Source organism: Epinephelus moara, chromosome 13 (assembly GCF_006386435.1).
Source record: "Epinephelus moara isolate mb chromosome 13, YSFRI_EMoa_1.0, whole genome shotgun sequence".
Taxonomy (NCBI): domain Eukaryota; kingdom Metazoa; phylum Chordata; class Actinopteri; order Perciformes; family Serranidae; genus Epinephelus; species Epinephelus moara.
Genome location: NC_065518.1, coordinates 21,464,945 through 21,608,103, shown reverse-complemented (window position 1 = coordinate 21,608,103; position 143,159 = coordinate 21,464,945). Strand labels below are relative to the sequence as shown.

General features: G+C 41.3%; 9 protein-coding genes across 15 annotated transcripts in view; 3 read left to right on the top strand and 6 right to left on the bottom strand.

Moving 5' to 3' along the window:
- si:ch73-103b11.2 (centromere-associated protein E) overlaps positions 1-10,150 on the bottom strand; it is a 59,533-nt gene extending 49,383 nt beyond the window's left edge. For all 4 annotated transcript variants that reach the window (XM_050059225.1, XM_050059223.1, XM_050059227.1 and 1 more), the window contains exons 1-3: positions 9,317-10,150; positions 6,789-6,866; positions 4,375-4,440 (exon numbers count right to left, since the gene is read on the bottom strand). In XM_050059225.1, coding sequence (XP_049915182.1) covers positions 4,375-4,440; positions 6,789-6,866; positions 9,317-9,436 — 264 coding nt within the window. In that variant the 5' untranslated portion in view covers positions 9,437-10,150. The remainder of the gene's footprint in view (positions 1-4,374; positions 4,441-6,788; positions 6,867-9,316) is intronic.
- A 7,465-nt stretch (positions 10,151-17,615) lies between these two features.
- LOC126400150 (actin-binding LIM protein 1-like) lies at positions 17,616-44,337 on the bottom strand. Its single transcript, XM_050060673.1, has 17 exons — positions 44,022-44,337; positions 33,932-34,075; positions 31,388-31,571; positions 31,167-31,276; positions 28,766-28,892; positions 28,535-28,628; positions 28,285-28,372; positions 28,127-28,185; positions 25,145-25,222; positions 24,183-24,353; positions 21,566-21,595; positions 21,324-21,447; positions 21,074-21,163; positions 18,855-18,902; positions 18,219-18,283; positions 17,977-18,022; positions 17,616-17,850 (listed from the first exon to the last, which is right to left on the bottom strand). The coding sequence occupies exons 1-17, from the start codon at positions 44,335-44,337 to the stop codon at positions 17,819-17,821; spliced, it is 1,806 nt and encodes a 601-aa protein (XP_049916630.1). The 3' UTR covers positions 17,616-17,818.
- A 3,528-nt stretch (positions 44,338-47,865) lies between these two features.
- mfsd1l (major facilitator superfamily domain containing 1-like) lies at positions 47,866-56,955 on the bottom strand. The gene is made up of 13 exons (XM_050060469.1): positions 56,795-56,955; positions 55,021-55,121; positions 54,437-54,546; positions 54,285-54,340; positions 54,048-54,191; positions 53,794-53,952; positions 53,601-53,716; positions 52,490-52,590; positions 52,286-52,397; positions 52,034-52,171; positions 50,041-50,180; positions 49,825-49,936; positions 47,866-49,738 (listed from the first exon to the last, which is right to left on the bottom strand). Exons 1-13 carry the CDS (start codon positions 56,814-56,816, stop codon positions 49,598-49,600), a joined length of 1,452 nt encoding a protein of 483 aa, XP_049916426.1. The 5' UTR covers positions 56,817-56,955; the 3' UTR covers positions 47,866-49,597.
- Positions 56,956-57,990: 1,035 nt separating this feature from the next.
- On the top strand, positions 57,991-63,234 carry LOC126399345 (probable crossover junction endonuclease EME2). 3 transcript variants are annotated; one of them, XM_050059198.1, is made up of 8 exons: positions 57,993-58,566; positions 59,961-60,082; positions 60,203-60,295; positions 60,383-60,507; positions 60,632-60,710; positions 61,162-61,277; positions 62,472-62,661; positions 62,778-63,234. In XM_050059198.1, exons 1-8 carry the CDS (start codon positions 58,110-58,112, stop codon positions 62,931-62,933), a joined length of 1,338 nt encoding a protein of 445 aa, XP_049915155.1. In that variant the 5' UTR covers positions 57,993-58,109; the 3' UTR covers positions 62,934-63,234. The 3 variants fall into 3 exon arrangements, with proteins under 3 accessions (XP_049915156.1, XP_049915155.1, XP_049915153.1); XM_050059196.1 differs by having other exon boundaries at positions 60,200-60,295; XM_050059199.1 differs by lacking the exon at positions 61,162-61,277 and having other exon boundaries at positions 57,991-58,566; positions 60,200-60,295.
- A 3-nt stretch (positions 63,235-63,237) lies between these two features.
- On the bottom strand, positions 63,238-71,148 carry spsb3b (splA/ryanodine receptor domain and SOCS box containing 3b). The gene is made up of 7 exons (XM_050059200.1): positions 71,039-71,148; positions 68,455-68,590; positions 65,529-65,709; positions 65,103-65,290; positions 64,837-64,939; positions 64,474-64,599; positions 63,238-64,380 (listed from the first exon to the last, which is right to left on the bottom strand). The coding sequence occupies exons 1-7, from the start codon at positions 71,077-71,079 to the stop codon at positions 63,842-63,844; spliced, it is 1,314 nt and encodes a 437-aa protein (XP_049915157.1). The 5' UTR covers positions 71,080-71,148; the 3' UTR covers positions 63,238-63,841.
- A 614-nt stretch (positions 71,149-71,762) lies between these two features.
- On the top strand, positions 71,763-74,610 carry nubp2 (nucleotide binding protein 2 (MinD homolog, E. coli)). Its single transcript, XM_050059201.1, has 7 exons — positions 71,763-71,849; positions 72,371-72,486; positions 72,742-72,940; positions 73,245-73,399; positions 73,529-73,639; positions 73,783-73,852; positions 74,362-74,610. The coding sequence occupies exons 1-7, from the start codon at positions 71,834-71,836 to the stop codon at positions 74,499-74,501; spliced, it is 807 nt and encodes a 268-aa protein (XP_049915158.1). The 5' UTR covers positions 71,763-71,833; the 3' UTR covers positions 74,502-74,610.
- Positions 74,611-75,365: 755 nt separating this feature from the next.
- Positions 75,366-83,997, bottom strand: atp6v0cb (ATPase H+ transporting V0 subunit cb). Its single transcript, XM_050059202.1, has 3 exons — positions 83,715-83,997; positions 77,990-78,173; positions 75,366-76,404 (listed from the first exon to the last, which is right to left on the bottom strand). Exons 1-3 carry the CDS (start codon positions 83,785-83,787, stop codon positions 76,200-76,202), a joined length of 462 nt encoding a protein of 153 aa, XP_049915159.1. The 5' UTR covers positions 83,788-83,997; the 3' UTR covers positions 75,366-76,199.
- Positions 83,998-88,368: 4,371 nt separating this feature from the next.
- On the bottom strand, positions 88,369-100,183 carry tbc1d24 (TBC1 domain family, member 24). Of its 2 annotated transcripts, none has more exons than XM_050060626.1 (7): positions 100,090-100,183; positions 96,382-97,492; positions 94,575-94,733; positions 93,975-94,038; positions 91,795-91,890; positions 89,657-89,903; positions 88,369-89,536 (listed from the first exon to the last, which is right to left on the bottom strand). In XM_050060626.1, the coding sequence occupies exons 2-7, from the start codon at positions 97,365-97,367 to the stop codon at positions 89,382-89,384; spliced, it is 1,707 nt and encodes a 568-aa protein (XP_049916583.1). In that variant the 5' UTR covers positions 97,368-97,492; positions 100,090-100,183; the 3' UTR covers positions 88,369-89,381. The 2 variants fall into 2 exon arrangements, with proteins under 2 accessions (XP_049916583.1, XP_049916584.1); XM_050060627.1 differs by lacking the exon at positions 100,090-100,183 and adding an exon at positions 99,899-100,015.
- Positions 100,184-104,026: 3,843 nt separating this feature from the next.
- LOC126400282 (alpha-1,6-mannosylglycoprotein 6-beta-N-acetylglucosaminyltransferase B-like) lies at positions 104,027-127,537 on the top strand. Its single transcript, XM_050060842.1, has 18 exons — positions 104,027-104,199; positions 104,632-104,687; positions 107,811-107,926; positions 112,521-112,650; positions 112,745-112,893; positions 114,839-114,903; positions 116,846-117,019; positions 117,125-117,292; positions 117,432-117,601; positions 117,777-117,908; positions 118,659-118,792; positions 120,594-120,736; positions 121,744-121,899; positions 122,117-122,263; positions 122,359-122,475; positions 122,584-122,658; positions 122,817-122,977; positions 123,068-127,537. The coding sequence occupies exons 2-18, from the start codon at positions 104,662-104,664 to the stop codon at positions 123,264-123,266; spliced, it is 2,262 nt and encodes a 753-aa protein (XP_049916799.1). The 5' UTR covers positions 104,027-104,199; positions 104,632-104,661; the 3' UTR covers positions 123,267-127,537.
- The last annotated feature ends 15,622 nt before the right edge of the window (positions 127,538-143,159 follow it).

Sequence of the window (143,159 nt, the reverse complement as noted above, 5' to 3'; positions counted from 1 at the left end):
CAGAGGCCCTGCCCACTCATCCATTCCCTAGAAAGCTCTCCTCATTCCCGAACCAACGCAAGACAAAGGCTCTTCAAAATTGGTTAAAAATAGCCCTGATTTTCATGTTTCACAGGGCTAGAGACGGGAGAGAGTTTGTGCACGTTTCAGCATGTCAAAAGGTCTCGCAGGTCTAAGGGCGAACACAGGCTGAGGTTGTATATCCTCATGTCCAGAAGATTCAGGAGAGAGGCAACAGAATGGTCTGCCTCAAGTTTAAAGACTGCACAAATTTGTGGGAAATGGAGGGAAGTTTGTCAAAACTTCCTCAGCTCTTGGACCGTGCTATGGGGCAGGGGTCCACTATTTCAATTCCAGTAAACACAGGAAATTAATTGAGCTGAGATGAAATGAGAATGACTTCAACAGCTGAAACGTCATGAGAACATCGTGTTCTCCTTGGAATAACAAGGGATATGGCTGCAGTGCAGACAGTCAACTGCAGTCAATACAGTCTAAAGGCAATTGCAATTCAAGCGTCTCTGAATGGGCCTTTTGTGCCTTGCAACTCAATAGGTAGCCTCATTTTATTTGCAGGTATACTGTGCTTGTTCAGTCTGGACTAAAACACAATAACAGACAAGCACGAGAACACAAACTGCACTGTCTTTTCCAACAGCCTCCAAATAAAGCGAGGAAATATTGTAAACAATGCACCGTCAACAGTAATAAAAGAGTTTCAGTACAAAAGCTGAGGCTATGATTCAGTGTGAGCTCAGAGACCACAGCAGATATTGAGACACTGCAAAGAAAAATATTTCAACCTAGATCACATGATGAGGGGTGGGTGTGTGTGTGTGTGTGTGTGTGTGTGTGTGTGTGTGTGTGTGTGTGTGTGAGTAAGAAAAGGTTACAATTAGGTCAATGCAACGTCATGGGAGCTAGATGTTGTGTGGGGTATTTAGGACCGTGCTGCAAAGCAGTTATTAGAGTGTGGGTGTTGATCATTTTAACTTGCACTGATGTCATTAAAGTGGCTTTGTGGAACTGGAGAGTTCTCTACACCCACCTACCTGCCCTCACCACAAGGTGATAATGGATTTGGTGTGTGTATGTGTGTTTCTCACATCACTTAAACAACTTAAACAGCTTATTCACACTGTCATGTCTGACTGGCCTCTGACCATGTTGTTCGTTTTTCTTTACCTTACCTCATAATGATTATAAGACCCTCAACAGTTTTAACTCAAGACGGCTAAAGCTGAGGGTTTCTCAAAACCTTGCAACACCTGTTCTTGACACGGCCTCTGCAGTCAAGCACCCTCGGTCCCAGGTGCATTCGGTCACACACACAGAAACATGTGCAGCTCAGCACAAACTAAAACTCTATCCAATTCAGCCTTGCACATTTGTTTCGATGCTGTCTTTTTTTCTACGGCTACTGTAGAAAGGCTTGCTCACCATATGACTGAGCCTAGAGACAGCCTCAGCCCACACACTCGTGCTTCGCTTCCAGAGCATTCTGTCCTGTATCCCTACAGTCAGGACAGAGACAGCCAGAGCTCTCCACAAAACAGAGAATAACTCCGTCCCATGTTACACATGCCATGGTCAACGGTTGCTGGACAAAGGGACAAAACATGTTGCCTTGGCAACGCTCCCCTGAAATAACTGCGTTGGGTTGCTCTAGGGAAATCTAGCTTGTGCATTCAGCAAATACTGGAGACTGAATTGACAGTGAATTTTGTGAGTGCAGTTATCTCACTTCCATGTTTACAGCTATTAAAATTTACGATGCTACATTTCAGAGAACTAGCTTGGTCACAACAAATTTCAACTCTCTTCTTCGGAGGCAAAATGATCTATGAAAGCTGCACTAACACATTAGCCTTGCATGGCAGCACATGTTCTATGCAGGCCAACATGTTCAGCTATTCACTCTCTCCATCCTTCCAATCAGAGCACATCTCGTCTTCACCTCGCTCTTACTGAAGCTACATTTTCTTCTGTTTACCACTTGTCTCTCGAACATAACTGCTCTTCGAAGCCACAGCTGCTCTTAGCATAAAATGACGGCAGTGGTGCGTCGTGTTGGGTGTTCACCATAGGTGGGCAACCCCAAAATCGATGGCTCAGAGAACTGCGATCTCTCCCAGGCCTCTGCTAACCCATTCCTTTCCCCCAGAGCCGTGCCACATCCTGCAGGTTGGGACCGCACTCCATCTGGGTTTGGTTAGAGCCAAGACACAAGAGCCATAAAACTAGGCCGAGAGGAAAACAGAGGGGCACCTCCTCATCTACAGCCCCAACCAGTGCTCTCAGATGGGGGCTCTGATGTGGTCTGGAGCAACGTTATACTGGCGAAAGCTGGCAGTCTTTAGATTTGACCTGATGTCATTCACAATATAGCATTTAAACTGATCTTAATGTGTCTTTCTTAAATATAATGTTGAGAGTAGCAATCTGAAACATTTTGACACTGAACAGTTTTACTGTATGAAATATGCTTACAGTTAAATAGGCATACATATAAAATAAATAAAAAGGGCAAAACAACACCAGTTACTAAACCAACCACCACAACTCAAACTGCTCCGGTATTATAACAGCTTCAAACAATGTTTTAGCAGCATCATTACCTATACTGTCTATACAAGTGAAAAGTTTATCCTGTACTGCTACTCACAGGTTCTAACCTTACCCTATGTTCAACGTCCTACGTACCTCTTTGTCCACAGAAAACAAGTGTCAGATATGTATGCCAATTAACCAAGTTTGTGCAGCTGTTTTATTCAACACCAAACAATTATTCTAATGTGTTTGGGTTGACAAGTGAGCTTCTATATTTAGTGTCACTTGATATTTCCAGCTCTAGACCCTTGCTAACCCCCTCTCCTTTTGATCCTGCATTCAGAGCGGAGATGAAAAGATGAAGAGTGACATCCAGAGAGAACGATGAATGGAAGGAGGACATCCGCCTCTTTCCTTTGTCTCATCCAGTAAACACATCATCCGTCCTCCTTCTGGTGTCATCATTCTCCACTAGTGCCTCACAAATACAATTTACTGGCTCCAGTATGAAGACGACATTGAGGCCAGAACAGCATTTTTGGCATGTTTAGTACAATAAAATCCTCAGTTAAAAACCCTAGGATGCACTCCGCAAAATAGAAGCCTCGCCATTCAACATGTAACAGATTTCTATAGGGGGAATAAAATGACCCTGAAGGGCACAGTAAAGAAAAAAAAACTCCACACAGCATCCTCGCTCCTGCTGCTTCTGTTACATAAACCCCCTCAGCATCCCTCTCCTCTGCCAGAGAATGCCACATACAGTATGAAAGGGTCAAAAGCAACAAAGCAAGTGCTGTCTCAACTACTTCTGCTTTCGCCTCGTTTCAAAGCACATCCACGTTTAGAAAAAAAAACTGTTGAGTACCGCTTTGGGTCAATCAATATTCAGCGTGCCCACATGCTGCAGTGCATTTAGAACCGACAAACTATGGTATCCAACCCGGTGACCTACAAAACATAAACCTCAAAGATAAAAGACAGTCAGTGTACATATTAGCATCATATTTATTAATAGATATTCAACTACTCGCACCAATAAAGATGACTGAAGACATTAGTCTTCCTGGCATTGAGTGGTTTTTCCAGTTTCAGGAAGTTACCATGGGGCTCTTGCACAATAAGTGTGTTAGCCACTTGAACAAACACCCACAGCTCGGCACATGACTTTTAGTATCAACACCATATGGTGTCACTTCATTCCTTTTGACACTGCTGTGCTAGTTAGCTTAGTGTTTAACACATTCACAGAATAATCTTGGATGAAACAAAGTACTGGTGTTAACAGTGAGGCGACTGCCTGGTCAAATGGCAGTGAACCTATCACACCTTCCAGGTAGTCATCTGACAAACTCTAAAACGCCAGTGAATGTCTAAACTACCAAACACTTCCAGTGTTTAAAAGTCTGTAAATGAATTCCTCATTTTTATTGCTGCATCCTCATGTGAGTTAAAAGGAGCAGAATCACTTCTCTTTCATAGATAGATATTGTGCTGAGTTTCCTTAATAGCTGATTAGCAAGGCACAAAAAAAACAACCATAAGTTTAATGGGGGAAACACTGTTAAAACAAACAAACTCAAGAGCAAGAGAAGGGTAAGAGGGGAGAAGGCATGACTATGTCGCTCCAATGTGCCAAATACAGCCGTGTAAACGGACATTACCTCATGCTAAATTTACCATGCCATCTTTTTTTTCCCGCTCAAATAGACCACCCCATGAGCTAGTATTTGATATCAGGCCATTTTTCAAACATCAGCCTTTATTTAAGAATCACATTTAGAATTTCTAGTCAGAGCAAACAAGATGAAAGCTTTCACTTACCATTTCGTCCAGAGCATACCGAAGTAAGCCATGCTCGTAAAGGATGAAGAACCTCCTTTGCCATTTCTGTATAAAAACAAAAGAGATGATATATCATGACAATCCTGGTGATAACATGGGAAAAGTTACCCATATTTACGTGGTTTCAAAGCTGTTTTTCATTATGCATTACACAGTTTTAGCTGTTGGACAGATATTCAGTTATAAACCCAGCTTTTTTTATTGGATCTGTAAATGTTTCAATTAAAATCTTGAATCTTATGTACACTATTCACCTCAGGGTATAAAGCCTTGGCCACTACACTAGTGTGCACACACATACAAACAGTTGATACACAAGGGCAAGCAAGCCTTTGGGAAACAGTTGCCATGCAGGAGCTCCCAGTTCTTAGAGCACTTTCTGAATATACAACATCACAAGCTTTTCAAGTTGGCTGGAAATCATTTTATCGTCATGGTTCGGTACAAAAATCAATCATCTCTTTTTTTTTCCCAGCTTGTTTTTCTTATTGAATGTATGAGGAAAAAAACACAACAGTAGAACACCTGTCCCAGCTGAATGCAGATATAATGGCAACAGCAAGTATGTAGATAAAATCTTTCACAGCTGCACATAGTATTAATCATGCCCAGATCTGCCTTACAGGTGATAAATGTACGCAACATTGAGCTTATATCTGAGAGTATCATGTCTGCACAATGTTAATAAACCCCAGCCTTCTGAGGAAGATGAAACATATCGTATTTCTGAATATACAAGCTCAACCATTTCATTGAGTATGAATGGTAATTCTGTCAATATTTGTGCAAATGATACGATTACAGCTTTTATTGATCTGCTTGCTCATTGGCTTGATGAGCTCTCTACTTCCTCCCTCTTATCTTAATGCACCATTTTGTCACAGTGTTAAATATCATGGGCTCCGATTCCCACTGAGCCCAATCCATGAAATATTGAGAGGTGCTTTGTCGCCTAAAAGGCATCGGAAGCTCTCAATAGGGGTGCTGATATGCTCCATGGGTGATGTTAAGGGGACACTGCAGTCATATCTGTTAAAAAGGTGAGAGATATGTGGCTTGCAGTGTTGCTGACCCACACGCTGTCAAACTAAAGTGGTCCTAAAACATGACCCTCCCAACCTGTCAGCTCTTTTTTATCTGTTATTTGTTTGTTGGTCAGTCCAAACCTGCTCACCTCAGCACTGCACGCCACTAATTACACACCCGTGTCGAAGAGCTGATTGTAAGAATAGGCAGAACACATCAGTGATTATGTCAGAGCTGAAGCAGCCTGTTGACAGTAGTTGAGTTGAAGGATCCAGAGGTGCTTTTCCCAAAAACCTCCATATGGAAGCCATCAGTGTGGCTGTGAGAACTGGGACTTTTCCCTTCACCTCCCCCACATTCTCCCAACTCCTTTTTGGGATGCACCACCACGGTATAATCTGCGAGCTGATAACGGAAACGGTGCAACAGAGCAAGTCTCCCATTACATGATGCTGGGGGAGCAGGATTCGTGAAATAAAGTCAATATTAGGCTCATTATTGCCGGGGAAGGAGGTTTCTTCTGATAGAGGGCCAGGCCTCCCACAGGAAGCTGCTGAGTCCATGAAACAGCTACAGGAGCCACAATAACCAGACCTCCTGTTTGTCAGATGTCAAACGAGTGTCAACGTGGATAACAAAATTACAGGAAGGACTAGAGAAGCTGAGTGCCTTTTTCAACTTACCTGGCCCTTGGAGCTGCCCTTATATATTAACCTTTACCCACACTCAAAGCCGTTTAACACAAACTCATTAATCTCAGAACCCATCGGGTATCTGTGATGACGATAACCCTTTGGGGGCATCGACCAATATTTAGGGGGATCCGGTGTAACAAGCGGATATCTGGGCCAAGACTTCTTGTCCGTGTGCCTGTCATTTTGGCTAATTTCTATAAACAGGTATCTGCACATGATTGCAGATAAATAAATTTAAAAAAACACTGATACAAAGCAAAGCTAAACTGTCGTCAGACGATAGGCAATAGGTTCAGCCAATGTGTCTCTCCACAGAACTGTTTACCTACCACTCAAACCTGTTTGGTCAATACTAATCGGGCTACGAACTGAAACCACAACACTTCAGATACCAAAATTTTCTCCCACTGCCTACAGATTCTGTTTTAATACGCAGATATCTGTTTACAGAGATACTGAAATCATAAGTATTGCGCCTATTGGCTCACTCTTAGCATTAGCAGAAGCTACAGACAAAGGGTCAAATAAAGTTGTTCCCTTTAAAGAATTCCTTTTTCTCATGAGGCTCAAACCAAATGTTCATTAAAAAGGAAGTCATAAAGAGGTGAAAAGGCGAAACTTAGCTTCCTTCTGTATATAATCAGTTTCAAATCCCCTAAATGAACCACTTACCCGTGATCTGTGTAACGGATTGTCAAAATTAGTCCCCTCTGGTGCTAGCAGCAACCATCCTCCATATATAGGTTTGGCCTGGTGAGAGGAAAACACAATTACAGTCTTGGCAACAAACACTAAAACATGCACATTATCACATTGATTAACAGTTCAATTGTGCACATTTGAATCCACTGCAGCTGTAACTAGAGGCTAGTCACTAGTTTAGGCTTCAAATTGTGTCCCAATGTGAGACAGAATTACACGGACACGCACACACATATTTGAGTTCAACTCCGGGAAGGTGTGTATTAGTCACTAGCTGCCTTGAGTTGACTGCAGGCTACATTCTCCAGCTGGCTGTATTCCAGAGCACCATGCTGCCCTGGAAAAAAAGGAAAGGCTAACACACATGATTTTCCCTCTGATCCTCTAAGTGGGTGGACTGGTGGGTGGGGGGGGCAGCAAGAGGCAGAAGTTAGCAAGAAAAACAGTGGATGAGAAACAGGAGAGAGAAGCAGAGAGAGAGACAGAGCCTGGGAGCTTTTGTGGCTGCAGATTTACAATTCAAACTTGCGCTGAGAAATGCAAGTCGTCCTGGCAGTCTTTCTTAAATCGTTCTGGTGCGTACTTGAATTCTCGCCATACTAGTAGTCAGCACTTGTTTGCCGAGCCAAAAAAGCCCTGCATAACCACTGCAGGGTTGTGTGAACGGGAGCACAAATTTCACTTAATATGTTTACACTCGATTCTTACCTACACCTAAAGAGCTTAACAAATTAACTATGTTACGTAATCCAACAGCACTCCCAAGTCTGTGGAGCAATACTCTACAAATCAAGTCGAAAAGCTCTGACATTTACAGCCGCCTGGCACCTCTGTGTCCCTCTGTCAGTGGTTTTGATTACAGTCATAACTTCATCCCATGTAAAGCCAAGTATAATCCACCATAAAATCCTCTTTTGCTTTGATTACAGGAGGTACAGCATATTTCTCAGCTCAGTGGCTTTGTAAACAAAATGACATAAGAGGAATTTTCAATCAGAAGTTCTGACTCTAACCTCGGACAGTCAAGAGTTTGTGCAGACTTGCAAGAGCATCAACATCCTTGCTTTTGAAAGACAACCTGAGCAGTGACACACAGGTATGGCACCTTTAATTGTTGATAATGGGATTCGAGAGGGAATCGCACTTATACCGGGACACTAGCTTCCTTCTTGCCTTAGTCTAAAGCCCCAAGGAGAAACACTGAGACTGAGCAGCGTTTCGCAAAATGTCCCATCTCTCCTCACATGACCCGACAGGAGCCCGGATGGCAAGTCCTCCCAAGGGAGAGAGAAATAGACGAGATGAATCTAGGTCATTTTTCACCCTTCAATGGTTCAGCGGTTAAACGGAGCCATTTGAGTGTGTTTGCGTGAGTTCATTTGGAGGTGCACCTCCTCAACGTATTACTACCCCACATCATAGATAACTATACTGCACCAATAGAGTGGGGCTTTGGGTGGGCAATTGGTGGGATGGCAAAAGAAATGACAGGATGAGGTTCAGTATCTTCTTGTAGTAGGACTCAAACAATAAAGATCATAGCCAGCCTATCGCAGGTCTTCAACCTCTGACTGCTATTGATAACCTTTAACTGGGTGCAGTCCTCAAAGGATAACGCTGATAGCCAGTGGGTTAGAAATTCCACTAAGAAAGACAAATAACTTCAAGACTATTTCCACCCCAACGGAGAAACCATTGGTCATGATGGAGGAAATTACAGGAACATTTATACACGCAATGTCAGCCCGATGTTAGTCGTCTGAGTCACAGAGGTGTCATTCATATAAAACAACCTGACACTGGTGGCTCTTAACCTGTGCCGTTAAACAGCTTACCAAAGGGAAGTATCACGGTATAGGCCAACAGAGTTCAGCGTGCCCTGATGCCACCATTTACAACCTGCCAATATCAACATAGCGGCCCAGCAGGAGGTACACCTTGTGAAGAAAGTTGAGTCTCAATCACGTCAAATACAGACTCTTTGGGTTGGCAGTCGGACCGAACCGCCAACCCAAAATGTTGTTTTTTTGACAACCTGGGAATGACACTTTACGAACAACTATGTGTCTCCAGACTTGCATACTGGACCTTTAACATGGTAATGAAACATAGCAATATCTGTCTCCAGTTCTTATAGGAGTGAACTTTCTAACAGTGTGGCAATGACAAGACCAAGGCAAGAAGCCAAAAGGACATTTTAAAATAAGATTTCACAGACATAACTGTAACCTAAATGACTCAACAAAAGTAGATGATAGGAGGCTACTCTGCTGGAAGACATGGAGCTGTGTGGAGACCTATATCTGTATGAATTGAGGTCAATATGCGCCCTTGGGCTGGAAACTAATTATGTCCAATTAACCTGACCTTTGCACTTCATGGTCTACTGGCACATGACAAACCGTTTGAAGTGTGCACATCAAACTGTAGCATTAATATAGGTTACTCAGACAATATCATGAGTGTGAAATGACCAATGTTTGAAGATAAATGTTCACCTGATTTAAGTCTTCGTCGTTGAGCAGATGTGACTCTCTGGGTTTGAAGCAGTTCTGGCATTTACTTTTGTTGAAGATGTTGGCTTGAAACTTGCGACACGGATTGTCTTTGAGTGACATGGCTGACGGAGAAGACGACACTTGATGAGGAGAAAAAAAAAGAAGTTCTTGTATGCTCGAGCGAAGCCAAGTGAGTTGGAGTCAACGTGCAGCTGGTGAAATATAACGAGGCAACTTTCTAAAACATGAGCAGAAAGAAGTCCGTTAAACAGCTCGTTGTTCACCTGTCCCGTGTTACCTGAGGCGGTGAGTAACCTCTCGTTAAGTGATATCTATGATAGTCATGTTGCGCGAGGGGGTCGCCTCCCGCAGCTAACGCTGACCTGCTAACTTTAGTTGCTGTACACAGGCTCGCTACGAAGTTGTCAAATGAAGTCTTCAGACAGGTGTGCGCGAGGGTTTCCTTAATTACGTCCTCCGACGAGGTGTCGACGTTTCACAGGTGACATTACGGGCCTGGAGCTCACTGCAAAGGTCCCGTCAGCCTCCATCGGGCGGAACAGCTCTACCGAGGGAGGGAGTCCACTTTGGCCCCTCTCTCTCTCCCCCTCTCTCTCTCTCGCTCTCTCTCTGTCTTTCTATCAAACAAGTGATACTGCATTCATTACCGTTAAATCTGTTTCACGCTTCTAACGTCTCTCTTCAAGGCCGAACACCGTTATCCAACTTTGAAACCGCCATCGACTCGGCTGTCATGCCGTTGGATCCATAGCGTCGGGTCCCGCTGGCACTGGTACGCAGTCTGCGGTTGATGTTTTCGTGAAAATCCTCGCCTGGGCCGCACAAGCTGACGGTGGAGGGAGTGGGAGGGGCTTAGGAGAGAGTGGACCCTGAGTGACAGCAGCTTCGACCAATCAAATACGTCAACACGCCCACACTGTAGGCTATGTCTTTAACTGTCCAATAGAAAGCCTGGAAATACTCCCAATACTTTCACTCAAGCTAGGTGGGCTTTAAAGAGCCCATGATAACAAAAACCAACTTCCATGTATGTTATTAATGTTAGCCTGAGCTAATATTTGTCAGTCCAAGCTGAACAGACAGGCTGCATTTATTCAGGCAGTAGAGGTTATTTCTTTAGCTGATATTTTTGCTTTTGTAAGTGGTGTGCTAATCTTTGAAATCCACAATAACAGGACAAGAAATCAAAAAAGAAAAGATTATTATGTCTGTTTTTCCAACACTGAAAAATTCAACTGTTCAGCTGTCAGAAAGTGTTGCCTCAGATGAAAGTGACACATGCTAAGGGACTGTTCTCTACTTGTGAGGGTGGTCAGGGGGGTGCAAAACAAGGGAGGCATCTCAGGAAATTTTTTTCAGCACTGGGGATGGACTTGTGTGTTTTTTATTTTATTTTGACTTAGGGTAGGGACATACAACTTTAAATGGTTGTATTTTATTTATGTTAAATAGTCTTTAAACCCCAAATCCTGCTGGCATGGATGAGGGGCACGTTTTCTATAAAAATCACCAAAATCAAACCATTTATCATAGCTGAAAAATTGCAAAAACCTCATTATTTTTAAGGAGGATTCGCATTTTGGTGTTTGTTTTAGTGATAACTCTCACTCCTGTGCTGTTTACTCGTTGCATTGGCTCCATACATACATTTGGTGTGACTATAATTTCTATTTTTTTGATATTTTTTAAGAGGAGGTCACGGATTATCGCCCAGTCGCTCAAGGAAGCTTAAGGAAAAATATTGTAGCTTCGGGGAGAGTCAAGATGAAATATTAATAATGTTAATGATAATAAAGTCACCCCCCCGCCCCAGCCACCCCCCTCCTCTGATAACTTAAGTACAATCCCTAAATTGAGGCTCTTCTTGGTTAAGATTAACATGTTACCACCATGATTATTTGACCGTTCATGAAGTGTGTGCATGCAAAAGTCTCAGGCCATAAAATGCACCAAGTAAAACACAAAGCATTCCACCATGACCTACTATTAAACAAATGAGAATAGGTTAGCCATGGACGGATTATGAGAGAATGGGCCTCTGGGCACAGATACAAAAAAGGCACCACCTCTTCTACGTAGGCGCAAGACACAGACTCTGTGGTGGTTTTGCCTGCTTTTGCTGTTGTTTTGTGTGTTTTGTAGTCATTACACATATTTTGGTGGTTTGTGAGGTAATTTTGCATCTTATTTGGTCATTTTGAGTCTCTTCTTGGTTAGTATGTGTGAATTTGAGTGAACTTTTGTAGGTATGGGCCATGGAGAGGGAGGGAGGCTGATGCTTTGTGCCCCAGGGCCTGTCCGCTTTAGACCTGGTCAGTAATACATCCATGAGGCTAACAAAGTCCGCTACATCACTCTTAAATCTCAAAGGCTATGTATGTACATAACATGACACAAAACTCTGTAACATTATGCAAATTACACCTTCATAGAATCAATAAATTCAACAGATTTGATGACATGTGATGTGAATACTAAATAACAGAAGCAGAGCATGTATGTACATTATCCTATCTGTGTTGTTATTGGGGCTTATGTAGTGAGTTAAAAAGGAAGGGACTGTGATGAAGGCTATTTTTTATACTACTACTACTACTGTTTGCCAGCTTGATAGATGCAAGTAAAGAAAAACAATGTCTCAAACATACTGCTCAAATACAAGTTTAAGCAAACCCTGGCAACTTGTCATTTCAAACATGGACAGCAATCCCGAAGAGATGCTTTGATTCCAGGCTCCAGAGCACCATCTGTTGGCCTTACATTTCCAATGGCTGCTCCCAAGACTGAGTCACATTTTAGAGATGGAAAAAGGAAAAAAAGAAAACATGTTGTACAAATACTTCAGAGCCAAATCAAATAGGAATGTATGAGTGATAGATAGCAGATGAAGTTAAGTCAGGGAATTTTGCAATATTTTTCCCACCACATGGCTGGTTTTATGACTGAAAATATGTGTTGCTCAATGCTGTGAGGTTTGGAAAATGCTGTCATGCTCTGCAGCGTACTGGTACACCACCTGACTTCTGGAAACTTAGCAAGAGACACACTAGAAAATCAAATGACTATTTATTTCACAACAATAAGCAGTTTATCTCATGACACTATTGAAATAATGGAAATTTAGCAAGATGTTATGAAGAGTCTTGGAAGACTTTTAGAACTCCTGATGCAGGAGAGCATGGAGACTGATGTACTTTGATTATCTACCGCTAACATCCTTTATAAACATGATGCAGGTTTACAGCCTGAAGCTGTTGACGAAAATCTCCCAAACCAAAATAAAATTATTGCTCTGGCCAGACAATTTTTAAATTATTTAAATGAATGCAATAGTTGGGGTCAGAGAGAGACTTCTATCATATTACTGACAAATGTCTCATATTCAGCAGACCATTTCATTGGAGTTGTGTTGCTAGGAAACAGCAGCAGACTTACTTTCTCAAAGCTGTTCATAATGGAAAAGAACTTATTTTGAAAGTCGTTTGAAACTATGAAAAGTTTATATGGGTTAAAAAAGATTTTAAAAAAGAAAAAAATAAGTATAATAAACATAATTCCTCTCTTACACTGGCCCTTATGTCTCTTGACTTTGACAGGTAGACATGAAAGTCAGGTAGTAATTGAAATTTTAGCTACGTCATAGAAAAGATTATATTTCAAACAATGTGTTAATCACAGAAAAAGATTTAACATGTCCCAATTCATGTTCAGTACAGTATGCCAAAAATACCAGGATGTTCTCCTGCATCCGGTCAGATTATACAGTATGCAAGCCAGCATGCTTTACTGGCTATTCTGACCCACAATCCTCTGCGCAGCGGATGATACGTCACATCAGCTGAGCCGTAAACAGATGAACAGCTGTTTGACAGCAGATTGACAGCTGTAAGAGGTCGCAATGACTAAGTAACCAGTCCAATAGTAATAATAGGAATATCAATTGTTTAAATACAAATTATGCAATCCGTGGGAAAAATGATTGGCTACGCTGTTCACTGTGACCCAGCATTGAGTCTTTTGAATTATACTGTTCAAGGAAACACAATACATAAACTGTAACAACTGGATGCATGACGGCTTAAAGACTTAGCAACAGCCCAGCTGAAAGAGGAGCTGTGGCTTCAGTCATTTCTAGAGATGATCTCCATGGAGGGAGCAGCTTCTAACGTTTGTGTTTCTTCTTACTATTCGTAAAATACCTACTTTTCCAAGAATCTTGAGACGGACTCCAGAGGCAACATGAATCGACCAATATTTCTTTCTGTTCTGTCCAGTTTAACCTGCAGACCCACATCTCACTAAGACACACAAAAACCCTCCATTTCCATTTCTTTTCCTACCCAGTGTAAGTACCCTTGCAGTTGTGTGAGTTATGATGTTGATGTTCTATTTGTTGAGAAAATAAATAAAAGTTCAAGTAAAAAAACGTTTAAATAAACAAAATAATCATATAGGACATAACTATAAAAATGACAACGACAGAGAACTGCAGATGTAAATTCACTGTCACAAATATAATATGTTTGAATCTACAATCTGTGCAGCTATGACATTGCAAAGCAGAGCCCTTCAGGTTGATCTCCGTCTCTACTCAGTGAGTCACGTTACCTCGCCAAGGTAATAATATAAAAGCAAGAGGGTCAAAGTTCAGGGCGAAATGTTATGAGACTGTAGTACGACCTGATTGTGTGCATACTGCATACAACCGTACATAGTCTTTAAGGGCAGCTGCAGAACATACTAAAAGTAAAAAACAAAAGTATGCCAATTGGAACGCACCCCAGATCAAGAATGTTTGCCATCATAGGAAGACTCATATTAGTCTCATAATTTCTATTTTTCCAAATTAATGATCTGCACTTTGAGCTTGTTGCTGGAGATGTACCAAACCAAACCTTAAATTATGCAGAAAATAATGGCCTCAAGACACAGGGGACACGCCTCCCTCAATAACGTTTAGAACACGTGTGTCTGTTCTCCAAATAAAAACACAAAAGTAGCAGAGAGCCTTAATTTGGACAAAAGTAAAAGTATTTACACCATTATTGATGCAGAAAAAGCACAAATTGGTGCATAAAACTCATCAGAATGCCGAAAATTAAGTGTTTGATGCTCAACATTTTCTAGCAGAGGACCCCAAACCTCCCATTTCATATGAGTGTCCCCCAATATTGAAACGAAACCTACGCCCTTGCATACACAACCTCATTCATCCCGTCAATAAAGAGACAATAATTCACTCAACTTGTAAGAAGTGCAAGGTTTTATTTTCGACTCTGGAGGTGGTGTGCTGGGACAGCAGTGTAAAGATAAAACACAGGGGAAAACATCAAATGTTTCCAATAACAAACATTTCAGGGATAATGTAGCAACATAAAAATACAGTTCTTAAACATGTACTCTTTTCAGTTTTGTGCTCAGACATTTGGAGACGACGAAGTGAGAGTCAAGAGTGACAAAAATATAATATCATATAGGAGTAACAACGACATCAGGGGTCAAATGCATTCAGTATTCAATCACTGCACTATACATCAGGTATAATGACGTACTGTTCAGTAAGGGTAATAATAATGATCTACAAAGGCTTTTAATCAGGACAAACTCACTTTTACCAGCTACACAACTGGACATGAACGCCTCAGACGTCAACGCCATAAATCCGAAATCAAGAATTCTTTCATTTTCAGAAGGCAAGCAGAAAAATACAACCTTGTCCCATAAATGTTGATCCATTCTTGTAATTTAACTTCAAGCTGCATCCATAATTTGCCTAACCTTATCCATCTTGTCGCTGCCATGTGCAGATATTTTAAGAATAAATAATTTCAAAAAACATTCAATCCCCTCAAAAATGTTGTCATTGATAACAATCCAGTGTTTTGCACAATCACTTCTCAATGAAATATGAGCATTTTGCTGCTCTGGTTCCGCCATGAGTTGAGTGAAAACATAACAGCAGCACACCGTTTAAAGTTTAACCAGAGGTTAAGCTCAGGTTATGGGTAACGGAAAGATTGTCTGGTGAATGTCACAAAGGTCAGCTTCTCTGGTCTCTGGCATCAAAGATTACCTTCTTTATACTCTTCACTTTTGGGCATGCCTTGAAAAAATACCACACTAGCGGTTGCATTTACGGCGAATGGAGATAAATTGCACACAGGTGAATTGTCCAATATGAATGTAATCTCTGGGGAGACTTGAGAAAGACAAAATAATAATGGCTATCTATTAGCAAAGAGTATAGCAAGTTGAGTTCTCGTGTTCATATCTGCTCTGAGGTATCACATTTAAACATTATTCATCACAGTAGCCTATAGAATTAACTGGGAAACAAAACAGTGTGTCCAGTTTGAGGCAAAACAAAAAAAGTCTAATTTGTGTCAAAATGCAAAGAAATAAACATGGAGGGTCATCAGGACTTGACATGTAGCCTACTGCAGATTATCAACGAGTCACAACAGGCATTAGGCAGATTTTAGAAGAGATTCGCCCTCTTCTTCATGTCGTTACGTTTCCAGAGTGGAAGTAAGTCAAATTCTTGAAAGTCCATGCCGAAGATCTCAAAGAATGATTCCGGGGATAGGTGACGCTGCAAAGGAAAACAGGAAAGGATGAAGTGAGCTGCAGAAAAGCTGCATATTTTTGTTCTTTGTTGCATTTCTTATTCTTTTAAGGAAAACCTTTCAGCATAACAGTCTGTTCCGTGTAAAGAAAAAAGGAGCATCACATTCTTTTCTCAAGTTACTCTACCTCCAGTCTCGTTCTGTCAACATCCTTGGGAAGCTTCACTCGTCCTCTACTGTTAACGGCGAGCAGTTCATATGGGTAGACCTTCATGAAACAAAGACTGGTTGAGAATGCTTTATGAGGTGATCACCACACACGCTACACCTAAACACAACCTTCTGTACGCTTGCACTATGAGATATTACACGGAAGTGGATTAGGGCCAAAAATTTTGACTTTATTCAAAAACACTATTCTTGTGGCCCTAACCCTCTTACGTACTATGGAGACAAGAGATGGAGTTAGAACACTGTGTACCATGCAAATATGTATCTTGTATAACCACCTCACAGTTGTCATGCATAGTAGTAGTCTATATTGTACTAGCAGTGCTTTAGCCTGCAGGGAAAAACATACAACCTTGCTTGTTTTAGCTTTTGTCTAAACACTCAATGTATTTTCACGAATGCTGTCAAAAAGAAAGGGTGATGATGAAGTCGTCCTTGAAACCTGTATGCTGTTGTTTGTATGCATTATTGTTATTCTTGCATGCAATCTTTCAAAGGTGCTTATAGGTACAGTACAGAACATAAGACTTGGCATTGAAAACCCAATCGTCAGAATAAATGTCGGCATTGTAAACCATGGATACGTCACATTTGTACGTTTCGTATGTTGCAGAAACTTTACGCTTCAATTTTCAGTTTTGTGTTGTGATAACACTGTGTGGTTAGGTTTAGATGTGTCGGTGAAGATTCTCAGTCATCCAGGTCATGGTAATCTTAGTGCTATATCGTAGGCAACTGAACTTTCTTGAGTTTCTTGAAGACATTTCGCCTCTCATCCAAGAAGCTTCTTTAGTTCTACGGAACTGAAGAAGCTTCTTGGATGAGAGGCAAATGTCTTCAAGAAACTCAAGAAAGTTCAGTTGGCTACGATATAGCATTTATGATTACCATAACCTGGATGACTGAGAATCTTCACCGATGAGTGGGTCAGCGATCTCAATGCCTCTGTAAGGGTTCACACCCAGACAGAATTTAAAGCCTGTGACTCCGCACCAGTTTGTAGAACTGACGAAGTCTCTCGGATGCAAGACGAAACGTCTTCAAGAAACTCAAGCAAGTCCAGTTGCCTACATATAGCAGTTAAGATTAGGTTTAGACACAAAAAACACTTGGTCAGGGTAGGTAAAGATCATGTTTTGTTCGCTACAAACACAGCTGGAAATGTCAGGAACTCTTGTCAAAAAAATACCCAAAGGTCTCACACCATCCGCCATCACATCCTCCTCCTTATGCTCCTATCTGAACTGCATCACTTTAAAAATGTTGATAACATACATATGAAATGTACAAGTGAAACATATCTATATATGTTTGCAGGAATGCCAACATTTTACTCTGGCGACTGGGTTGTGAGAACTCTCCTCTAGTACCACATGGATATATAAAACAATACTTGCTTTTGGTTCCAACAAATTAGGCATAGAAACTCCTCTGTCCATTCGTGCTAATGGATGTTGACCGTCATGGAGCTACGGGGTGAAGCAAACACGTGCAATGGGAAAAATTTGATGGCGGGATTAAACACTTGAAGTTACTGCAAATAAAGTATATTTATAAAATGTGTGGTTAAGAATTTTGAATTGAAACTGAGCTGAATGTGTATTTGATAAAACATGCTCATGCAGACAGTGAGTCAAGGTCAGGTCTTTGGAAGTGCAGTAAAGCAAACGGAGAGGATTCGAGATCATAGAACGTTCTTCTCACGTACCTTAAAGTCTGAAAAGCAGGGGAAAAGGAAAAGAAGAAGCAAAACAAATTAATTTCTGGAGAATTGTTTACTGAGTTAATATTGTAGTGATGAACGACATCCATGGTAAATAATAAAAATGTCTACTTATGTACCTCTGAATCTGTCGCTGCTGTAATGGTAGAAATCAGCTGACCGTGGCTTCATGAGAAGAAGGACAACAGAGGAAACATTAAATCTATTAAAGTGCTGTAAGATGGACAAACCTCATTTAGTGTGTGAAATATAAACAACCCAGGAAGCTGGCTGGACCTACTGAACTACAGGAATGTCACTTACTAGCTTTACAGAACAATGCTAAAGAGAGAGAGTTCGTTATCAGTGATGTCGCTCTTACCGGATTGAGGCCATTGCGACCGTATCCAGGCAAAGAGGTTGTTTGGGATGTGGAGGAATTTGGATCTATGTGTGAAAGTGAAACAGCAGACAGATTAGCTCACCGTGAGGCGGCTTATAGTCAGACTTGGCTCTGTGCCAACATTAGATCAGACTTACTGAGTAGAATACCTCGCTGGATTTTATTTTTAGCCTTTTGCTAATTGTTCCGTAAAACCAACTTCTTAGTATTGCTCTATTTTTACATTTATAACAAAATCTCAGAAGTATATTTCAGACAATGAGAAGAAATCAGTGTAACAATGTACAAGAATAACAAACATATAATTTTAGAAGCTACAACTGAGGTTGTGATCAGTAGCTTTAAAAATAAGATTTAACTATAGTGTTAAAATGAACTTAAATATAGAATATAGAAAGCTTTGTTGTCATTATATATTGAATATAATGAGATTACAGGTGCCACTCCATTAGTGCTTTTAAAAGCAGATAAAACATGACATACACACAGCTATATAATAGCTATAATACCAAATAACAAAATAAATAAAAACAATAAAATTCAGTGGTTAAAATATTGCTCATGATTATTGTTTGTTTAGTGGTTTGAAAGGTTAAAATAAAGCTCATATTGTACCTTGTTGTTTATAAATTGGAGGCCTCCTGTACATGTTGAAGCCTTCGTCTGCTGATAGAAAAGAAAGCAGCATCAGCAAATAATTCATTTCTAAATATCACACAGCAGAATCGAAATAGCATAATGTTATATACTGTTAGTAAAACTTACTGTAGTGTCTAATTTTTCCATTTTTATGCTTAGAAATATAATTTATACGGAGTAACTTTTTTTTTTGGTTTAGAGGACAGAATCATTCAATTTTCCCTGGAAAAAAAAACGAGAGCTGTATAAAAGAACATTTATACTAAGGCAGTAATTATTATATGAGGGGACACATCCCTCTTCAGTATTTATATATGTCGACAGAAATTCACCGCAACAAAAAACGTTGCTATGCTACAACAGGCAACCTCGCACCGCCATCCGAAGTTAGCAGATCATTGGCAAACATGATCATAATCACCAATAAACTAAACAAATTACTATTGTTATCACTACTGTTTTAACACTTTGGTGTACTGCAGTTCTGCATGTGGTTTGTCGAAATGGTGTTGCCGTATCCCAACAGAAACTGTTGATTAACTACTATGAGTAGATCAATGTCAAACACTGTACTGTCTCTTTAATTCATTACTTTCAAATGTATTCAACAGTGGAAAACTAAATGTAATATGAGTGTTATTTAGGCTATATCACTGAGCACGGTTACATGCGCACAATAATCAGATAACTGGGAATAATCAGGGAATGGTAATAATCAGATTTGACGCGTTTACGTGCACTTCAATACTCTGATAATCAGAAAAACCTGGTTTACATGATTCAGTCCTTCAGTTGGATTTCTCCCCAAGTACATGACGTAAAACTCAAACTTCCTGTTACAGTAGGTACTCATATCCTTGAAAAACCTCGAAAAGTACGCAAGTCATATACTTGCAGAATAAAGCACTCATCATGCTGACAGTTTATATTCTTACAGTACTGTTTGTTTTTATCATTAACAAATACATGTGAGAGCATTCTAATGTGTAGTTTATCAATGTGGAGCCAATTTTACATACTTTGGGTAGATTCGGAGTAAAAGTACTGCAAAGTGCAATATACAAGTGTATTGTATATAAACTTGTCACACAAAGTGCATAACATATAAGTAAGATAAAATAAAAGTGACAATTTAAACACTGAGAATATAAAAATATATTATTTTATGTAAAATCTTTATCTGAAAGGAAACAAAAGCTGTCAGATTAACGTAGTGGAGTAGAAAGTACAATATTTCCCTCTAAAATGTAGTGGACTTATAATTAAAAAAAGAAAAAAGAAAAACCGGCCAGCCGTGCAGAAAGGTGATGCCATAATGAGTGTGCAGCACATTTACAAAAAGCAAGTGCAGTAAACGTTTTCTAACATACACTTTAATTTCATGCAGTTGTGGAGTTTCAGAAATGATCATCGAAATCATTTTAAGACTCTAACGTGCCAAATCAATGACTATAAAGACTCTAAATAAAATGACTACAATCAAGGCTGTGTGAATTGTTAGTAGGTTGTGAGTGATATTCAGTTCCAACCAAAAAACACATGCCAGCGATTACTGGTCAAAGCTTGTCATATCTCAAACACACACACACACACACACACACACACACATGATAAAACAGTCTTTAGAAAAATCACAGGGCTGCTATAAATAGACACGGCTGTTGAGGAATGTGAGGGTGAAGTTGGGAACAGGCACAAGAATATCTACTTATTTAATCAATCAAACCAGTTTTAAAAATACCTCCTTTGATCTAGATTTACATGACGGATTATTTTTTTAGTGAAAGATTTTAGGGAGCGGTGGGAAAAGAAGGCAGAAAAACAGGAAAGAAAATGCATGCTCAAAATTAATGGTACAGTGTGTGTTTTCTGTATGTCGAACAGACTGCTGTGCTGTCTCCTACAGTAAAATAGGATATGAAAAGAGACTGAGTGGGCGGCCAACAGTCTCTGATCTTTGACCACTAGATGGCTCAGTGCATCTGACAATAAAGTGAATCACATCTCTGCGCCAACCTCCCTATATAGTCCAACTCTGCACCTTCAGCCTGACCACAGTCCCTGCAGTTTAGACTATAAAGTGATGGGTTTGCTAGTAAATGTAAGTGTTTGATGAGAAATATAAAAGATAGAAAAAGGTAAAGGATGGGGAGAGGGGGTGCAGAAAAGGGTGTCAGAAGAGCAGGGATCCTTACCTTTGGCGTGAGGGAGAAAGTGATGAAATAAAGGGGAAGTGGGGCATGTGTCATTGTTGCCAGAGGATAGAGAGGGTGAAAGCATCAATCCTGGTTGTTATTCCAGGATAGAGGTGAAGGTGGGAGTTGTGGAGGTAGAGGAGATAAGGGACGGTGATAAAACAAAGGAAATGTGAGCAGAGGGAGGCTAATATCTTCACAGAGGTGATAAGAAGATTGAGGTAATCTTACTTTCGTGCGCTTTTCTCACCTGGTCGGTGGAAGTGTTGCGGTGATCTGGACAGACTTGGAGTATAGCTGTGACGATTGTACTTTGCATGAAAAGATCCATGGCTTGAAGATTTTGGTATGCACTTTCTTAATTCAAAACTCTCCTGGAAAGAGGACACAAAACCAGTGTGAAATGCAAAACAAATTAAAAGTAATAAGTGTCAATAAGTGTTAAATAATTTTGGCTTTAATGGGGGGTTGGTCATTAAAACACATATTTACCTCTGTGGTTTCAGATACGTTTCCTGGTGACTAAAACAGAACGACAGAAGAAGAAAAATAAATGTATGAACAAAAGAGAAACACAACATACACCAGACATTTCAGGTGAAAACCTTGTATCTCCAAGCTTGTCTAAAATGAAAAAGAAAGCGACCTTATTCTAACCACTACGCATCTTTGAAAACATGTCATAAAAGGAAGACATGTATAATATCATCAGTTCTTTAATCTTTCAGCTGAATTTGAAAAATCAACAAACTTAGACTTGTGAGGTTTTCACATGAAGACAGACATGGAAAGTAGGAAACAAAAAGGTTTCATTATAAAGGTGCCTTTAGTGTTTTGTGTTTTTTTTTTTAAGTGTAGTGTTTTTTATTGTTCTCAGTAGCCTGGCGCAGGTCATTAATTAACGCTCAATGACACAGTAAATAGCAACAAACATTAAAAAACAATACTAAGTATGCAAACATTTTCTGATAGTATTATAAGCTGCTCTGCATAAAAGTCTCAGCCAGATTCTTAGTATACTATAAATGTCCATTCCCAGCAATGTGATAAAAAAGAAAGATCCTGCAAGTCATTATAATGAAAAACTTTCACAAAATAATGACTTAGTATCTCAAAACAATTACTTAGTGTCTCAGAGCAATGACTTAGTAATCTCAAAAACAATTACTTATTATCTCGAAATAATGACTAAGTGTCTCAAAACAATGGCTTAGTACCTCAAAACAATGACTTAATATCTCAAGATAATGACTTAGTACCTCAAAACAGTGACTTAATATCTCAAGATAATGACTTAGTATCTCAAAACAGTGACTTAATATCTCAAGATAATGACTTAGTATCTCGAAACAATGGCTTAACATCTCAAAACAGTGACATAGTATTTCAAAGCAATGACTTACTTTGAGTTGGTATCTCAAAAAATGACTTAGTATATCAAAATGATGACTTAATATCTCAAAAATAATGACTTAGTATCTCAAAAGAATGGCTTAATATATCAAAAACAATGACTCAGTATCTCAAAACAATGAATTAGTATCTCAATAAGATGACTTAGTATTTCAAAACAGTGACTTAATATCTTAAAATAATGGCTTAGTATCTCTATAAGATGACTTAATAATGATGATAATGACTAAGTATCATAAAACAATGACTTAATATCTCAAAATAATGACTTAGTATCACAAAAAAATGACTTAGTATCTGGAAATAATGACATAGTATCTCAAAATAATGACTTATTATCTCAAAACAATTACTTAGTTTCTCAAAACAATTACTTAGAATCTCAAAACAGTGACTTAGTTTCTTAAAACAATGACTCAGTATCTCAAAACAATGACTTAATATTTCAAAACAATGACTTAGTATCTCAAAACAATGACTTATTTCAAAACAATGACTTAATATTTCAAAACAATGACTTAATATTTCAAAGCAATGACTCAGTATCTCAAAACAATGAATTAGTACCTCAAAATAATGACTTAATATCTCAAAATAATGACTTAGTATCACAAAAAAATGACTTAGTATCTGGAAATAATGGCATAGTATCTCAAAACAATGACTTAGTTTCTTAAAACAATGACTCAGTATCTCAAAACAATGACTTAATATTTCAAAAACAATGACTTAGTATCTCAAAACAATGAATTATTATTTCAAAACAATGACTTAATATCTCAAAACAATGACTCAGTATCTTAAAATAATGGCTTAGTATCTCAATAAGATGACTTAATAATAATGATAATGACTAAGTATCATGAAACAATGACTTAGTATCTGTAAATAATGACTTAGTGCCTCAAATTAATGACTTAATATCTCAAAATAATGACTTAATATCACAAAAAATGACTTATTATCTCAAAACAATGACTTAGTTTCTCAAAACAATTACTTAGAATCTCAAAACAATGACTTAGTTTCTTAAAACAATGACTCAGTATCTCAAAACAATGACTTATTATTTCCAAACAATGACTTAATATTTCAAAACAATGACTTAATATTTCAAAGCAATGACTCAGTATCTCAAAACAATGACTTAGTATCACATAATGACTTAATACTTCGTAACAATGACTTAATATCCCAAAATAGTGACTTAGTGTCTCCGAACACTGACTTAGTATCTGGAAATAATGACTATGTATCTCAAAAATAATTACTTCACATTGCAAAATAACATAGTTTTTACGGACTTATTATTGTTTCTTATTATTTTGAGATACTTAATTATTTTGAACTACTAAGTTATTATTTTGAAAAAGTTTCCCATAATAATGACTTGAAATTGGTGGAAATGGGCTTTTATAATATCCTGTATATCAGCCTAGATCTGGACTTAGCCTAAATATTGTAAGTGTTTTGTTAAGGTAGAAAAGTTATAACCCAGAAACACACTTAAAAAACAGATATGATAATTTTTCGCAATATGTCTTTGCATTTTGTGACAAACACAGTCAAATTTCAGAACAACGAAACAAAGCTTTACTTGGTTTGACTCATAAATCAAACCAAGAGAAAGATAACACTGAAACAATGACACACAAACATGTTACCAGATACAACTCGGAGCATTGAATGGAGTTACCTCTGCAGGGCTTTGCCTGTCCTGTCTGTTGCCCTTGTTGTCCAAAGTAGAGGAGTTGCCGTTCACAGACTTATAAGATATCATATCAGGATGCTCTATATCATATATAGCCTTGACTCTGGGAATGGCTGCTAAGTCTCGGTAATCAATGATCTCGTTATCTACTTTTGCCTGGGACCAGAACGGGGAGGAGAGGGGGGGATGAAGGACACAGAGGTTGAGAGATAGAAGGAGCAGACAGCATGGGTTACGTCAGGTGAGAGGTCAAAGGTTGCTCATTACATGACGTCAGGGAGGAATGAAACTTTAATCCCGCACCACCACAATGCTTTGACTTTGGCACATGAAGGAAGGTTAACGTTATAATCTGTGGCCTATTTCAGATTCACTACGTAAATTATTTCTCAAGTATTCAAGTATAAAACAGGTAAATAGTTTATGGCTCATAGTTTGAGGTGTTTTAATGGGATTAAAGTTTCTTTATTCCACACAATGAACCAACAACCTATGGGTCATAAAAGACTGGACGGAGGAAACAAAAGGACACCGAAAGCACCAAGTTGTTTTTATAATCATACTCAATCTGAATTGCAGATGAATTCAAATTGATGAAGCAAATAAATCTAAATTCCTGTTCAATATGTGGTTGACTTGAAAACAGTTTGAAGGCTCTTCATCATTCAACCACAATTGAAATCGCGTTTTGCTCTCACAAGATAAAACTAGTTCCGATCAGTCAAGGTAAAGTTGTAAAAAATATATTTACAGATTGATTTTAAGGTCTTTTTTCCACATTGGCTATTGTCCTAAATGTTTGCCTTCATTTATAAAAAGACACATCTTGCAAGAGGGACACTTTGTCCATGCGACTCCCCTGTATGAATAAAGGATAAATGAAATGTAAATCAAGCCACGGTGAATTGTGCACCATGGAAGGCGGTGATGTCGTCACCAGGACTTACACAGATGGTTCGACCAGGACTGCCTGGAGTGCACGAGCCTGGCCTGGAGCAGGAGCTTTCAGATGACGATCTGGTGGGCTACAGGGAAGAAAAAACAGCTGGGTTAGTCTGACATCACTTCCTGCTCAAGCTCAGGTGTTGATAGACAGCTTCCATTGTCATATCAGGTCTAGTTTCCCTGTCTCTCATGTGGGTAAAAGCAAACACGAGGTATCATAATGCAGCGGTGTGCAGTGTAGGCCTGGCATCATGCAGTTTGTGCAATGTCACGTCCTTTATTTCAGCCAGACTTTTGTTTTGCATAGCACTAACACACGTTGGTGTATAGTACTAAAAGTTGTGCAGGTACAAGTACATGGCAGTGGCAGTATATAACACAGCCAAGCATGCAAGGTCAACACCAAAATTACATTCCTAAGTTGTTTTTCAAATGTTATACACAGGGGCGGAGCCAGACATTGTACATTCAAGGCTCAGCCCAAACCAAGGTAGAGCCTACATCCTGTTTTGTATGTGAAGCCCCTTCTAAAAACCCACTAACACCCGCTAACATCCAGCTTTTATGTAATGGAAAGGCAGCAATTGACATTCACACCTGGGTCAAATGTCTCTGCAGTAGTCACGGGTATTCATTGGCCCTGGCTCTGATCAGCAGTGATGGGAATCCATCACCCAGGTGAATGTGCTAATTTTAGCCCCTTTTACTGGTGAGATGCAATGATGCCCCACCACAAAATACCATTCATCTCCGCCCGAGCAGCACTCAAACGTCATTCCAAATGAGCCTATGCCACATCAAGTCGAGACTGATTAGGTAAGAGATACACTGCTCAAAAAAACTGAAGGGAACACATCAGATCTTGATGAACGAAATATTCAAGTTGAAATCTCTACTGATGTACATTGTATAATTTGTTGAGAAGAAAATGACGTAACAATGGAAACCAAAATCATCATGACATTTATCACGACACCCTCATAATGTTACTCAGTAGTGCGTATGGTCCCAGCGTGCCTGTATACACTCCTGAGAATGTCCGGGCGCCAATGGTAGATGTGCCAATTCTGGTGTTCTCTGGCAAATGCCAATCAAGCTGCACAATGCTGGACGGTGAGCACAGGTCCTACTAGAGGACGTCGGGCCCTCATGCCATCCTCGTGGAGTCTGTTTCTGACAGTGTAGTCAGAAACATGCACACCAGTAGCCTGCTGGAGGTCATTTTGTAGGGCTCTGGCAGTGCTCCTCCTGTTCCTCCTCACACAAAGGAGTAGATACCGGTCCTGCTGTTGGATTGATGCCCTTCTACGGCCCTGTCCAGCTCACCTCATGTAATGGTTAGTCTTCTGGTATCTCCTCCATGCTCGTGAGACTGCGCTAAGCGACAAAGCAAACCTTCTTGTGACTGCACATATGGATGGGCCATCGTGGATGAGCTGGACTACCGCTGCAACCTGACTGAGCTGCAGGTACCACCTCATACTACTACCAGTAGTGACAAGGACACTACTGGGGGTTGTCTTACTTTTGCCTCTCCATTGCACCTGTTGTCACTTTCATTTGCACCAAAGCAGCTGAAACTGATTCACAATTACTTGTGTTTCCTCAACGGACAGATTGATATCCCTGAAGATTAACTGACCTGGTGTTATACTGTGACCATTAAGTGTTCCCTTTTTTTTTTTTTGAGCAATGTATACTATAAAAAAAGGGAACCACCACCATCACGTTCTCTTCTTCATCTTCTGTGGAATTTTATGGCGGCTAACATTCCTATGCATTGCACTACCGCCACCTATTGGACTTTATCAGTTTTGCAGTGCAATCATAACATTTTCATTGTCCTCCATGCTGCTTTCTACTGTTGACTACTCTGTTTTCCGGCCTGTTCGTGATGTCAAACATGACACATTTGGTGGAAAAAGGGGTACAATTGTTGTCCAACTGTTTTCATCATTCTGAACCCAATACAACAAAATGTTAAGGATGACTCATTTCCACTCCTGCCTCTAAAAAGAGGCAAAAATGGTCACTTTTTTTTAAAGCTACATATCATAGGTAGGTAAGAAATTGGCATAAGCAACATTACTGATCTTGAAACCTTTTTCATTTGACTTTGCTGGAGTTCACAGAATGAATGTTCAGCTGACAAATCTGCTATATTCAAATCCCTGACAAAATAATCTTGTCACCCAAACGATTCCAAGTAATTGTGGTCTTCAATACTCTGAATTTAATTAATATCAATTACATTAGATGTCTTTAGGGAACAGCATGGTACGATAAACAACATGGACATGCATTATTACCTGAATGAGACAAAGGTAAAAGATTCAGGACTTTTGACAAAATATTTTGGGCTAAGGCCCCCTAAGCCACCCCTTCACTCCGCCCCTGTTTTTTGAATAAAATGTAATTACTGCACATACTATATACTGTACAGGTGCTCCACAAATTAAAATCTCGTCTTTATAATTCTTGGATGGAAACATTTAACTAAAAAAAGAAGCTTATTCTGTGTATCAAAAGTGTCTTCTTTTTGCTTCCTTGAATTAGCGCACAAGCTCTAACTGGCCAGCCTGGTGGGCAAAGTGTTGCATGTGAAACAAGCAGAGTGCAGTTAATCTCAGGGTGTGAGATTACAGCCTGCTCACACTAGAAACCCATCAGTGCAAACGGCGAGCCCGCTCACAATATTAACCTTCAGTTCATGTGGGGGGAAATAGAAAGCAAGAGAAGGTGTTTTTGGTCTGCCGACCTGGGAAGGAAGAGAATGTGTAAGGACAGCGACTCACACAGATATCACACTCACATCCTCATTAAATAGCAGCAACACCAGCTGGATATTTACAGGTATTATAAGAAGTTATGTAGATATGATATTGTGTAATGTCATGCCTTGAGTTGTAAACTGCCTCGTAGACACATTAAATTGCATGTGACATATAGAAATAAAGTTACATGTTAAGTTAAAGAGGTATTACCATGTAACCGTCCTCAGTTCTGTTGCTGTCTCTGCAGTCTGGGTGCCAAACTGTTGATCCTGTAAAAGCAAAAAAAATCACAGCATGTCATTCCACTCCATGTATTCATCCAAGCCTAAATACATATCATCACCATGAATGTACTTTCTCACACTGACCTTGCAGATACATTTCTTCACCTTCTGTGAACATTTTGTAACATCGGCTGCACCTTGCACAGCTGGGGTGATAATGTTTCTCCCCTGCCTACAGCAGATAATGAGAAATGCAAAAGCATCAGACTTTGGCCTTATTACCAAGAACAAAACTGAACATATAATACTTCAGGCCAGGGATTCTCAATCTTTTTGAATGTGGGGACCTGCTTCAAAAAATCTCCTCAAAATGTAAAATACTCTTTATTCTCACCTCTAGGACTTTTCCAGTTATAAACTTCTGACATGCTTCACACTGCACCCCAAACTGAATCTGGTAGTCCCTCTCACAGTATGGAACGCCATCCCTGAAAGATAAGACTCTTGAGTGCTGGCATAATTTCTAATTCTAAAACTTTCTTGTCAGGAAATGTAGACTCAGTTCGGGGAAGGAAAAGAAAGAATTATGAGTGAGAGAAGATTTGAATGAGAATATTGTATTTACTTGCTGATATATTCTCCACTCAGCACCTTCCTGCAGGCTTTACACTTGAAGCAGCCGAGGTGCCACTGGCCACCCAGCGCCAACAGAGCCTGGCCATTCTTGATGTCTCTGCCACAGCCAGAGCAGTCTGTAAACACACACACACACACAAATTGCCTTTATTTTTTTTATTCATGTTCTTTAATTCATATTACACTAAAAGTGTTGGGCCCAGTTGATCCAGTGATCCTCAACCTTCCTAATTGTTTCTGGATATACTGTGGATGGATTACTGAACAAGCCTACCAGGCCCAGGGGCCTACATTGTCAGTGATCCCCTGGCTTCCACCTGCAAAATGTCACTCAAAGAGACATGTGCCGACCAGGAAGAGACCCAAAATAACCACAAAGAAACATAAGATGAATACAAAGAGACACAAACAACTACAGAGAGATGCAAAACAGCTGCAAAGAGACACAAAGAGACTCACAATGGCAATGAAAGGGACCAAAACAACCACAAAGAGACATGAAATGAATACAAAGGGATGCAAAGTGACCATAAAGGGACCCAAGGCAACTAAGAGTCTCAAAATGACTACAAAGAGAAGCAAAATGACCATGACAAATACCAAAACAATCACAAGGAGACTCAAAATTACTATAAAGGGATGCAAAATGACTAGGTATACAAAACAATCACAAAGTATCTCAAATTGACAACAAAGAGACTCAAAATGACTGCAAAGAGATGCAAAACAACTACAAGAGACCAAAACAATAACAAACTGACACAAAACAACTAAAAGGGACTCAAATGGACTACAGAGGGATGCAAAATGACTACAAATGGACACAAAGCAACAACAGAGGGTCTCAAAATGACTACAAAGGGATGCAAAATGACTACAAAAAGGGCATAACAATCACAAAGAGACTCCAAATAACTTCAAAAGGATGCAAAAATGACAACAAAGGGACACAAGAAAACTACAAAGAGACTCCAAACGACTTAAAAGGAATGCAAAATGACCACAAATGGACACAAGGAAACTACAAAGAGTCTCAAAATGACTACAAAGGGATGCAAAATGACTACAAAAAGGGCATAACAATGACAGAGAGACTCCAAATAACTTCAAAGGGACACAAGGTAACTATGAAGAGTCTCGAAATGACTAAAAATTGATGCAACATGACTAAAAAGGGATGCAAAATGACTACAAAACGGGGCATAACAATCACAAAGAGACTCAAAATGACTGCGAAGAGATGACAAATAACTACAAAAAGACCAAAACACTTATAAACTGATACAAACAACTACAAAGACACTAAGAATGACTACAAAGGGACGCAAAGCAATTACAAAGAGACTCAAATGCACTACAAAAGGATGCAAAATTACTACAAAAGGGCATAACAATCACAAAGAGACTCCAAATATAACTTCAAAGGGTTGCAAAATGACCACAAAGCGACACAAAGCAACCGCAAAGAGTCGGAAAATGACTACAAAAGGATGCAAAATGACTACAAAAAGGGCATAACAATCACAGAGAGACTTCAAATATAACTTCAAAGGGATGCAAAATGACCAAAAAGCGTCACAAAGCAACTGCAAAGAGTCTCAAAATGACTACAAATGGATGCAGAATGACTAAAATGGGATGCAAAATGAGTAAGTGACTACGAAAAGGGGCATAACAATAACAAAGAGACTCAAAATGACTACAAAGAGATGACAAATAACAAAAAAAAGACTAAAACAATTACATACTGATACAAAACAACTATAAACAACCACATAAGGACCACAAAATGACACAAAACCACAGAGAGATGCATGAAGACGACAAAGAGATGCCAAACAACAACAAAAACAGACTAGACATCTATGAAATCTGCGTCTTGCTCCTAGGTGGTGGGGCCTTCTACATGTCTGTGCCCAGGGGGCCATTGTCTCATAATATGCCCATGAGATAAACATGTAAAAACTGAATTATCTGAGTTGCAGTTTCCTGTAGATTTTTAAAATAGGGACCTTTCTGTACAATCTTAAAGAGAGACTTCTTAATCCACAGGCTTTCAGAATCTATTCATCTTTATCTTATCTACTGATGTCAGGTGGATAAGATAAAGTTAAGATAGAGAGTTTAGTTCTATTGTATCTCTTAGTCTGCACTGAGTCCCTGACCTGGCAGGATCCCAGGAGGATGATGGGATTTTTAAGGTAATGTCAACTCAGCGTTGCGACCACAGCTGGACAATATTCAGTGCATAATCCCCTGTCTGATTATATCTGCATGGGATCAAAGTCTTGGATCTATTTATAAGCTTTGTTAATAAATACTTTTGATGTCAACACTGGATCAAATGTCCTGGCTCACTAAGAGAATAAATCATACAAGAGTGCACGTACTACTGGAACAGCGGATGTTATTAGGAGTTGGAGACATGGGTCGGATACAGCGCTGACAGAGGCAGTCCTTTCCACTGAAGGTGACACAATCCCCAGCAGGAAAGGGCTGTCTGAGAAACGGAGACAGACAGATGTAAACCATGCAGTTTAAAAAAAAAAAAAAAAAAAAGAGTTACTCTGCCTCCAAAATCTTTATTTATCTGTTTCTTTTTCACAGTTACTTGCAAACGGTGCACACAAAGCAGGCTGGGTGGTAGGTCTTCCCCAAGACTGTGACCACCTCTCCCTCCACAAATTCCCCACAGTTGTTACAGAGCGTGCCGTGAAGCCTCTGGAAGTCCAGTGGGCAGAGGTAGTCGCTGTTCTTCATGAAGAAGCCGCTCTGAGCCAGGTCACAGCCGCACACTGCAAACAGACACGCAGTGATACAGGGGGAGACAACAGAAAACGTTTAAGCTATTGGGTGGGTATTACTGGAACCGCTCTGGACTGATTTTCTTTATATATAACCAACAAAAAACTTTTTGTGACCATTGGGGAATATTCCTCAAGAACTGCTCAGTCAAAACATGGAATACCACAAGGATCAGTTTTGGGACCTGTTCTGTTCACCCTGTACATGCTACTCCGGGACAGATTATATGTCATCACATCATTTCTTTCCATAGCTATGCAGATGATACACAGCTCTACCTGTACGTTAAACCCCCTGACACCAGTAAATTTCTCTTGACATAAAAAGCTGGATGTCCCAAAAGTTCTTAATATTCAACTCTGTTCTCATCATTGGCTCTGAACATATCTCATTTCTCCCACTGAAAACCTCCTGAACAATGAACACTGAAGGAATTTAACCGGGAGATGTTTCAGCTGGTTGCAACCTGCAATCTTCACCACTAGATGCCACTAAATCTCCCTAAGTCTTACGAACTGGACCTTTAATGCAGCTTTAACGAGACAAACACATGACAATTTACTTAACTTTGCTTACTTGAACACTTCCATTCTGCAATAAATTCTTTTTAAGATAAACTTTATTGTCCTAAATGGGTTTAGGTTTTGGGCAAAACAAGGTATTAAAATGCTCTCATCTCTTTGTTACCTTATATTTGTATATAAATTTTTGAGCCTATGATGGCGAGAGGTCATTTTAGAATGTAACCCTTTGATTTTTTTATTTGTCTACAGGTCTGCTTATATTTCTGTTTGCCTTATTTATTTTTATTTTTATTGTGTGGTCTTTTATTATTGTGTAAAGAGCTTTGGGACAAAATACTTGTAACCTCTTAAATTATGTATTTACTCTTTATACATTTATTTATTTTTGTATTTTGGGTCAGTAACTTAATTTTAAAGTTTAAATTGTCATCTTTTTTTCAGGCTGTTGTCATTGTAGTATAAGCTAACAACAACATATACGTAATCCATCAAAGACATGAGGTAAATGCTATTTATGCTGTCTGACCTCATGATCCTGTCATGGTTTCTGAGATGTTTATGTGTTTGACAGGTTAATGACAGCAAGGCAGTGTTCAGAGTCATCTGATACCACACAACCCGCTTCCGACTCTGACCCTCTGAACCTGCCACTACATAACACATAGAGATGCCAAGGACAGATTTATGCTGCTCTATTCCTGTCTGACTTAGACTTACAACGTACATGGGTTTTATTTAAAAAAGACTATTTTTAAGCCTGTAAAAAACATGCACGGACATGTGTTTACTTTGTTCTAATCCCAGAGATTGATTAATGGAAATGACATATAGATAACTTAAGTGATTAATGTTTATCTTCTGATGTTCATAAATGGATAAAGTGAGTAATTTGTCCTAATTATAGGCTACTAATATACTATTCTTATCAATGGGGCAATTGTTTGTCACTTTTTTTTGTACCATAAAGTTTAATTTATTTAGATAAAACTTGAAAAAGGCTTATTTTAATTCACATTTAATCACAGTGAATCACTTTGAGGCAAATTCTAATTGAGTAAAGCCCACAGAGTCCGTCGATCCCCACGTCTTCCCACTGTTAAAATACTGCAGGCATCTCTGCTCTGAAAGTCCCCTTTGTTCCCTCTGTGCTGTAAACACCATCACATTGCGATGAAAGGGCAACAACACGAGAAGCTTGTCGCTTTCAATTAGTGTGGACAATGGCCCGCTGAGGAAATATGTTTTCCACGAAGCAAACTCACTGCGAATGACTGTCTGACAGGTTCTCACAACAGCCCATTGTAGACGCAGAAAATTGGGTAATAAATTGAATATGATGGTGCCAGCAGGCTGACTAATAAATCTCTGGCAAATTCTGCTCAATTTAAAAGTTACCTACTGAAATAAGATGTTTTAATGCAACATAAAGGGTCAAATGTTAATTGTGTTACTACTTACATGTAAAATTGTTGATACATGTTTTAATTTTGAAGAGTCCCAGAGTTTAAATTCTAAATTTAAAATCAATCCCCACCACAGTACTCTAATCTGAATGAAATGCGCAATTAGGCCTCTGATTACATTTATGTGAAAGAGTAATCTTATTTTTACTGAGTAATTTGGAGCAAAAGCCATGAATCAGTCATGATAGGTATTCGAAGCAGCCTCCCATTCATCTCCACTGCACATGAGGAATTCTGCTCTTTGGATTCTCAAGTTTCCGTAATGTCCAAATTTAGACACTTATAGCCTACTATTGAGCTTATGAGACTATTCTGACTGCGGTGTGATTACAGTCCGAAAGTGTGTATACTGATGGTACTCACCCTTGCAGGTAAAGCACTTTACGTGGAAGTGGCTGCTCTGGACTCGCAGCACCTCTCCTTTGCACGGCTCCCCACACCTCAAGCACTGGATGACCCGCTTCCCCACTGGAGAACACGGGTGGCAGCCACCCTGAGCATGTAGCACTACAGGGGACAGAGAAATAAATCAATCAGCTCAGTCTTGACAAATTCATTATCATGTTTGAATATCAGCTTGTCATACAAAATGTCACTTTACGTAGCCTGAAAATGCCAAGTCTTGGTCTTTAAAACATTTTTTTGCCTCTTCCTTTAAACAAACAGCCATTCTCAGTTTACTAGGCTTTAATGAAACAAGATTTATGTAACTTTGCAAGTAGGCCTAGTATCTACAGCCTCACGTTTGCATCCAGAAAGCACTATCGACAAACATATCCGCCAGTTGTTGATGTTTTATCATGCAAGGAAAGTTAAAAAGTTCTGGTAGATTTAGCAAAGCGGCTTGGTGCAGTAATGTGGGAAGACTAGAGTCTGCAGCCATGCTAGCAGCTCTGTGAAGCTGTATGCTATGGATGCACTTAGACATAGCAGTGCTTTTAGCTAATGCTAAATGCTAGCATCAGCATGCTAGCATGCTCACACTGACAATGCTAACATCGCACTGTTTAGCAGCTATAATGTTAGCTGTGCTGAACATGGTAAACATTACTTAACACACTGAACTTGGCTAAATGGTAGCAGGTAACTTTAGTATTTTTAACCTGGATCCTATTTCCCCATGTTTTTGTGTCCAAGTGATTAAAGGGAGCAATAGTTTTTGAAACTGATCCAGTACTGAATGACAGGGTTTCAGCGGGCAGCGGCAAAACACGTTGTGATATAACCACATGGGGCAGTTATGCACTGTCAATGTATGTGCATTAAAAATGCTTGATTTTGCCACTGACAGGCTCAGATCGTTATTATGAGAGTCTCACATAATTATGGATCTATACATGCTTAAATAACAGTTTCTTTAAATGAAGACTGGTGGGTTTGGCAATAACGATTCTGAGGCTGCCTCTGGTTAAACAAAAAGGACCCAATCTTCAACAGAAAGGCTGATCTCTGTGGGGATCCTTTCCATAATGTTGTCAGACACTTGAAATAACAATCCTAGCCTGTCAGTGGCAAAACAAGCTCTTTGGAACGTAAACTGACACTCAGTAAAAACATTTCACAAATTATTGTTCCAGTTGAGTGCCCCAGGGAAGACGTTTTTCTGTATGCTAAAGCTCCTTGGCATACACGCTGGTTCACTCATCAAAAAGCCTATGTGATTTGTCCACTGGGTTTTGGAGTATTGTAGAAAATAAACTCTGTGGCAAAGAGACATTTTGTTCAGCAAAAGAATCTCGACAAATAAACACCCCTTTCATGATTATTGAAGCCTAATTGCAATCGCCAGAAGTAAAAAGCTAATGTTAGGCTATAAAGTCCTGTTTCCACCAAGCAGTACAGTACAGCTCAGTTTGGTTCGGTACACATTTTTTTTCTGTTTCCACTGTGAAAAGTTGTGGATGGTACTAATGGAACCGTTTCGTATCATCCCCATTTTTGGTCTCCCCTCTGTTGGGGTACCTAGCACACAGATCTGGTACTAAAAGATGGAGCTGTGAACACTGCAGTCTGTTGATTGGTCAATAGCAGATGGTCACTCTGCTCAGGGCTGAGCTGTGGCTGGTTTAAAGCCTCATGTAACCACTGCTCATACCGTAGAGAGTTTTATACATTGGTAAACTGTAACTATAAAATGAAAGGATGTTTTGCTGCTGTAGACTGAAAAAAAAAAAACTTAATTCACTTGGCGATTGGCGGCAACTTGTGGGCAGTTCCATTGGTACCATCCACAACTTCTCACAGTGGAATCAGAACTGAACTGAACCAAACCGAACCGTACTGGAATGCTTGCTGGAAACGGGACTTAAATGAACTTCACCATGGTCACATGAAGCTGTTGTCACCACCGTAACAAGGCTGTAAAGCTAGGCTGACCAAACGTCCTCTTTTGCCCAGACATGTCCACTTTTCACGTCCCATCCGGGGCGTCCAGGGGTTTTTTATAAACTGATGATAATGTCCGGTTTTCCGTGTGTTTGTGTGTGTGTGTTAGAGTGCGGCACGGCCGCATATTTCTGTCCGAACCCGAACCGAGCCCGACATTATTTAATGACCAAAGCACCGAGTTGTGTCACACAGTTGTTACGGTTACAGGGTATTTAACAGGCCGGGCGTGCTCAGCGGAGAGGGAGACCTCCGTGTTTGAGACAGGAGCGGGAGGCGGGAGGTCCGACGCTTCCAGCGAGAGGAGAGGGAGAAATAAAACAAAATAAGGTAAAATAGGAAAAACCTGTCTCCCTCTGTTATTTTATTTTCAGCGTTTAATCAAGGCGGAGGCGGGCGGCTGGAGGTCCGAGACTTCCAGCGAGGGGAGAGGTAGAAACAAACAGCCAATGTGTGTCTGTGTGTGTTATGTTCAGGTGTTGTCACGTAAATAACAGTGCCCAAGCAATAAACAGGACAGACAATAGGATTTTATTTATTTTTACACTACATTTTCACTGAAAGCTGACCGAATCCGACCCGAGCCTGAATACAATTTATAGCTACATTTTTGACCAAACCGGCCCGACCTGTCGGGTACCGTCGGGCTCGGATCGCCACACTCTAGTATGTGTATGTGTCCCCTATCTATAGGGGCCTATCTGAATTTCTGTCTTTGAGAGATATTATTTTGTAATATAACTGAATTTTCTATCCATACATATAAATTTTAAATATATTAAAATGATAAGGCATCTTTGAGTAAGCTGCGAGTATCATTTAAGTAGGCTATGGCATGGCCGGGCCAAGTGTCCTCTTTTTGGAAATCAAAATATGGTCACCCTAGTAAAGCCATGTTTGGCGCAGCGCAGCGTGATGATGTTCTGTAGACTTATTTAGCCACTTGTTAGCAGCCTCCTCTTTTTAGACACATAGAAGCTTCTAGTTTCACAAGTGGGGTATTTACTGACATTTTTTGTCGTAGAACAAAATATGAAAATCTCTTAAGCTGGTGTTAACCGCAGACTTTATTTCAGGCATCTAACCAAAAATCCATTGACTTAGAGACGAGGAAACCTTGAGTGTTAATATGTGAACTCATTTCCGGGTTTTTGTACTCATTCCTTGGGCACTCTATTAGTCACTTAGACAGAAGAACATAGAGAAATACAGAAGTCGCCCTTTAATGTGTGTAAGCATGCTAACATTTGCTACAGTAACAATGCTTTTTTATAGGCTACATTTAAAATTAGCATTGTTGGATGAAGCCAGAGACCCATGATTTTCACTGGCAACAACAGCTTCTGTAATCACTGTGCATTTGTTAAACCCTAAACAAAAAAAACTTGAAACTCTGTTCATCAGAAATAAACACACAGTATGCTAGGCTAATTTCATTAGTTCTGCAGGTATTTGGTCACAAAGTACACATTTTCCTATACTCAAATTAGGTTTTATCCTTTCCTGCCTGAGCAGCTCATTGCAATACAATAGTCCCTCAGAAATGTCCCGTCAGTGCTTACATAACCGAACGTAACGTACAGACACGCTCTGCTTTGGCACAGAGACACACATACACACACAAAGACAGACAAGTTCACAAAGAAGCCACTATTTATCCTATTAGATCGCACAACAACTTCAGTAAGAATATTCCACGTGAAGTGTCACCGCTTGGGTGTCAAACCTAGTCTCATACTGTAACAAGAAGCTCCTTCCCTCTGCTTCTGTCTCCTTGATGTTTATAAGGCAGCAGAAGCAGTGGATGCCTGTACAATCTAATCACAGCCTACTTGAGAGGTCTTGAATGTGATTAGCAGAGGAGAGAGGGGAAAGAATGTGGCACGTTGAGAGCGCTGTGTCTCCCAGTGTGTGGACACGCAGCATACAAATAGATAAACGCACACACTAGCTTCAGTTTTCCTTTTTTCCATATCCAGTTTTGCCACAGAGGCAGTCAAAACAAATCAATTTATTAACTAGACAACAGCTACACTGGACGGTCTACTGTACCTCAGTTAATCTCAGCCACACAAGCATGAACGAGTTGTGTCTAAACTTATTTGACCCAAAGACAAAGATTTCCTCACACGGCTGGAAAGGGAAATATTTCCTAAGCTGTTTCCCAACTCAGCCTCGTGAATACGAAGAAAATTGAGTCAAGCACCATCGGTATGTGGCCCCAAGTCTGCCCCCTCGACAGGAGAGATTTGTCACTATGGTAACAAGCATGAAGTAACAAGCTAGATTAAGAGAGCGTGCTCACTGTAAATGATTGTACAGCTGTGAAGACAAACCAGTGAGCACATAATGCAGTGCTGTGATGATTATTAACTTTCACTATAGGCCAGCTGCTGTGATGCAGACAGTATTAGTGATGATAGTGATTAGACAGAGACTAGTAATCCATAACATCCTGGAGCAGTCTACTTAAAGGTCCAGTGTGTAGGGTTTATGGGGGATATATTGGCAGAAATGGAATATAATATAATAAGTATGTTTTCTTTAGTGTATAATCACCTGAAAATATGAATTGTTTTTGTTTTCTTTACCTTAGAATGAGTTGTTTCTATCTACACAGGTAGCAGGTCACAAATTAGCTTACCTTGACATTCTTACCCTAGACCTAATCAATCTTAATTCTCCCGCCTAAACCTAACCAATCCAACAAACGAAGGCAACAAGTACTAGCCAATCAGAGGGAGAGTAGGTCAGGTCATGCCTTCGCTATCCTAGGAAACATAAATTTGTGATCAGGTCCTTGTCTACAGTCCACCATGTCAACCCGGTCTCATTTAAAAGTCATCGAACAAGCACTTGGGCAGTGACTTACAGCATCAGACACTGACGAAAAAAGCTGTCCTTTATTGTTGGCATGACGCGTGGCCAGTTGACGTTATAGTTTAACGGCACTTGATGGCGAAAGTCTGAGTAGGTTGGGTGTGAGGAATGGTGGATGTGTTTTTGTAGCCTAAACCTAAGCACGTGCCTTAGTTGTTGGAAGAAAAAAAAAAAGTCAATTGGTGGTGTCGTACTGACGTAGTGCCTTTATTTTGAAAGAGACGGTATGTAAAAGAGTACATTTCCTGTGAAAATGGAAGTGTATTTTGAAAGAAAACAATGCATGTAACAGGCAGAATTTCAGGCGTCCAGAACGTCAACAACCAACACACCAAGGGTACCTTTCACGTCGTATCTGGACGTGGAAGGTCCATGACCAAACGCCGATATGTGACGGGGTCAGAGTTTAGAATGTGTTGGCCATTTTGCACTGCCATGTTTCTACAGTGGTCAAGAATGGACGAATCAAACACTGGCTCTAGATAGGGCCATTTTCAGCAGCCCCTCTGTGACAAGCAGTGTCAGAAAACAGAGATTTTTTTTAACATGAAACTGCTTTATTCAGTGTTTTACTGGTATTTTGGAGAGGAAGAGACCTCTGTGATAATTCGGCTCCTGGTAGAAAACAATGACCGCTGAAGGAATTCTAACCGGAATAAGTTTCAGCTGGGTGCAATCTGCAATCCTCACCACTAGATGCCACTAAATCCCCAACAATCGTACACACTCTCTCCTAAGACCCCATGTCCTCATATGAGGACATCACATTTTGGGTTTACTGGACCTTACACTTCATTCTACTTAACTTAGACCTGTTGTCCTTGTTTGTGGACACTTTTTTGTGCCATCTAGTGGTAGTAAGAGCACAATACAATAATTCATATAAAAACAAGATGGCAACCATCTCTGCCAAGTCAGTCTGCAGCCGATGCCTGGACAACAGTAAAATAAACAAGTTTCAACCACACAATGTGATCAGGTTTTGGACCTTGTTTACTTTAAACTTGTTTATTTTACTGTTGTCCAGTTTGAGGACATTGGGACTTTATTGTTGTCTTGTTTGAGGACACTGAGACTTGAATAACGTTGACAATGTTAAGGTTTCTATACTTATCGGGTTCTATTGATCCCAAAGAGCTAGGAGAAATTAAAAAAAGCTTACCAAACAAAAGTTAGGGTCTCAGGAGGTTAAGTCTAATAAGTAAGACAAGGAACAACTTTAGCTTTAGCAGACTTATGATGATGATGGTAATGATGATGATTTTTGCCAGCAACAAACAATACAGATTTTACTGTGACTTTCCATTGACACAAAAACGTGATTTCGGTCACCCTGAAAGACGAGGGCTTTGATTACAGCAACATAATTAACATTTTGAGATCATTCCTGCCAATGGAAGATCAGTAAGAGAACTTTGTGTGATAGTAGTTGTATAAAATCTGATCTAAAACATTTTGTGAAAGTAAGGATCATCTCTGCCAAACAAAAGCCTAGTGGGAATATAACCCTTAGCCATGGCACTCCAACAATGACTGACAACACAGCCAAACTGGCCTTTGTCCTAGAGCGCCTCAGATATTTGTTAATGAAGGAGCTGTGATGCCAAAATAAACCATCACAGACTTACTCTTACCGTTTAGAAATCTTTGACACTTTTGTTTTGTTGTAAGTTGACTGATCTCCAAGAACAGGCTGTACTACATTGTACTGTGTGTATACAACAACACAGTATGTGTGTCGTATTATCCTGTAGCCAAAATGTATATATAGTATATCCTATAAGTATATCCCTTGTATGCTTTTATTTATTGCTCACGTGTGGGGCCTCCACATGGACATATTTTAAGAGTTCAGAGTGTCTTGCACTCTTTCTTGATCTCTCCCAGAATGTGAAGCTGATAGGGTGTCAAGTATTAGCAAATGGTAGATTTAGAAAGACAGCAAATGGAGGGAAACCTGAGACAGACAGCTAATCACACAACAACCCACTGTCTCCGGCTATGAGAATCTGCATCTGTGTGTGTACACATGTGTGTGTGTGTGTATGTGTAAGGAGTGAGGGAGTGTCTATTTTAAGTCTTTTATGTAGATGTTTAAATATACCTCATTCTGATTCTATGTAAAGTACAAAGTAATGTAAACTATGTTTTATAAACTGTATGAGCCACTTAAGCAATGGACTATAATTTTCGCCATACAATGAGATCATATATGTACTTTTTGAATGATATTAGTGTGTGTTTGTTGTATAGGCTAAAAGCTTCATTTTCTCATGCTACTGTGTGTGTGTCAATAATCGTTAATAGCCGTCTTTAGGGCTTTCAACAGATTTTTTTGTGACTATTTGTAAAGTCACCGTACAAGAATATCAGTGAAAATGTCAGGGTCTTTTTCTGACACCAAAATAATCCCGCACAGCTTTACACATCCCATTTAGAAAGCACTTCACTTCATTTTAGATTTTCTGGAATAGCATCCATAGAGACTTAGGCATATGTACATGCTTTGATTTGGAATTTAAAAATGCTAAATACTAAATTTTTTATTATTAGCGCAACTTCAGGAGTTTCTTGAGGACAGCAAACTACAGTATCAGGATGTTTTTAATCTCAACAGTCACTAGTTAAGTGGAAAGAGCATGTTTTTCTACAACTTAACTCCGACTGAGTTCACTGTTGCTGCAAAATACAATAATCAGAGTGAAACACTGCTTAATTCAGAAGTATTACTAAAATCACATGCTGCTCTTGACCTAACATGATGCTTTACGATGAGCCAACAGCTGTGCCTGCACTTTTCCCCACTTGGCAACCACAGTTTTTATCTCCGTATTCAGTTTCCAGGTTTGTGTAATATTTGAGAATCTTAAAAGATCAAAATTATAAGTATACAATAAATTAATATCATTTTGTTTAAATAATTCACACACCAGAGTGTTTGCAATATCAGCCAAGCCTCACAGATTATGACTAACATGAAAAACACTATACAATGCATAACACAAGAATATTAACTATACCTGCAGGAACAGTTAAGCAATGTCATAAACAATATGACCTTTAAAACAAATACCACCTCACATGGAAAACCAAAAAACAAACAGGTAATGAGACCTGACAAATATGGTACACTCAACTCCAAGTTGTGTAAGTGTCTAAAAACATAAAGCACAAGCTGGCACACGTCCTTTCTTTCTTCTTCTATCACACACACACACACACATTAAAACACAAACACACACACACACTCAAAAGTGTCTACCTTTCTCTTTCATGGCTGTTGGTTTCTGCTCGGCTGTGGGAGCGCTCAGTGCAGCGGATCAGAGTGAGGAGAGGAACTAACTGGACTGCTGGTCCAAGAGAAAGGGGGTGGTCCAAACACAGAGGGCAGGAGTGTGTGTAAGTGTGTGTGTGCTCAGAGAGGACAGCAGTAGGAGTGCCATTAAGCACTCTTGTGCCTCTGAACCATGACCTCAACCGTGCTGAGCAAGAGAATATCTGAATCCCAGACATTTAATGCTGACAGAGCTGTGTATTATTACTACATATTCGTGTATCCATGGTAAACTCACACTATTGTGTCAAGCTTTTAAACTTCTTCACATGTGGTGATGACATTCACCTTCAATAACCAGCTCACTGACGATGCATTTGAAAATACTTAATGACTTTCTGTTCCTTTGCAGTAGTTTGCCATGATATTTGTTTATCTATGAAGGGACTGTTGTTCAGCAGAGATGATTCAGTGATTACCTTACCTGCTGTTGATATTTCTGGCTTTCAAAACTCACTGACTGAATATACAATTTGTCTCCTAATATAGTGGTTCTTAATATTCTTCATGTCAAGACCTGTGAATTGATACACATAAGGTTATGAACCCCCATTTGATAAGATTTTGCTTTTGGGACCTCCACCTTAAAAGATGAGTTGTTAGTGTCAATTACAGTTGAGGAGATAACAGTGGACGAAGTGAAACCAGTGATCAGAATAGTCACTTTTATGACTCTTACTCACACTGGGTTCACTTCTATAGTGAAAAAATAGTGAAAATAATCTATTCCCCATTTTCCATTGACCTCCTGGACCTCCCTCAAGGACCCCTGTTTGAGAACCACTATACTAATACAAACACTTCTTTAGTCTGCATAGTCTTCCAAGGTTGCCCAGAGTATTGGATCCCTTTCGTCAGCTATACCATCAAATTTTAGTAGTCTTGGTGTTATTTTTGATCAGGCCATGCATTTGGATCATCATGTTAAATCATTGACCCAGACTTGTTTTATTCAGCTGGTGTCTCGACCTGAGCTAGAGATGATTATCCATGCTTTTGTGTCCTCCCGATTAGACAACTGTAATTCTCTTTTTACTTGTCTGAACAAATCTTCTCTGAATCATCTTCAAACAATCCATAAGGCTTTTAACCAGGTCCAACGGGTCAACTCACATCACTCCCATTTTAGCTTCTTTACACTGGCTTCCCATCAGGTTCAGCATTCACTTTAAGATAGTCGTTCTTACGTACAGAGCCCTCCGCAACAGTGATCTCCTCTATCCATGTATCGTCAGTAGGTCCCTTAGGTCTTCAGACCAGGACCTACTGGCTGTCCGCTGCTTCAGACTCAAAGCTAAAGGTGATCCTGCTCCAACACTCTGGAACTCTCCTCCATTAGGTTTACAGTTGATTGCTTGATTGTATTTTGTGAAGCACTGTGTGAATTTCGTTGCTGTGAAAGGTGCTTTATCGAAAATATTTCACTATTGTTATCATTATAAGATACTTTACCTTATAAACAAGGCACAACATTGACGATAAAGGTTGTGTAGAGGCAGCAGTCAAACGAGACAAGGTCAAAGAGTTGACAGCAATGTCATGGATTACTCACATGTCCATACTGTAGTCGAAAAAACCATAAATATCTACTGAAATGAAGAACTGTGGTTACGAATAGTAACTGAGATTGGCTAATATCTTGCGTGTGCAACATTATTGTCTATTAGCTTTATTTCCTACATGAAATTATTTTCAATAAAGTGGACAGAACGTGTTGCATCCAGTCATTATTCAGCATTTACCCTGCTGGAAATCAATGTCATGTGGTACGTCTACAAAAAACTGCACAGCCAAATTATAGGTTGTAATAATAACTTATCACCCATGGCAACCACATAAGGAAGCATTGGTTACCTGACATCTCTGCAGGTATACTGGCCAGCTTCTCGCACAGGATGTAGTCGTTGGGGTTGATGAAAGGCAGCTGCTCCATCATGGACTGTTTAGGAATCAGGTAAAGAACCTCAGCGATTTCCCCGTCTTCAATAATCGACATGCGTCTGACAGAGTTTTTCCTCTTGACCCGGTCCAAAACGACCATTTCATTGCTGTGGCTGGAGCCGCAGATCCTGCCCAGGCTGCTGAGGTTGAGGAGGCCCGACATGCTCGTGCCGTCGAGGCTCTCGTCCACACAGCTCAGGCTGCAGATCGACTCCAAGTGAGAAACCATAAAGGAAATCTCGAGATGTTAAAGCCCTCTGTTGAATGTCAGGTATTACGTTGTTCTGTAAGACTGTGTGACTGACTCAGCGCATGTGTGTGTGTGTGTGTGTGTGTGTGTGTGTGTGTGTGTGTGTGTGTTGTCCATCAGGCAGTCAAAGACTAACTCCTACCACACGCCCTATAAGAAGATTAAGGAAGGTGTATTTTTAGGGTTTATCTTCAGGGTAAACAGAGGATCAGAGTTCAAGGAAGTCTTTCTATCAGGTAACCTTCTTCCCTCCATTCCAGTGACTTTTGACTCGTCATCACAGGAGACGCGTACTTCTAGTAATCCACTGATGGGGCACTCCTTTAACAAGGTCACTACAGACCATTACAAGGTGGCACAAAGCAACATGACTATATAGAACTCTAAATAAGTTCTACCTGTCTTATGTATATTTTACTTTCTAAATGTACTGTCAACATTATTATTTGAATTTATGAAGGATCCTATTTTTTTTCTTGATTTTTTTTCAAAAATTCCATTTATTCTCTGTATTATTTAAGTTGCGGGATTTTATTTGCCTAAAAGTCCTAAAAATTAAAAAAAAAAAATTAAAATCATGTGAAGCACTTTTTGGGAAAGTGCCACATGTCTTATGTATTTGCCCCTGTATTAAAAAAAAAAAAGACTGAGCTGTATTGTATCATCTAGTTATGTATGCAGTTATAATTGTATTATTGTATTATTTAAATCTTCATGCATGTCAACCATGTCCATACAAATCAGTTTTCTGTCTGATCTTTGGATTATGACCAAATACAAGGACAAGCTGGACCTGAACACAAAATAATTACTTACCAGTAACCTCTCATGACCCCTTCAACTGCAAATATTGTGCATTTTTTTCCTCAGTGATCTACTGTTATTCAGCATGGACTACAGTCTTTTGGACGCTTAGCCTCAGAGCGGGGAATTCTCCACATTTAACCTGGCGCAGAGTCAGGGACAGTAGGTTTGGCACCCTGAACCTGGATCTTTAGTGTACTGAAGTATTTGAAGACGCAAGTCTGTCTAGATCAGTTTAGGGCACTCTCTAATCTACATTTAATTAAATTTCAATGCTAAAAACTGCTCGGATATTTATAGGGTGTTGATTATATATGTGACAAGCACAGGCTTAAAACTCTGACACTTAATCACCTCTCAATACTTAAATACAGCAAACCTGTCCTTTCACCTCTCTTGGGTTAATTAAAATACATGTTTCACTTATAGGAAGTGACAAATAATTTTTAAGACAGACCCACCAACACTGAAAAGGAAACTCTCTGTATATTTCAATCTGGACTTCCCTTGTTTTTGTGTCTAAGTGACTAATGGGAACAACAATTTTTGAAACTGGTCCAGTACAGAATAAAAGCGCTGCAGCCAGCAGTGGCAAAACATCTATCATTTTCATCCGCTTATCCGGGGCCAGGTCGCGGGGGCAGCAGGCCAAGCAAAGCACCCCAGATGTCCCTCTCCCCAGCAAAGCTTTCCAGCTCCTCCTGGGGGACCCCAAGGTGTTCCCAGGCCAGTAATCCCTATGCCCCAGGCCTCCTACCAGTTGGACATGCCTGGAACACCTCCAATTGGAGGCACCCAGGAGGCATCCTGATCAGATGCCCAGACCACCTCAACTGACCCCTTTCGATGTGAAGGGGCAGTGGCTCTACTCCGAGCTCCCTCTGGATGTCCGAACTCCTATTATCAGGGTATCACACTGCTCAGCCTCCTGAGAATAGTTTACTCCTGGGTACTGGAATTGACCGACCGATTGTCGAACCTTGGATTCAGGAGGAGCAATGTGGATTCCGTCCTGGCAATGGATCAATGGACCAGCTCTTTACCCTTGCGAGACTGCTGGAGGGGTTGTAGGAGTTTGCCCGTCCAGTCTACACGTGTTTTGTGGACTTGGAGAAGGCGTATGACTGCGTCCCTCGGGGTGTCTTGTGGTATCTCGCTGCTACGAGCCATCCAGTCCCTGTATGACCAAAGTGAGAGCTGTGTCCACATACTCGGCGTAAAGTCAAACACGTTCTCACTGGGTGTTGGCCTCCCCCAGGTGTTGTCCCTTGTCACAGATCCTGTTTGTGATATTCATGGACAGGATCTTGAGGCGGAGCCGGGAGGAAGAAGGGGTCCGGTTTGGGGACCTCAGAATTGCATCTCTGCTTTTCGCAGATGATGTGGTTCTGTTGGCTTCATCACACTGTGACCTCCAGCATGCACTGGGGTGGTTTGCAGTGGCAAAACAGGCTGCAATAAACACTCAGGGCAGGTGCGCCCTTTCAGTTTAAGTCCACTAAAGTGCTTGTTTTTGCTGCTAATCGGTTCAGATTGTTAGTATGAGTGTCTTGCAACATTAAGGAAAGGATCCTACAGAGAAATGACACGTTTTTCGGGTGCCTTATGCTTGTACCATTCCGTTTTTTGTTCAAGTCTCACTAATAAGAAGCCTCATTCAGAAATCTAACAAGAGGTGACTTGTTGCAGAAAGAAAATAGTGGAAATGCGATGAGAGTTGGAGAGAGGAGTGCTGAAATAGTTTGTTGTGTTTGAGTACAGAGAGCTGTCTTACCCTTATCTAAAAGATTTGTGATGTCAAGGCTGAATACTCAGCTGATTTCGTCAATGTGGAAAAAGTCTGCAAGGTCTTGCTCAATACTGGATATAGACTGTTGGTCCTACGAGTCACTTACACAGAAAAACATGGGAAAATAGGGTCTAGGATAAAAAATAGAGATAGAGTTCCCCTTTAAATGTTGCTCCTTTTCTGTATCATTTTATAGGATGTTCTTGTGCATTTTATGTAGTAGCAGCTGATGTATTATATTTCAGAAACAAAGAAAGATAGCAATTGAATTAATAGCAGTAGTAAAATTAATAAAACAGCGATATTGGCACAAATGATACTGCAAGGAATGCACACAGGCCTAAAGGAACAACAGGAATATAAGTGCATACCTAAACCATGTTACACCTACTTGTGCTGCTGCCGCATTTGTTTGTCGCTATTTAAATGTACCCTACATTCTTGCAGTTGTTGACAATATGATGGATGTGATGTGGAGCACTGTTATCTGGACTAGTTCCCCAAAATACCCACACTTACTCACAAAAAGGTTTCTGATAAATAATAAACTAGTTACTAAGATTACAAGTCACTAAAATAGAAGGTTGAGTATGGGACCTAGAGAGCCGCAGTAAAAGCCATCTCTGGGACAAACACACAATCTTTACAGTCCCATGCTTACAACATGAAATGTAGTCTAATCTACTGTAAACAAATGCATAAAGAGCTCCACCTGCTGGCTGTAAGGTGCTAAACATGCTGTGCTGAGAAGAAGGAAATGACACTGGTTATACTAGTCAACCTATGTTGTAGTGAAATAATGAGCTCTTTAGCTTTTCCCCTCAAGAAACAACAATATGTGGCACAGATTGTACTGTCAAAAAGGTGAACTCCATTTTATTTTTTCCTGTTTCAGCAATGTGAAACATCCCAAATTCCCTTTTTCAAGTACAAAGTGAAATCTCTAACCACGAACATACAGATGAGGTACAAATATTTCACTGTTTCATTAGAAAATCATAAAAAAAACTATTACATTTTTTAACATGCATTTTTTAACATGGCTTTAAAATTATTTAGTGACCTCAGAAAGATTCACACAGTCAGTAACGGCAGTAAAATTGAAAGGTTAAAGGTTCTGTATACGACATTTAAAACATTAACACAGCAGCAAACAACTATTTGCCATGTAAAGATATAGTGGAGTAATGGCGTCCTGAGCAGATTATGAAATCACGCTCTCTGTGTGTGTTTTAATACGAACTTCTCTGTTCATTGTTGGGGTAGACGGTCCGGCTGCATGTTAGTGCACGTGAGTCCCTGTGTGTACATCCCACTGGCTAGCTAATCCCACCTCTCTCCACTTCGCACGTATGGCAGTTACAGCTGTCACTCACCGCTGTCCCGACCCACGTTTGAAGGACGCCATTGTCGCAAAAGTCCACACCCCCCTACACTGATGTAACTGTTAGCACTTATTGCGCTGTTAGCACCATTAGCAGCCACTTCCATGTTGAGAGCCATGTGCAGACAATCCTGGCTCAGACTATTTGAGTTTTTCTGAATGTCGTCTACCCCTCCTTTAAAGAGACAATTTGATTTTTTTTTTTTTGTGGAATTGTATTTTTTCCCCTTATTACCAGTATAACTGAAAGAAACCTGTAATACCTGGTTCATACTTAATATAACATAATGATACTATTTGGGTGTAAATACTGCTCAACAAAGATTTGTTCTGATTCATTAAACTGCTGCATTTCTACTGTAGTAACCAAAGAGACAGTATGGAAAGGCAGTGAGGTTTCAATGAGGCATGCAATAAACAAAGTCCAATTTGGAAACTGGTACATTTAAAAAATATAAAAGTAGAGACCCGCTGATGTCAGGACAACAACCTACTCCTCGACATCAGCAAGACTAGGGAACTCAGAGTGGGCATTGGGAAGAAGCAGGGAAGAAACTACACAGGTCCTTGGTGGAGAGATTCGAGTACCATTGTGTCGACATCACCGAGGGTCTGACCTGGGAGCTGCATACTTGCTTAGTGGTGAGAAAGGCAAAGCAGAGAATAGCTGGGTTTCCCTCCAATTCTAGTGCAAATTTAATTTGGCAAAAGATGTGCTTTTTCATCCACTACTGTTTTGCAGATATTGGGAGTTGGTTCATCAAGATAAGAGTACGTGGTGCTAAGTCTTCAGTTGGGTCCCACTGCAGGAGAGAACGCAACGAGATGATGCTAATAAAAGAAAAAGCACCATTCAAACCTCAAACGAAGGAAAAGACAGATGTATAATAATGGGGAGCACACTGGATAATGGAAATGGACTAATGTTACAGCTATGTGCTATTGGAAGTGTTCTAGTAACAGGCTTGTGTGCATAAGAGTGTTCAAAGCCATCCAGATGATGAAGAGATCTTGCAGTGGTGTATGCAATGATGGTATGTCATGACTGTATGCCATCATTTTGAGATTCCACGACCGCAAGGCCCTGCCTAAAGGATGTTTACACCAGGTGCTGCTTGAATAAGGCCCAGATAGCGGCCTTTTCTCCCTGTCTCTCCCCAAATCATTTTAGCTTTTTACCTGATATGATTACATGTGACAAATAAAAGTGACTGATTTATAAAAAGAGAAATATTCAAAATTGAGCAAAACATCAATAAAACTTAGGAGTTGACAGAACGAGATCTGACCGCCTCATCCTCCTCATCCTCGTTCTGCTCTTCCTCTGCCTGGTTGAGCGGCTCTCTGTCGGAGTCTCTCTCTGCCTGCCCTGACCTCTTGGTTGTCTTATTCAGGGTCCCACCCTGCACAGAAACAAACACGTCAGCTGAATATAGACACATACAACCCTATATAAAATGGCATCACAACAGTGTGTGAGATGTCTGACCTGTCTATGGTCAACAATGTTGAGCAGCACTGAGGTGACGATGCAGCTGATGGTGTTGGCCAACATGAAGATCATCATCCTCTGCCAGCGCCACAATGGGATTTTAGTCTCACTGGTCAGAAAATGGAGAACACCGAGAAGGTAAGTGAAGGTTGAACAAACAGCAGGTACCATCAAGTGCCCTGCAATGAGATCCTGATCTGAAGTATCTCCTACCTTGACTTGGTGCCCAAAATCTGCCCAACAACCAGATTGGACACCCCAATCCCAATCATCTGTATGGAGGTGGCCAGACCCATGGCTGTTCCCAGAGTGGCCTGAGGCACCACGAGGGGAATAGACGGCCACATGCTTGCCTGGAATACAGCACAGATAGTTTCAATTAAGATACAACACACATGCTTTACAATTTAGGTCACCAAAAGTGTTCAAAAGTTAAAATGACAAAGAAGACAAATCAATTACTTAAAGGGCGACTACAGTATTTTTCAACCTGTACCCTATTTTCCCATGTTTTTGTGTCTAAGTGACTGATGGGAACAACAAGTTTTGAAACTGGTCCAGTACTGAGCGAGACCACTGCAGACAGCAGCAGCGAAACAGCCTGCAGTGTAGTCACTTGGGGCAACTGTGCACCGTCAATTTACATCCACTAAAAGTGCTTGTTTTGGTCACTAACAGGCTCAAAATATTGTACTAATTGTCTGACAAATTTATGGAAAGGATCACTACAGAGATAGACCTTTTGGTTAAAGATTAATACCCTTTTTTTTTTAAACTGCTATTGTCAAACAAACCAGACTCCATTTTAAAAAAAACTGTAATTTTATCATGGTAAAATACCTTTCATTCAAAGTTGACAGAAGCAAAACATAAAACTCACAAAAACCATCATGGTGTGTCTTTTCCACTGTTTCAAAAATGACCAACTCTGGTTTGGTTGAAATAAACTTTAATTCACCCAGTTAGATGTGAAAATACGCTGGCTCTATACACGCTCAAACTGCTCTTCATTAAAATGGAGTCTGGTGTATGGCGAGAGCGATTTTAGGGCTATTTCTGGTTAAACAAACAGGATCTTACTCTCTTACAAAAAGGTCCATCTCTGTAGGGATCTTTTCTATAATGTTATCAGACACTCAGTATAACAAACTGAGCCGGTCAATGGCAAAAACAATAAGTTTTATTGGACGTAAATTGACGGTGCTCAATTGCCCCAGGTGGTGACACTGTAGCCTGTGTTGCAGCTGCCAGCTGCAGCAGTCTCAGTCAATACTGGACCATTTTCAAAAACTGTGGTTCCCATTAGTCATATAGACACAAAAATGTGGGAAAATAGGATCCAGGTTAAAAATACCAAAGTGTCTAAAACTAACAAGACCTCTGTTATATATTTTGTTGGGCTGTGTATTTACATTATCCCAAATGGTTCCAACAATTTAACCCCAGAGAAATCTTTAATATTATTTAAGGTAATGTTTCATCTGGTTGCCTGTCAATAGCATCATATTCTCTTTACCCCCTCTACTTGCGCGAAACACAGGAAACACCAGATGACGTGTCACTGTAAATCATACAATGTCACAGTATCTTACTCGATAACAGCAATGCTGCTTCTTTTTAGTAACTGCATGTCATTTGGTAACACAGTAATCCATTTAGACCTTATTTATTAATATATTTCCATATCGATCCAGTTTAATACAATGTGCTACTATGACAAATGGCTCATGCTAGCCACCGAGCTAATGTGTACGTTAATGTTATAATGTTACAACAACATTTAACACGCTCATAAAGTTATTTTAATGTGATTGTTTTGAGCATAAATAACAGGGCTGGGCTACCCCACAATTAAATTTGCTAACGCACATCAGTTACATCAGCTGCATGGGTAGTTAACTCATCGAATGGTAAGTTAGCAAGTTAACGCTACGTAAGCTAACGTGACTTCATTAGAATAAAATGACATAACGTGAACAAACGAGACTAAATGTAATGTGAAAAAAACTTTCCTTGTTAATTAGAATTATTCCTGCCTGAGTCACATCAGACAAATTTTCATCGGCAATGGTAGTTGTTTAACAATGAAGACACTGAACTCCCATGGTCCCACGCTCCTACCACATCATCCAAATCTGTCTTTTGTTATTATTTTGTTTGACAGACCAATGGCAGCAGACATTATATATTGTGCGTTTAAACTCACAGCAGCAAAGGAGTAGGTGACCCCCAGCCATATGGTGGAGACGAGAGGAGGGACGAAGCTGAAGGCCAGGAGTCCAAACACAGGCAGTGTGAGGACGGCACAGGTCACTGCAAAAATGCCCCGCAGACCCACATAATCCTGAAACAAACACAAGAGAGAGTCACGTGTTACACCAGGTTACCTATTTGTTTTATATTGCTTCACATGACAGATTTGTTAACAGTGTAACAGGTTTCGTTTACAGATACTCACTATGAGAATGCCCACGCTGGCTGAGAGGACAAGTGAGCTGTCGTAAACCGCCCCTGCGATATAGGCCGCCTCTTTCTGACTGTAGCCGCTGTACTTATCCTGAATGAATTTACTGGACAGGAAAATACAGCAGTATGTCAACACTAAATTATTCTTTTGAGTGTTTGTGTACTAGGTTCATATCAATGCAGTGATTAGCTCTACCTTGCATCTGCGATGAACGGAAAGATGCCGTTGTAGAAGAACATGATGGTAAGAACCAGCAGCCAGTATCTTAGCGACAGGAGCTTCACATCCTGAATCCTCTACACGCATACAAAGACAAATAATGTAGTCGTTAATTACCATTTAAACCATAGACTCATGGGTGGATTACTGAACAGGCCTAATGGGCACAGGCCCAGGAGCTAAAATGCCTGCAAAAAAAATCACTCAAAGAAACATGGACCCACCAGGAAGAGATTCAAAATAGCCACAAAGAAACACAAAATGACAACAAAGAGACACAAACGACTACAAAAAGACAAAAAAATACTGCAAAGCAACACTAAAACAAAGAGGACAATGGAACACACAATGGTCACAAAAAGACAGAAAAACACAGAGACGTAGAACAACTACAAGACACGCAAAACAACAACTAAAAATCTGGGTGTCTTATTCCTATGTAGTAGAGGTTGTGGGGCCATTAGCATTTCATTGCGTAGGGCCCACTGTCTCATAATCCGCCCATGCATAGACTGTGTAAAAGAAGTTTATGTAGCTACTGTGACATAACCCATTGGTTTGTGGCATTTTGTTTGTCGCCATCTTGGTTTTTTGGAGCCAGAAGTGACTATACTTGGAAGAGAGGATGGACCTGGGAAGGATACACATTGCTAGGTCTCTTTCCTGATTGACAGGTCACCATGGTAGCAACTTGTCAAACAAGGTAGTCACACCCTAAAGCATACCCTGCTTTGTCTATTTTACTGTAAATGGGAACATGATTTACAAAATGAACATCATGCTGTATTGAAAAAGACTTGACACTAATGATTAAGAGCATAAAACAATGTACTTTTGTCATAGATTTCTATACAATCAGACTTCCTTTTGAAACCAGTGGAGTTGCCTCCTGCTGGCCATTAGAAAGAATGCAGGTTTAAGGCACTTTCGCATCTGCTTTACTTTCGGACTCTGAGGCTGCATCCACTTCTTTTACATTGTCTATGATTTACACTAAAGAATGGAGGTAAGACAGTCCATTTGCAGCATCCTTGCACTTTATAAATGATGTTGGAAACAGGTTGTTATAAAAAGATTCTGTTCGTACCACTTTGCGGGACTGCTCTTGGATGGTGCCATCAAGACCCAGCTGCCTCATACCGATCTTGTCCAGGGCACTGACTATAACAGCAGACACAAAGCCCAGCACACACAACAGTGTACCTAGAAAACAAAGCATCATGTTCTAAAACATTTTGTTATTATTCAGTCATGCCATAAACCTTAATCTTTCTACCTACCACCCCAGAGTGTCCACTGCATGCCATAACTTTCTTCAAACCTCTGAGTGAGGAAGAAGTTCAGGACTGACCCCAGGCGAGAGAAAGCCAGGGTCAGACCGAAAGCCAAGGCCAGCTCCTTCCCTTTGAACCAGAAGGCTGTGATGCGGTTCTGAACAACTGATCAGGAAGTAAATGAGAAGAGCAGTTCAGGAACATTCCTCTGATTCGACACTGCAAAGAGTATTGATGTGACTTTTGGGAGGTGGCCTTACTGGTCAGAGATCCATTGCCTGATCCAAACAGCAGTCGACCTGTGAGCATGAGCGGCAGCAGGTAGGGCGTTCCTTTGAAGTGAGAGCCCAGTGCGAACAGTGACGAGCCCAGAACGCACAGGAAAGAGAACAGAAACACTCCAACTGCAGATAGAACGAACAGGGAATTGATTTACCATGAGGTACCATAGGTCAGATGTTTCATTTTCAGATGTGAACTATGTACTGTAGACTTACAGCGGTTTCCTAATTTGTCAATCAGGAACCCAGCCATGATCACCACTACTGCATTCCTGTTGACGGGACAAAAGAGCACCAGCTAAAGCTGTTTTCTTAAAAGCAATTTACAAATTTATTACAATGGAATTGATGTTTGTGTGTCAACTTACGTCCAAGCATAGATGGCATACAGAAGATTGTACTGCTGAGGATTCATCCCCAATCCCTCCACACAGTCCACTGTCCCATTGATCACCGTTGCATTGGGACATGTCAGGTTCTGTCAGATCAGAGGAAGCCAGTGATTGAAGTTGTTTCCTTACAAACACAAACTGAGGACAGACTTTGGAATTTTGACACCAAACTGCAATGATCCTGTTGAGTTCGAAGGTGAAGTCAGGGATCCTAAGCCAACACACTTGTTGTCAAATTCCATTCTGTGCATGGTGACAAAAATTTGGTGTTCATACTGGCTTTATAATGAGAAACAAAGTTGTTGGACCAAGCAACACAACACTATTCCAGCCAAACATCAACGGGGATGTTGTTTGAGCTTGTGCACAGGACAGGGGAAAGACCATGGATGGATAAAGAGAAAGGCAGTGGATGCAAGAGGGACGGTAGAATGGAGTTCCTGAAGGAGCACTGATGTTAAGGGTAAATTTGTTTAACTGTGACACCACCTTTAATGTGGAGAAATCATTCGATACTGATGGTATCTTTAAGATGGTCTGCCCTGCCACCTCTTACTCACCCCTTGGAACTGATCTTGTAAAACACTGGGGATGTCGAAGCAGAAGTAGGAGCCGAACGTCAGCAGACAGTTGAAGAACAGCACCACAAAGCGGTAATACGCTGTAAAAATAAAAACAATAGTATATACATTAATAACTAATAAACTAAGAGTCTAACTTGACTATGAAAGTCAGTCTGTGATATGATGTGATACGATGCAATATGACGTGATATGATACGATACAATACAATTGGGGATGTCCCGATCCGATATCGGCTCCGACCACAAAATCAGAATTGGTAATAAAAGATCAGAGGAATCAAAACAACAAAAATGGCCAGATTTTTCAACTATGTTGTTCATTGTTGCCTCCGCTTTCCAATGTATAAAGATCTAGGCCTATTTTGTTTGTTGAAGACAAGAAGAAAATATTGAATTTGTTTACATTTTGTGCTGCTGAACCACCGATAAGCTTTTTGGATACTATTTAAATAAAAAACAAACCTAATGGGACAACTTGGATGCATCCTTTTTTTTCTTTCTTAATGCTTTGCAAAGTATCGGAACGGACTCGGTATCGGACACGTTTTCAAAATAAAGGACTCGGTATTGGATCGGATGCAAAAAAGATGTGATCGGGACATCCCTAAATACAATATACTTTATTGTACCCATAGGGAATTTGGTGTTTACCTCACAGGTAAAACAAACTGTGTGAGGAAACTGAAGCATTAGCTTAACTTAAACTTTTATTGAGCCCCAGTGAGGGTGAGAGTCAACAGTGAACACCAGACTAATATATGATATGACTGAGTAATGGTACCTAAAGTTTGTCTCTATCAATATAATGCAAGAGTCAATGTAACATATTAATATAAGAGTATAATATTGTACATTACGATACAGTGAGATATTACAAGGTGACGTGTAGTAATATACTATAGTATAACATAATATTGTTGCTCAAAGTGTTACCCAAGGCCCTCGGAAACATTTTGTGTGGCCCCCGAACATGACATGATTTCTGGTCAGTTTGGCTTGGCTGACTTGGAAGTTTTCCTTAAGTAAAACATCTGGGTACTTCTTCCACCACTGGTGTATGGTTTATAGTACAGCAATATAACATATGACTAACTTAACTCAGTGGAAGCTATCAAAATGGTATCTATAAAATGAAATTAATCTAAAAATCTACACTTAAATTTAAGACTATTGAAAAACTTTAAGGCCTAATGTTTCTAAAATCGTGTTTAAAATATTTTAAACTTTTTAGAGGCTGGATCTGCAGACACCCTGAGAGAGACCATGGAGAGGGTGAGGTGTCTCTAGTGAACCAGACACTGTGGATGAGTGGGTCTCTGTGTGGTGTTATAATCCGTGGTTCACACTGCTGTTGCAGTCTGACAGCAGCAGGTACACCTGGGTGGATGATCCTGAGGCTGAAAGCTGTCCATCTGCCACAGCTCTACATGCACAGGGTGACAGGGGTTTACGAGGGTGGCTTTGATTTCTGCCCATCATCCTCCTCTCTGCCACTCGGGATTGTCCCGTTAAAGGAGATTTAGTAAATTAAAATTCATTCATGAGATAGTAAACCATTATTGCTAACCTCAAGGCTTAGGCAACTTCCCATTGAGTCACATGAGCTCTTGTAACGACCCTGACAGCCTAAACTGCTGAGCTGGTCTTTCAGTGGCCCAGTTTTTCAGGGAAGTATGAGGAGGTTACGAGACAAAGGTCTGGCCATTTGGCTAGGCTACATGTAGGAAAGTAAAACTATAGTCAGACGTACCTTTCTCCGCCGGCTGCGTCATGGTGAGACAGAAGGAGAGTGTCTATCAGAGAAAACTTCACATTCTCCAGTGTTGTTTACATGAACAGGCTGTTAGCGGCTCCGCGGCTACAACTCTGCTGTTGGTGTCCACTCACCGCTGCTCTGTAAACTATATGGATCGAGCGCTGTCTGTATAAGGACGCAGCGGAGTGTTTGGAAATCTGCGCGCGCAGCGACGCTGCAGCCGCTTTTGTTTTTTCCCTCCCTAAACTTTATTGAAAATATTTCCGCTCTTCACATTACATTTTTTTCTACATTCAAAATAAAATAAAATAAAATGAAATGAAATTAAATTAAATTAAATTAAATAAGAATAATAAATAAAAAAATAATTACATTTTTTGTTCACAAATGTAATAATTTAATCACATAAATCATTTTTTCAATATTCAAAATACATCATAACATCATTGATAACATATGTGAGATGTGAGGGTATGATGTGTTTTTTTAATCATTAATTTGGTCTAAACAATATTTTTCAGCTAAATTAAAATTAAATAAGGGATCTATTTGTGTTTAGATTTACAAAGAATAACTGAAACTGATTTTGTATATTAAAATGTTTATACACTTTACAAAAATAATTTTGAATGCACCGTAACGTCCTTAATATCTTTTTTTATGCAATCAAAATTCCTCAGTAAATGAAGTTTCTGTCTATTCACATCTTAATTAACACAATGGGACACAAAGTATAAACCGAAGGCCTCAAATTAACTATTGCAGTCTATCAAATATCTGCATATTCAGATTTTCATATTTAAAAAGTCTAATAGCCTAATTCAAGTGAGTGTGTTGTCTTTCTAATTAATTGTCAAGTAGACTATAAAAACACAAGTATGGTAGACTGCAGCGACATCTTTAATTTTAGGATTTCTATTTGTATTTATATATTTTAGTATGGGCTACTATCCCATCCCACCTATTCAGTCAGTATTGTTTCAGTGCGTCCTGTGATTTAATCCAATAAAACCAATAGATGTGAGGGCCACAGACAGCTGCTGCGTCTCTCTTTACCTTCTGCTGTGTCTAAACAAAGACTTTTAATCCACTCTGTGGTCATGTTTAATCTGAAAAGTCTGACTCCTTTCATAAAGGTTTCTATGGGGGTCTAAAATGCGAATATATGTAGCGCGTTTCTAATAATTTGTCCCTCAGCGGACACCATCGATAAGATACAAAGCCTCTCTACGTTTTAAAGGCCAGCAAGTGGTGTGCGATGCGTTCAGTGAGTTTTAAAACGCAGTGGAATATGTCTTAAATATATGAAATGTCTGTGCTGCGCAGAGCTAAAACATGGGAAATATCTGAATCAGAGGGAAGCGACGCTGAGACTAAACCTGATTTAAACCAAGATGAGAGCGGTCACATAACAACAGTCTGCACAGACTTTAAAGAGGACCAGAGTTCAGACTCAAAGTGCAAAACCCTTCCATCGTCACCCACAAAAACCGAGCCCAGTAAAACTTGTGCTCTGTCACCGCCGCGACCAGAGGGACGTGGCACACCGAGCCCTGCGAGAAAACGCCGCAGCAAAGAGGAGATAGAGGCGGACAGACAGGCAGCCAGGGAGAGGAAGGAGGCGAGAGACAGGCAGAGAGCAGCCAGAGCCCGGGAGAAGGAGGAGAAGAGGCAGGAGCAGCAGAAGAGGAGAGAGGCTGCGGAGAACCTGAGGAGTCTCCGGCCGGAGAACTGCCTCAGGTGTCTGACAGTCTGCATAGATCCAGGTACACTGTGCTGCCTTCAGAGGCGGTCGGAAAAAATATGCATAGCTTTTATAATTCATGCTGCAAAATAAATAAATGAAATAAAAAATAAAAAAAAAGATAGGACAATTAAATAAAGTAAAACAAATAAGTAATAAAAATTAAAACATTGAAACAAATAAAAAAAATAATAATCAGATTTTTAATAGATATTTTAATTTTAAGAAATAAAATGCTCATATTTTTCCATTGTTTTTAATGTTATCAAAGTAGAAGAAGTACCAAACATGCTGGAAGGCAGTCAGTTTTTAACTTATATTGAATGTAATGGGGAAAATGTGCTTTATTATTTGGGTTTCTCATGTTATATTTGTATCCTAATAAAATAAAGTGCCTTTTGTTTCACTCTATAGTCATCTAGTTTTGAATTATTTCTGTGAGTGCTGTTTAACCTCTGTAAATATCGGTACAAATGATGTAACAATGACTCATAAAGCTGTTGAAATATACAAAGCTACTAAATAGGGGTGGGAATCACCAGAGGACCCCTGTTACAATATTATCACGATTTCAAATATTTTGCGATATGCTGAGTATTGCCATAAATATATTGTGATTTATTGCCTTTTCTCAAGTGTAAAATATGTCCCCAAAAGACAACTTTGTCAACATCTGTTTTGTCAAATAAAATAAAGTTTTCAGTCTGTTCATCTCACCTCAGCCATTTTTTGCAGCAGAAAAAAATCAAATGATTATATAATTCTAGTAGGTTACCTGATTTTTAATTTGTATTTGTAATATTAATCATTTATATAATAAAAAAAATCGCTACTTGGCACTGTGTGATGATACGATATTGCCACACAAAAATATTGCGATACTTTTCTGTATCAATATTTTCCCCCGCCTCTACTAATAAATCACTCAAAATTTTAGACAGTACTGGAATTTCTAACTTGGATACAATACCTTGAAAAATATCAATAGGCTATTCAATACCATTTTCAATACCACAGGGGAAACTGACATTTAGGGCATACAATTTAATATACTGACTAAAAGATAAATACAGCTAGGCTATAACATGACAACAATGACTTTTCTTTTTTTGGTCAGGAACAACGAACAGTAGAACGACTGTATTAAACAACAGTAAGAGAAGCGAGAAAGCAGTGTATTGATGCTGTGGAAAATGAGTATTGAAACTGTGTCAAATATTCAGAATTGATATGCATCAATAAATAAATATAAAGCAATGACAATTTGTGTTTTAAGCCTACAAGCTTCAGTGTCTGAGCCAACAAGGACCACTTAAAGGCATCATCTGACCGGGGTGTGACTTCTACAGAGAGGAGAGTAAGCTGAAATGCTGCATATGTTTGTTCATCTGTATGCCTGTGTGTGCTTTCCTCCAGCTCTTCTACAACAGGATGGCTCAGACATCTTGTTGGACGCCCTGGCTGCCTTTGAGTGGAGGTTTAGCATCGAGACCCAGCAGCTCCCATGCAGCATCACCTGGACCAGAGATTTACCTCAGGTAGGCACCTCAGGTCTAATTTGGGGATATTAATGGGGATATTGTGGCAGTGTTTCTACTTTAATATTCTTACTTGTTCTACTTTCTCCAATGGGATCATTACTGTTTTGTCTTTAGCAGGGAGAAGATGGCAAGGGCTCGGTGGAGGAGGAGCAAGTGGTTCTGGTGCTGAGTCTGATGGACTTCATGGACACAGTGATCTCTGTGAAGAAAGTAAGCAATCTCTTAAATTGCAATTAAGTCATTTTGATGGCAGCCCACAGTATGGCCCTGCTCCATGTTGTTTTGTTGCCACTGCAGATGCTAGACAGTGAGGAGGAGGAGACAGGTGCGGGGTCTTTCCTTAGTCCAATTTTGGAGTGTCTCAACCGGGATGCCAAGAAGGTGGTCACTCTGTTAGTGACAGACTCTCAGCCAGATTACAGGTCAGTGAACGTGTCCATGAGTGTGGCCTCTGACAGACAGATACTCTCAGTTACTTTCTTATACTAACTGTGTGTTGGCTTTCATGTACGTTCTGACCTGACGTAATGGTTAACTTACCAACAGGATGGATGCTTGTGGTGTGCATTTACTGGATGAGACACTACAATCCAAACTGGGAATGGAGAATGTGGACATTGAGGAGGTCAGTTTACTTTGAATCGGAGGATAAGTCAACATTTTTGTGTTCTTTCTGCAGATGTTTTGCAGCTCAATCAATCAATTCAATTCAAAGAACTTTATTTATCCGTTAGGAACTTCATTTGTGCAAAGCATCAGTGCGTGTACAGTTCACATAACCAGCAACGCAACATAATATACCGCATGCATTCAGCAAATACCAACAATCAACCATCAATTAACAGTCAAAAATTGGAGAGAAGAAAGCTTGCCAGCACAATGAATACATGATGATTAGGTAATGATAAGTTGTATGTTTCAGAAGGTTTGAAGGTAACAGATAGCTAAACACTGTATATACTTGACATATACACATCCCTGTGCACTTGGTAGATGAGCTGAGGTTTAGGTTTTAACTAATCAAGTTAAGTACATAAGATAAGGGTTTTTGTTAAATTGTCTCCATGTCTCTCCAGGTTCTTGTGTACCTGCAGCTCTGCAAGAATATCTCTCTGGTCTTCCTGGATGGCTGGCAGGAGGTCACTAACCATGTGTGTGGTGTCACCAAGGCCTTATCAAAACGTCCTTTCAAGTACGCAGGCACTCTGCACGACGTGATTTTGCCAAATAGGACAAATAGGACAATTCAAAACTATTTTCTTGCAAGATTGCAGTGTTGGTGTTGATCCAGAACTATCGTCATCATTTTTATTCTGCATAATTAATTACTAAAGGGACATCATTGCCATGTTGATCCAGGACCATCACTGCTATGTTGATGTCAACATAAAGAAGTTATCTAGAATCAGCGTTTTGATAATAATGATGATGATGGTCCTGGATAAACCCAACCAAATCTATCCAGGATCAAGATGAAAAATATAAAGGAAAATTTGTTAATTGCAGGAATTTACAACTGAAAAATGCTATCATCTATATTCTTTGTTAGTGAACAGTTTACTTGTTAGTATAGCCTACCTACTGTACTCAGCAAGCTAGCTTGCTAATATGCTCGTCTATTGGCAAGTTTACTCATTAGCATAGCCTACCTACATAGCAAGCTAACTCGCAAACATTCTTGTCCGTTGGCAAGTTTACTTGTTAGCATTGGATACCTACTTAGCTAGCTAACTCGCTAACATTCTTGTCTGTTGGGATGTTCAGTTGTTAGCATAGCCAATCTAGTCAGCAAGCTAACTCGCTAACATTCTTGTCCGTTGGCAAATTTACTTGTTAGCAAAGCATACCTAATTAGTGAGCTAGCTCGCTAATATTCTTGTCTGTTGGCGAGTGTACTCACTAGCATAGCCTTCCTACATAGCAAGCTAACTCGCAAACATTCTTGTCTGTTGGCAAATTTACTTGTTAGCAAAGCACACTTACTTAGCAAGCTAGCTCGCTGATATTCTTGTCTGTTGGCAAGTTTGCTCATAAACATAGCCGACCTAGTTAGCAAGCTAACTCGCTAACCCTGCAGTAGCTTTCAAGGTTTTTGTTCAGTGTTACTGAGGATTTTGTTCAATTGTTTTAACTTCCTTTTGGAAAACTTAGTTTAGCTCTGAAGAGGCACAATGGAATTTTGAAAGAGGCACAGGTGCAGTACACTGATGGTGTCAGAGGGCTGCGATTGGTTGATTGCAATGTTGGTCCAGGAACGCAGTGTGGGATGTTGATCCAGGAGCATGTCCTACTTGACACTCTAGTCATTGACACATTAACAGACAAGGTATATATTTACCTGACTAATCTTACCTCACTTATAAGATGTCCTTCCATGTCCTTCCAGACTGCTAACGGAGCGAGCAGAGCTGCCCTTCTGCGTGGACGGTTCATGGGCCAGCGGGGTTCGTGTAGAGCGGGACGGCTCGGGGCTGATCCAGGTCTGGAGCAAGCAGATCCAGCAGCTGAACAGAGTCAGCCCTGCTGTGGCCTCCACTGTGACAGCAGCCTATCCGTCTCCTCAGCTACTGCTGCAGGTACACCTGAGTGCACTTCAGTAGAGCTCAGTGCACAGAGGATGGTGTTGCTGTTTTATTGCTTAAAAAAGACATACTTTTTAGGAGGTATAAAAACCATTTCTTTCATTTTTTAGGCATACCAGAGCTTGGAGTCAGAGGAGGCCAGAAAGGGGCTGCTGGCTGGTCTCTTGGTGAAAAGCGGAGGTAAAGAGAGACGTATAGGACCGGAGTTATCAGCAAGAGTTTACCGCTGCCTCACAGCCCAGAACCCCCAGCTGGTCCTGGACTGATCTGTTCACTTGAGAACGACATGGACGGACGTCAGCCAGGATTAATCTGGTTTCTGATGACACTTTGTCACCACTTGGCTGCTAATGTGTTAATGTTGATGTTTACAAGCTAAAAATATTACTTAGATATCATGTTCACTCCCCAGTAAAGCACTATTTATACTCATCTGAACTTTAACTGATTGTAAGGATTAAGTAAATAAGGAATCGATGTGACTGATGATGTATTATTCTGATACAATATTATGTTTATGTATGAATGTTTATGTGTGAAATAGCCTATAAAGATGAGCTGCAACAGAGCTTGTCATTTTTCTTTTATTTTAGAGAATTTCCTGAGTAAGAAAGTTCATAAACAAACTGTAAATAGAAAAACAAATCCTCTTATAAAGCAAGAACACAACCATTGTTGATGTTCAAGCCAAAGGATGATTACAAAACGCATTTACAAAAAGTGATTTCCAGAGTATCAAAAGAGCAACTCCTTTCCCCCTGGAGTCTATCCCTGAGAATAACAAGTTTAAACTGTAACATGTTTTCCAAGTTTTTGTTCGTTTTTTTTTTTTTTTTCTGTCAGAGTCTAATCTGGCAAACATCAAGCCCTCCAAAGACAGTGTTAACACCAAGATAGAAATTGGCTAAAACGAGAATGAATGACCTCGATGTCTTTCTAAAATCTCAACTTCATTACATGTCTCACTCATTCCCTTCTCCCCATTCCCTGACAAAGTTGTCACAAACTTGTTAAATAAAAAAAGAGATGTAACAATCCACTCAAAATGTAGATTAAGAAATATTGGCTAAAAGATGAGACTGCTCTTATCTCCATGATTTCCAACAGGAGATGTCGATGGCAATGGTAGAATAGCTTTGTGCCAAACACTTACAGATACGTTTTTGACTACTCGTCATGTCCAGCGGCATCTCTTGCATTGGTAATCCTCCGGTTCGGAGCAGCAGCTGTCGTAGTCGCTGCTGGGAGGAGTTGGAGGGCAGTGGCAAGTGCAAGGTTGATTTTGAGGTGACGTTTGACAGGGGCACTGATGCGGGACTGTGTCGAGTAATGGGCTGGTGCAGGGGCTCGGGGAGGCACAGGCACTCAGGGTGGAGACTGGGCTCGGGATGGGGCTGGGGCTGGAAGGCAGGCTCATCTCCTCGTGGAAGTCCTCAGGCAAGTCCTCGGGCTGCTCCGAGGCTTCAGGGTTGCTGCTGAGGGTGAAGACCCAGCCTAGCTGTATTTGGAGGAGGGTGCGCAGGCCTGGGGGCAGCTCCATAGCGTCAAGTACATCGGGACAGTGGGGCAACATTTGGCGGAGCTGGGCACAGCAAAGGTACTGCAGGGAGGTGGGTGTGTAGCAGGCACGGATAACCTTCATACTGCTTTTAGCTGCTGTGGAGCACACCATGGGGTAGAACTTCTTGTTCTGCAGCCGTGTGGCAGCAACACCTGTTGGAACAGGAGAGGATGAAAACATGTCAGGAGAGTCACAACTAAAATGCTGTTTTGCTTGACCTGTCTGAATTAAAGAGAAACCCCCACCTATGCAGTGCCGGTTCTTGTAGAAGGTCAGGGTGCCATGCCAGGTGTCCAGGTGCACTCCTATGATGGAGCCTTGGCCAAACCGAGAGGAGAACTTCACTTTGTCCCCTTTGTGCTGGAGGAGACCTTCAAACAGACATAAGGTAAGACACAGGAATTTATTTTTATCTTCTGTGGTGGAGGAAGTATGCAGTACTACTAACACTACACTGTAAAAATACTCAAAGTCATGCATTTAAAATCCTACTTATGTAAAAAAAATGTAAATGTACTTTTCAACACTGGTAGAAAGGTCCCATTCAATTCCACAGATCACTCTAATAAGTCATTGTATATTGTGATGCCTGTATTTGACTCTCTGACCTGTGTAGGAGAGCCCCCAACTGTCTTCGTCATGGCCCAGCAGGCTGCCAAAGCTGAATTTGAACTTCTCCAGGTTCACCTCTGAAGTCCCAATTCCCACCATCTACACCGGCGACAGGGACAAAAAGGATGAAAACAGGTTGTAGTTCTAGCTCCTCACTAAGACGATAGTTTGCAATGCTTCTAAATATTCAAACAGAGATTCAGAAGCATCTTCAGGCTGCTGCTAATATATCTTTGGTATTATTTGAGGGACTGCTACCCACCATATCGGTTCCATAGACGGGAGAGGTCATCTTGACTTCCCAGAAGTGTTGGCCGTCTGTAAGCTCCTTGGTGCCACGGATGGCAGCCGTGCCGCAGCTGTAGTCTGAGTGAAAGCTCACCTTCCTGTTGTCGCAGCTTAGGAAGGCTCCGGAAGACTTGAAGTGCTCATCCCACTCCCAGTCAAAACCTGGGAAAACAAACACATGAACATCTAAAGAAGCTGGATAGTAATGGTTTCATACTTTGTTAACTGAAATATCTGTTGGAAGGATTAGAATATGTAGTTATATGCCACTAAAGACAATTAAAATACTGTAAAAGCCTTGGATTGGTCTGCCCAGCTTCACCGCTACACTTGTGCCAATTTACAGTGTTACCTGCTGTGTTCATATGGTCTATTACTGAATTCCTCAGCTTTTGCTCACCCTCATCCTCCTCCCCACAGAGGCAGTCACTGCTGACCCCAAAGCCTGGGATGAGCTCTTCCTGTCGGTCACACTGGCAGAAAGACTCCCCTGTCACCGGCGCTGTGTTGGGCAAGGCCACCACCTCAGATACGGTCTGAGCAGTCTCCAGGTAATCCACCTCAGACTCCACATCGCTGATCTGGTTGACACAAACAGCACAAACAGTATCTTGTGAGTTCGTAGATGTGGCCATTGTCTAGAGACGTTGGCTTGGCAGCAGGGTAAGGAGTAAGGGATCCAGTGAAGAGAGCCGGAGGATGGTGTGCAACGTTTTCTAAACTCCACTTGAAGCCCTCTTCTAAAGAATAATGTTTTGGTAGCAGCAAGAAAACCGTAAAGAGCCTGGACGGAACAGTCACAACCTTGCTATCTTACACTCGACAGTCCAAAGAGCCAAATGAGAGCCACATTTCAAAGACTCAAGGAAATAGCCTTGTCATGGTTCCTATTGGTTACGGAAGTCATGTGTGCTAGAAAGTAAAATTAGACCCCTTCCAAAAATACTGAGCCTCCTTTCCTTGCCTTTGGAGATCTCAGCATGCCTCACACACAGCCATTTCAGACAGGGGACAGTCCCAGTGGAAAACTACTGGTACTCAGGTAGAACGAATTATCTGTCTGTTCTGAAAGTGGTGCCCCAGAAACTTTTCATAAGGGTGGCCAGATGGGGCCTCTGAAAATCTTGGGGTAGCGCACCAAAACTAAAAGCTGTAACTGATATTTAGGAATTTGCTGATGCTGAACTAGTTAAAATCTATGTCAATATGGAGAGTTAAGGAACAGCATACTGATATACTTCGGTTTCTTATTTTACAGACTAATATCAGTACAGTTAACATTTTGAGCTCCACAACTATCCTGTTTTAATGTGTGATGTACCCAAACATGAAATATGAATCATTGATCTTCAAATAGGCTGGTTGTCGCTTTCTTAAAAAGACAAATATACAGCTTTAATTTGAAGGAGTACATTGAATGTAAGGAACAAACCATTTACTGGGAGCAAGCCTTCTCAAGTTTAGAGGAGACTCATGAGTACCCATAGAACCCATCTTGATTCAGATATCATGTAATAAGAGTTAAAAGGACCCCTTTGAAAATGGATGTGCCAGATGTTCCTTTGCCAAAATTTAGCCTAACTTTGGAGCATTATTTAGCCCACTTCCTGACAAGCTATGTCAACATGGTAGGTACCAATGGCAAGGCAAGGCAAAGCAAGACAAATGTATTTAACCCAAAACTTCAATTAAAAGCCTTGTCCCAATGTAATGCCCAGTCCCTTTTACTAACCTGGTGTGGCTACATATTTTAACGAATAAAGGCCTGTCTCAATTAGAGGCCTGGTCTGGTTGCCAAGCAGTTCATTTTTATAGAAGTTCTTTGCATGTATAAATCAGGCTATTGGCTACCCACTTAAGCTAGTGTTAGCTAGCTGTTTAGATCGCGCATACAAATAAAACTGTTTAAACTTTTGTCAAGATGGAGATGCTACACATCGTTAGCTCCGTTAGATTCCCCACAAATCATTTCGTTCATTTTACTGAAACCATGAGCACTAGAGAAGACAGTAGAAAAAACAAAACTGACTTCCTTCATCTGACGCTGTCATAAAGTCCATTCCTTGATTACCCAGTAAGTTTTTCATATTCCTTTAGTCCGTAAGGTTCCACTGATGAATGGAATGTAAGGGTATTTTCATAAGAAATAACCCAAGTTGTGAGTATTGTTTTACCTCTCTCTCTGATGCCTTGTCTGTCTGGGCTAGAATAAATGAATGATTTGTAATTGATATTATTCGAAGACATCCATTCCCATCTTTGCTGAGCAATGGTTTTGTGTAAAAGAAATTAAAGACCAGTCTAATATAGACACCTGTCCCAAATATAAGCCTGTTGACTTCAGTGATTTAAGCGAATAATAGCCAGGGCTACTAATTGAAGTGTTATGGTACATAACACATTACATACCTAAAGGCAACCCAATGTGTTTTACAGATTAATCAGGTCAAGTCAAAGTCCATTAAAGCCCAATCTCAAAGCATGCCTCAATTTTATCTATAAAGCCCATACAACATCCCTCTGTTCTTGGACCATCACAGCAGATCGGGAAAAACTCTACCCCCCCAGAAAAACCCTTTAACAGAACAAAAAACTACCAAAGGTTGTCTAGTTTCACAACATACCAGTACCTTCATGCTAGCTTAAAAAATGAGCACACCACACCCTTTTAAAGACAGAAATATCAACCTCTGATTGTTTTTACTGAGGGGCAGCAATTGTATAAGGTGGACAATAGCCTCCTCCTGGCCCCCCTTGGGAGCACCACTGTGTTCTGATGACAAAAACTTTGGATTTCTCATCCTCTAACATAAAGCAAGTGATACTTGTAGCGTCTCTTTCTCCGGTCATACTGTCATGGAAACGATATTAACTATAAAAGTATGTGACTGTCATCATAAATAATAATACTGTAGATGTATGAAGCTGTTTGATTCATCCATGGCCATGGGGAGGTATTTTGAAAGGCCTCAGAGTCTTTTACTGTTTGAGTGCATTCAAGGAGGCTCAAAGGGTGTCTGAAGGTTGAGATGCTATAAGATGAAGACCTTGTAGATGTTCAGACTCCAGTGTTAAACCGATCTGTATGACGGTTGAAATACACTATACAGTATAAGGCTGAATCGCTGTTCTGTTACTTTAAGTTTTTGGTATGTCTTGGTCTGTGTATGTCCTGTATTTAAACTTCTATTTTTAAGTAAGCTCAGCTGAGGCTCATAAGTTTTTTTCATTATTCATCAAGATGAAGACTGACGAGAGTACTTTTCCCCCTCCACACTTTGCTCTACTTTACTTTTGTTCTACTCCACAAACCCCTCAAATCTCACCTGTGTTGTCGTCTGGCCCTCCCATTCCTCCCTGTCCGACAGCTGGATCACTGCCATGGCATCTGTCTCTTGCCGTTGTTCACTCCAGGCCAAATGCCGAGCCCGGCCGTTCCTGGCTCTTCTTAGCATGGCAGCTCTGTGGACAGCAGACCCGACACCTTTACGACCAGCTGGCATGTGCACAAAAGGCCATGTACTACTTTTCACGTATGTCAAGTAAGGTTAGTGTCGAACTCCTGGTTCAAGGCTTATTTGTTTGTTGGGGTCATGTTACTGTTGATACATACACATAGATATCTGATTACAATAAGAAAAGACAGAAAAACCTCCCTGTTTTAGATTGAAGACAGCTTTCTGGGAGATAACGGCATATAGATTCAATTGCAAAATGAGGTCTAAAACTAATTTTGAAAGTATCCGAAACTAATGGTAAACGTATCTCATCTTAAGTTGTTTGCATTATTTAGGATTTTGACGATGGTAGCTTATGTACTTTGATAAATTAAAGGGGGGAGTCTAATTTTTTTCTTGTGTTTCCAACTTCTTCTGACGAAGAAAGGTGTGAGGGTTCTGGGATTCTCAGCATGTTTTGACAATATCGAACAAACTTGCTGAACAACTGAAAATAGGTCAGTTAGAGCTGTGAGGAGCAAACAGTCACCCGAGGCTTCTCTAAGTTCAAGTGCGTTAACCTAAATAACCATTACTCTCCTTCCTCTCAGTGTGAAGCTGCAAAATATTCCTCTGTGGAAACCTGTCTAGTCACATACAGACTTGATCTTCGTGCGCTTGTTGGCCTATTTCCATCCGTCCCATATGCTGCTGTTGGCAGCAGAAAGTGTTTCCATGCACTTCTTTAACCTTTAAACCCAACCCTCTGCTCTGCCACTGTGGCAGCACGTCTGTTTCCTAGCTTCCTGTGCAGATAAGGTCACCTGACCCAGTGACTACAGTGTGTACCAATCATCAATCACAGATTGTAATAGCCTTGTGTTTACACTGCTGCTAATAATGACTGTTCCTACATCAGTATGTGGCACTTTAATTCACTAGATAAGAAAGGTTTGGATGTAATGCTGCTAACAGTGAAGCTATTGCAGCTGAAAAACAAACATACAAAAACATCATTAGCATTCTGCCTCTATCCAGTTTGTATTCATACAGCATGTAATGACACAAGTGTGATTCTAAGCTGGATATTTTTGCAAACTCCCCCCTTTATGGTTCCAGATTTATTGACTGAAAACAGAACTGATTATTGTGTTTGCTTTTTTTAAAAAAATCGTATCTATGTTGAACTTCCACAGCCAGTAACCATTACAATCAGTTGCCTCAGTTGCAGTGTTTTGTTTTTCTGAAAAGGTTTTTCTGTTTACAGTTTCCATCATATCACTTGTAGAAGTGCATGACTTTTTTTTTCTGGATTACAGAGTATTATTTTACATCATATTACAAGTGATATCCAAGGCTGGCTGGGGCCTCTCAACATTTCTTTTAAAATAACACCTTTCAGTATTTTATTGGGAGTCAGGGGTGAAAAATGTCCCCAGATAATAAATACAATTATTGTTGGGTAAAATGTTTTAATTTAAAGCTCAAACAAGAAAAAAAATTGAATTCATGCTTCATGAAAAATACAATGCAATGTCAATTTATTATGGAAAAAAATATTGCTACAAACCATTGCAAAGTAGCACAACATGACATGAAATGGGAGAAAATTTGCTCCAGTGAAAAGTGGAAATATATAGAATTATAATTACTCACTACCTGTCATATAAACTTAATTTACACCTTTTTTTGCTAGTAATATTAACAAAATCATTTGAATTACTGATTTGATCCTGCTAACTTTTATATGTCTTTTCTTTTATCCACTTGTTTTGCTTCATTTTTCTATGTGAGACCATATTGCCATGTCATGTTGTGATCTGTGATTTGTGTATTATTATTATTTGCCTGTAATTTAAAAAAAAAAAGTATTATACATTTGTTCAACAAGAGTCGTCATTTACTAAACACTGTACCTGAACCTGATAGCATGTCTTGGTTAATGCCAGCACTAAACGCAGCAGCTGGTGACTGCTTTGCAAGCAGGTGCAGGAGATAACCGTCAACAATTTAGATTAGTTAGTCTGCAGCTAGTCTCACTTTAATTGGGCTTTACCCTACATACTGTAAAAGCATCATCTGGACAACACAGTCGAGAACGCAAACTACAGCACCTTTGTCAGCTAATGTTCTGACTGATATGATATGAATGCAGTTGCAGTGGGACTGTGACAGTGATGTTAATAATTTGTATGCTTCAGATATTCAGTTACTGAAAGTCACACTGCTGTCCATGTCCTGTACAAGCTTTCTGTTCAGATACAACACGGGCACATGCTGTCCTTTGTCAGTGATCCACTTCAGAAAGCCTGTGTTTACTGCACAGGGCAGTGCACCAACAGTATCAACAATTCTCACTGCAAGTCTGATAACACCAGCTGAATGTCAAAGTCTAAGCACATACTGTATGTATGTTCAGTAATGCAGTATCTTTATCTTAAGACTCACAATGTAAACAGCATTATGCTCTTACCTTGCAGCAGTCTTCCTATACACTGTCTTGCAGTGGCTCATTTGAACGTCACTGTGCCTCAATATATCCAGCTATGTGACAGGTGCAGTTTGCACTCTGTCCCACTTTGCAGCAGGCTGGACGTAAACATTACTCTCCACGCCCTCACTGTGTGCTTATTGGATAAGCCTCATGTGGGGGAGGAGTTTATGTTAATGTATTACCTTTACCTTAGTATGGTAACTATATGAGTGATGATAACTGGCCTTTGTGCAAACATGTGTGGCATGCTGACTTGATTAAACAAGCAGGGGAATGTTTAAGAGCAAAAGGAAGACAGAAAAGCACTGGTCCAGGTGACAGAAATTATTAGATATTCACAACACTTCAAACACTGTAACTACTGTCAATTATTTTGTTGAAGCAGGGCCAACAAATCTTTAAAAAGTGAGTTATTTTAGCAGATTTTCGGAGTTGGGGATAATAAGATAAACAAGATAGCGCTGTATGTGGCGACATATGAAGACCTATGTCAGGAGCCAGCTGTTTGCCTTTAGTACAGGTCGTTGTCATCTCAGTCAAGAGGCAAATACATGTAAAACATTTCACCAACACGCAAAAACTTGTTTTACCATAAATTTTAAGCGTTTGTGTTGCCTCTGAATGCACCACGGCGCGCACCGGCAGCCTATTGGTGGCTTTGGGACGAGAGGCGGGACTTATGTGGAGCATGCGCTGTGTGGTTGGCTACACAAAGCGTGACGTTATACGGAAGTAGTTCTGCTTTAAGCTGTGAGCATTCGCGTAATCCAAAACATGGAACAAAATAATGGTAGGTCTGAGTTACCGGTTAACAAAGTCAGTTAGGAGGTTACGTCTTTATTTCTTTTGTGTAGACACGTACACGAGCTGTATCTCCGTTCTTTAGAGGTGTCAGCTTTCAGAAACTGCTGCGTGTTTTATAACGGTTACCCATTTATAGCTTAGCTAACCGGTTAGCGGGAGCTAATTGGAAATTAGCTTAAGTTTTCAGTATTGCCACTAAAGCGATCAACACTGGAGCCAAGCGAAAGGTTTTTATATCACCATAGAAGTTGTTGTTTATGTTAAAAAAGCTATTACATTGTTAATAATGTTGAACATTATCCCAGAGAACTTGTGACCTCGGCTGATGAAACGTGCATCCTTCCCAAACTGCGACATTTCTCCCAGACCCTTGTTTCGTATTACTCTGACAGTTCAAATTACCCACTCATGTGACAGTGACTGGCGTTTAGACACTCTAGAAATAACCCTTCATGTGTTTGCTGTGCTTATGATGAACTCACCCATTTTTTCTCCTTTTTACACCAGACGGGAGTTTGGCCCAGGTCCGGCATGTTGTGTTGGTGCTGTCAGGGAAGGGAGGTGTGGGCAAGAGCACCATCACCACGGAGCTAGCTCTGGCTCTCAGGCATGCTGGCAAGAAGGTGAGCTCCAGGACCAGCTCTGTGTGTGTGTGTGTGTGTGTGTGTGTGTGTGTGTGTGTGTGGCAGAATATAGGGTGTCAGTATGTCTCACGTGGTTGACATGCATGTACAAAAAATACTAATAGCAGTCACTTTAATTATACTGTCACAGTTTATCAGCCATTTTCCTTCCTGTTCCTGACTTGTGTTCATGCAAATGTCAAGATATGAGCCGCATAAGTAAACTGACCAATTAATAAACTGTGTGTTCATCAGGTTGGCATCCTGGATGTTGACCTATGTGGGCCCAGTATCCCCCGCATGCTGAATGTGGGTCACACCGATGTGCACCAGTGTGATGCAGGATGGGTGCCTGTCTACACTGATGCTGACAAGAGCCTCGCCCTCATGTCCATTGGCTTCTTGCTTGAGGACCCAGATGAAGCAGTGGTGTGGAGGGGGCCCAAGAAAACAGGTAAGCTGTTCTCTTCTCTTAAATAAAGTAATGTCATATACACTCACCTGCCACTTTATTAGGTACACCTGTTCGACTGCTTGTAACGCAAGTAGCTAATGAGTTATGCTATCATTTCAATATGGACCAAAATCTTTGAGGAATATTTCCAGGGGGTCCAACCCAGTACTAGCAAGGTGAACCTAATAAAGTGGCCGGTGAGTGTATGTCTCAACACAAACCTCTGTGCTGCACGTTCTGAATTTAAACATGACCTCACCTTCTGCCCAACATCCTTTCCATCTCTGACTGTCCTGTCCCACAGCTATGATTGGCCAGTTTGTGTCAGATGTAGCATGGGGAGAGCTGGACGTGTTGCTAGTGGACACACCGCCAGGGACGTCTGACGAGCATATAGCAGTACTGGAGAACCTGAAAAAACACAGAGTGGATGGAGCCGTTTTGGTCACCACACCTCAGGTACAGAGAGTCCAGAGAGACTTTGACTGTCTATAATGGGAACAAGAAGACAAACTTGCGCGTAAATTTAGTTTTGAAAGAGGAATCTGACCAGTGTGTGACTCAAGTCTGGTTTTGTGTCGGCTACAGGCAGTGTCCACGGGGGATGTGAGGAGGGAGGTCACCTTCTGTAAGAAGACAGGTGTACGGATCCTGGGCATCGTCGAGAACATGAGCGGCTTTGTTTGTCTGCACTGCTCAGTATGTAATCTTACATACAACTCATAGGAGAAATAGCAATGGACAAAACAAGACATTTAAGAGCATCATCCTGGGCTTTTTTTTTTGAGAGAGAGAGTGAGTTTGAAATATTAATTTTAAAAAATATTTCACTTTTTTTTCAGGAGTGCAGCAATATATTCTCAAAAGGAGGTGGCGAAGAGTTAGCCAAGCTGACAGGATCAACATTCCTAGGTGAGATATCAATGGGATTTAACTACATGTAATAATACCATCCAGCCACCAGGTGTCACAACACACTGTGACCGCACATCACTCCTCAGCCACCATTCATGATTTAGGAGGCATTTTGCATCACTGCCATGCTGCTAAAATGGGCGATCCAGATGTCAGTGCAGTGTAAGGTTTCAGTGAGGGCCTGATACACGCTCATCAATAATTCCTGATCATATTAATAGTTTCCCTTAGTGGTTATGTTTTGTGTGTGGATCAATCACTTGATTAATGATGCAGCTAATTGAGCTCACCCTGTGGCAGTGACAAGCCGCTGTATCTGAGAGTGGTGCATAGCTTTGGCCAAGTATTCAATAAGTCAATGCCTGCTAACATCCAGTTGACTCTCACTATTGATTATCATATATTAATATGCCACATTGGAGTGTTTCTTTAAGGCACAGAGTAGCTGTGAATCATTTCTCAGCAGTGCTGTTGAGGTAATCAACATTATTTCATCTCCATTTCAGGTTCAGTGCCCTTGGATCCTGCGCTCAGCACCAGTATAGAGGAAGGCAAGGACTTCATACAGTCGTTCCCTGACAGCCCCACCTTCAGTGCCATCAGCAACATTTGTCAGACTCTGCTCGACAGCCTCCAAACTGCTTGAGTAACATTTTAGCACACGGGTAGAAGTATTAGACATGAGCAAATGTAATGACGTCTGTGTTGCATTTATGTCCTGTACAGTTAAACACAATATAAACCTATTTACTGGTCTTGTTTTCTACCTTGTTTATAAGACATATCTGACAACAATAAAGTGCAGGCTTTGCTGTTATCTTACAGTTCTTGAGGCGTTGACCACAGAGTGAAAATTACCAGCTCTTGCCGCAGTTGCACAGGAAGTGGTGAACACTGTAGAACAGCAACTCAGCTAATCTGCTTTACAGCAAAATGTAGAGACGTCGTTTTGTCATAAAAATGCCACGTCATGCTGCCTGAGTAGGATTTACAGTGTCACAGCAAAATGTACAGCACCGTGTTTGGAAGCCAGTCAAAAATCTAAGTTGGAATCTTCTTTAATTCGATTGTGACACACATGTCGACACATCAGGATAACTTCAATATCAGTGGTAATACAGGATTGTAGATTGGCGCTTTAGTAAATGCGTCAGCAGCAGTTCCACTTTCAGAAAACAAACTCCAGATCAAATTGGACCAGTCCTTGCATGGGGGAAAAACTAGGCCAAACTTGAGCGCTAATCTCACTGGATTCCTGCCGCGTGCTACAAACGATACCAACGAGTCTCCTTGTGTCATTTTGATTTGTGTTTTTTAAGAGGACGTTTAACTCTTCTTGATCTGGATTAAATCTTCTGAAACTAGCCTGCTCCTCGGCTTCATATCCAACAGCAACAAAACACTGAAACCCATGCAGGATCGTAATGGCTGGAATGTGGAAGAGATGAAGTACAGCCACAGATGAGGAGGAGGAGGAGGGGGGGTGAATAAGATGGAGAGGAGATGGAAGTTTGGAAATTACACTTGTGAGACCCATCACGGGGCACACACACCTTTAATGCAAACAGCAGTACTACAGGAAAAACACTGAAGTTTGAGAATGTTTGCGTAATGATTAGAATACAGCTACACACAAAACTCCCACTTCACCAGCAACATACTAAAGGCAATCTTAATTATTAAACCAAGAATTACATCCAGAGGAATTCCAACCACTTATCACAATTAACCCACAGTGCATTAAATCTATCTATGTAGATATTTATATGTCTGTATATATGTATAATATATCCTGGGGAATTAAAGACTTTTGCTGCATTAAACAGTTCCATGAACAATTTCGTATAAATAAAAATCAGTGGAAAAAAATCGTAAGTCCATATACATTTCTCTTTACAAATAGATCCTCAAGATTAATGCAGAAATTGTGTCAACTCCCGAGTCGATAAGGGAGGAGAAAAAGCTGTGCGGCCCTTTGGTCAGCTCTCTAAGACCGGAGGCCGAGCTGCCTCAGCTGGCCTCAAGGCCCTGAAATAAGTGGAGGGAAAAAAAAGGAATCTTCATCATACAATTTTTGAAACACACGCACACGCACACAAGACAGACAAATCACTACATTGCGCATTTACAAGTTGACTATCAAATTGGGACGACTGTACACATTGTTGAGATAAGACCATATTTATGGAGCCGTTTTAATTCTTTTTTTTCCCCACGCCTTCACTTCTTTCATCTCAGGTTGAGCAGATTTTTTTTTTTTTTTTACAATTTTTTCCCCATTTTACACTTTTTCTCCAGCAGCAACATAAAGGACAGATCTTTGTAGTGGAGATGTTTGGGTGCTTTATTTCGTGGAGAGGATGAGGGCGACGATGAGCCCGTAGAGACCCAAGACCTCGGCGAAAATCAAGATGAGGATCATGCCCACGAAAAGCCTCGGCTGCTGAGCTGTGCCCCTCACGCCCGCGTCGCCCACGATGCCGATTGCGAAGCCTGCTGCCAGCCCGCTGAGGCCCACACTCAGCCCGGCGCCCAGATGGAGGAAACTCCTAAAAACACACAGACAAAGTGTTTGTCAGCACAAGGGATGGTTGATGATCTGGGTTAACGATTTAAGTGACTGAGAATATTTTGACTAAACATGCAAAAGTCAGCTGTTCATTTGATGAGGTGCTGAAGGTCTGAGTTTGTCCCAACTGCAATCAGTCTGCTGCCTACAGCTTTTCATATAATCCACTATAGTTCTGCTTTTCCTGCTCCTAACTTGCAATATTTTAAACTGATGCAACAACAAACCGTGACGAATCTCTCCAGCAAGATTTAAAGGATAAAGGCCCATCAACACCGAGAATAACTATAACATTAACTATAAATATATCGTTTCAAAAATCGCTCTGACTTGAGTGCATGGCGGAGTCTACACCACAACAAAAGTGGTGAAAAGTACTTACTTTCAGGGTGATTTCCTGGACAGAAACACTGACAACCAATACAAATCCATCAACATTTACAGGGTGTCACCAGGGTCCGACAGTAACACCCACCAGGTGCCAAATGTGGGTAGATTTTCCATTTGGCGAGTAAATCTAAGAAGGCTATCTGGCAGGTATATGCATCAAAATAGTAATATAATAATAAACTATGCTGAGAGTCTCTACTGTGTTTTGGTGTCATTTAAGGGCACACTGCTCTGCTGCTCCTGTGCTGTCTGTCTGTCAGACATACACATGTGCTCGCACGTCTATTACTTGCAGCGAAACTGTCTCGAGCACTCCTAATCAGCATTTGTGGCACTGTTTACTATATGGGACATCAGTTTATCTGCTTAACTAGTGGTTCCCAACTGGTGGGTCGTGGTCTATTCCGAATGGACCACAAGTGACACACAAAAAACACCCTTTTATTTTTAAATACAATGAATTTCTGGTACAGAGCTTCTATTTTGAAGTGCTGTTTCCTGCTGTAGAGTGAGTGACTAACGGACAGCTACTTGACAGAGACAGCAAACTAACTGGATGACACGACCAAACCAACATGACTAAGGAGAAATCTGGAGCCCATGACTGGACCAGATGGGAACCCCTGTGCTAAACTATCACTTGCCACCTGTGTGCTTCTAGCTAGCATTGTGCCCGTACTTATGAAGGTAATAAAATAACAACATGGAGGCTCTGTAGTCAGAACCAAGACGCCAAACTCTTTCTTGCCTCCCACATTGTCAGCAGCAGCTCATTAGCTTTACCTTTTCTTTTCTTACTTTACCAATAAAAGCCCTAGACATACAGCTTACGTTGCCTACCGGAGGGAGCTTATTCACATCGCAGTTTGCTTCTGTCAGGTCATCTTAACTACAGACCAGTGTTAACATGGGAAGTATGTCCAGAGCATGTGCAGTGATGTGACAAGACTGAAACTGCAGTCTGAGAACTGGTTAAGCACACTGGCTGTGTTCATTGTAATAATGGTATATGTCATACAATGCATTTAGCAGCTTAGAATTAATGAATCTAGTGGAGCTACAATAGGATGGTGTCTACACAGGTGACTTGTGTGAGCAGGCAAATTCATTGTTGGTTTATAAGGCAATGCAGAGGACACAAATTTATGAAAACGACTCTGATTAACCGAACTCACTTGTAGAGGGGGACTGTTGCTGTGATTTGGTTGGCAATCAGCACTGCTACTACCAGGCCGTAGATGGCTATGATACCCGCCATGACCACTGGGATGATGGACTTCATGATGAGCTCCGGCCTCATCACAGACATGGCGGCTATTCCTGTACCGCTCTTGGCTGTGCCGTAGGCTGCTCCCAAGGCTGGTGGGGGGGAGAGACAGAAAACAACTTTAGTTAAATAAACTAGAGCACACACACAGGGTTAACTAAAGTACACATGCTACAATGGAAGTTACGACAGGCTAGTAGGCTGACGACAGAAACCAGAAGGCACAGCTGAATACTGAAGTGGAAGTGAAGTAAGAGATGGATCAACGATACAACTGTTATTTCTGTTCCTCTCGAACATCCAACGTGGCTCCATCTGGGGAATTTTGCTTATGTTCAAAAGGGAAATAACTCTGCATCTTCGTACTGATGCAGATACTACGCAACCTAAACCTGCTTTGTCACATGTGTCTCATCTCCTCAAACTGCTTCAGCCCTTGTGATTTCAGAATAGCCCCTGCCAGACCTCTGCAGTGTCGTAAATCACTCTGAATGAACAAGTCTCATTAGGCTTAAGTACACAGGGAACTGCTGACATCACAAGAGAAGCAGGATACCACATCTCCATGGACCACACCTGGGGACTAGCAGCACACAGTCACACAACATCTGCTGTGTGTGATCCCCAGTCCTCACCAGTGTCTGGCTAGCATCGCTGTAAAGTGACGGGGAAGGAGGAGAACAAAAGGCTTTATCAGCACATTAGCTCCGTCAGCCTGTGACGCTGAGGAGAAAACATAGTGCCACCTACGTCACGCCCGGTCAAGTCTGACTGCAGGAGGAGAGTCAAAGAGAAAATCAATATCAGCCCGCTCTAAAATTAGAAACCATACATAACAAAATATAGTGTCGAACCATTTATTAGGAACTACTTAAAATTCTGCACAACAAAGATTTGAATCACATCCAGGTGAGATGAATAAGACTCAATCTCACAAATTTGCCTGAGGAGAGGAGGAGAGATCCTTTTTCCAAGCATGGACAAACATGTAATAGATGCCGATGTGCAAAATAAACCGACAAGAGTCTTTTGTAATATCCAGCAAAGCCTGTCAGGCCAAGGCAGTGTGTCATGAATCAGAGACAGGCTGGTTTGACAAGATTTCCCCATGTCAGAGGTGTGCGCGCGCATGTGTGTGTAAATATGAACATGCCTATTTCCCATTTCCTCCTCCACAGCAGAAGCAAAATGAAGTGACAGCTCGGAGACAGCGCTGACCGCAGCATATCATCTGATATATTGGTCTGCACATGCTGTGGCAGTACTTGGAATATATCCTAAAACAATCAAGACATTTTATATTCTCACAGATTTACAGATGCTGCTTTGATGCTAAATATAACCATCGTCCCTTGTGGGTTCTCTGCTGCATTGAAGAAACATGCTAAAGCTGGCTTGTCTGCAATTTGTGAACAGATCAGTCCGTAAAACTTATATAACTGGGTAAAACATCAACTATCTTGCAAGGCAGCATCATAAAAGTGAGCAAAAATGCATCCTTCATATTCTGCTCTTCTTATCGTACCATTGGGACATAAACAACGACCTGACAAAGACGTTTTCTTGCCTAATCACAGCCAGCAAACTGCTGATGACTAAATGTGAAAGGTCTCTTGAGATATAGTCTTGGACAGCCTTGCGTACACAGCCCGAGGTGCCCTGCCCTGTGTTTTCTCATTTCTCGAGACAATATGTCGAGCTAGCCTAAAGCTGGTACTAGTTAACTCCAAGACTAGCTGCGAGGCTTTCTGGCAAACGTATCTAGAGGCAGACAGGAAGATGACGTGGGCCAATCTTCAAAATGTGCACATGGCATCTCGCCACGGCCCCAACTACTTAGAGTGACTCATCCACAGACTGATGCTATCAATACAAAGTTAAATCACTCATGCCCATCTCCAGAGATGTATTTCAGTATTAATGGGGCTGTTTTCGCAAGCCCTGACAAACACATAGAAACATTTTGGTTTTGACTTTGTGGGGAAGTACCAGACTGTTTGCTGGCAGACTAAATCCTTTAAAGCCAACACAAATTATGTGGTGCATCACATCACACAAACAGACCTGCGTGAGAAAGGACACAAACTACCTCAGCGACACCTAACCGTTTTTGCATTTGTTTTTTTGTATTTAGCCATACAAAACATCTTCAGAACAATATTCTGGGAAACATAAGCCGACTCTTCTAGCTATTCAACCGTCCAATAACAACCAGCTAACATGTCACCGTCAGTAACGCTATCCTCCGACTCCATTCTTCTTCAGTAAGCTTGGCCTCACTGAGGTGTGACAGGTGAGAATTGATAGCGAGACTTCAAACATTGCCACTGTGTCCTGACGATTAAATGTTTGTGTGGCATGGAGGCTTCTGCAGCGGTGTGGAGGCACAACCTCTGGGTTTTAATCCTAATCCCCTCAGCTTAGGTAGAGAGCCCCCCCCCCCCATTTCTTTTTTTCCTCCCCTGCAGAATATTTGATGTATGGGATGCCCTTGTGACGTCTTGTGATGTCAGAGCAGGAGGCGCCTCTAGCTAGGGATGATCTTGCATGCAATAAGCCCACGCAATAGATGGCAGACTGGTCTGCTCTTGCTAGCGGGTGAATGGGGAAGCACTAGTTTTAAGGAACAGGCAACAAAATCGGAAAGGTCATAGTTGTAAAAACGTGCTCCTGTCTTAGAAAACCAGAGTACTAGTCTGCGCTATATAAAAAAATGTGGAGCTGCATGCAGAAATTCTGACACTTGCTGACTAATCTTTTGCATCAGAAGGAGAGGGATGTCTAGAGCATATATGCTGCCCTCACTTCTCCCTTAAGAAAGTATTTGTTCAAGACATAGAAAAAGACAATGTGAATGTGGAATAAAGGTCAAACAATTGAAAGCATCACTGATTAAAGACCAAGTAGAAAAATAACTTCCTTGGTGACAAATTATGTGCTACTAGGCTATTCTACTCCACAACTGCATGAGAAATTGGAAAAGGCAGACACCGTGGCACATGCAGTTTTAAACTGTATAGCAAACATGTATTTTAAGTTGCTGCCAGCACCACTACGAGTAGATTTATCAGTCATGTTAATTCACAGAGACTTAAATCAGCCTTTTAATTTAACTTCGCTGGCAAGGAAAAAGTGAATATATGGACTGTTTGTTAAGATAGTAATAAGGGGTACGGGAAACAGAACAACTGCAGCACAGCTATCACGGGAGTGTAGTTTCTAGTCGTATAGTTGATAGCACCATGTGAGTGTCATCCGTTCTGAGGAAGGCGTCACTAAAGGCTTCCCTCACGACAGGACACCATTGCCAGACTACTAAAACAATGCAACATCACCTGACACCACAGGATCACAGCAACTTACAGCCTATGCCAGAAAATAACTGACTACTGCAAAAGAAGTGCCTTTTATGGTGTTCATATTTGAGCCATCCACTTGGATAATAACTTGTAATGTGAATTTGTCATTCTATTTTATATTCTATAGACTGAATAGTGGATCAACCCAACCTAAAAATAAGATTATGATATAGATTGCAATTAAAGTTCTTCAGCTTGTGTGCATTTAAGTGACTAACATCACAGAAGAACAAGCTGCAATTTATTTCTATCACTGACTCCACAACACACTGTAAGATCCTGTCCTGTCCATCCGACCACTACCACATCCCTTCTTTGTCCCAGCATGATCCCTTCCCTACGAGCTAATTCCCCAGCTGTCACTCTTTCGCCACCACGGACTAGTACTACTACTACTAGCCTCAGGGGCCACCAACACCACGCTGCCCTTGCCCATCACCACACATGAGCTATGATGAGATCAGGGCTGGCTTTGGCATCCAGTTGCTTCTCACTTCCTGGTAAGGCTGGACATCAGAAAATCAATAAGTAGGACAGGACTTTGTATCATCATGAATAGCAATGAAGACAGAAGTTAATAGGTCATATTTCTCTCAGATATTTCTAACATACTCTAAATCTCCAGCTGAAAATGACTTCTGAGATTTCTCACCACCTTGCAACCCAATGTTATTTGTTAAAAATAATGTTCAAACATTCCTTTCACTTACTATTAAACAGGCATGTGGCTATAAAAAATATATGATAAGAAAAAACAGGGTTAAAGATTACTTTCAGTTTGAAAAGGGTCTTTCTAAAAAAGACTTACAGGGCCTGCACTACAGCCACTCACTGGTGATGTCCCTCACTAAAAACCTATGTGCCATTCACCATCATAAATGAGACAGTTTTGCCAAAAGGCCTCGAGCTATAGCGGGTCAAGCCCTCTGCATCATGGTCAATTAGTAGCTTGTTGATTTCCCATAGAAGCTGCACCCATCACACCAGCTACCCTAGTCACATGTGGACCTTTGATGCAATACAGCATTTCACCAGCATATTATGTAGCTCTTGTCTTAGATAAAGGGAAGACAAATAATAAACTGGAAGAGGACCTATAAAACAAGTATGATCAATATAAAAACAAGCCAGTTCCAAAGTTCACTTTCTGTTCCACTTCTGACCTTCTAACCAAAAACACAGATTGTCAGCAGTCACACCCTACATTTTTTGGGCAAAATTAGCCATATTTTCCTTGAACAGGTTCACAACTAACTTGTTAGCTTTTCGCTTTTACAGTAACATTTCAAAAGATCAGTAGCCAGGTGGCAATTCCGAGTCAGAAGTCTCATCATGTGATTATCATGTGACCTTGTGTCATTCCTTTGAGCAATAAGGAAGTGAACCAGCTGATCCTGGTTTCCAATGGTTGAAGAAGTGTAAGAAAAAGAGGGTTTCAGATTAAAATAACTCGCATTAAATTAGATGAGACACCACTGACTTGACAGATGGTGAATTAAAGCAGAACAGCAACCAGTTTACACAGAACAACGTCAACTCGGGTATTAATTGCCACTGGTTAATGATCTCTACTTTAAAACGACATTAAATAATTTCGTATTAAACTCACTGACACATTTAAACCCTGAATGCAGCAGTGTGGCATCTGACAGAAAATGTGGGATTTAACGTAACCTGTAAACCTCCTGCTAAGTGCAGAAAGCTAACGAGCTGCCAACTGTATGAGGAATAACCTGAAAACACTTTAACATCTTTGTAATGCTAACCAACAAGTACTGCTAATAAAAGACAGTAACATTATCTGATCGGTTAACACCATCCACTGTGTGATCCTTTTCCAATCAGATAAGACATGTAACGTGCATAACTGTAACAAGCTAACATATGCATTCGTCATCAGCTAGCTAACTACTAGTTTTGCCTAGTCTTTGCTGTCTAATGTTGAAGCAGAGAGGCTAGCAGCGATCATAGCAGTAGCTAACTATCTACTAACTAAACATTAGCGTGTTAAGAATAAACCAAAGTCACCAACTGCCCCAGCTAGTTGTTTAATCTACATAAATGACAGCTAGGATTAGCATTGCGACGTTAACGTTAGCAAGGCTAGCGTATGGCTTTTACAAGTAAGCTTCAAGGGACGCACCGTGGTTGACAGTTCAAAGCATCCTGCTGGGAATAATATAAACGCAAAAGGGGGTTAGCAGCAAACACACAAAGTGACATTAAGTAGCTGACAGACAGCTTAAATATAAAAGATAATCGTGTGATAATTACCGCTGAACACCATAGCCGCAGAGGCACCCATCACTGCGAAGAACGGAGAGTATTCGGGACTTGAGGCCGACATTCTTTCTCACACAGTATAAAAATAAACTAAATATACAAAATTAATATTTATGTCGACTCAAAAAAATCGCACTTTGCGAAAACCTATCGAAGGCCTCAGGCTTAGAGAGAGAAACTGACTACACTAGGAACCGTCTGACCACCTAACTAGCAGTGTAAACGGGATAGTCACGACTCTTGTGATAAATACCCGGCGCAGCAGCACAAAATGGCGAAGCGGAAAATATCACCTGACTGGCCGTACGGATAAAACCTATCATAGACTGAGTGTGGGGGGGCGCACTAAAAGAAAGTTCGTTAATGATATACTGTAGTCCATAACGTCTTTGTGAGACAAGAAATGTCTTTTTAAAAACACAAATGACACGTTATGAACAAAAAAGTGCTTCATATTTTTTGTTTCTTTTTCATATTTTTTTGAAGGTCACCCCTATCGGGCATCACTTTGGTGTGCTCCGCTGCAGGCTTCCCCTTTGATATCTACGCATTCACCCTTCAAAAGCAGTAGGATGAAATGATGGGAATGAGCATGAGGGTGTGGAGACACTGCTAGGCTAATAAAAATATGTTTTGTGTTATCCTGGCTATCAATGGGAAAAAAACAACAAATACACCATTTATTTTAATTGTCTCAATACATTTTGTTCTAAATGAAACAGTGTAATGTGAATGCTATTTGATTACAGTGCCCTCTCCCAATACTGAAATCCCAAATGTTGCACATGTCCAAACACATTTCTGCATTTTGCACCAAGACTCTACCATGCAGCAGAGGGTGGGTTTACAGTCAGCTGCGATATGCAGCAACGTGGAGCGTGAGAGTGAGAGAATTTGAGGCTGTGTGTGTATGGTGGAGTGTGTATGAGGTTGGGGGGAGGGATCCGAGAATCCCCCATCCCACTGTATAGCTCCCAGCAAGAGCAGGCTCAGAGCTCCAGAAAGAGGAGGGGTCGGGAGAGCTAGGACACCATGGGAGTGATGAAGAGCATGCATGTGTGAGTCAGAGGGAGCGTGTGCTTCCTCTTCCTTCATCCATCCCTCCATTCTGCTCCCTCTCTGCATTGCCTTGTCTAGTCAGCACCAGAGAAGCACGCCTCCCCCCTGTATCACTGTATAGCTCCTTCACTCATGATGCAATTTCTACACCAGCATCTCAGGATTCATTCCTTTCAAAGTCTTTACCAGGCCAACATCTTATGCTGGCTGCCAAATCCAAGGTTGCATTATACGAGAATAGATCATTTTGAGGTGTGGATGATGTGTGTGTGCAGTAATGCATTAATAACAAAAAGGTCACTGATTGAGATGATTCTCGCTTGGTTTTCTTTCTCTGCTGCCTGACTGAACACTTATTGATCCAGGACAGACTCTTTTAGGTGGATAGTGATGTAGCCTTTCTGTTAAGGTTGGGTTATGATGTTCCTGTCAGGGACATTTGCAACCAGCTCATTTGACAACATGTAGCGATATAGCCCACGCGCTTACACACTGTTTCTTGTTTTGAGTGGATGGGATTGGGTGGATGCTCTTTCCCTTCAGTGACACCAATCGATAAGTTGTAAGAGGAGAGTACACGGCATATTTAAATGGATGGTCTTTGACATGCTGTTTGAGGAAGGCAAACAGGGAACTGTGAGAAGTTCTCACGAGGGCATGATTCATGTACTGCAAAGCATTTGCTACCTAATGTTAATGTGCAATATACTGTGATTAGATACAGGCAGCACTGGTGATGTGATTCTAGATCTAGATCCTTCGTCTTAACGTGGTTCTGGTACTTTCTTCTACGACCAGAACAGGTTACCATTCTAAAGAGAGTCATACTTAGACTTGCCTTGGATCTAAATAAAGGAAGTCACTGGGCAAAGCCACTCTCAGGTTTGGCATGATTCCTATATGGGCTGGTTTCAGTATGACCAAAAGCATAACTAGGTCTTTCATTCTCACAGGGATAAAGAGTAATTTCTCAATCATTTAAAAATGTTAATACTGTGGAAATGGAAAAGCTCCAAGTTCGGGCATTACTGACAAACCTTTTTGCTTTCCTTTAAGACATTGGCCTGGAAAAACAATTGAATATTACATTAAGACTCAAGACACATTTTGCCAGGACCTTCTTCGTCTACCTCTTAATCCCTTGTCCATAGCCTCATGTTATCTCAGAGGCAGGGGGGCTGGTCAAGGAAAGACCCATCTCAGTGTATGGTTAAATACTTAAGCATCTTACACTTGAGGCTGGAAAGCATGGTTTTCAGGGGATGCGCCAGACCAACACCCAAAGGAGCGGCTAAATATAGTAGTGCATGTGCGATTAGTAGAGTGTGAATCCTGAATGAAGAGCACAGCCTTGGCAAGATGGAGTCAATGCCACTTACTGTAGAGAGGGAATTACTCCACCGCTCTAAGATACTACATTCCTCCAGATGCATTAGGCTGGGCCGCACCCTCTGCAAATGAATTGGCCATACATTTTAATAGAGCTTGAGAGATGGAGATGTACAGTATTGACATGGATGAGCATGCAATGCTTCCATGCTGAGTCTGCACTGTGTGTAGCAATATACAGCACCTGTGAGGTGTGGCCTATTTCTTTATCAGGTTTGATTGAAACAATGAGTTCAAGTCAGTGAGTTCTGCATTCTGCAATACAGCTGATTGTTAAAAGGAGAAGGCTCTTACAGACGCATTTGTAGGTTTATCTGGCTCATCTCTGCTAAATATTTTCCAGTCATGCAGGTCACTGTCAGCTTCCACAAATCAGACACATCCAAACAAAAAATAGACAGCGTGCATCATGAAGTATGAATGAGTGATTTAGTAGTCACACACTGTGTTAGACTCAGACTGCATGTCATTTGCAGCATTCAACATTTTCATGTGTCTGCTTTAACTAGTGCTGAGTTTCCCCTCCACTGTAATATTGAACAGTGCTGGACCTAATATAATGGGATGGCCAAAGGAAGCTTCCCCTAGCAACCCCCATATTATTAATAGCATTATCATCATTATTATTGTTATATCTTTATATTTATTGTTTATTACCAACAACAACACCAGCTAATAAGAAATCTACACATATAATCAATTTAGCTAACAAAGAATAAGAATAAATGAGAGAGAATAAGGTGGCACAGTGGTGCAGTGGTTAGCATTGTAGGTTTGAATGTGAGCGTGAATGGTTTTCTGTCTCTATGTGTCAGCCCTGTGATAGTCTGGTGACCTGTACAGGGTGTACCCCGCCTCTCACCCAATGTCAGCTGGAGCCCAACAGTATAAGCAGTTACGGAATATGAATGAATGAATGAATGAATAAGAGAACAGGGTATGTGCAAATTCTGTCTTCTTCATGTTTTTGTCTTGTGCAAGGATGACTTTTGACTTTTCAGTTCTCTTACTCTAATGCTCTCCACATACACTCCACCATTTTCCTTGTTAGATTTTTTGCATTTTTTGAAAAAAAAAAAAAGGTGAATTGGCGGCATCCACCCTCTGGATGATGCCCAAGGTGGCTGCTTATGTCGCCTATAGAAAGATCTGCCACTGAAGTTGCAGCGATATTGTTCTGTTTGCTGATTATTTGAGTTAATCTTTTCTATCTCCTTTAACTTTAGCTTATAGTGGAGTTATGATATGTAGCGTGTGAAATAGGGTGTGGTGAGTGTTCTAGGAAAGGTAGTATTGGCACGGTTGCTACCTGGAGCTTGCATGAACGGAGCCTGGGTTTGTTGAAGGTGGCAGTGCTGTTTGGGCTGAGAAAGCCTGTGAGTTTATCTTCTCCATCTCCTTTAACTTTAGCTTATAGTGGAGTTATGATATGTAGCGTGTGAAATAGGGTGTGGTGAATGTTCTAGGAAAGGTAGTATCGGCACGGTCGCTACCTGGAGCTTGCATGAATGGAGCCTGGGTTTGTTGAAGGTGGCGGTGCTGTTTGGGCTGAGAAAGCCATGTGTAAGTAAGGTAAAGGAGGTTGTCGGGTCAGTGTGGGGAGCAGTGAGACCTGGCATGAGGGGAGTGTCTCTGGGACACCAGAGATCACTGTCTAGCCTTCTGGAGGTGTCTTGGGACCAACTAGACGAAACACTGGTGAAAAGAGGTTCCCACCTGATGACCCCAAAGACGTGTTAGTTATCACTGCTCACTGGTCTGTATAGTTAAGCCTTGCCATAATAGCTTATCATAGGGCTTAGGCGGTTATTCACTGAGTGCTGACCCTTTGTCTAGACCACAATTTTCTTGTGTTTATTTGAACTTCCTTACTGAGATGATTTTTTAAACAATGTAATTTAAGTTAAAAAGGTGCACAAAATTAGTTGTAAATCATTGTATGACAGGTTTTAATATACTATTATAAAAATGTGATGCATGTATAATAACACAACAGTAATTTGGGGAACAGGCATACTGGCTGTAACTACTAGCAGTGGAGCAAGACTAGGGGGTTGGATGTATGGTCAGCTGACTTTAAAAGGCATCTGGCACACCTCTGTGACAGTCTGAAGAAATGTAACTCTCTTTGTATGTGATAGATTTGGAGGAAAAGCAGTGAGTAGCAAGACAACAAAACAAAAACCAAGTCACTTGCTCTACTGAAAGCATTTTGCTGTATTTTCACATGAATGGTACACTTGTAGTTACTCAATTGATATTTCACTGGAGCACGTTTGAACACACAAACACAATCAGGGCGTGTAACCCCGACAACACTTTGCCAACAGGGCACAATTTCGGACTTTTTTGTTACTGCCTTAACACTGGAGAGGACGGAAGTAGCAGGAAAAGGGTAATTTAAAAAAAAAAAAAAAGAGAGTACTTGTATACCCAAAACACCTCTGAGTTTTTTTCTGACGAGTTTGTGCTGTTATTCACAAGAATATTCATATACTATACAGAGGAGAAACCGCCACTCATTCAAACAAAAGCTTTGACATATGGCGCAAAAATGGCAACACTCAAATTCACCACAGATATTCACAAACATTTACCACAGTAATTCATTAGCAGATCTCCCACATACATGTATGTATGACCAAAAACTTAGCTGACCTGGAGCTTTGCTACGTCTTAATCTTAATTTTACAACATTCAATAAAACATCTCACCAAATCGGCTTTTCACACATTTTTATCTGAAACCTTATGGCCTGGCTGCAGACATCACTATACAGTAAATTTGGCAGAATGCGCTAAACCACAGGACATACAAGACTGACCTTACATTCAGCATGAACACACCACAGGTGATGTAAAAAAAAGAACTCTGAATAAACCTTTTAGTTGAGCCTGACTTTCTTCTTATTACCGGACATATAATTAGTACATCATAATACAAATCTGTAAATACAAAAATAAACAAAAAAACATCACATTTTTGTTCATGTTGAAATTTGGATTAACTGCATTAATAAATAAAAAATAGTAAATCATATATGAATATGCAGGACGGATGTAGTTCTGTTTGCATCCTTGTGCTTTTCACCTTTAACACTTTACTGCACATTTTATATCAACATTTTCTGCTTTATCATGTTTAAGTGCTCAAATTTGCTTGTATGGATCTACATGTATGTATGTGTAGCGTGTGTTCATGTGTACAGCATTATGATGCCATGGCATCCTGGAACCCCCACGTTTCGAGCAGTGCGACCTGGAAGCTCTCAGCGCACAGGGGCGGGTTGTCAAAGGTGGCGCACCTGCCAGCACGGCCATGGTTCAGCTCAGAGTCGATGTAGAGAGCGTTGCCGTCGCCTCCCCCTAAACAAGCACACGAGCACAGAGTTTGTGTAACTAAAAAAATCATCAAGAGAACACCACACAAAAAGGAACCAGAAATGCCAAATACACAACAGTAACACACAGTACTAATCCACTTACCCACTATGATGGAGTCAAAGTTCCCGGCCATGAACATGGAAGTATTCTTGGAGTTAAGGTTGAAGTGACGGGCGGACAGGAAGGGCGACAGGTCTCCAGCAGGTTTCTCGGGCTGCTGTAAGATATTGTTGTCTGAGTTTTGCCCCTCAGAGGTGGCTGCGTCTTCCTGGACTTCAGGCTTGACGGAGGAGGCTAACTCAGGGTGGCGGATCACCACCCACTCATAGCGCTCCATCTCTGGCTTCAGCTAGCAAAGGAAACGGGCATTCATTATCGATGACACACCGGAGCATCGCACATTAAATGGAGTAGTACTGCACATTTATTCCATTAAAATAAACACCTGTTTTCTTAACAGTATCATACATATACAAGGTGATTACATGACTACATATGCACCCACGCACTCCTGTGGACCATAGTTTGGTTCAGACAGTAACACAAACAGACTACCCAATCGAGTCGGTGGTAGACCAGCAACTCCAGTGTGCAGTGAGGTAAAATTACTGTTTCTATCAATGGAATCTGGTGACCTTGAAGAGGGCGATATATTGGCTTCAACTCCCAGTCAGAAAGGGCTGACTGACGGCAGGGTAAAGCGGTCAAAAATCTAAATATAGCTTACACTTCAACTGATATTGATTATTTATAAGTGTGTTTTTTTTTTTTGAGAGGGTAAAATATATGTTTTGCTGCTGCCCTTATCCACAGCCACCAGACTCCTCTGACAGAAACACAATTTTAACTGGCTGGTTTACTGCTGCCTTTGATTGGTTTGTGTATTGTGTGCCTTTCTGAGTTGACCTAACATGGCATCCACAGCAGTAGGCTACATTGCTTAGCTTCTGTGCCCTGGTACTGTGTCTGCTTCTCCTAACTGGGATCCTGCCGACTGTATCTGACTGTAGGTAATACACTGATTATGGATCTATAGCTGATAGTGACACTGATGTGTATTCACCTGGTTAAATAATGGTTTAATAGCCCCATGTTCCACCTCCAAGTTCAGCTCTTCCAGGCTAACACTTTCCTCACTCTCTATGTTTACACTGTCAGGGAACAGTGTGCGTGTGTGGGGTGAGGGGTTGGAGGGGAGGGCATCAGTGCTGTAACCTACGTCACTACTCTTTGATAATGACTGAGTGGGAGTGTGGGAATTAATATTTGAAAAATGAGGAAAAGTATACAGATGGACACGCCCTTTAAACAAAAGAGATACTTTATGTAATGACCTCACTACTGTTCCTTCCTCGGTTTCCCTCGACACAAAGGAGTTGTTATGATATTATTTATCATAAGCCTCTATTACAAAAACTGCCTCTTGTCCTCTGCTGTCTGGTCTCATAAACCACAGTATACCATACTCACACTATCAAGTCACGGGATATTGTAACTTGTGTTTGTAACATGTAAATTTTAATGATACCTTTCATTAACAAAAGAAGAAAAATGTGTGAGAAATGTTAAAATATTTGGTGGATATTTGGTAATTTATCTCAATATAAAGACAAGTAAAAAAGAAAGAGAGATCTCAATAGTTTTAAATGAAATAAATAAAAAACATCTGACAGACAGCAGTCCGTGCTGACGTCTCCATTTTCTCCTGGTGTCAGGTGAGGGCCAGGCCAGATACAACTGGATCCGGTTACAGGAGTTTCCGATCTGTGTGTGCTTAAGTATCAGTGTGTGAGATGACAGTGTTTTCTGGCTCAGACTGCCCACAGCTGTGCATCAACACATACCCAGTAAATAATTCATACAGAAGGCATCAGAGAGCCAGTCTGGTTTGCTATTTCTAGCCCAGGTGTTATTATAACTAGAGATCAAAGCAGAGGTGTGTGATGTGCTGTTGTTTTTACAGATCTGTATATCTGCAGATACAATCCATCCCTACATGCGAGGATGGTGAATTTTGACCTACTAGGCAGGCTTTTCCTCAGGGAGCCTTCATACGTCAACTGCGGTCAGTGACACAGAAATCAGGAACATGTGAAGACAGAGTGGATGGTACCCTCTGGTGGCTACAGTGTGGTACTCCTCAGAATGACAACATTCTCCTTTCTATTGCTAGAAACCTTCGGATTCTCCTAGTCTCCCGAAAGCAAACTAGTAAGTCAAGATACTAGACATAGACTAACCCTGAAGACAAAGCACTCCCCTGTGCCAAAGAAGCTCAATTTGTTTCCTCCTCTCTTGCGCTCCTCCCAGTCTGTGGACAGGTAGGCTCCACATACCTGAGGTGAAAACACAAAATGGGCATCAGCAGGTTTATCTCTTCCATCTGCTCATTTTTAATTACTTTATTATCTATAATACTTCATTTACACTAGTGCAAGACTGCTATTTGTAAGCTGCCAGTGTTCGTGCTGAAATCTGTTTGTAGCGCCATAATCCAATCATATGACACCTGTGTAATCATGACCTCTGACACCAGTTCACACAGCACAGTACAAGGATAAAACCTGAGTTGTTTTTTATACACAAAGCTACTGCGGACCATGTCAGTTAGTACAGAAGTGTCTGTAGTACACACCACATGCAATACGAGGTTTTGCTGACCAGACATTACTGCAGCTGCATTGTGCAAGACCCATTCATAAGCATTTTCCCCATCTGACTAATACCCAAAAGAGTTTGAAATATGAAGTGTCTGAGACAGAAACTAGTTTATACACAAATGCTGTTTGGTTTAGAGATGGCTTCTGCTCACTTTGTACCTTAATTGTCAAAGTAAATCAGTCCTAATTTAAGGTGAGATCATAATAAAGGATTTACATAATATTTGAAATTATATTTGGCTACCTGTAATCAAGTATTGAAGGAAACACTTCACCCACAAATAGTCATTTGCATGTTAATTACTCACTGTGCGTTACCTTGAATTTGTAGAGAAAACTTTATTTTTCCGGCATGCCTCCACAGTGAACGAAAAATCCAAAAACGGTTAACAATCTGAACTGCAGTAAAAGCCATGTTTGATGACAGCAAAACTACATCAAAGCAACTGTTTAAAAACTCTCACAAGACTTGTGCAGTATGATACAAGTCTCATTTATCCAGTCGTATGTTCAGTACTTCCCAAACGTATACATTTTTTTGCTAAAACGTTACAATTTAAAACACCTCCACATACGAGTAGTGTAAATAGGCAAGAGTGTGCATTTGTGTGCACTGCTAGTCCGTGCATGAGACTGTTTATACCAGGGGATGTCCAGACTTTTCTGATCAGGGGCCAGATTAGATGGTGTGAAAATACCTGGGAGCAAGCTGATTCTTATTAAAAAACAAAATCCTGTACAAATGAGACGAACATAATTGTTTCATCTTTCAGTGAAAAAGAATTAAATTTCCCACCGCTCCCCAAGTGGCTGTCCATGGCTGTTGACTTCACACTTCTTTGGTGCAAAGCTGGTGTGTTGGCAAGAATCTGGCAATAGATACAATGTATATTCTTATTCTAATTTTAAGGGAAACTGTCATGAAGAACCCTCCACCATATGCATAAAATTTGAGTAGAAAAATTTTACTTTTTTAAAATGCATTCACAACAGTAGGATCTGTATTTGTCACAGGCCCTGTAATACGCTATGTTACGTTGGGGAGGGAGTCATATGTCATTGTTTGCTTGTTTATTGTCTGTTTATGAGAATACCTTAGTTCCACCTGGTTAGTTCATGCTTGGTGCATGTCTACAAAGTGTGTAATAGTCCTGCCACTGTGAGGTGAATGGAAAAAAATGCTATGTGATCTTGCTTGATTAACCAATAAGTCCTCAGGCCATAACTTGTCCCCTGGGCCGGACTTTGGATGTGTCTGGTTTATGCAGCATTGTTTTAAATAGCAAGGTTTTAGCAAAAATGCATGTGTTTGGGAAGTACTGAGCAAAGGACTGGATAGATGAGACTTGGATGATAGTGCAGGAGTTGTTTGAGAGTTTGTGAATATATGTTTCAGTATAATTTCACTGTTATTAAATGCAGTCCACCTAACACTTAAATTCATCAAGAATTTTCTCAGTTTTTGGATTCTTCGTTCATCATGGAGACATGCAAGAAAAACGAAACACAGGTTGGGTAAGTGCTATTCAAATTTTTGAATTTTGTGGGTGAAGCATTCCTTTAAGATTCTAGATAGGTAAATAGTTCTAGATAGAGCTTATCATTATAACAAAAAGTATCTGAATAGTATATTATCAGGATGTCATCATATCCTCTGTACAAAATTTCTATCGTAATAATGTGCATCTTTGATCCCCTCAAATGTGAGGGAAATACAAGAATTTGCTGTGTGTGTGTGTGTGTGTGTGTGTGTTGCTTACATCCCCATCTGTGGTCCGGATGAGGAGCAAAGTGGGTTCGTAGCCTTCACAATGGGAATAGAATCTGGAGGAAAATGTGAAAGTTTAATTAATTTCCTCTGACATAATAAACACCCAACAGTGAATCTAAGGACTAAACTTATGGTTTATATATTTACTAAAGCACACGTGCATGTGCGGTTAAGTAAGGCGCTGTTTAAATATAGAACAAAAATGTCAGTTAATTGCGCCTTAATTACTTTATCAAAGACTAATTACTTCTGTCCCACAATGGCCGGCCTGCTACTGACAGCAGCGGTCTGCTCTGTGTGTAGAGCAGATTTAGGCAAAAAAAAAAAAGCTCACTGACTTTATGACAGCAGTCTCAGCATCTTCTTTCTTATTTGCAGTTTTTGTTCCAAATGTATGACTTTTGGCTTTTTTGCTTCTGGCAAAGTTTTTTTGGTTTACAGCACTGCTTTCATGTTCCCATTTTATTTAAGCCTTTAGGCCATAAATCAAATTCAAAGACTCAAAGACCCACACATGGCCTGAAATTTAAATTGTGAGCAGCAGCCAAAAGCTGGATTAATATATCGAGGTCAGGACTGCATAGTGTACCTGTTCAGGCTGCAACCATGGGTGGAGGTGGTGAAGAGGAGCTGTGGTTGACACAGAGCAAAGCGCTCAGGGATCCAAGACCAGATGTCCCGCATCTCCTTGGCACTGACGATCTCCGAGGAGAAGGTGTCAGGGTTAAGTGCCAGCTGCACGTTCCGCCTGGAGACACCCAGAAATACACACACAGGAAGAGATGGAGAGGCACAGAATGTGAGGCAGCGTACGCAGCTGGTGATGCATAAACCTAAAAGTAAACTTAAAGTAATTTACATCAAATGATAGTCATAGTCATAGTCTATGAAGACCTAAGTGCCATTCTATCACCACAGCTACTCTGAAGAGTAAGTGAGCATTATTTGAAAGGAACAGAAATGGATCTGGGGAGTGGTGTAGAGGAGAGAACCCACCTAGAGCTGTGAAATAACCAATGTAGTGAACACAGGAGTGAAGTGCAGATGAGACAGAAGACGGTGGATGGAAAGACATAGCAGAAACCAAACATAAAGGAAACAAGAACACAATGTAAGACAAGGATGCAAGAGCAACTTAAACTATTCCCAAGAGCATGCCAAAGTATAAAGCTTTAAAAAGAACAGGGCGTTCTTACCAGCGTCAGTTAGATAGTACAATTATATAAAATATGCAGAGCAGAATAGTAACCAAATGAGACTGTAGTTGTGTCTCAATTCAGCGGCTGCAGCCCTTGAAGGTTGCATTTCAAGACCGTTTGCTTCACATTGGCAATCGACAACAATCTCTGGGTCCATGATTTAGGGCTAACTAACTTGCTAGCTTCCTCCTTCTTTCGTCAAGCACAGATGGTTGTTAGCTAACGGCAACATCAACTGGTGATGCAACCAGGAAATACTGTGCAGACCACACCGTCCCATTTCTGAGACCATTCGGTATGGCTGATGCGGTCTTCAAAGGACGTGGCCGATGTAGACCACTAAGGCCCCATCCTTCAAAAGTCGCAGCCCCTGAATTGAGACCTAAAAAACAACACATATTCTGAACATATATCCATAGACTGTATAAAAGAAGTAGAACCCCTGTGATGTCACCCATTGGTTTGCTGACTCTTGTTTTGAAGCCTTGAGTTTGGCATTTCGGCCATCGCCATCTTGCTTTTTTGGAGCCAGAAGTGACCATATTTGGACAAGAGGGTGGAGCTGGGGAGAGTATACATTGCTACGCCTCTATCCTGATTGGCAGGTAGTTGTGGTAGTGACTTGTCAATCACAAGGTAACTACGCTCTAAAGCACATTCTCTATTTTTCTCTAAATGGGACCATAATTTACCAAACGAACATCTTGCTATATTAAAGAAGACTTGAAAATGTTTACTATGGTAATAAATCAAGTGAGAAGTAGGGTCATTTATACAGATTTTTATACAATTGGACTTAGTTTTGCAAACAGTGGAGTCACCTACTGCTAGCATTAGAAAGAATGCATGTTATTAGCATCGACCACTAGCCAAATGCTGGTAAAATATGCAAGAGGATAAAAGATATGCTTTACTCACAAGCCAAAACACAAAAATGGCTATCTACTGAGTGACTGGTAAATTTTGAACATTCACTAGCACTTTTTCTGGTGGATAAAAAAAAAAAAAACTCCATTTCTTTTGTACAGTCTATGGTGTATACTAGCAAGGTATTCATGTGATCGATTCCATGTCCTTACTAATGCTAGATATGCAGTAGAGGTGCCATGTAAGGCCACTAAAGGCAGTCTCGTGTCTAAATAATAAGGCCACAGAATGCCCACAGTTTATGATATAAAATTAGATTATTGACTTTACCGCCTCTGTTTGACAGTGATTCCTTTCTGCTGCAGGGACTTTTCATTTGTGAGCTGCAGCAGGGTGATCTCTTTGCGGCTAAACAGACGGATAGAGAAGGCCTTCTCCAGCAGCTTGTCGGGTGTGACGGTGGAGGCAATGCCCTTGACAAAAGCTTGAATGTCCGCCCTAACTTTGCCTGAATCCTGCTGCTGGTTGCCCTGGCCTCCCTGGGCCCCTGCTTTGTGTTTGCGGTAGAACTTGAGCAACGCGATAGCCACACGGAAGAGAACCTTGTAGCCCTCCACTAGGTAGACATCCAGGACCCTCACTATGTGGCTGAAAGGCAGGTCACCCAACACCCAACGCTGCCAGTCTGCGTAGACTTCAAGCACATCCTGGGCTGTGGCCACGATCAGTTTATGGGCGGCTGTACAGTACTTGTTGGCCAGGTCACCAAAAGTCATGCAGCTAGACTCAAAGCCCAGGAAAGTCTGGTCCAGCAGGCGTTTGCCTGGCTCGTTGCAGGCCAGTATGCGGCTCACATACTCAAAACACTGAGCCTCATCCTTGCTGAAGTGCAGGAGCAATGACGTAACAGCAGGTAGTGATGGGCAGTGGGAGATATCTGGAAACTGTCCAGCCACGCAATTGATAATCTGGTGGGCTGAGGCTACTGCGTCTGCCTTCAGGCAGTACCGTGGCAGAGGGCTTCCATCAACAAACTCTGGAAGTGGGATTTGAGAGGAGGGCTTCTTAGTGGCTGCATTTCCCATAATGTCACGATACACTTCTGCGTCTGGGGTCACTGTACGACAGGGAATGGCTTTGATGAGCTGCTGGTAGACTTGTGCCCGTAGTTTGTGGTTTTTGGCCCAGTAACCCTGCCGAGCCATCTGTTTGAACTCTTTCAGGTCTTTACAGTCTACCTTGGTGGGCCCGCTGCTCTTGGCCAGATCCCCCATCTGGTTCCAGTCCACAAAGCTGCCATAGTCTTCTTCAGCCATGGTGTTGGAAACTTGCCGGACTGCCTGAGTGGGAAGAGAGGAGAGACACTCCGGGGTATTGCTAACCTTCCGTCCTCCGCACAGCAGATAACTAGCCTATTTTTCTTAACTGCCCATGATGGTTACTGGAAGACACAAAGGAAGATAAAGGAAAAATACAAGATTAATTTGCATCATCATTAAAATAGATAACAGATAGACAGCATAATCAAACTTTTTTATACTTGTTTCATAATGAGCAGTTAAAATTACATGGTAAACATGTTCCAAAATCTTTTGGACATCTTCTGCGAAACATAGTCCTTGGTAAATCCATACTGTTCCTATGTACTTGGCTACCTCCTAGTCTATGATATTAATTAGTTGAGGATAATACATAGACTTGAGATATGTAGGCATGTTATGCATAACTGTTTCCATAAGTTTAAGTAAGGAGGGATGTATTACATAACAGCCACAGCAAATCCGTGCTGTAAAACAACATTAGCCAATTTTACTAATCAGGTTATGCACTGGTCAAGGTCGTCAGATGGAAAAGAGCATGTACGTCATGCATTTCATCTGACGGGAAAACAAATCAAGTGAACCCGTAGCCTGAATGGAATGCAGTGCAAGGCTATCTTATGACAGTCACAAAACATCTTCAGATGTCCTGTGATGCAAAAATATATCTCAGACTGATTTAATTGGCCAGGTAAAGTTTGATATTAAAGCAATTGAACTGGGTTCTAACCAGTGATACGGGAAATAACATTTTTATGCACACTGTAAGAGCTCAGACCCCAGACATAGATCTGGAAACTGTCATATAATAATCAGATCATTTCCAGCTATGCTTACCCACAAGCGACTTGAAGATTCATGTCCAAAGATCATTTGCAATTTACAGCATACTGAGAATGGTTATCACACAATCATTAAATCATGTCACACTGTTCCTTAACGAGTCACATGGAGATGCATGTCCAAAGATCACTCGCAATATGCTAAAAATGACAGTCATAAAATCATACAATCACTTCACACTGCCTTACAAGTCACATGGAAGTGCATACCAATACATTACTGCATGTAAAACTGGAAGCATTTATGATGAGTCTGTAGAGATTAACTGCTCTACTTAGAGAGTATGTTAACCTCGATGTTGCTGTTTTACCACTGACACAGGATGTAATCTGTCAAAGGTAAACTTGAACTAGAGACCCAACTGACCAAAGGCCTCTTTGACATTTTGATTAATTAAATGCATTGTCAGAATCAGGCACATCATCAATTCTATTTCTACGCCTCATGGGCCTCATACTCATGCCTCCAACATATTCAACCCATCATGAGGAGGCATGGTAGCATTCAGGGTGCAGTAATGTCAAATTCTTATCAGTAGGATGCCAAACCAAACAAGGCTAGCTGCCAATAGGTTCAGCAGGACAGCCTTTAAACCTTAGTGCTGGTCATTTAAACTGGGGTCACTTACCCCATGATGACAAGTAATCTTTGCATACTGTAAAGGACTGTTTTGCATTAATAACAAGGGACCAAAGGGTGTTGGAGCAATGGTCCTGCAGAGTGGTGTAGTATTCTGCCCTTTAATTTGTTAGATACCTGTCCTCATCCTGCAAAGAGGTTAGCCTACTTAACTTAGAAAATGCATATATATTTAGGTCTACACTACAGACTACTGCCTGTGCAATAGCTTGGAAATGACAACGAGTCTGCAGCTACACTATGTGTATTTTGCATTAAATGGGCAGTGACAGCTCCCATTAGTGTTCATGCATTTTTCTCTTACAAAATCTAAAAACATGCAATCAATTTTACACCTCTAATGCGATAAGTTACCTATCTCAAGATGACTTATCTATTGCAAATTCAATTTTAATACTACAGGTACAGCACAGAGACTGAAGCTGCCTACTAGCCCTAAATAAAGCGTACAGGAGCAGACACATTTAACAGTACGATACCTCTGCAGAACTCGATCGACAGTGTTAGGTAACGTTGCTATAGGCGAATCAAGGAATTCAGTTTTATCTTGGAGGCTCAGCAAATACAGAAAGTCACAAGCACAGAAATAGCAAACCTTTCAGTGTCACCCTATTAACATCTTAGTATCCGCAGGTATCACTACACACTGGATTGACAGCTTCAAATGCAAAGCTGCCCAAACTGTATCTTCAGAAGAATAACCCGTTAACGTTAGCTGGCAAGCAGAGGTGATAGTAGCCTGCGCACACGGGTCACAGGGTATTTAACATTACCGCCCGGGTAAATCTGATACACCCTTTTCCATTCACTCCTGCCAATTTAGCATTGCTAGCGTTAGCTAGCCGCAAGCTGCTCCTGTCAGTGCGCGTAAGCAGCTAACGAAACCTCAACCACACACACACACACACACACATACACACACAGCTAGCAGCCAGACAACATAACACGCAAGACAGACACGAAGCCATGCAAATATGGAGCAAAAAACAACCCAGTTAAATATGTTAGCTAACGCTGCTGCACCAGCTAGCATGAACATTACCGACCACAATTCATTTGGTCCGCAGGCTGTCTTGGAGTTTGTTGATGTGGGGAGATTTCAGCTTCAATTTGTGGAAAGGCGGTGTATTTAAAACACAAAACCCGCGACGGGAAGGAGAATAACCTCTGCCACACGGGAGCGAAGACTGGTAAGCAAATGACACATAAGTGTCAAGTAAACTGACATTATCCTTACCTGGATGGGAGATGTCTTGAGACGTGAAGCAGTATTCATATTAAGTTGCCTCGCGCATGCGCAAAGGCTCCGAACTTGGTCACGCTCAACGTCTGTGCGCGTGCTGCTGCTGGAGCTGCAGAGAGGGGTTCAGGTGGGCTGGTTAAACTGTTTACAGCTGCTTCACTGTATGCTCTGATTCACAACAAGTTATATTATATAAAAACTAAAGAAATGTGAATGAAGAAAACCAACTAGATCATACTTTAATACTATAGGCTCGTGTATATGTGCTGTACATCAATATCTGCTACTTATATCACATACAAATACCTATACATGCCCATAAAATACTGGAGTATTATAGAAATACCACAAGATATTAAAGCTACCAAACATATGTTCATGTCTTATAGTGCACCAAACACCAATATCATCCTTCTATGACTCACTCCCAGAAGCCAACATACACTGCTGGGACCATGTAAAGTCTGCACGGTGGATCACACTATCTGATTTTTCTTGTTTACTTGCAGACATGTTCTGTCAAATAAGTGCTGGTGCTGGGACAGGACATGGCAGGAAGTACCCTAGCAAGGGCAACAAACCCTGCCTTTGTCCCATACTCAAAGTAACCGTCAAAACACAACCGACACACATGACAGTAATTACTGATAATTAAATTGTGGGACCATCACTGCCTTCCAGAACGACTCAGGGTAAGATGTTGTTCGGCCTTGTCTTGTCCCTCCTAAACACGGCTGATGTTTTTTATGCCCTCATTCACTATGACCTTCCTAATACTGAACTAGCAAAGAAAGATTGTGCCTTATACAGGTTTTCTTCCAACTTTAGCCACAGATTTAGTGGCATTTGGTTAGAAGATGGTCTCCCACCCAAGATGATACAAGTACATCACAGTATCCATGACACAGCAGACTTCTTCATGATTATGTTTGTTCCTCAGAGCTCAAACTTTTGTTGGTCATGTAAAATTGGTGTATGCATGTACTGTATTTGTGAGTGGAGAGGGATTTTAAAGACAATTGAGGGGAAAAAACACAAGTGAACATGAAGGATTGTCAGCATGTGTGCATGTGTGTGTGTTTGTGTTTGTGTGTGTGTGAGAGAGAGGCAGACAGATGGGGTGTAAAGCCAGTAAGCCTTTAGGTCCTAGCTTATGGAGGTTTATGCTCATCAAATCCTTCCGCTCCCAAACGCTGCGTGACATCACTCCAGTAGCCCCACCCCATCCTCCGTTCTCACATGAACACACACATGCACACGCTTGCGCACACATGCACAAAAGCACTGAGACGCACACAGACCTGTTTATACACACACTCTCCATTCACATATGTAAGAAACAAGACAACACAGATCCAGGACCTGAAACACTTCTTTTATATCAGATCTAACCTGTGAGTTTACACTTAGAACTCACATTGGTTAGACCGGTTCAGTCCAGTGTTCTCCTGTAAATTTACACGATTACAATAAGAACAGGGTTTACTGTAGACACACAGTGATGTTTGTACAATTAAATAGATCTCTGTAGCCTAGAGAGATTAATGTGTGCAGGCAAAGTGAATGTGCAGTTGTATTGTCTCATATACGCCCTACAAGGCTCTAAATCTGCAACTGCTCCAGTTGCACTGTGCAGCTGTCACTTGGTTAAATAAAGCCTTAATAAAGGGTTATTCACACAAACTGAATAGATACCTTTGTATTTTATTTTATTTTTTTATTGTGATGTTAGAGTCAGGGTGCTGTCTTGGTTCAGTGCCTTGCTCAAGTGCACCTCAGCAGTGCCCAAGAGGCAAACTAGCACCTCTCCAGCTACTAGTTCACGCTCCATATTTGGTCTGGACAGAGACTTGAACTGGAACCAAAGTGCCCATTGCTCTTGCTGTGCATTGGATACTCTTTGCCCACACAGAGCAGCTGTGTTGCTCTTCTTTCTCTGGGGTTTTATTTATCGCAGTATCTGCTCGGGGTTACTGTCTTTACCTGTCTCACCTCATCTAATGCAGACTTAAGTACGTATGCAAGCACGCCCCTGTAATGTATTCTTACCAGCTCTCTTGGCATGCTGAAAAGGGAATAAGATAGATACAACTGTCATTAAGGTTAGTTGCAACACTTTTTAAAATGCATTAGAATGTTCAAAATCCCCGTTTAGCTATGTGCAGCAGCATGGCGCTGAAATGGACGAAGATGAAAAGCCTCACATTTTACCCAAGAGACTACTCTCTAATCTCATGCAAGTTACATAATTCTAAATTCAACAGTATCAGTAATAATCAAAACCTACATTTGGGCTGAAACATTACTTTCATGCCTTAAAAATCAGAGTTAAATCTGAACTACGGAGAAAGTGGCGTTGTTACAACCATAGCTTACCTGGTCTCCCCTAAATAAGCAAAAAATGAGCAAAAATGGGATGGAGGTGGCCTATGTAAGAGTAATTTATCTGTTTATTAACTCAAAGGTCCCTCTCCATAAACAGCATGAGCAGATTCACCTCAGCTGACATGGCTGGTGCTGTCAGTCGATCAGTGTTCAATGTTCTGGCTACTTACTTGCTGAGGGGACGTAGGTACGGCATCTGGGCCCTTAAGTAGACTGCTAATTGCATTCATGGCCTATTTTGTAAGAGGCTGATAGGCTCCTTGTTTGTAGCATCACTGTACTGCATGTCAGCTGATACAGGTAACATATGTGTCCTATCCACAGGCAGATTATGAGACAAGGGTCCCTGGGTACAGATATGCAAAAGGCCCACCACCTCTCCTACACAGGAGCAAGACACACAGGGTTTGTGATGGTTTCGCATCTTTTTGTTGTCATTATGTGGTTTTGTGTGTCTTTGTGCTCAGTTTGTCTCTTTTTGATGTAAATTTGTGTCTCCTTGTGGTTGTTTTGTATCTCTGTAGTCATTTTGTGTCACGTTGCAGTTCCCTTGCATCTCTTTGTGGTCTGTTTGTGTGTGTTTGTGATCATTTAGAGCCCCTTCCTGGTCAGTGCATGTTAATTTGGGTGACATTTTGCAAGTAAAGGCGAGGAGGGCCCTGACGCTTGTGGGCTCCTGTGCCTCTGCCTGGTAGGCCTGTTCAGTAATCCATTCATGGTCCTATCTATCTCTATCCAATTGGGATGTTACTAATGACTTAAGCAGTGTGGAAACTTTTGGCTTGTCCTCCTGATTACAGATACATGCTTATTCTCATTATCATCCCTTTCAGGCTAGGTCTGCCAGTACACCTTGGCACTATGGTGCCCTCCTCAGGTACCTGGGAGACTGTGATTTGAGCCATGATCAACCTGTGTGGCTTTTCACACTTGTTTCCAATCTTAGTGCCTTTCACCAAAAGTACAAGTTTCATAGTTGTGCATGATGTATAAAAACAGTATTGCGATTAAAATAAAAACTGTTGAGGCTCAGAGACACAAACTTCTCTTTCAAAATGTGAGATGGTTTCTCTCTCATACAAATCCATGGTCCATTCTAGCACTTACAGCTTGAAACCTCCAAAGAAATAACTGCATTAATTCATGTGTGACGGAATTATTTGACGACTGTGTTACAACACAGTAAGTCAGAATTGCAATTTAACTTTGATTGTTATCTATAAAGTTTCCACTGGGCATTTTCCTGGATCTATTATGATGTTTACTATTGTGACTGTCATTAAATTTGTACTGTCTTTTGTCTGTATTGTGCCATTCAGTGCCAAAGGTTTGCACCATTTGAGCTATTTAAATGAGCTCCCTGCTTGAGTATCAATTCAAAACCGAGGCTTAAGTCTAGCCAGCGGGACTGAAAGAAACTGTGTCACCCAATAGCGTGGGCTCCATTGTATCCGTGAAAGGCCTAAGCAGCACTCTGGGTATTGTTTTCTTTAAAGGGGAGTCAGGTTACCTTGACAACCGCAGGATGCCTACCCATAGGCCCTGGGACAGAGAAAAGACACGGCCAGAGAAGGAGGGAAAGAAAGCGAAAAGAAACAAAAAAGGAGGCGAGATAGGCTACTTCCCAGTCCAAACTTTATTTCCTTTTTTTTTTTAAGTTTGTGTGTTTTGAAAACAGGCCCGATGGTTGCCAGTGGGTTAAGACGGAGACCCGAGGAGGTGAGGATGTGTGTGTGTGTTTGTGTGTGTGGTTGTGCAGGTTTGTCTTTTACGCTGAGCCGCTGACATCTCTGTATCTGTCTCACATTGTCACACAGCAGCAGTTTGGTTTTGTTTAGGTTCAGTATTTCTGTCAGTGTAATGAACATGTTCAACACACTTGCAGAGAGACCGCAGGCTTAAACGGCTTTCATGGCCAGTCATGCTGGCAACAGCATTACTTTGATAATCTATTTATGCCTGCAGACGTTATTGATGCAATTCATGTGGAAAGTGTGACCGTTCATTTGCAATATAAAGAAACCACAATGGACATTTAAAGCTTTATCCAGAATATGAGTGGAAATAGTGTATGAATTATGTTTTTCTCTGCCCAAGTCATGACTATACATTTATTACTTACTGGGATTTGCAATGTGCTTGTTTTGACAGTGAGATACAGCATCCTGTAAACAGCAGGCCATGCATGTTGCACTGCGGCCACGCAGGTAAGCCTCATCATCATTAGATCAGTGGCTAATCAGTGGACAGGAAGTAGCAAAGCTGTACAGTAGCAACAGTCCATAATTACCTTTTGCTTTACTTACTTAGCTCATTCATTCTCATTTTGACAGCTGATGTCTGAGGTCCACCTCACAGTGACTAATGTGTAACTGATTATATTCATAATCACATCTTCCCTTTACATGGAGCTGGATATCCCCAGCATGTGACATCACCAACAGTAGCTATCAGGCCATCACAAAGTAACCTGTTTTCACATGATTTACAGCTCTGCTACTTTTCCATACCGTATAAACCCTAATTCAAAGACATGTGACGTCGCGATGAGTGCTTTGACAACTTTGATGAAACACAGATTGATAGAATGAAATGGAAATAATTTGTTTGGATCAGAATCTGGAGCTTTATAGGCAGTGGGAGAGCCTTGAAACTGTTTGTGCTTGGCTACGCTGTGTTTCTTTGGGTAAGGGTTTGTGGGTTTACTGGCCTGATGAAAGTGAGACCAAAGTGACTGCTCTCTCTGCCCCAGTTATACTGACGCTTGGAGCCCATGTGAGCAGTGAGCAGACACGTGCTATAATCGCACATCACGCTTCAGATATTTGTTTTGACACACCAGGGTCCTCACGTGAAGTCATGGAACAGTTTAGTTCTTCACATTCTCTGTGTATTTGACGAAAGACAAAGTCAGGCTGTACGTTTTTATTGCGTCAAATCTGCTCTTAAAATCAAATATATGAAGTTAAAAGGGGATTTAACTGGCTGGTTATGACACAAATTGTTAAAAGGTGGTATTTTATGTCATGTTCCATATATGGCCAATATACTTACAAAGAAAATACACCGATGACATATCTGGAGATGTTACTGTACCTTATAGCCTACCTCTGTGTCTGTGCTTATTAAAAAATATCATGCACAAAACTGGGCATGTGCAAAGATTGTAGCTCAACTTGTTTGAGAAATTTGATTTTGTTTTTTGTTTTTTACCGCTAAAACTAGCACTAGTAAACCTAGTTAGTAAGCTAACAGGGAAGTCTAACCTTAGCTAACAATAACAGATAAATGCTCGAAATTGTTAGCTCAAAGTGATAATATCTTGACACCGATAGCTTGAATTAATGCATAATTACTAAAAATGGTTGGCTTAAAGTATAAATGCTTGAAACTGATGTTAGCTCCAAGTCATGGATAAATGCTTGAAATGGTTTAAAGCTTAAAGTTAGGGATCATTTCTTCACACGGCTAGCTTAAATCAATGGATAAATCCTAAAAATTGTTATCTCAAAGTACCCTAATGAATAAATGCTTGAAGTGGTTACTAGCACATGAAATTACTAGCTAAAAGTAATGGATAAATGCTTGAAATTGTTGAAGTAATATATGCTTGAAATTGTTAGCGCCAACTAGGCTAAATGATATGTCCTTGAAATTGTTAGCATAAAGCTAATTCTTGATGCTGTAAGCTTAAATTAATGCATAAATCCTAAAAAGTATAATCCTAAAGTAATGAATAAGTGCTTAAATTGTTATCTTAAAGAAGGTATAACACTGTTAGCTTAAAGTAAGGGATAATTGCTTTAAATTAATGGATAAACACTTAAAATTCTTAGCTAAAAGTAGTCCAATGGATGAATGCTTGAAATTGTCACTTTAAAGTAATTTAAGGTATAAGTGCTCGAAATTGTTAGCTAGCCTACAAGTGGGTCCATGTCATTGGTCCGACGGCCCATTGGTCCGACATCCCATTAGTCCGACTGTCCGCGGTGCTGAACGGCTCCCGGAAGGGGGTATTTCTACCTTGATGGTGCGCCGCGACCAGCTGGGTCAGCTGGGAAAGGCTTGAGGCGAAGCAGGCTCACAGCTTATGTGTTTGCCACTTTCTTTTTCATTTTAACCCACACCATGATCTTTTCCTAACCCTAACCAAGTGGTTTTTGTGCCTAAACCTAACCAGACCTTAACCACAGGGCATCATGATGATTTCGGAACGGACTTCGGAACAATGGGTTTAATATGGTCGGAACAATGGGCTGTCGGACCAATGGGCAGTTCCCCCTACAAGTAACGTTAACTGATATATCTTTGAAATTGTTAGCATAAAGTACTGATACATTCTTGACACTGTTAGCTTAAATTAATGCATACATCCTAAAAATTGTTTTCATAAAGTAATGGATAAGTGCTTGAAATGGTCATTTTAAAGTAGGTATAAATGCTTGACATTGTTAGCTTAAAGTAATGGATAATTGCTTGAAAATGTTAGCTTCAAGTAAGGGTTTCTTCACACAGCTAGCTTAAATTAGGCCTAATGGATAAATCCTAAAAATGTTATCTCAAAGTAGCCTAATGAATGAATGCTTGAAGTGGTTAGCTTAAACTAGGTAGGCCTATATGCTTGAAACTGTTAAAGTAATGGATAATTGCTTGAAATTAATGGATAAGCATTTGAAATTGCTAGCTAACCGCAATGGGTAAATGCTAGAAATTGTTAGCCCCAAGTGATCCAAGTGTCCTTGAAATTGTAAGCATAAAGTAATGATAAATTATTGACACTATTAGCTTAAATTAATGCATATACCCTAAAAATAGTTAAAATAATGAGTAGTGGTTGAAATGGTTATCTTAAAGTAATGGATTTAGGTCAATGGATGGTGAAATTGTCAGTTTAAAGTAAAGGATAATTTCTTGACACTGTTAGCTTAAAGTAAGGGATCATTTCTTGACACTGTTAGCTTAAATATGTGGATAAATCCTAAAAGTTATTATCTTAAAGTAACCTAATGAATTGCTTACAGTGGTTATCTTAAAGTTGGTATATGCATCAAACTGTTGAAATAATGGATAAACTCTTAAAACTTAGTTTCTGCCAGTCCAGGCAAGATGAATGAATAAACTTAATCAAAACCGACCTTAACGCTGACACAGTTCAGTTACATGAAAAAACTGAAATCGATTCTGTTATGAAATCTGCATATAAACAGTGTTCAATGACATCCAGTTTGAAATAATCACATTCAACAGGTGGTGTCATGGGATTCTTGAGTTGGATGTTCTCTGTTTGCTGTAGCATTTCAAGAGGTTTCTCTGTGTATTGTGCCCTCTAGTTGTTGCCTGGTGCTCTGTCTGTGCCTGTCTTTATCCACCCTGCTGCTACAGAGCCTCTGGGTGCCGATTGAGATGACCAGGGATGAACCTGCTGGCAGGTCACCTGAGGAACAAGGTAACATACACACACAGCTTAGTTTAGAAGTGGACAGTTAAAAAACAGAAGCCTTAACCTTTTTAATAGTAAAACATGAAACATCCATGTGTTCCTAGACAAACATGGTGTTTGAGCAGCACTGATTATGAATAACGTATAATAAGCACATCATAAAATTATAATCTCATTCAGATGTGATGTCTTAACACCAAGTGCTTATTGTGGAAATAGAGCAGCATTACTCCAGGGGATAGAACCTGATCTGACTGTCTTCCCAGTGTCAGATGAAGCTTTGTACACAATTCGCGGTGGGTCCTCCCATGTTTCTGACAGTTGTGGGTTTGCGGCCAAGATACCCGTGCTCCACTCAATTGTCTGCCTAAACTGTATTTAAGGGGGCAGGAGACAAAGTTGTTTGGGCAAAAGCTTTTTTCCTGGTTTACAAGGAAGAGACAAATGTTGTCAACATTCTCCTCCAGAGTGTGTATGTGTTTCTGTAAAATCAGCGTTCTTTCTTTTGCACCCAAGGAATAAATTAGCATATTCTGGTGCCGTGTCTACCCCAGGCTCAGCAAGCTCCACTCGGCTCTGTTTTAAATGGTTCTCTACTTAATGTTCAATTTGTTGTTTTTGTTAGGGATCTTAATTTTACCATTTTGTTTGTATCATTCTGATATTGGTTTAATTTTCAATCAGATCAATTTAGATAAAAAATATAATCTCATACAGATGCTGCACAGTTAGTCAATGTAACCATCTCACGAGGGTTAAAAAACAGACGCACAGATTTAATTCAAGGCATACCAAGACCACATTGTTTTGTAAAAGACTCTGATAAGATCAATCCGATTCAAAATGTAATCACATACGAGGACTTTTTATCTAAACATCCTGATTCGTTTCTTCTCAAATTCAAGGAAATTTATCTTTAGCAGAGAGTAAAAACCACTGGTGCATCTCAGCCAGCCACAGGCCCACAACTGGTCCGTGCTTTGAGAGACCCACCACGAGTTGTGTACAAAGAGCCAACCAGCCATGGTCAACGGTTGTGTTGGAAAATATGCCACATGGGGGAAGCTGTTGGTCAGCGTGCACAATTAGTCCAGCTCAAATTTAGAGGCTTAGCTTCGATCAGCCACTTTGAAAAATTATCCGTCTGACCAAGTCAGTTGATGTCGTATCCAAACTTAAATTCAACCCTGGCTGCGGCAGACAGGAAGTTTGTATCAGTGGGTTGCTTTTATTTTTTTGAAACACATTGTTGTTCTTTAAAAACACATAATAAAGAGCTTTGTACTGCTCACTTTCTGTCTCTCCAAATTTGACACAAACATTCACTTGGACTCAAGGATGAACTGGTTAGATTTTTGTGGTCATAGCTCAAAGGTTAAGGTCAGGGTGATCTTGCCTTGTCTCGTTCTTGTGAACATGATACCTTAAGAATACCTCAAGGAAATTTCTTTGAATTTGGCACAAACTTTCACTTGGACTCAACGATGAACCAATGAGATTTAGGTAATCAAAGGTCAAGGTCACTGTGACCTTGCATCCATTTCACTCTCATGAACGCAATATCTCAGCAAGACCTCAATAGAGTTCTCTCCAATTCGGTACAAACATCCATTTGGACTCAAGAATTAACTGACTGACTGAATTTGGTGGCCAAAGGTCAAAGCTCAAGGTCACTGTGACCTCACAAAACATGTTTTTGGCCATAACTCAAGAGTTAGTACGCTAATTATGACAAAACTTAACACAAATGTCTAATAGGATAAAATGATGAAGTGATGATGTTTTATATCCAAAAGGTCAAAGATCAACTTCACTGTGACATCATAATGTTCTGCAAAAACACTTTTCTGACCATTACTCAATGTTATATCAGGAACAGAAGGGGAGACATTTGGTCAGACACTGAATCTTGGTGCCCACCTTGAAACTGTGCTGACTGTGTAGATCTTCTGTGCTGCCAGGGGAAAGATGTGTGTAAAGCATTCATGTTTTCACAGACATGGATGTAAACTGTAAGTGAGGTATTTGCGGAGAGTTACGGCCGCAAAGCAGTAACTCTAGTTTTACTTGTCATATGACAAGTAAGTAAGGGTTGCACACATGTACCCACACACATTATTGTATTAGCTGCACAAACACACCTTTAGTGTTTAAACTGTTTTGTCACACTTATATGTTATAGTAGTTATGTCATACAACTGGCATTAAGATGTTACAGGATCACACCTCTTCTCTCCCATTCATCTGTCATTGCATCTGCCCAAAGGGCCCCTGGGCATGTAAGTAGTGATATGCTGACAGTCAGCTGAACAAATACAGGTGAAATGACATCATCAGTCTGGTGGATTTCACATTTAATCAGAGGTCAAAGCTCTGTCCCCAAGGAGATCCTTACTCTGACCTCAGATCAACCCTAACTCCACCAGCCTCCCCCCGCCTCACCAAGTAGAAAAAACACAGCGTAACTTGTCTTTCCCAACAACTGTTTCCAACCATCCTGAGGCCCCCACTATAACACTTAATATTTTTCATACAGTGCCAACACATGCTTCATAGAAATATTTCAATCAAGACAGCTTTGATCTGCCATCTCAAATGGCTCATTTAAGCTCCTCCAGCAGGCTTTTAAAACACAAAGTCGATGTTTTTACGGTTATAGCAGTGGTTCTCAAACTTTTTCTGCCATGCCCCTCTTCAGAAGCCCTGGTTATCCATGCCTCACCTGACTCTACGCCCCCTAAGGAGGCATGCCCCACAGTTTATGAACCACTGAGTTATGGCATGTTTGGTAACTACAGTCGAATTCCTGTCAACTAGCTATGTAGCTAGCAGAGAGCTTAACTGTGAACACCGCTACTTCAGATCAGTCAAACACTTTACACTGGTCGACCTTTCAGAACAAAAACAAGAGGTACTGTAGTTTGTTAAAAACAGTAATAACATATAGACACTGTAACCCACATTTTATGGCCTTAAATGCAAAATGCATGTTTTTCGGTGTGGGTGTCTTCTTTGAAGACACTTTATAACTGGTTAAGGCAGTGGTTTCCAAACTGGGGGTCAGGACTCCCTCGGGGTCTCCAAGATAAATCTTAGGTGTTAAAATGTGATTAAAGAAATATGAACTAAAAAAAATACATATTTCTATCACACAAGATTATGTTTCATTCATTTAAAATTCAGTCAGGACCACTTTAGTAAAAGAAAACTTTATTTCCATTTGCAGTATTATATTTGGTGGTATCATTCTGTTCTGGGGCCTCTCTGCCTTTCCTAGGCCTATCCAGAAAGCCTAAGGTGGAGAGAGCACACCTCTCTGCCCTTCCATATGCCTAGATGAAAAGCCTAAGGTGGCGAGAGCACACCTCCCCTCCACATGCCTTCATGGAAAGCTTAAGGCAGAGAGAGCACACATCTGTGCCCTTCCATACGCCTGTGTGGAAAGCCTTAAGGTAGAGAGAGCACACCAATCTGCCCTTTCATGCGCATACGTGGAAATCCCTAAGGCAGAGAGAGCAAACCTCTCTGCCCTTCCATGTGCAAACAAGGAAAGCCCAAGGCAGAGAGAGCAAACCTCCCTGCCCTTCCATGTGGCTACATGAAAAGCCTATGGCAGGGAGAGCAGCAGCAAAGGCCCCCCGGGAACAGAACAGAGCAGCATCAATGACAAACAGAAATGACACTGATAAGTCAGACACAGCATGAAAAGGAGAAGCTGGGGTGAAGGCGGGTTGCAACGCAGCTTGCAGAGGAAGCAGCAACAGTAGGCAGGCCAGAGCAGTTTAAATAGGGTAATTGGTTGGGTAGAAAGGAATCATGTGATCTATCAGCTGACTCCCTTCCATCAACCAGCTGCTCCATGAGTTGATTGGGCTGTTTGAGATCAACTGATGTAGCTGGGATGTAAGCTGAGCTTGACATTGTGTCCTGCCTGAACTAACACTATGCTCAATTTGTTGTTTTTTCCCTTCTAAAATATTGGACATTTTCATCTCTTTAGGCCTCTAAAAACTAGGAAAAACCAAACTGCTGACTCCTAATTTCTGCATCAAGCTCATTCCCTGTGACAAGAGGTTGCAAAGAGATGTTGCATTATTTTAAGGGGTCACAAGCCAAAAAGGTTGGGAAGCACTGGGTTAATGAATGCACAGCACATGTATGTAAATATGCTGTTTGTGAATAACTTGAGGTCAGCAATTTGAGCTTAACACTACATTCAACAATGAAGGTGTCTGAGGAAACAAAACATATACATACAGTATGCCTGTATATATATGAGTGTATGTGCCAGTTTGTGTGTGTGTGAGCCGTCCTTGAAACCACAAAGCTCTAGTTACAATCAGAAATATTATGTTATCAGAAAGTATAACATCTTTATCTGTCATAAAACATGGAAAATACACTTAGCCCTAACTGCTGCTTTGTTTGCAGTAGATCAGGTTAAGAAAATAGCATTACATAACCCTGCTGTTTCATGATACACAGAACAAGATTTCCCATGACATAACACACAGTATTACTACTTAAACATTGTGATAGGGGGTAGCATATGATACTGTACATACACGACATGCCATGTTGTATTTACTTTATGTCACAGGTCAGCGTGGTCCTGGCTTTCGCAGGCTGGCTCTCCGCTTGGAGGCTTTGAACACTCAGGTGCAGAGGCTGAGCAGAGAGAGAGATGTAACTCAGCTGACCAAAGATGATCTCAGTCTGTTACTACAGAGGTATTCAACAACATCTCTCGTCTTAACATACAAACAGAATATAGCTTATTGTATTTGTTCATATAGTATGGATACATATGCGCTTGTTCTCCAGCTTTAGACAGGACCAGCAAGGCTTAGCCCGTTTGGTGGAGAGGGAGTTGAAGAGAGTGTCTCAGAGGCTTGACCAGCTCAGCCGTCATCAACACCATCACCATCAGTCTCACACACCGTCTCCACATGATCACCTCGGATTACACACAGGTAAAGCTCAGCCCAGACCTTCATGTTTGTGACCACCCCCAGTGTGGGACTGATAAAGTCTCATCTTGTTTCGTCTTGTCTTAACTTATCTTAAATCATCTTATCTGTCTCTTAATAAACACATACCTTTTGTTTTTACCTTCTTGATAATGATATACATTTTTAAAGATTTTAGAGTTGTTTCGAAGTGTTTTTAAATCTGAAAAGTCTGAATTTATGACATGATATCATCAAAACTGCACACATCGTATGCACAATGCTATGTGTTACATATGACATTTTTGCTCAAAGTGTGGCCTGCGACATTTGAGGCTTTGCTTCTGTTGGGGGGTCCGGTGGATCCTCTCCTGGCACTTTTTTTTTTTGGATAAACAAGCTCTGTTTTGATGCTTTTTATGCTCTTTGGGACCTTCTTTATAATCAAAGTACAAAAAAAATCCCAGTGTGGGTGTTTATTTTTACTGTGAGTTAGAAAATTGTCGGTGGGCCACCCGGCACCCTAGTATCACTGATCTATGGGGTCTAAATTAGCCTGGCTGAGACCCCACACTCCGTTTTAGACTGAAAAGACAGGTGTATTGGGCTATCACATACAAATCTTGCCTAGTCTTGCTGTAATTTTACGATGCACTTTGCTTAAAGCAGCCCATTGTCCAAGCTAAAACAGAGATTTTAGGGTTTGTTCCAGTTATAACATGCTCTAACATTCTGGCTACACCAAATAAATACACTCTCCCCTCCCTGCATGTTGCCAGCTTCAATAATTGCAAGCTTCTCTGTGGTTTACTGCAGTGGTAGCGTGATACTCCGAGCCAAATGCACGGTTCATAGCCTCAATAGAGGTTAACCACACAGTGAAATTAACAAGCTGTGATAATGGAGGGTGTGAATGGGGGGGTTAAAGGGCAGTGGGTGCAGGTGGTTATGGGGGATGAAGTCCTTGAATAGAAGTTTAACAAGTCCCACAGAGCCAGTGTCGATCAACTGGTTGTGGGGAGCGGAAAAAAAGTTTACATCTACGCTACGACCCTCCTGAGAGGTGTCAGGTGAGAGTCGGGTTATGCACCCTGGTTGGCACGCGAGGGGCTGTGTGTGTGTGTGTGTGTGTGTGTGTGTGTATGTGTGTGGGCAGTGGGGATGAGTGGCTGCCTCCTTTCTTGAAAAAGGGAATTCATAAAGCACAGGCCACACAGACACCATACCGTGCGTATGCAATGGTACACACTTGTCGACATGCACAATTATGCAGTATGTACGCACATGCCACCCGCATGCACACAAACACACACTTCCCCATCACCAGCCTGTTCGCCCCTTACCCTCCTCCTCTCACATTACCTCACACTCATAAAATACGACTGAATTACCCAGGAGTCCTTTCACCAACTTGTCTACTCATACTCATGTTTTTGCAGAGGGAGCACTTTTTTCTTTTTTGCCATGCTCCTATAGCGTATCACTGTTTTTAGGCTTTCACACTTCTGGTTTTCTTATCTTTTTTTCCCTCTCTTTTCCTTTTTACTGTGTTGTTTTACATAGTTAAGGACTGTGTATTTTGGCCGGGGCGAGCATTGTAAAAGGGTATGTTTTGAGGAGGCAGGTGGGTCAGGTGTGTGTGAGCGTGTGTGTTCATTCCAGTTGATTGACATTGGCTGGAGATGGTGGGGGGGCTTACGGGAAAGGGCCTCTGAGAACACACTGCCTCTACTCTAATGCCTCTTACACGCATGGCAGCACTATACATCGTGCTGATGGCTGCTATTCATTGTGAACATTTCAGCGGAGAGGTTGTATATCAAAGTTATTATCCACTGTTCTTCATTACCCACGTTGAGTCGACTCCACAATGTGCTTTTTGTTACTAAAGCCAGGATTTGGGAATAATGATGCATTCAAAATGGCCACATAAAGAAAAACTGTGTGACAGCTAATATCTTACCCACAGGGCCCAATGAGAGGTGTGAGGTGCCAATGGACCCTGCGTATCCGGTGTGTGCGGAGAAAGTGGAGGTGAGAAAGTGGAAATATATGGTAGCATGAAATTAATGGCTCTGTGTGTGCACTGTTTTAGGTGTATCGAAGTGCTTAACTCAACTTAAAGGGACAGTCCACCCCCAATTAAAAAATACACATTTTTCCTCTTACCTGTAGAGCTGTTAATCAGTCTAGATTGTTTTAGTGTGAGTTGCTGAGTGTTGGAGATATCGGCTGAAGAGAAGTCTGCCTTCTTTTCAGTATAATGGAACTAGTTGGCACTCAGCTTGTGGTGTTCAAAATGCCCCCCAAAAATTGGAAAACTCAACAGCAATGTCTCTTTCGGGAAATCATAATGGGTTTCTCAAGATCAGTGGTTCCCAACTCGTTCAACCCCGGGGGTCCAGTTTTCTCCTTGGTCATTAGGTCCAGGTCCACACAGTTTAATGTATTCAGTGTCATATTTGTATTTGGCCATGTTGTCCAGCTAGTTTGCTGCCTCTGTCAAAGAGCTGTCCGTTAGTCACTCACTCTACAGCAGGAAACAGCACTTCATAGCCAAAGCTCTGTGTCGGAAAATCACTGTACTTCAAAATAAAGTGTGTTTTTACAAACTTGACACATTGGCGAGTCACTTGCAGTCCATTAAGAGTGGACCACGACCCACCAGTTTGGGATCACTGGGAGTTTGTTGTGACCTAAGCCCTTTTTAAATAGGAATTGTGCAAATTTGCAGGAAAGCCCAATCAGTCTTCGTTCAGCATTGGCAGTATAAAAACAAAATCGGGGAATGAAGCAAAATGCCGCCTGCCTACTTTTGTTTATACAGAATGCGACTTTTTCGGGGCAATGGGGAGCGTGAGCAAATAACAAAACGTGTAGCTCAGCGTGTGACATAAACAATGACGCGGCTGATCAGTCCTTCTGCGATTCCCTCATAAGTTGACGGTTAATGGCCTCTTTGTTTGCGAGGGCAAGGAGGGCATGCAATTCCTTGTCTCCCCAGTGGCTCATCTTTACAGTGTCTGTCAGGTTTGTGTTTCCCTCTTGCTACTAGCTGCTCATTCCTGCTATCAGCCGTTTCCTGTTAGTCCACCTCCAGTGGGTCGCACGTGAGGCATCGTCAACAACTCCTCCCACAAGTCATCAACAGCCCCTCCCACGGCGGAAGGGTGCCTTGTTCTTTTTAAACCAAAAAGGTTCTGCCAATATGTTTACCCCTTTGCGCTGGAAATTGGGCACCTCGGATCAACTCGCCAATCCAGCTGCGTGTCTCAATGCTCGCAACATTCGCTGAAAATCTGGCAGTGTAAAAGGGGCTATTGTTTTCTTTCTACCGCACTACACCCACCAACTGTACCACTGCACTGTTCTTTCACAATCCACCCTACTGAAGGAAAGAGGATTTCAAGTTACAGCTGGTTATAGCTCTGCCAGGGAAGACAACATTAATGTTTACATCTTGTGCTGGTACGACCACGAGCATGAGTAGATGTACAGTTCCTGTACATTGTTTCTGTACATAGGTGTAGTTCAAAAGAAAATAGTTCCTGCATGAAACTGCTCACAACAAGGTCTGTGGATTATCCTGAGTAACCTGTTTATGATTTCTGGAAAAAGACATTGCTGTTGAGTTTTTCAAATGTATTTTTTGGTACTTTGAGCACCACAAGCCGAGTGCCATCTAGTTTCATTAGGTTTGAGAGAAATCAGACATCTCTATGGTTGATATCTGCAACAATCAGCAACTCACACCAAAAAAATCTAGGTTTATTAATAGCGCTACAGGTAAGATAGTAAAGCTATGTGTTTTTGATTTGGGGTGAACTGTCCCTTTAATGTTGTTTGTATGTAGTTCCCAGTATATGAGCTGGATATGGAAAAAACATTTTAAAATCATGGCTATTACAGTATAGCATGATATCACTAAAAATGCACCTTGTTATTTTGGCTGATTTAATATCCGTCTCTCTGGCAGTTCCTGCGGGCCCATTGGCAGTCAGACTCCTGTTATGCCTTTTATGGAGTGGATGGTACGACATGCTCCATACTGACATACCTTAGCCAAATAGAGGACTTTTGTCCCCCTCGTCTTGGAAGAAACCACTCTGCGCTGCCATGGCACCAGAAACCTCCCTCTCATACACAGAAGGTACAAACACTGTATCACTACTATCACTATACTGTAGAATGATTAAGCTCATGATCTACTCCACTAAAACACTACTATCATTTCTGTTTCACGCCATACATACAGGCTGAGATACATACAACTCTGAGCCCACTGTATGAGGTCATCAGCAACAGCAGTGGTCCCGCTGTAAACTTCATCCGATCCAGAGTGGAAAGGATGTCTGAACGGTGGATACAAGCTGCTCTGAGGATGAGGCAGAGCAGCAACAGGACAGTCTCGACCCAAATGAGGGTATAACAACGAGATATTACCCCAACATATGTTTAGAGGTTATCAAAAACACCCCTGTGTGATTATGATGTTTTTGTAAAGGGTTTTTAGTATCCATTAAAGTTGGATTTGGATTTTATAACGCACCCACCTCCTCTAGGTGCTGCTGTATCCTGGGGCCCTGGCTGGGAGTGTTGGCCAGCGTTTTGAAGCCCTGGTGGAGAGAGGGGGTCCTCTAGGGGAGCTGGTCCAGTGGGCCGACCTCAGCGCCTGTCTCACAATCCTGGGCCACAACTTAACCTTCAGCACCTCACAGCAACAACTCCACAGGTTGGCACCACTGTCATCTACCACTACTTTCATCTGACACAAAATGTTTATTGGCAAAGTACTGATTACACATATGAACAAAGTTATTTGTAGGTGTTTAGTCTTGGATTACACTGATATGATGATTGATGTTGAATGATGCTGGTGTGATGTGTGTTTATTGTGATTGGTCCAGCCTGGTAGGTGCTGCGCCAGGGCGAGGCAGTTGTCCAATCCAGAGGCCCCTGACCTTTGACCTCATCTACACTGACTACCATGGCCTTGCTCACCTTCAAGGCACCATGGGACTGGCTTTCCTGCATTACCAGTATGACCACAATTTGTTTTTTAACGAACCAGCACTCCTATATTTTCTATGATATTTTACATTTACACAGTTTTTAATCTCTGTAAACAGGAATATTCATATAAATGCAGAATCTGTGGGCAACAGTATACGATTTAGTGTCAGAAGTGTTTTAGTTTGCATTTGTAGTCCAGGTGACATCGACCAGTTACAAAAGAGGTGGAATGCATCAGCCAAAATGCAATCTCGGAACACATCGGCTATCATTTGATGCGGAGTTAGCTTTTTTCTAATTTATCGGCATTCATATGCGGATATCTGCCTTTATGAGTCAAAATCATTTGTGGACCTGTCCCAAGTTGCTAATTGAACCATAAATAATGCGCAGTAGAGGAGGTCTTGGCCCAGATATCCGCTGGCTTCACTGGATCTCCTAAAATATTGGTCACAGAGGCTACGTTGGCGTCAGTTTATAGCCAGTGGGTTGCAAGATTGCACAGTTTTATGCATTTTGCAATGAGCTACAAGTGCATTTAATGGTCCTTTGGATCAATGCCTTTTGTGTAATGGCAGATAAAAGATGTATAAACCCTGACCTCTATTTAATGATTATCATAAATGAAAAAGCCACATTCTTGTAAGCCCTTAAATAAGAGTCACGTGATAGAGGCAGCATTACACACCATAAGTTGTTAATATATTAATAGAAAACGACTGTGTGTCAATGTAAGATACATTTTCTGATCAGCTATTTTCAAAAATTCATTCCAGGTGTCGCTTCAGAATCCTGGACTCCTTTGGCACCGAACCAGCCTTTAACTTGGGGAGTTATGCGCATAGTCATGGATATAAAACGCTGTGGGGCAGCTGGGGTCTGCAACCTCTGCAGTATATGACCATGTTCCGTAAGTCTGTGTATGTATTTGTGTGTGTGTGTATGTGTGGACGTGTATGTTGTGGGGACATAAATCTGTTTACACAGTCACATTGTGGGGACTTCTCTTCCTTTCGGGGACATGTCCCCACAATGTAAATCTTTTAAGTGTAGACTGAAGACTTGGGTTACAGTTAGGGAGAGATGGATGGAAACATAACTCTGTGTTTGTGTGTGTGTGTGTGTGTGTGTGTGTGTGTGTGTGTGTGTGTGTGTGTGTGTGTGTGTGTGTGTGTGTACACATGTCTGTAATCATGCAAACATGTGACTCAACTGTGACACTGTCTGATGGCAACTCAGTACAGTACATTGATTCAAAATAACAGTACCTATTTCTCAACACACATTTCCAGACATATTTATATCTTGCTGCCGCAGCACTGATCCTTCACATGCACCCCTCTAAGCGTCTTCACAGTGAGAGGATTAATAGCTGAGGTTAAATAAACTCAGTGCCCAGACTGAGCTTTCATTCCAACACCTCTCCCTGTCATCTTCCCCACCCTGCCGGGAGATGGAGACAAGCTGGACGCCCCGGGCCGAGAGCCGCCTCAGCCTCTAACACTGTTTATTTGTCTTGCTGAGGGGGAGACAGGGATGGATGTTAGCTGACGGTGGGGAAGGTGCAGAAAGAAAGAGACAAAGACACAGGAAGTAGAAAGAAGCCTGAGAAAAGAGCGGGCGGGTGTTTATGCTTCTGTTTTGAAATGGGGAAGAGGAGGATAGTTGACTAAAGGACACTGAACAGACAAGCAATGAAGCAGAAGTGTATACAGGCACTGAAACACTGAAACCAAGAAACTTCATGCATCACAGCTTCCCGTCACACCCCCACATGTTGCATGATTTTGATCGTATCAGTCTGCTGTTGCATATCTCTGCTAATCTGATAAGTGAGCCTATACAGGTGTAAGAGACAAGCAAGGACAAATGAAGCTGAAAAGGAGCCAGGAGGAAATTAAGTGCTGCTGTACGGGTGAATGAGGAGAGATTTGGCTCAAGTCTTTTAAACATGTATCTTGAATGACACACACACTGACAAATGTTGTAGAAGTCAATGTGATGCTTGCACACAAGTCCACACACACACACACACACACACACACACACACACACACACACACACACACACACACACACACACACACACGTACACTTTTGCTGGCACATTCCTATTAAAGTAAATACTCATCTCTCACACCTTCTTTAGTGTGTCGGAGGGCAGCAGGGTGGCAGCTGCCTATCCAAACAGCCAGACGTTCTCATTTCCTTTAACAGCTGATTTATACTGCTCAGCATGTTTTTCCTCTCTCACAGAATTTTAATCTCGACTGTTAAAGGTCCAGTGTGTAGGATTAAGGGGCATGTATTGGCAGAAATGGTGTATAATATTCATGACTATGCTTTCATTAGTTTATAATTACCTTAAAATAAGAATCATGTTTTTGTTACCTTAAAATGAGCCGTTTAAATCTACATACAGAATGGATTCTCTCCCATGGAGTCCACCATGTTGTTTCTATGGTAGCCCATAATAGAAAAAACTAAACACTGGCTCTAGATAGGGCCATTTGCATTTTTTTGTCTTTTTTGCCGCTGTTCCCCTACACGCTTGGCACATGGGACAAGTTTCAGTTCTGCAACCTCACCACTAGATGCCACTACATCCCACACACTGGACCTTTAACTACAATATTCCTGGCCTGTGCTGTCACTAATGCCTGTCCAAAAGTAACCTCAATTTTAACTGTTCTGTGATCTGCTGTCTCTAGCCCATACCCCTGATAACTCCTTCCTGGGCTTTGTGAGTGAGGAGGCAGTGAGCGAGGAGGTAAGGGAGGATGAGCTGGAGCCGGACACCTTCAGGAAAGACAGGATAGCGGTTGTCTACGGCAAACAGGACTACATGTGGCAGGTATAATGACCGAAAGAGTATAGTGTAGAAAGTTAGCAAGAAAGACAACTTAGTGTTTTTGTATATTCTTGTCTTAAAAGGATAGTTTGGATTTTTTGAAGTGGGGTCATATGAGATACTTACCCATAGTCAGTGTATTACCTACAGTAAATGGCGGCCTGCAATGCCGTCAGACTGGAGAAGCAGACAGGCGTACCACCACGGAAGCTAAGCAATGTACTGCTTTGGATGGGGGCAGCAGCAAAACATCTTAGCCATCTTAGTCATCTTATAAAAGCCCCACTTAAAAAAAACTAACAGTTTGAATGAGTGTTATAGTTAGAATATTTTCACAGCTTTACCTTGCCGTCAATCAGCCCTGTCTGTTGGGGAACTAATACCGTCATTTCCATCTTTCCATCAAAGTCCACCAGACTCCTTTGACAAAAAGTGATTTTACCTCGCAGAACACAAAGAGCTGCTTGTCTACCGCTGCCTTGATCACTTATACTCTAAAAAATGATTCATGAAGTTAGTAGATAATGCTTAAAATACAGAAGTTATTTAGTATAACAGATGACGTTTGTCACATTAAAGTGTTATAGTCAGTTGACAACGTATTTTCAAGAGGTTAATATTTTTGAGTTGGATGGAATTGAAATACTTTTTGAAATCAAAGCTAAATATGTTGGTTGTACCAAACTAATTGAGTTTGGTAAATTATAAAAGACTTGTAGGATTTACTCAATAATGGAGTTGGTACTACTTTAAAAGATGCATGCAAACTGTTACCTTATTTTTTCCAAGTTAAACCAATGTATTCTTTTTTAGAGTGTAGTCTGTGTTAATGTATGACTTTGGTGTTTTAAAGGGCTAGATCAGATCCACTGAAGTGCTGACTGCCATCTATTGTATGTAATACACTGACTATGGATCAGTTCCTTATACATCTCCACTTGAAAAAATCTGAACCTTCCTTTACGGTACTCTGAGTCCTGTGTGTTTCTGCATGTTTGTGTAACTATCAGGGTAAATCTGAGTATGTTGAGGTGATCAGTGAAGAGCTGGAGACCCACGCTACAGTCTACCAGCCTCCAGGTCACACCTCCAATCTGCCCAGCTTCATCAGAAACCACGGCCTGCTGACTCAGGAACGCTTCCTGCGACTTCTCCGCAGAGCCAAGGTCAGATAACAGTCAGCGAATCTGAATCTTTAGAGTGCATCTAGTTTGTCTCAAGTACATTTGTAGATTTATTGAGAATTTGTGGCGTGATAATGTCGGACTGAATTGAAGCCCAGTATGGATGCTTATCCTGCTTGTCCTGCCTTGTTTTTAGGTTATGAAAAATCCTCATTAGGATGCAAAATAATGCGTCTTCCTTCTGATGGTTCTCTCTCAGGTGTTTTTAGGTCTTGGGTTCCCCTACGAGGGTCCAGCTCCCATTGAAGCAATAGCCCTGGGCTGTGTCTTCCTTCAGCCACGATTTGACCCCCCACACTCGTCAGACAACAATGATTTCTACAAAGGCAAGCCCACCACAAGAGAGGTAGGTCAAACTGAAAAAAATTACACATTGAATTGAGCATAAATATTGTACACTGATTTGAAGACATAACGACAGTAAATAACTTTGGATGACAGATCTCCTCCCAGCACCCTTATGCTGAAAAATTCATCGGCAAACCCCATGTGTGGACTGTAGATGTGACCAACAAGACTGAAGTACGGGAGGTGGTCAGAGCCATTCAACGCACAGAGGTGGTGACCAGAGAACAAGCAATCATACTGTACATAGACACAAACCTTGTAGTCTTTTGAATTTAAATAAGAGCAGCTCTGAATAAAAGTGCATGTGTGTTTTTGTAGGTGAAGCCTTTCACTCCCCGAGAGTTCACCTGCGAAGGAATGCTGGAGAGGGTTCACACATATATTGCTCACCAGGTACAAAGTTGGCGCAATGTAGACCTGTTGCAGTATTTCTGGTGCTTCTTCTACTAAATTAGTCTAGTTGAATATGAAGAGTGAGTTTTTATTCCTTGGATAATGGAGAAATAATTCAGTTGTTGTTTGGTTTCTTTCTTTCTTTTAAATCCCTCCAGAATTTTTGCAGTAAATCCGTCCCTACTTGGCCACCAGAAAGCACTCTAAGGGTGCACTTGGGTCCCCTGGGGCAGTCATGCGTAAGCGTGTGTCGACGGTCCTCCCTTGTGTGTGAGCCTGCTTTGTTTCACCACCTGAACAGTCCTGCTGCGTTTATCAGGTGAGAAATCAGTGGGCACAAACATGCCATTTGTGCTGTGTGCAGCTGAAAGTAAATACGCTTTCATTTCCCTTTTTTTTTTTTTTGCAGACTCAAGATCGGCTGCTTCAGCATGGAACAGGAAGTCAACCATCTGTTTCCTTCCTACAGCCCGTGGGGCCGACGCTGCGGCCTTCAGCGGGAGCCTCTGCTGTTCAGTTGTGCCGGCTCTGACCCCTCTCACCGGAGACTGTGTCCCTGCAGAGCTCACATACCTGGACAGGTGGCACTGTGCCCTGACTGCCTCTGAATGACACTGTGAAAGAACTCAGGAAATAGCAGGAGGAGAAGAGGAAAAATGTGATATGATAAAGGCAGCACCAAAGAGCTATCTGCAATGCATACTGTATACATAGGTAAAGATTTGATCTCGACCAAAGAGAGACGGCTGTCCTGCCAATGCTTTTGAAAGCTTTGTTTGTAGATCTCACGCCAATGGTGAAAGATAGAGTATCTGCACTCTATTTTATTATCATGTGCACATTGAAATGAGTTGAAAACCAACTGTCAGTGCCCCAGTAACTGAGTGAAGGGGTCATCTCAATCAGCATCCCTGCCATTTAGTTTTTTACAACAATTTTAGTTAATTTATCACAAACACATGAAGGTGTTCATCCCTATGGGAATGGACCTTAGTGGTCGCTGATTGATAAGTGAATATAAGAGAAGTCGTGCCAAATAGGTAAAGTTAGTTTATATGAAAAGTCAGAATATGACAGGGTGCATCCACTTGTGGATTTATCCGGTGCGATTGTTATAGACAAGTCTTTGTTGGTATTTTTTCGTGACAGTCATTACTCAGGAACCAAAACTGAATGAGTACTTCACCCCTGAAGGACCATTTGTATGTCAGTTACTCACCTCGTATTAAGCTGTATTCATGAACGGTGAACGAAGAATCCAAAAACGTAAAAAAAAAATTTTAATTAACTGAAAGTTTTAGGGGTCCACATTTGACATCTGCAAAACTGCACCAACCATCCATTTACAAACTCTCAGAATGTGTGCAGTTTAATCCAAGTCCAGGGATGGCTGGTTATCCACTAATCGGAAGATCAGCGATTCGATCCCTGACTCCTCCAGTCTGCATGTCGAAGTATCTTTGGGCAAGATACTGAACCCCAATTGCTCCTTATAGCTGTTCCATCAGTGTGTGAGTGCATGTGGATGGTTACTGAGTAGCAGGTGGCACCATGTATGGTAGCCTCTGCCACTAGCGTGTGACTGTGTCTGAATGGGTGAATGTGACATGTAGTGTAAAGAGGGCTTTGATTGGTCGGAAGACTAGAAAAGCTATACAGGTACAGTCCCTTTACCATGTATTATTTACCCAGTCATATGTTCAGTACTTCTCAAACACATGGATTTGTAAACAGATGTCTTGATACTGTATTGTTACTGCTGTTGTTAAACACGAACCCCTGTGACATCAATTTGTCAGGAAATTTTCAGCTTTTTTGGATTCTTCGTTCACCATGGAGACATGCGAGAAACAAAAAGTTTTCTTACCGAATCCAACGTAACACTGGGTGAGTAATTGATATACAAATAGTCATTTGGGTGGTGAAGTATTCCTTTAAAATGTTGAAGGATGATGAATTCAAGGCCTGGTCATGCTGCAGAATAAAATCCTTCTTGTTTTTGTAGCTTTTCCTTGATCCCTTAAGCAAACAGTCTAAATGAAGGCAAGATGCACTTTAGGGAAAGGTGTTAATGTGTATTTAACTTAATCTAAGTGAGAAGTGGCACTTATGACTCTAAAGCCATTTAATTCTCTTCTCTGGTTCCAGATCATACTCCGTACAGGGCACTTCAATATTATGCTAAATAAGTATCCAGTCATTCATTTGCTTACAGTAATGTATCACGCCGGTCAGCGTTGCATGGGATTACCGCTCATGTAACCCCTCGATGCATTACTGGCTGCAAATATTAGCCCGGGTCTCGGAGGAGAGCGGGTGACAGCCTAAGTGATGAGGCTCATTATCTGAGTGAATCATGGATAACCTCTGGATGCCTTTGGGAGGTCACAGCCATATGACCATGATTATACTGTCATATAAGCCATTGGTTCCCAACCGTCTTTGACTAAGGAAACCCCCTCAGCTCTGTTTTAATCCATGCCCCCCGCCAGTATAGGCAGAACCTCATTGTTTGTCTTTCAAACACATATTTTGCGTCATTTAGAGCGGGAAAAGAAGTCACTGAAGGCAGGATTAATTATGTTTTCTTGAGTTATTTTACTAGAAATTATGATTTTGATCATAACAGATGACTCACTTTGCCCTGAGTTCTTGCATTTGCTCCAATATTATTCCTTGACTGCCTCATGACCTATGGATACTTAAAGCCTCCCCAAGGGTGTTTTGCACCCCAGGTTGATATGAGCAAACATGGAAACTTTACATACAGTAAGTGAAGTGATTTGGCTACATGACGCATGCATAGAGACGTTTAAAGCCTGAATGTCTCCATTTCAGAAGCCTCAAATGGTCACACAGACTTATCCCATCATCCTGAAAGAAACAAATGATAACAAGTAAAGGCCAGACTACAGCGTTGTAAGTGATGGGGTGCTGGATTAACATGGCGCAGCTGTTACCAAAGATGGCTCCAACAATGGCAACAAGCTGCTATTTTGAACCGGGTCAATGTGAGGTTTTTCTTGGAAACAACGCACTCGTGAATGTTAATTGGCAGAGCAAGAGACCTTTTCAGCCCCGATACACTTCATGTGACCAGAACATATTGTCACTCAGGGATCAGACCGCTCAGGGCTGCGACGACAGGACTGCTCGACAATGTGATTGACCAGTAAATGCCTGTGAAACGGTCCATGAAAACAACACTTGTGATGACTTTGGTGGACTCTGGTGAATTCTTTGGACCTGTCAGATGTGACTTTTGCTTAATTAGCTGAGCGGTCCAAAGATGATGGAAATGAACTTGTGTTCATGTCAGAAGGCTGTTTGGATTAAAGGAAAATAAAATTTGCTTTTGACTCACAGGGACGCCTCTGAAACTAATTTTTGGAAAGTGATGTGTCATTTCTGGATGAGTCATGTTAATTCATATCACTTACATGGGGTATGGCGTATAAAAGCTGTCACTCAACTCCCAGGGGGCTGATAGAGGGTTCAAACTAAGGGTTCAAAAACAGCGGCGAGTAGATATGGAGCAAATGTGTAAATGTGAACAAAGGTTTTAGTGTTCCACGCGGCTGCCTACTGGAACAGTACAAAACTGACAAAGTCCTTATGTTTGACGCAAACCCATATGTTGATATCCAGTGTGATATGCTTTGAAAAGACAGTGATATGTATCATCTAGCTAATTGTTGTCATCTGGGTAATTGTGGTTTGCTGCAAATCAGTTTTATGCTTAAATAATTTGATTACAGTGTGGGTTTCTTGTCAGATCAGAATCTATGTGAATGAAGATAGATAGATAGATAGATAGATAGATAGATAGATAGATAGATAGATAGATAGATAGATCGATCTGTGGTCACAGTGGTGCTTTAAGCTAAATGCTAACACTAGCATGGCAACATGCTAACAACAGGACCATTTCGACAGCCCAAAATTTGGACCATCAGTCCGAGAAAAAAAAAAAAAAAAGTCCCATTGGACTGAAAGCCCATTTCTCTGACAGCCCATTATCAGAAAAAACAAACAGCCATTGCTCTGAAGTCCTGTTTCTCCAAAAATACACACTCCCTGCAATTAGCTTCAGTTTCCTAGCAGCGTTTGAGCCAACGTTCCCAGTTTTTACCCACTCTTCGCATTTCCTAATAGCATTGTAGCAACTGAACTAAGGTGTTTTTCTGCAACGTGTCCCTGCATTTCCAGTGTCTTTTGTGCCACCAAATGTGAACTATTAAGCCAAAACATAATTTTTTTTTAACTAATGGGGCTTTGGAATTTTGGGCAGTCGGAAAAATTGGCAGTCCCCTTCACACAGCAATGCTAAAATGCTAATGTTTAGCTGGTATATTGTTTGCCTTGTTCATTCCTGTAATTTAGCATATAAGCATCCTACCTGCATCCTGCTAGCCAGCACTAAGCCCGAACACTTGATCCCAAGAGGGATATGAACGCCTGTACAACCATCCAATGGTTGAGATATTTCAGTTTGGACCAAAGCGATGGACTAACGGACAGGCTGACATTGCCATCCATAAAGCCATACCACTAGCATGGTTAAATATACTGGACTCTGTACCCATATGCCACCTCTGCCTGTTGAAATAACGATTAGACGGTTAGAAAATAAGAGATGATTGATGGAGGAGAAAAAAAAAATCAAAACCCTTGAGAAACCAAGAGAGGAAACATGAACCTGTGTCAGGGTCAGCCAGACATCATGGAACGTTCACGCTCCAGTAGAGGTTCAATAATGTTTGTCTGAGTGCTTTTTAATTTTACATGAGAGACAGGAACTTTTTTGGCCACATAGGGACTCGCTCTCCTTGCTCCTATACCTTTTAACTGTGGAATGTGGTGGCAAATCAAACTTCACTGCCAAGAAAAATGAGAGATCGTATAGAAGAAAGCAATACGGGAGAGTTTTAAATACATTCAAACCTTTAACCTGTGATGTGTCTGTCTCTTTATTTGAAAGATAATTTCATTCTGACAACACCTTGTGCTAAAGAGAAGTGAGATAACACTGTTTTTTCAGACTTCAATGTTATTTTACATGCATGACTAATTTATTTAAGAGTTGGGGATGACAAAGCACAAAAGTAGTTTACATTTAGTCCAAAATGATTGCACTGTATCAGGATCAACTTCAAGAACAGACATAACTCAACCGTGTCTTTTTCTTCCTGAGAGTTACTGGAAAATGTTGTAACCACTCAGATTTGTAGTTATTGCTGTATTATATTTTCACGACTGTTTCCAATCAATCACACTGTTTACACTGAGTCTTCAAGCGTTTCCCAATGTGCTTCTTGTCTCCAATCAAACACCACTTCAGACTGATTGAATGCCCCCTCTTTTTCTCATTTTATTTGGTCTCCTGCCTGCTTTTTCTTTACTTTAACACTTCTTTTCAGATTTCGTTTCCCTTTTCTTACTGCATCTTTAGCCATGCTATATTCCCATGTCATCATCTATAGCCCTTTTTACACAGAGATCCCACGATAGGGCCGCGACAAAGGCCCCTCACTGCACCAAACAATGCTGGCATAATGCCGCCCCAGTGTGCCATGCCGTCGTTCCTGAAGCGAAAGAGGCGTGACGGGCATGACATGTAACACAACAGCATCTGCCTCTAATGTGACATACAACCTATGCATCAGGCAGTGCTGTAAAGGCTGTTAAAGGCTTATTGTCTTTTAAAATCTCCATGTGGATGGTTGCACGCATAACATGTCACAACGCCACACCTGATTTGGCACTGTTACTATCTCTGCTGCTGGCTAAAAGGCGAGACACAGACATACGATTGGATTACCTCCAGTTTGCACCACTCTCATTTGTCCACCTCCGTGTGTATGTGTAAAATGGCATGAACCAGCCAAATAAATAATTTTATTGCTTATATATCCTCCTATATTCAGGAACCTCTAGCTCCTCGCCTCTCCAGCTTTATGATTTGCAATAGCAGCTTTCTCCCTAAAGGGGGCAGTGTGGTCAAGCTAAAGCAGCCAGCACCAGAAGTCACAGCATGCCAGTTACAAATCTCAGCAACCTGCTCATGAAGTGACACGAGAGAGATGAAAACAGAGGAAAATTAAAAAATGAGAGAAAAGTGATCTCATGTGCGAGCAGACGGAGACATGAGGGGAAACAGAGGTACGGTAGATGTGCTGGGACAAACAGAGACACTTCCAGTCTTCTCTCCAGGTAGCTTCCAGTTTAAGTTCACCCACCACACTTGCAAAAAGGGGGAGGGAGGAGAGCGGCTTAACTACCATAAGAAAGCAGCTGCTTTTATTGAAACCTGTTATTGGCGTGCCAAGATTACACTGAACAACAACAACCCTCCTCCCTGGAAGCCAATAAAATGCCGACAACAAACACTTGGCTTGCCTACAGCCCTGTTAGAAGCCACAGAGGTTGGCCTTAATGATACTTGGTAACTATTACAGACTATTAAACTGAAGGAATAAAAGAGGAAAAGAACGGGAGAGAGAAAGAGAGAGACGCAAACATTGATTTCGCTCAGAAGTTGTTTCCAGGCATAATGTAGGCAGCTGACTCATTGTTGGGCAGCCGTAGAGAGATGCATTACTTCGGTGTGTGTAGACCCTGTTTTTGTTTCTGCCTAGAGACAGATAAAATAGTTCACTGCCTGACGTGCTGTTACATCCATCAGCAGCACACACCACAGGCAGGAGAGCTCTTGTGTATGCTTGAGTGGTTGGGGGCATGGCACAGGCCGCGCCGTGATTTCCCCCAAACGTCTAGTGTCAGTATTCCAGCAATCTCACCACACCTGAGTAACTCTGAGGCAGACGTGTCTCGTGTGCCTCTATGTGTGTGTGTGCGTGTGTGTTGAGATAGCTGCTAATCCCATTGTCTTTATGTATATATTCAAGTAAAAGCATATTGTGACCTCTAGGGGACAGGAGAGGTCATCCACGCAGAGCGAGAGCTTAGCAACAGCAGCCACAAGAGTGATTTCTAAACATGCTGCAAAATTACAACACAAAATGCAGGTTCCATTTGTGCCTATGCAGCTGAACTATTTAGCAAGGGAAGCCTGGGAGAGGAAGTGCAATCTTCTGTCATCCCTCTTAGCACAAATGCAACAGAAGGGAAAGTTGTGAGGAAACACAGAGCTACCAGCTAACGCCTGCTAGCCCCAAGAAAGCCCTTGTCATCTTTCATCCTACACCTCTGAATTGCCGTCATTTTCTGGGGGCCCATAAATTGGCTCTTATTGTCCCATAAATGGCTCCTTTTAGGGTGGGATTTATAGTGATGGGTGGCAATGGGGTGTGCGCAGGGGGGAGGAAGGTTTAAAACCCACCTTTTGATGTCCCCTCTGCTTAACAGGCAGTGCAGACGCGCCTGCCCATATGCTGCGCGATGCCTTTGCCACACACTGCTAGCGTGCGACTCTCACACAGACTCTCACACACACAGGCACATTAAAAGATATTAAACTGCTTTTCTGCTTTCATTCAGAGTCATGGGATGTAACAGCCGAGCAGGGTGGTTCACGTTAAGCTGTGCCACTTCCTCAGCTGTAATTAAAGCTGCCCATGCAGGGGGTCTCTAACAGTCTTGTTTTGCTACACCCCTGATCCTGACCTTTTAAAAACGAGGCAATGCTTTTTTTTTCTAACACCAAGCTTGAAATAATCTAATCTGGAGTTTATTTCTGGTTGGTGATGTGGTCTTTGTGTGTTTTTAATAATAAATATCCACCAAGCATTTGACAGATGGTGACCAGATTCATCAACCCAAACTATCGACTTGTTAAAGGAAAACCATGTGATAACAGCTTCAGAAATATTTAAACCATTATCTGGAATATATTTAGGTTCTAACGACACAAAATGAAAGTCTCAACTCTCACTTTGGTACTGCAGTTAAAACACTCAACAGAAGTGTGGCAAATTAAAGATTAAACCCACATTAATTGTCTTAAGGTGTAGGTCTACCACATGCATCCAAAGTTGTTAGAGCCAATATGGGCGTAAGCTACCCTTACCTTTCTTGCATTTCACACAGCACAAAATTTGAACATCCACAACTCCACCTCCCTCCAAAGGCCTCCTCCCCCCTCCTCCATTACGTCTATGATAGACATAGGCGTTGGCAAGGTAACGTTAGATACATGGAAGAGGAGATCGAGTGAAGCGTTACAACCAAGACAGTCGAACGCAACCCCAGAGTTTTAAAACTCAACTGGAGTCAGTGATGACTGACGAGTTTTAGCATAAGGTTACAGTGCTAACGTTAGATAGTAGCGTTAATGTTACTAGTAAGTGGAAACGCACAAGGAAGATAACGTTAATGTTTCAGAGGCTACGCTACAGTAGGCTAACGTTAGCCGTTAGCAACTGTATGCTGTGTTGTCATATATAACGTTATAGCCTATGTTACATTAGAGGGTGTGGGTGGGGTGTTACGCGAGTGGTTACATCAATCGGAGGCCTCCACGTGGGGAAGACAGACAGGACGCATGGGCAATCACTGCATTCGGATTGGTCGGAGTTTTCTTAGAACCATATGAGAATGGTATAATTATGAGTTTTTATCTCTGGTGGAATTCACTTACATTTTATTGTGCCATCAGCTTATTAATAGCATTTTAACCTAAACAAAGAAAAGCGTCAAAGTTCCAGAAAGGTAAGTGTCGCTTTAACTGTTGATGTTAATATCTGGGCATTTGCATTCCAAGCCAGAAGGGGGCACCAACATGCTAATGGTGGTTTGTGAAGTCAAACCACAGGTCCTGCTTGGTTCAAGCTAGTGTTAGTAACGTAGAGAACAAACTCATCGACTACAATGTTAGTAAGTTAGCCCGGTGGTTCCCAACTGGTGGGTCTTGGGTTCATTCTGAATAGACCGCAAGTGACGTGTCAAGTTTGTAAAAAAGCACATTTTAATTTTAAGCAAGGTAAATTTCCAGCACAGAGCTTTTATTTTGAAAAGCTGTTGTAGAGTGACTACTTGACAGCTTAACAGAGACAGCAAAGTAGCTCAGCGACATGGCCAAACATAGGTATGAAGCTGAATGTAGTGGGTACACACTACATGGGAGTGAAGACAATTAAGTCAACCAAGATCATTTTGCCAGATTTTACTGTCGTGAGGGATGTTAAGAGTGTTTTAACATCCCCCGATCTGCTCGCAAGTCCATCCTGGCTACACTGACTTTAAATCCCAGTTACTAAACATATTCAATATTTACAGTCGTGATGTGAGGGGGTAACCCCGAGGATCACTTCCAGGGAGTGTCAGAGGGTTTTGTTGCAATATCAAATGGGATTCAACTCAGAATTTACTCAACTCCAGTTCGTGCTGTAACATGTACAGTTCATGTTCACGCCGTCTCCATGACTTCATCCATATTTTTAATTTTCAATTTTTCTTTGAGAAGTATTATAAAAAAATGTGCAAAAAATTAGAGCTAGTTCTTCCTGCCTGTTGAAGTCATACTTGACCGCAATGATTTTTTGAGGGTCGGGACTCTGTCTGTGATGGAATGTGTTAGTATGCGGTGCTGTTTTGGCTAAATCACTGCTCTCCACACACTAGGAGCAAAACTGTTAAATTTATGATTAGACTTTGTTATGCACGGGGTCTCTCACATTTTGAGCATCTTTTAGGATCTGAAAACGTTTCAGTGATGTTCAGTTGCTACACTGTGCCTCTGCACAGATTCTCCAACACTACACTACGGCCCATCACAATGGTAGAAAATCTGCAACTCAGTAGGTGTTCAGCCGGGTTGAGATCTGGTGACTGAAGGCCGTAGCATGTGTTTCCCATCATTTTCATACTGAAACATTGAGTGACCCCCTCTGCCCTGAATAGAAGTGCCTGCATTAGTTGTGTTATTTCACTGATTTATTTTGATTTTGGCTTCAAATTGTTACCAGCCTATTAGGTCTAAAAGCAGACTCGGGCGGAAGAAAGCAGTCAGAGCAGGATAACAGCTGAACACAAAGACAGCACAGACAACCAGTCTGAGTGTGACTGATAGCTGCCCTTCATAAAGTGCATTCAGAAAGTAAGAGCTTCACTTTTTTCACATTTTGCTATGTTGCAGCCGTATGCTGACATTTACTTGTTTTCTCTCATCAATCTACACGCAGTACCCCAAAATGACAAAGTGAAAAAACAGAATTTTAGAAAGGTTTGCAAATTTATTAAACAAGAAAAAACAGAAATATCACATTGACACGCACATTCAGGGTCAGACTTAGCACTTTGTTAAATCACCTTTGGCTGCAGTTACAGCCTTGTGTCTATTTGGGTATGACACGACAAGCTTTGCACATCTAGATTTGGGGGTTTTCTGCCATTCTTTCACCCAGGATCTCTGAGCTCACCGAGTTACCATCAAGTTCCTGGTGACCTCTCCTACCAAGGCCCTTCTCAGCGAATTGCTCAGCTCAATTGCATGGCTGGCTCGAGGATGAGTTCTTGCTGTTTCCAGACTTCTTCTGTTAAAGAATTACGGAGGCCACTGTGCTCTTGGAAACCTTTAATGCAGCAGAACTTTTTTGTAGCCTTCCTCATTTCTGTACCCCAACACAATCCTGTCTTTGAGCTCTGCAGGCAGGTCCTTCAACCACATGGCTTGGTTTTTTGCTCTGCAATGCATTGTGAGCTGAGAGACCTCATATAGACAGGTGTGTGCTTTTCATGCCCAATCAAATGAATTCTCCACAGGTGGACTTAATCAAGATGTAGACACATCCCAAAGACGATCAGGAGAAATGGGAGACACCTGAGCTAAATTACAAGTGCAAAGGGTTTGAATATTCTTGTCAATGTGATATATTTCTCTTTTTTTTTTCTTTTTAATAAACTAATTTCCTGTTTTTGCTTCGTTGTTATGGGGTATTAAGTGTAGACTGGTGAGGGAAGAAATCGTTTAAAGCAGTACTTTAACTACAAAATAACCATCTGTATATCAATTACTCACCTTGTGTTACACTGAAATCTTAGAAGAAAACTTTCTTGCATGCCTTCACGTTGAACGAAAAATCCAAAAAAGGAGAAAATTCTTGATGAATTAGAGTAAAGGGGGGCCCAAGTTTAAAGGGATACTTTTTTCAGTCAGCTTCATATCATAGCATTGTCGTTAGTATGTGTAAATGAACTATATTAAACTTAAAACCTGTACTGGAGTGACTTAGGAATACATAGTGTCAAAGATCTATATATAGAAGATACATTCGCCACCTTTAAACAGCTGCAAAATAAATTCAGTCTTGCAACTATAATTTTTCAGGCACTTACAGATTAGAGATTACATATTCTTACATAGATCTCATCTTATAGGATTTGAAATTAAGAAGCAATCAGCAATAGACAGCTGTCTTAAGCTGTAACCAAACCAAGATAATTTTTTATCTCCTACCTATATGTCACCCTGCTATCATTAGTCTCTCTATCTTCTGAAAGATACAAAGCCAATTGGGGAAAAACAAAAGTTTACATGTTCATGTTAATGTTTTCCTGTGTCTGTGAATCTATTATTTTAAAACTCTTTTCTGTAAAATGAAATGAGCTTCGACACTACAACTTGATATATGTAATTTAATCTTTGGCTCAATAAAAATACTAAAGTGCACCTCCACATTTTCGTATGCCCGCCACCATGGACACAAAGTGTATAGAAGGGTTATGAGAAAGCCCTTCCTCTTTCTCTCTCAAACACAGACCAAACTGAGCTCAAACTGTAAAACTACACAGTGCTGATCAAATATAATCCAAGATTATGTTACTGTATTGCCTATTTCTCACCTAAAATATCTTCAAAAACATATTTTAGTGCACTCTTCAACTAAAATACAAATATTTGTGAACAGATCAAACTGTTAAATTAAGCAGTGTGTTGATAAATTATGAACCAAGATTCTGTTACTGCATCGTCTATTTTCGTGCTGTTTAAATGTGATTCAAGATTGTTTGTAACCAGCTGGCTGCCATATTGTTTTCTCTGTTGAAACAGAGAAGTTTGCATTACATCACCCACCAGCAGAAGCGTTTATTGGTCCAGTGTGGCGCAGTGCATTCTGGTAGTTGTAGATTTTTTTCTTTTTGGGGGCCTGTAAGATTATATATATATTTTTGATAAGTACCCACTTAGTTCATAGGATGCAGTCTTGATAGGGCGGAGGGTAATTTGACTATTGTCTTGTATATTTTTATTTTTATTTTTTTTTTACCTTGTGACATTTTGACCGCTTTGTTACATATATTATCAAGTTTCCTATTTGTGTATTGATGCTCAGTCTCCATGTAAACATACCTCTGCAGGTTAATTTTGGTTAAATTTGGAAACATATATTTGCAAGACTTAACAATAAGGACTTAAGCATTTATTCTTAAGAAAGCACTTATGAAATGAAAACTTTTTAGGGTATGTTTATGATTGTTACTAGGCAGTTTTTAATTTTGACTTCTTTATTCCTTTAAGTATAATACTGTTGATTGTTACACAGATTGATGTTTGTTATTTACGCCTTTCCACTGCACATGGGTAATGTGACTAATTGCAAACTCACAGCCACTCCTACTTAAGATGGCTTCTCTTTGTTACAAGAATGTTTCCCCGATGAAGGTCTAGTCACCGAAACGTTGCAGCATTAAAATCGTTATTTTTGCAAGACAGTGTGCAGGAGTTTTTCCACAAGTTGAATTTGTGGGTCAAATGTTCCTTTAAACAATTTGAGCATGAGGCTGCAACGTGAGAAATGCTTAAAAAATGGGTCTAAATGCTTTCTGAATGCATTGCTAGTTATGGCTATGAAGGAACAGCCAGGTGAGTGGTTGACTGGGTCAAGTGATGAGCTGAGGTTGGAAACTCAGTGGTGACCCAGAGGCTGCTGGAATGGCTGAAGCTGGTGAGATGAACTAGAGGTGAGTAAATGTTGGCAACAATGCATCTATTGAGGGTTTTTTAATTTTGTTTTTACGATAATCCTACCCTCTGTTTCCTAACATTTGTGTCTCTGTTTCCTCCTCTCTGTCTCTCCAAAGTAAGAATCCATTTGTCTTTTCTTTCTCCCCATCTCCCCCTCCTTTATTCCCCTCACAAACACCTTCGCTCTCTTTTTACTCTGCCTTTTCAATCTTTCTTCCCCCTTTCTGCCCACTTCTCTTTCTCTCTTTCAGAGGCAGATGAGCCAGGTGATAGTGACACAGCCAGCTGTATGCCAGTTACCACGGCGATGACAGCTGCCAGCCCAGGTGCACAGGCAGCTGGGAAGGCTAGGAATGTGTGTGTGTGTGTGTGTGTGTGTGTGTGTGTGTGTGAGAGAGAGGGAGATGTCTGTGACAGTAGTATCTGTGTGTATGCATGCCTCTGTGTGTGCGACAGAGATATCGGGGGGGGAAAGGGACCTGGGTGCTGCTGAGGACACAGGTGTGTTAGTGATGGTGGGAGCGTGGGAGAAGGCTGGGACAGAGGAGAGCAGTGGTGGGGGTATACGCTGACCTTTGACCCTTTTCATCGTCTGGGCAGTTCCCAAGATCCATCTGCGGCGACTCGGATGTGTCTCAACCTCTGCTCTTTGTCTAGACGTTTGTCCGTCACTTGGTGCTTGGCGCTTGGCGACCATGTCCCAGCGAGCGTAATTGAGTCAAGACATGAAATCATAGCAGGAAACACGCAGCGAGCCTAGTTAGTGCTCGGATGACATCAGCTTGTTAAATTGGAGCCTGTCAAATAAAAACGAGGTTATGAGATGAACTAGAGAGATAATGAGTGAAATCCTGACCATTCCCACACCGTTTGGACGTTTCATTGATGGTTCAAGCGCTATTGAGTCATCACAGCAGAGCACATTCCTCCTGCGGCGCACCTGTGAGACAAGCACAGATGATACAACTGCCATCGCTTCAAACAGCCTCTTTCTTTTTCTCTCCTCTCTTTTCCTCTCTTTCTGTCTCTTCTGGGAACATTCCAGTCCACTCCTCTCGTGCACCTTCTCCTCTTCACCTCCTCCCCCCCTCCCCTCCTAACCCCATTCCCTCTCCTGAGAGCAGGAGGCCGCGGCTCCATCACTCACCACCTGGTGATAACTGGCACAAAGGGGGCCTTGGTGGCCCACGACTGCGGCTGCTCGAGGTGCACCGCCACTGGGGAGAGAGTGGAGGAAAGTCCCCCGCCTCTGCCGATTCCCTCCAGTCCTCCGTCGTCCCCACCTCCTCACATGATGAAAACTCTGTCAGTGCGGATTAGGAAGGAGCAGTGTGCGTTGGCGGAGGGAATAACTGTGATAAAAGCCGTGCCGCCGCACTTCTGTACGTCCATCTCTCTTTCAACTTACTCACTATTTGTCACTTTAGACCAATTTTGGGATTCCAGACCTTTTCATGCTGCGTTCACCTTGCCAAATTGTTGTAAAGCTTCAATTTTTCTATGTGGAGTTTTAATGGGCTCCCATTTAGCCTTGCTAGTGAATTTTGATGATCAAAGGCAAGTTTTTTTTTATGATACACCTGAGTGAGTCTTTGAATTTACAGCATGCTCAAGGTGACAATGAAACATAGTTTTACTGACTCACAGTGTGTGGTCTCAACTGTGTGAGTTACATTTTCATATATTAAGTGGAAACAGACAACTTTTCAACTCCACCCTAGCGTTTCCAAGCAACACATTCCCACCCTGACCTCGTCACATGGACCTTCCACATCCAGATATGACGTGAAATGTACCCTGGGTGCGTTGGTTGTTGACAAGTTCTGCCTGTTACATGCATTGTCTTCTTTATACACTTCTGTTTTCACAGGAAATTTTCCTTGTCTTTCAAAATAAACGCACTACGTCAGTCCAACAACGCGAATTGACGCGTTTCCCCCCCAACAACTAACATATATGGTTGGGTTTAGGAAAAAAGAACAGGGTTTGTCTTTAGACACAGCGTTGGTGTTTGTTGGACCCATCCACCACCACTCTTGCCCACCCCACTCTGACTTTTGCTGCCTTAACTTTCATTCTTGTCCCGCCATGTTTCCCCCTGACGCCATCGAGCTTTGTTAAACTATAAAGGTGACCTGCTGCGTGTCATGCCAACGTCAAAAGATAGCTTTTTTCATCAGTGTCTGACACATAAGCCACTGCCTAAGCATCGGATTTCAACGACTTCAGAGTAAGATCGAGTTGTTCCGAGTGGTTTTACTGTTGGCACTGCTGTCGCAAAGACAACCAAACGCTTTCGGTTTTTCTCAGACTTGCAGCTACATCATTTTCCACTCTTTGGGCATGAGATATGGGTGAATGCAGATGAGTGACTAACGCCTGCCATGATATGGTGCTGAACGTGGGCAGGGCTGGGTGTGACGCACATGGAAAGCTAGCTTAAAGCTAATCTTGCTATTAAAAACCACGAAATATTATGTGACTTATCCATTTTCATTCATTCAATGTCTGTCTCCCGACTCACTGCCAGCAAGGCAGCATCTCTTATGTCTGGCTGTTTGTATTTTTCATGGCCGATATCATACTTTAATGGCTGTTTAATCATGACAACAATCAAGGTTGCCTCCACACTTATATCATAGCTATTCGAAGCTGTGACTTTACCAGTCAAAGTTCACCAAAGTTGAACTCCACATGACGCAAAGTTCGGAATATGCTTTGTCACCAGCAGCAAATATTTTATTCGCCCCTCTGCTTACATTGAAGTGAACAGGAGGCAAATATTCTGCTTCTGGGGGTAGTAACTACAAAGAACATATTGATACTCTGTGGTAAATGATGATAGATGCCGGGGAAAATAATGCTATCCTCCTGTTTTGGTTGTACATGGTTGACTTCCTTTGTGCTGTAAATCAAACCTTTATGTTTTTAGGAGATCTTACCCAGAGGCAGACAGAATTGCATAATGAAAGGCTTATAGACAACCAATATAAAAGCCAGTAATTTGCTTCATAATGATCAGTAAAAACAAAAACTTGTCTTTTTCCACATGCACACACCAAAATTTGGGATATATATAGCTAAAAGTTAGGGGCTCTACAGCCACTGTGACTACTGTGTGATAGTAAGGAAGGAAAGGAGACAGTGTGACGACGGCGGGCGCCACCACAGGGGCACACCACTGAAGGATTCTGGGACAGGGATGGGGGCATTAAGTTGGGAGGGGGGGAGTATTCTCAGGCTGGCACAGCAACGGTCTCGCTTCATGGTGAGAGAAAATGGGCGCTGAAGAAGGGTGGTGGGAGGGTGCAGGCTCCGAAATTGATTTCATGCCGGAGTCAGACACAGCCCCAAGGAAGGAATAATATGTGTGTGTGTTTGTCTGTGAGTGTGTGTGTGTGTGTGTGTGTGTGTGTGTGTGTGTGTGTGTGTGTGTGTGTGTGTGTGTTTGTGAGGAAGAGTAAGAGAGTCCAGTGTGAATTCACAATGGCAGAAGCAGAGACGGAGAGACAGGAAAAGAGAGGGGCCGACCTGTATCAAAGAGACTGGATCTGCATGAGAAAAAGCATGTTGCTATTTTGCTGTTGACATCGGCAGGAGGCAGAGCCACAAAAAGTGTCTGTTTGTTGTTTGCCGATTATCCCAGTTCCGCAGATTCCCAAACTACACGTCCAGCGAACCACATTTTCAATGACATTACATCCATTATTTTCACTCGCTGTGTCAGTTGGTATCAAACAGAGCTAAGATGGGATTTGAGGAAACCACAAATGATAAAAGTTTTCCATGAGCACTAACAAACTCCCTGACCAAAAACTGAACTGAAACAAAGTTGAACTAAATAAGAATCTATATTTATCCTCAGGACTCTGACACACTAAGCCAATGGTCGGCTGTTGGTCAATGTCAGGCCTTTGATGATCGCCTAGTTTTTGCGGTGTGTCCCACATTGTTGGCACCAGCCAGCTATTGTTGGCTTTTTCCAGCCAGTTCGTCATGTTGAATTGGTGTCAGAGACAGCACGGAGTCTGTTGGTAAATTAAATCCCTCTGATTGGCAGTTCAGCTCAACGTATGAGAAGAGAAATTGAAGTGAGGAACGTAAACAAACTGTTAATGTCAAGAGGGTGTGAGATTGAAACAAACCTTAACTAGCATCTTGAATCTGCTCTGTTGGTCTGTGTGTGCTAGTTGACTGGAGTCTTTGCGGTGTGGTCAAGTGCAATTTTTTGGCCAAGACACAGGCAATGTGAGGCAACACAGCAGTCGGCCTTCATTGCCCCTACTTCTTTGATGTCTGTTTAGTATGTCTGGGCCTTTTAAGGACATTTAATGTCACTTTGTCATATTCAACCTGTATCGCCAGCTGAAAGGCACCCACAATATTGCACAAAAGAAATCTCTTCAGTGCACATTGCTGTTTATGTAAAACATATGCAGCAGTGATCTCCACACACTGCAAAATAGTGAGACCTTGAGGAATGGATTAGAAAATTGGGAGATCCTGCCATGGAACAGTCATTTGAAATTCAGGCTGTTTCCTTCTTCTAGTGTCTCCCCCCCTACACACACATTCATGTGCACAATTGCACGCTCAGAATCCATCTCTTTTAAGTGTTCTCGCACACGCACAACATGCATGTACACAGACTTGCTCACATAGCGCATACCTTTGAAGAGTGTTCTGAATAGGTCTGCTCCACAGACCGCAGACCTGCACGGACGCCTTTATTCGTACCCATTACACCTATCATGAACCCAACCGCCTTCTTCCGCTCTTCCCTTCCTTCTTGAAGTTTTGTCCTCCTTGCCCTCACTTTCCGTCACCCTCTTACTTTTAGTCCATCTTTCCCTTGATCTCTCCTTCCTTCCTCCTCCCTCAGCCTCTCTCCATTCTCTCTCTCTCCTCTGTCCTTTCCCCCCGTCTTGGCATCGGCGGCAGCATCTCTTTTAAGGCACATGTCAAGGGAACTGTCTGCCGCTTTCAAAGGCCTTTGTGTCCGGCTTTTCTTCCCCTTAATTTGGTTTCCCTAAAACACTTTCCCATAGCATGGCCGTCTCGCCCCCCTGTTCTCCCAGCTACCCCTCTCCTCTCATCTCTCCCTCCCTAGTCTTCCAACTGTCCTAAATACATTTTACTGAAGATGATAACCATTGAAGTCGGGGTATCTCAGACTTTTCTGTCATCTGACATCATTGATGAGCATGCATGCTAACATATGTAGAGGTAATCACGAAATAACTTATCTAAAATATATTAAAATGCAAAACTTTCTTGAATCTCAAATCAATCAGTTCTTCGAAAGACCAATTTTGATTCAAGTAATTTCAGGAGAGAATAAGGAGATGAAGAACATATGATCAAAGTAATCAAAAAATCTTGAGCAAGAAATTTCCACAGCATGGTAAATATATTTCGTGGTACCAGGCCCTCCAGTGCGTCCCGGGCATCCGGTTTCCCCGCTGCCCTCTTCCCATGACTTCTGTGACCGCATAGGTTTCTTCAGGGAGCTTCTTGTCATGGCAACGCTCACCAAAGCATTGTTCTGTTAGCAGGCCAAGTAAGAGGGAAGATGACCTTGGAACAAGAGAGTGTATTTATTTATTTGCTTTGCGAAAGAGATGAAAGACACGGTAGAGATGACACGTTAAAAGTTTTTTTTGTTGCAAGCGGCAGAAAGTTGGCAGGAGAAATAAATTCTGGAAACAAGCGTGTGGTGCCCCTGGTGTGTGCAAGTGACGGCATTCTTCCTCGCATGTGTGTGCAGCGTTGCGGTGTCCTCACCTCAGGCAGACACATGTGGTTTTAATCCACCGTATGCGGACAGACTCCTTCACTCTATCTGCATCTCTTTCTCCCCCGACAAACCTCTCTTGTGTCTCTTCATCTATCCCATCAGTTCTGCCTTTGCTCCCATTCCTGCTTCTTTGACAGCACTCTTCCTTTTCTTTCACAATATATATTTCCTTTTCATATGTCTCATATCCCTTGCCAACATCTTTTCTACATTGTTTCACCTTTTTGCTGAAGCCCTTTCTTCCTTTTCCCCCCCTTTGTCTCTCCTGAACACATCGGCTATCTGTGTACCTGTCATTCACTCTACTGTGAAGTCTTTGAAATATTTTCCTACAGGAGCGTCGCAACTGTGTCACTGCAGGATGTATTACTTACCTCTCACATCCCACTGCTTTGAGAGCCAAAAACATCTCTCTTCTCCAGAGATGTGTGATTGTGTGTTTGTTTCATCAATGGTTGGAGTTGTATCCTAAACCATGAGGGGTCAGAGAAACGCACTGTATGTTTTTATAACCGTCCAGGGACTTAAAAAGTCCAAATCTGGAGTAGATAATCTTTGCTTTGAGCCGTGTGTGTGTGTGTGTGGGCGTAAGTTACTGCTTTTCCAAGACAGTTTTATAAGCATAATTGTGTCCAAGTGTGAAGGAGACGTGGTCTCTCGGTGCTGAGAGCTCCAGCATGATAAAAGGACACGGTTGAAAAGGAGATGTCTGTATTGACTCGTCCACATCACGGAACTTATTTCATCCCCCGCTGGAGTCTTGAACTGCTGTTTACAGTAACGCCGGATGTTTCCACAGCTCTGAAGGAAAACAATGAAAAATCACATCTTAAAGTCTGCCCGTTTTTGAAAGTGGTTTCAATTTTGACAAGCCATGAGAGGGCCAACGCAAACCGTCTTCATACTTCTTTAAAAGGATGGGGGGCCATGGGTTGAGTTGGACTCTATCGCAGAATCAACAATGGGATTGCATTACTGAGACTAGAGGACCTTTGTGAAAGCAATGAGACATAAGATGCTTTTAAAAAATGGTTTGCCCAGCTTTAAGGCCTTTTTCAGATGGATGACGGTTATTGAGAGCGATACGGCCAGGGTCAGATCAAGTCCTCCTGCGCACAACAAAACACGAGAGAGGCGCACTACAATGGAGCGATCATGATGGAGGACATTTGCTTCTAATTGACCTCCACCCTCTCGACTGGGCCCCCCAGTCAGGCGTGGCTCGTCGCCCTGAGTAACCCCCTCGCAGCATCTCCACATCCCAGAGTGGTGAATAGGAGCGCTCTCCCTCCTTCCATTGACACACACAGCCTTGTACCTTTGGCCTGAGAAGCAGGGGAGAGGTTGTTTTTGCTGTCTGAACTCAACCAACCATCAAACCGCTCACAGCTGGGACCCAGAACCATGACCTGGGACCAGAACTCTGAGGAAACTTTCCCCCGATTTACTTCCTCCAGAGTGACGTCACGTTTGTCAGCGGTGGTGGCGATAAGTGTGATGTAGAGTTTCACTTGAGGTTACTAAAATGTGCTGAAAAGTTTCCTCTTCCTTCAAAGTTTTGGGTGCGTTTTGCAGCTCAGATAACTATGCAGAAAACAAGGAGAGGCACTTGATTTGATATGATATGACATAAAAAGTTAAAAATCATGGTTATGCTTTCCACAATCAGTTAACCTGATGTCAAACATCTCAGTGAAATTGGCCATTTATTTGGTTTCCAAATGAGACAGGCCACCACTTCAAAGAGATTGATTACCGCTGCCAAGCATGCATGAAATC

Coding starts and splice junctions, on each gene's coding strand:
- LOC126399345 (XM_050059196.1), top strand. CDS start 58,110: ATGTCTGTGCTGCGCAGAGCTAAAACATGGGAAATATCTGAATCAGAG. Junction 60,711..61,161: donor AGAATGTGGACATTGAGGAG/GTCAGTTTACTT, acceptor ATGTCTCTCCAG/GTTCTTGTGTACCTGCAGCT. Junction 61,278..62,471: donor TTATCAAAACGTCCTTTCAA/GTACGCAGGCAC, acceptor ATGTCCTTCCAG/ACTGCTAACGGAGCGAGCAG.
- nubp2 (XM_050059201.1), top strand. Junction 72,487..72,741: donor TCAGGCATGCTGGCAAGAAG/GTGAGCTCCAGG, acceptor TGTGTTCATCAG/GTTGGCATCCTGGATGTTGA. Junction 73,853..74,361: donor GACAGGATCAACATTCCTAG/GTGAGATATCAA, acceptor TCTCCATTTCAG/GTTCAGTGCCCTTGGATCCT.
- LOC126400150 (XM_050060673.1), bottom strand. CDS start 44,337: ATGGTTTCTCACTTGGAGTCGATCTGCAGCCTGAGCTGTGTGGACGAG. Junction 25,223..28,126: donor GAACTGAGGACGGTTACATG/GTAATACCTCTT, acceptor TCTTCCCTGTAG/CCCACCAGATCGTCATCTGA. Junction 21,448..21,565: donor ACGTATCTGAAACCACAGAG/GTAAATATGTGT, acceptor TCCTCTTTCCAG/GAGAGTTTTGAATTAAGAAA.
- atp6v0cb (XM_050059202.1), bottom strand. CDS start 83,787: ATGTCGGCCTCAAGTCCCGAATACTCTCCGTTCTTCGCAGTGATGGGT. Junction 78,174..83,714: donor TGCGGCTATGGTGTTCAGCG/GTAATTATCACA, acceptor CCCCCCCACCAG/CCTTGGGAGCAGCCTACGGC. Junction 76,405..77,989: donor GCAACAGTCCCCCTCTACAA/GTGAGTTCGGTT, acceptor GTGTGTTTTTAG/GAGTTTCCTCCATCTGGGCG.
- spsb3b (XM_050059200.1), bottom strand. CDS start 71,079: ATGAGCCACTGCAAGACAGTGTATAGGAAGACTGCTGCAAG. Junction 68,591..71,038: donor TATAGGAAGACTGCTGCAAG/GTAAGAGCATAA, acceptor TGCTGTCCACAG/AGCTGCCATGCTAAGAAGAG. Junction 65,710..68,454: donor AGGGCCAGACGACAACACAG/GTGAGATTTGAG, acceptor TGTGTCAACCAG/ATCAGCGATGTGGAGTCTGA.
- mfsd1l (XM_050060469.1), bottom strand. CDS start 56,816: ATGACGCAGCCGGCGGAGAAAG. Junction 54,341..54,436: donor TATGCCATCTATGCTTGGAC/GTAAGTTGACAC, acceptor TCCCGTCAACAG/GAATGCAGTAGTGGTGATCA. Junction 53,953..54,047: donor AGGCAATGGATCTCTGACCA/GTAAGGCCACCT, acceptor CTTCCTGATCAG/TTGTTCAGAACCGCATCACA.
- LOC126400282 (XM_050060842.1), top strand. CDS start 104,662: ATGCATGTTGCACTGCGGCCACGCAG. Junction 117,020..117,124: donor CTCCCTCTCATACACAGAAG/GTACAAACACTG, acceptor CCATACATACAG/GCTGAGATACATACAACTCT. Junction 122,476..122,583: donor GAGCCATTCAACGCACAGAG/GTGGTGACCAGA, acceptor GTGTTTTTGTAG/GTGAAGCCTTTCACTCCCCG.
- tbc1d24 (XM_050060626.1), bottom strand. CDS start 97,367: ATGGCTGAAGAAGACTATGGCAGCTTTGTGGACTGGAACCAGATGGGG. Junction 94,039..94,574: donor CATGGTTGCAGCCTGAACAG/GTACACTATGCA, acceptor ATTTTCCTCCAG/ATTCTATTCCCATTGTGAAG. Junction 91,891..93,974: donor TCCGGACCACAGATGGGGAT/GTAAGCAACACA, acceptor TTTTCACCTCAG/GTATGTGGAGCCTACCTGTC.